This window comes from Pectinophora gossypiella, chromosome 22 (genome assembly GCF_024362695.1).
Source record: "Pectinophora gossypiella chromosome 22, ilPecGoss1.1, whole genome shotgun sequence".
NCBI lineage: Eukaryota > Metazoa > Arthropoda > Insecta > Lepidoptera > Gelechiidae > Pectinophora > Pectinophora gossypiella.
Genome location: NC_065425.1, coordinates 2,367,500 through 2,511,678, shown reverse-complemented (window position 1 = coordinate 2,511,678; position 144,179 = coordinate 2,367,500). Strand labels below are relative to the sequence as shown.

The following is a 144,179-nucleotide window of genomic DNA, read 5'->3' as shown; positions in this document are numbered from 1 at the left end:
GTAGATAGCATTCGTATCGTTAATTGGGCGAAGCGCTCTATATAATTCGTACCGAGCGGCGCGGTTGTCATGGAGACCTGGCTGAATCGCTACCTAAAACACCCGTGACAAAATTTTATCACGTTGCGCATATTAGCCCTACTCATCTATTCTCAGTGTGTTCTATGCCTCATACAAAGCACATGTATACATTAAAATGTCAACTTGCGCGTTATAGCGTAACGAACATTGCACGATTGTATGCTAAGTTGTCAAACACACTGCAATAGAACTGTTACCTTAACGTTTAGCTTTGTTTGTTATTCTAATGTTAAAGTAATGAGTGAACATTTGTTTTGTTTTGTATACTGCTGTACCTCCGTGGTCCAGTGGTTGAGCGTTGGGCTCACGATCCGGAGGTCCCGGGTTCGATTCCCGGTTGGGACATATCACAAAAATTACTTTGTGGTCCCTAGTTTGGTTAGGACGTTACTGGCTGATCATCTGATTGTCCGAAAGTAAGATGATCCGTGCTTCGGAAGGCACGTCAGGGTTATTAATGAGCCGCCAAAGGCCCCTGACATGGCTCATGTAACGACTACATACTAACATCAGTAAGTAGTAACCGGGACCAACGGCTTAACGTGCCTTCCGAAACACGGATCATCTTACTTTCGGATAGCTAATGATATAGACAACACAATTTTAGTAATATTAATAATAATCATCATCTCTCTATCGCATTATCCCGTTTTTCACACAGTGCGCTTACCTACCTAACCTAAAGATTTGACAGGTCCGGCTTTTTACAGAAGCTACTGCCTATCTGACCTCACAACCGGGTGAGAGCCTTCAGCGCTCCCCATTTGTCCGGCCAAGTAGTTAATGCCATCTGCGGCAAATCTACAATAAGTCACGTCAAAAAAAAAAAAAAAACCTGACAACCCTCTAAGGTTAGGTCACATACTTCCGAAAAATGCATGTCTCGGGAATGTGGGTTTCCTCCCGATGATTTCCTTCATCGCTGAGCACGTGATAATCATTTATGATCCAAACATGAATTCGAAAGCAAACTCGACAATTATTGGTTTAATGCCAGGCAAACTTTCTACTGATGGGGACATTGTCGAAATCACTTTATGAGACTGTCCTTTGTTTGGTAAGGACTTTTCAGGCTTGAATCACCTGATTGTCTGAAAAAGTAAGATGATTCCGTGCTTCGGAAGGCACGTTAAGCCGTTGGTCCCGGCTATTAGCCGTAAAAACACCTCCACCAACCCGCAGTGGAGCAGCGTGGTGGAGTATGCTCCATACACCCTCCGGTTGATTGAGGGGAGGCCTGTGCCCAGCAGTGGGACGTACATAGGCAGTTTATGTAAACGTTCTACTAACTGGGCTACCATAATATTGCAATTTTGACACCTGTTGCATCTTTCTTTTCAAAGTAAATATTATTTATAAGCTCACTTGACGTGTCAAATAGATGTACAGTACTGTTTTGTACAAACAGTGCCATTAAGCATGTGAACCCATCACAATGATGTTGTCTGAAACAAGTACGGACCATCTGCAGTGAGTGAAAGTAAGGGAAAGCCCTTAATAATGCGCTGGTATTATGAAGTTGTTGCTGGCTTATGGTATTTGATGTCTTCCTAGTAAGTAGGACAGCAGCTTTGGTTCTTGAGTTGTTGAGTATGCAGCTTTATCTCATCATCATCAGCCCATAAACGTCCCCACTGCTGGGGCACGGGCCTTCCCTATGGATGGATAGGGAGATCGGGCCTTAAACCATCACGCGGGCCATGCGGATTGATGGTTATTAACGACTGCTAATGTAGCCGGGACCAACGGCTTAACGTGCCTTCCGAAGCACGAAGGAGCTCGAGATGAAAACATTTTTTTTTGTGGTCACCCATCCTATGACCGGCTCTTGCGAAAGTTGCTTAACTTCAACAATCTCGAAGAGCTCCTCAGCAGCTTTATTTATTTATTTAAAAAAATCATGCGGCTTACAGACAATTATCCCAAAAAGCGAGCAAGTCATAATTACAATAACATAATGAAAAAATGTAATAATAATTTGCTCAAATAAAATTATTTAATAAAACAGGAACCAATGAAACACAATACACTCCTTAAAAATTTTATACAAAGGTACATAAACAGAGACTATGGAATTCCATTTGATTCGATCCTGACACACTTCTCTTGCTTCCTCGTCATTCATCGATCGTTTCATACGCGTACGCCGGTTCAGAGTAGATCGTACTAAACCTTTTCTAAGACAACAATTACATAATAACATAATCACTTGCCGTACACAATTACATATTTACAATAAATAAATTTATTAAGCTAATTAATATGTTAATAACAGCCTCCGTGGCCTAGACCACTACTGGTTAGAGCGTTGGGGGACATTTTCGAAATCACTTTGTGAGACTGTCCTTTGTTTGGTAAGGACATTGCGGGCTTGAATCACCTAGGGGTTAAAAAGGCCACATCGAAGCAATTTATCTAAAAAAGCAATATTGCAATTTGACATTTGCGCATATAAAATTAAGTGCGCAATGCAAACAAATTTAGATGAATTGCTTCGATGTGGCCGTTTTAAGCCCCAAAAAGTAAGATGATTTCGTGCTTCGGAAGGCCCGCTAAGCTGTTGGGCTGGTTGGTAAAAAGAAAGTCCATAACATTTACCTTTTTCGTTTTCAAAAATATCCCACGTTCCTAATTCAAAAGTTTTGTTCTGGTGTTTGGAGTTTTGTGTTCTTGACAGTTGAGAGTTGGAGGCGCAATAGGCGCTTGAAGTATCAAAATGACTTATCGTTGATAAATTGTCCTATTGTGGTGTAAGCTAAGTATTTGTAATAAAACTTTTTTGGCTGATGCGGACAGGGCGTCGTTTGAGAGACCACGTCATCAAAATTTTTGAGGACGGGTATAATAATAAAATGTTAATAATCAAGTTTATTTAAGTAAAACCTACGACACACATATACATTTACAACATTAAAATATACACACATTAATAATGGAAAACATAAAGGTATATGGATGCCGCAGCTCACCAAAAAAGGCCATGGTTCAGTGAAGTGGGATACCGAACTCATAGTCCACATATTATTCTGATAAAAGAGGAGACATATTATCAGTTAAAAAAGTAAGTACCATATAAAAGTAAGTGTAGTGTAGTGTAGTGTAGTGTAGTGTAGTGTAGTGTAGTGTAGTGTAGTGTAATAAGTGTAGGTAAGTAGAGTAGTGTAGTGGTTTAAAAAAAATTATTTTTTTCAGAACTGACTTGCTTTGCTTTTGACATCTCTTAAAATTTATTTTTAACATTTGCCTAAATTAATTTCAGGATAATAGGTAGCTTCCAATAAATTTTAGACAAGGGCTTTTTAATTTTCTTTGCAAAAATACACTCGTTTTCGCGGTAAATCGACTGAACGTTTATTAAAACCAAAAGAGTTTTTGGCTGGAATTCTTAGTTGGTTTCCTATCATTATTTACATTGTCTTCTCGGTGATTTGAGTCTCTTCCGATCCCTTAGGTATTACGGTGCATTATCGGAATAACATAACGTATTCACAGCGCATTATACGCTCATTATGACAATTTCTAATTAATTCTTAAGCTGTTTGCAATCGCATTTCTCTAATTAAATGTAACACAATAGTAAAACTGATGACTTTTACTTTTGTTTTGCTCATTAGTGATACTGATTAATGATTAATGTGAGATCATACTTTTTAATGACTTAAGTCATATCAATACAATGGTGCTAATTCTTGTAGTCACCATCTATTTTTAAGTTATGCCTGTCATTTTTTTATTCGCCGAAAAGGAAAGGGACGGGTAATTGACAGGTTTAAAATTTTTGGAACATACGTCAATTTAACTTACCATCAGGTGAGATTGTGGTCAAACGCGAGCATATTTTACTTAAAAAAGGCCCTCTAAAAATTACATTGGCCTATAACCCGACAGAATCAAGTTTACAGTACACGTCAAACGGTTTGAATATCAGCGAGATAACTATTTGAGTCGCTCGGGTTATTCATTGTTTTTAAAATTAACAAATGTCAATCATCCGACCGGTCCGTCCCTTTCTTTTTCGGCTGATACGAAAATGACAGGTGTAACTTAAAATAAAATTAAATGGTGAGCATTGGAATTAGCACCATTATATAAAGCATTGGTCCTATCTTCGTTATACGAGAGTGAAACAGTACATAGTTCACATAGCTTATCGCATAATCCGTTAGTTGGTTTTTACGACATGCCTGTGATGATTTAACATCGTAACGCCGAGATTTCAAAACAATGGGGTTAGGATTGTAAAAGAAGATTGCTGGCTGACATCTGACCACCCCAATAGTCTAGTTTCCAACTAGTCAAATGAGTTACTTTTTACAAAACGTCAAAACACGACATTACTATAGAATTTGTATGAAAAAGCACGTGTGTGTGTCGCAGTCATAGAAAAACGCGATAAAATGTCGGACTAATTATTACGTTTTTCTTGATTAAAATTCATAAATAAGTTAAATAGAAAAAAGAAAATGTTTCTCGTTAGTTTTAGATCTGCCTTTATTAGGTAATCAGAATTTCATAATTTATTTTGAACATATAACACGATCCAATTGAGAACTGTAAGCTTCCTTGTCACGTAAGTCAGCTGGAAGAAATCTCTTTCTTGTTTTCTTTGTATGTTTCTTCTTTTATTTTCTAAATGAATAAATAAATAAAATAAACTTGTACTTTTTTGAAATACATTTTTATAATTATGCTACTGACAGAAAAGGAAGAATCAAACTTAAAACTTAATTTTGTGTGAAAGTTTTAATTTAAGTAGATAAACTAAGTTATTTCGTATAAAATTTTTCGTATTAATTTATTTTTTAATAAATTCACATTTTTATGGATGTGCCTGCTATTTTTCCAATTAAATATCTTTACTTATTGTAATATTTTTTATTGTTGTATTTGTAGAGAAAATAAACATTTTTAAGTGGTTTATTACCTATTTAATGTGCGTTAAATAAATTAATTGCAACATTATATTCTTGATACACTTTAAACACCTTATAACAACATTTTTATATCCAAAACTACATAGCTCTTTCTTTTTTTCTCACTTCGCATTCATCATTAGAATAACAATTTTTTTTTTAGAAATACACTCGAAGACAAATGAAAGTTGCTGGGAATTAGAATAGTCTGTGTATTACACGGAATTACTGTGATTTGCTCTTAGCAGTAATTAAGTATATGCATATTTATATTAATTTCACTCACTTTCACTGCCTTCAAGTGTACTTTATGTGAACATTGAACGCGTCATAATGCTATTGTAGGTCGCAATTGTGGCTCTTATTCAGGTTTTTTTTTTATTTGAAAATGTTCTTCACTGCATGAACAACCTCCATGGTCTAGTCGTTAGAGTGTTAGGCTCACGATCTGAAGGTCCGGATTTTGTGAGACTGCCTTTTAATTGGTACGGACTTCGCAGGTTTAAATCACCTGATCGTCCGAAAAAGTACGATGAATCCGTGCTTCAGAGGGTACGTTAAGCCGTTGGTTCCAGTTACTACTTACTGATATAAGTAAGTAGTCGTTTAATGAGCTATGTACGGGGCCTTTGGTGGCTCAATAGTAACCATGGCACCAGGGTTGATGAGGTTGGTAATCTGCCTCTATAATTTTCTTACCGTTTGGGTAAAAAAAGAAGAAAAATATAGTTTTAATTTGTCTATTTGATGTTTTATTCTTTAGAAACGTCTTTTTAAAGTTTTGTCATGACATGTGAGGTCTTCACCCGTATCCCTGGGCAAGGGTTCTACGTTATACCCCGTAGGTCTGGGTCCCTATCGAAACTCAGCCACCATCTCACTCTGGCCTACTGAAATAAATAGGCGCCTACCCCCGCGGGCGCGCAAGGACACGCCGATCAGGAATTGCCCCAGTGAAGGGCAGAGAAGATGATCCTGTCCCCCCTGGAGCCGATACGGTACCATAAATTTATTCGATGAAGTCATTGAACTCCTGACCAAGTTGTAGTGCTAATGCAAACCTGTCGAGAAAATCTTACAAACACCTTGAGACCTGTGATTTCCTATTATTCTTCATCTAACCGTAAGATAACTAAGTGAAAGCTATGGAAACCAAGAACAAGACAAGTGTAAGGTCAAAGATTCCCACGGTGTTTTGTCCCATAGACTTATGGTACTAACATCTATTTATATTGACTTTAGGCGCAAGCGCGAGAATTATTAAAAAATAATAATTCATTAATTAATAATTCAATTTATTAAAATCTACAAACACAGAATAATATACAAATCCTTACAAATAGAAAAGCTCCTTCAAAGCATCACACCGAGGCAATTATATTTATAAATAATAATAAATAATAATTGCCTCGGTCCTTTTTCTTTTTTTTTGGAATTCATATCGATTATTAATTTATCTTAAGTGCAGTTCACTAACGCAGTTGGCTCGACCGTTATAGACGGCGATACGCCTCACCACTGATCACGCTGGTTTAACAGAAAGCTCGGTGAGGTGTGGGTACTTAGTTCATCTTGCGATGGTTTACCTATGACTACTCCAATTGCGATATAGTCGTCAGCTTAAACGCATTGGTGCAAGTACCTACCGGGTTTCGACCCGTGCTCCTCGTTTGAGAAGCAAGCCAGTGATACACAGGACATATTACAAGCTGAAATCACATTTCTATACATTATGCAATATTACTAGAACTGTATTAAGATAGTGATTAAATAGATACTTTGTTATAAAAGTTATAATAAGATTAGTGACTATTTAAAAGACAAAAATGCTTGAGAGTGTAGCAGAGTACAAACTCTGCACATACTGGCCTTTTGTTCGGACCATCATCATTTTAAATTACGAAATTCTCATTCCATTCCATTCGCATTTCCTTTCATTCTACTCACTTTTGACTCACTGCATCCCGGACCTTCATTAAAACAACAAGTATATTATACTGTTTAGGGCCGTGCCCTCTAAATCCTTAGTCTTGAATCTTTTGTGAAATGTGTATATTGTGAACTATTATTTTTGTGACTATGTTACTATGTTAATATTAGGCTATTCACTGTATAGCCTGTATACTATTATACAGGCTGTATAGTATACAGGTTGTGATAGTTTTGCCGAATAATCTATAATCGATTAAACTATTAAAGACCTCCCAATGATATAAATATCGATATGCCTATCGATACTATCGATAGGCATATCGATATTTAGAAAGTAATCGATTAGTAATCGATATTATCGGGTAACACTTCGTTGTGAGAAGCTGCAGTAGTTTTAAGCGAATGAGACGTTCGATAAAATATGTTTACGTACTTATGTAAATAGTGACGATTCAAAGTGTCAAATCAAATCAAATCAATTTATTTGCGAGAACACATAGAATACAATAAAGGTGGTAAAATAATTTAAATAACAATGTTGTGATGTGTTCGGCCTGCATGCAGGCGTACAAATATACATAAGAAAATAAAAAATAAAGAAATGGTACATTGAAAGAAAATTATTGAAAATATACTTATTATTAAAAAAATACAAAATGTATTTATTTTTATGTAACTATGTTAGCAACCGAATAAAATTATTTTTTGAGTTTGAGTTGGACTAGCTATACATGAGATTTCTAGAACCGCTCCCGCGGCTGCTTGATAGTGTGGTGGAGGCCTACATAACATAATACATGGCTGTTTTTCTTATCGACATATAAACACGGTAACCTAATCAGGAGACAATAGACCCGTTATTTAACCTTTGCTCTGCGATGACATAAAAAGTTTTGCCATAGTTCGATGTAGTCTGCGTGCTTAGATTAATTATCAGGTTTCATGATTTACTTTATCTATTGAAGCAAAAAGGAGGGATAGGTGTTTGACCGGTGTCGGCGCTGTGTATAATGTCGCAGTCGGATTGTATAATCCGCTGTATTACATTACGGCTAGCTGTTTTCAAAAATAGGGCCGTTTTGTAATGCGGCGAATTAGAACCATTTTTTTTATTTAAGGAAAACATACAGCTTAAAATAACACATGTATCAGTATAACACACTTAAGGTAGTACAGAAGCCAATCAAGTTTTCACCAAGAATTAATGCATGCACTTGGGTATACAAAAAGAAGTAAAAATAAAACACATGTAGGATGATTAAAAGAGAATACGAATTTAGACATAATAGTAATAATATTAGTGAGTACAGTATATCTTTGAGTACTTACTCTTCAGTAGTCAGTTTAACTTACTAATAACAAACAAAATAAAGAAAGAAACAAAACATAAACTATTTTTATTATTTTACTTTTATGTTGTTGAGAGAGAAAATAAGTATATTATTTATTGATTATTTATCCTTAGAACTACTCAGCAAATTCAAATTCAAATTCAAAAATATCTTTATTCAGTAGGTAACATAGTTACACTTTGAATCGTCAATTTTTACATAACGAACGTCTCATCCGCCTAAAACTACTGCAGCTTCTCACAACCTGTATAGCCGGGGAAAAGAAGCTGCAAGAAAAACCTCGGCACAGGGCCCTAGACGTTCTTTTTAAAAAAAAAAGCTTTCCAGTAAGGGTTCACTTCACACACATAAACTCTGATAATGAGCAAAGTTTCACGCCATCGGATATCCTCAGCTGTTACCTGGGAGACAAATTTTCTACGCACGCCAACCAGACCTCGTTACTTGTCCATTGTACACTTGTGAAGAAATATTGTGGTTAAACATACATACATACATAAACTCACGCCTATTTCCCACCGGGGTAAGCAGAGACTATAGAATTCCATTTGCTTCGATCCTGACACACTTCTCTTGCTTCCTCCACATTCATCAATCGCTTCATACCCGCACGCCGGTTCAGAGTAGATCGTATTGAACCTTTTCTAAGGACATCTCCAATTTGGTCATCGTAAGTCCTTCTCGGTCTTCCTCTGCCAGCCCTACCATCAACTTTCGCTTTCGCGTGGTAAAACTCAAGCTAAAACCAACCCACGGTCACGGCTGTATACGCATCTTAGTAGGTACGTACGGACGTTTTCTTGATGAATTCATCAAGAAAATAGCCGTACTTTTTGTTTTATTTACATAACATAAACACCCTCTGGTCTTTCCTCTGTCTTTGGTCTTGGTTCCATACAAGACCATTAAACCGGCCCCAGGGGGGACAGAGTCATCTTCTCTGCCCTTCACTAGGGCAATTCCGGTTTGGCGCGTCCTTGCCGTGGGGGTGGGCGCCTCTTACTTCAGTAGGCCGGAGTAAGATGGTGGCTGAGTTCGAATAGGGACCCAGACCTAGGGGGTATAACGTAGAACATTTGCCCAGGGATACGGGTGAAGACCTCAACGGTTGCAAAGGCGAAGATGAGAGCCATCGGTACGGCAATGCAGGACGGAAGGGGCAAGTCACAGGGACTGTAACCTGGAACCTGACAGAGGGCAGGAGTAACTGTCAGTACTATTCAGAGGCGGAGGACAGGAGTCGTAGTATGGCTGTGTAATAGACTACTCTGGGCGCCATCCCACTTGCGTCAGACAGAGTACTGCGGGGCGGAACGCAAGAGGTAAACCACAGCCCTATTTTTCCCTTAAAAAGTAGCATGGATAATGCTGCACCGACAAGAGCGTGGCTCTTAAATTGATGATGATGAAACAGCCTCTACACATCCCATTGTCTTAAATTTTGTACCGGGTGAGAGCCTGAGGGCTTTCAGCCATCGGCGGCAAATCAGCAATAAGTCACGTTAAAAAAAAAACCTCCGTCTACTCTAATAGGGATATACTCGTGAGTGTATGTTATATTTTTCGTCAAACACAATCTAGATTCAGACGTTATCAGTAAGTACGTCACGATCCCTTTGAGAAAGTCAAACCTTAAAACTGGTTGTTTCCCAACGTTTCCTTTCCATCGCTCCACTTTAAAAGATATTATCCGCGTGACTGTACTGGAGAATATTCTAGAAACTAGTCTAGTCCGCATGGTGCATAGACACATTGCTGGTTAAAAAGGCCACATTAAAGCAATTCACCTAAAAAAGCAATATTGCTATTTGACATTTGTTTGCACTGCGCACTTACATTACTCGTCAATTATGGTATCAGAATTATTATTGTGCCACCATAGGCCCATGACATGGCTCATGTTACCACTACATACTTACTCCAGTAAGTAGTAACCAACGGCTTTACGTGCGTCCCGAAGCAAGGCTCATCTTACTTTCGGACAACCGGGTGATCAGCCTGTAACGTTCTAACCAAACTAGGGTTCACAAAGTAAGTTTTGTGATTTGTCCTAGATTCGAACCCCGGTCCGAATCATGAACCCAACGCTTAACCACTGGATTTCAGAGGTCGCTTTATTCTATGACCCAAGCCTGCTAGAAACCAGTCTAACCAGCTCTTTATAAAGATTGCCTCCGTTTATATTAAAGTGACATTGAAACCAGAGGAAATTCCTTCGATTGCCGTAATGGTCGAAAGCAGATCGCTAGGCTTGTAAAGCGTTTAAGCGAATTATGTCAGATTAAAGATAATGCCTTACTCTGCAAACTGCTGTAGATCGATCAAATTCGTTTAGCTTTTGTTTCTTCGAAAAAAATAACGTAATAACTCATTGACTATAATTTGTTTATTATCTAAGGTATTCAATACACATAGTCATTAAAGGTATATGGGTCGTTCTTCTTTTTTATCGACAATGATCTGTCCTTCGTTCTGCTTCTGATAAGTTATGTTTTAGAATTTTATTTCATGTTTTGATTGTCCAAAAATATAGTTATCTTATTATACTCAAAATACAAGCAAAATACTAATCGGTTCCTCAATTAGTTATTAACGTAGCTTGATCGTTTTTCACAAAATTCTGTGACAGAGTGGTAAATTGAAATGCTGTCTCCGATGAAAAGGGCCACTCTGTCACAATATTTTTTGGAATGCGCCTGCAAAGAAAAGTATGTTACCAAGATAAAGAGAACCACTAAATAGTCCTCTACAGACACATCTTTATATGATGTTTTAAAATATTTATTGCCGTTATAATTTTAAAGATGTTAAATCCGATAAATCGAGAAAATGTCTTTTTATTGTCGATAAAAAAGAAGAACGACCCATATGCCTATTGCGACATATAAACAATAAACTTAGAAATCTGTGTACTACATAGGTAAATCATATACATATAGGGTGTAATACGAATTTTTTTACTAGACAAGTGTATGTTGCTACTAGGTATATTCGATATAATTACAAAAATACAAACTAAAAATATTTATAAAAACTAAAAATAAATAAAACATAATATCAATCTCTTTTTTATAAATTTAAACAATGTGTAAACCATTAAATTAAAATAACTAAAAAAATGTGTTGAGTGAGGCCCTTTTGTCTCAGGACGTCCACCACCACCTTATGATCATTACGACGAACATTCGTATTAGCTTTTTTTGTAATTGGTTTGTGAACATTTTAAATCAGAATCAGAATCATTCAGAATCAGAATCATTTATTCAACGTAATTATCATGGATAAACTTGTTGAAGGTCAATGTAACATTTTGAATTTACGTCATTTCGCAAGGTGTTATGGCTGAGGAGAAGAAATGACAAGAAACTGCAACTGCAACACATCTTTTAAATCAATGAGGGTACATTACAAGTTATTTAATAACTAGAGGAACACATTTAATACCAGACATGTTTATCATTTAGGTAATCATTAATCTTATACTAAGCTTTTTTACATAAAGTAAGCTTCACGTGAGCTTTAAATTTATTCTCTGACAAATGGTGATATTGTCTTGTTTTTGTGTGTGGCGTCCTTTTAAAATAAATTGTTTCTATTTTATTCTATTCCATTAATAATTATGGGTGGAGGATGTGTCATGCCTGGGTGTAGTGACAGGGGTAATCATTTGTACCCAGAAGCAGGGAAGCTCTTGTATCTCAGGACGTCCACCACTACCTTATGATCATTTCAACGAGTACCCGTTTTGCTTGTTTTGCTATTGTTTTGTGAATATTTTAAATGGTGATATTGTGTTGTTTTTGTGTGTGGCGTCCTTTTATAATAAACTATTTCTGTTCCATTCTATTCCATTCTATTCCATTCCATTCCATTTTATTCCATTCTATAACATAATAATGGGTGGAGGATGTATCGTGCCTGGGAGTAGTGACAGGGGTCATAATTTATATCCAGAAGCAGGGATAAAACTTGCTTATGTCTGTTATCCATGAAATTGAAAGGTTATACGAAGGGCCACGCCATCTTTTTTTTTTGGAACGTGTCTTGGAAAATCCCTATTTATCTTGATGTAGGTTTTAGTATTTTGTATTATTTTTAGAGCTCTGGCTGAAAATCGGGGTCGTATTTCCTCCTATGTGAGTCGATAGGTACCCTTTTTTAGATAAAAGTCTTTCATTTCAAATATGTTCAAATTTTAATATTAATAATTTGATACAACGTCTTAACCTAAATAAAGATTGTATCTATCTATCTAACATAACATCACTGTATCCCGGAAGGGGTAGGCAGAGTAAAAAAAGTATAGTTAATTTTGACAAAGTAAAACTCATGAGAAAAGCGAAATCTTACTATTAAGTAAGTCTATTGGGAAGGAAATTCTCAGCAGTTCAACTGGTAAGACTACTGGGAATTGAGGACTACACCCTGTTGAAGTATGTTGAAGTCCCATCTAATAGGGGGCAACCCTATTGCCTTCAACTAGACATGAATTTTTGAAACCACGTTATATAATTTATCTGTGATACAAGCCCATAAAGTCGAATGCAGTGGTTTAGATTTCGACCCCAATTCGGGCGTTCTCTGATGGATTAAAAATAAAAGAGAATAAGTTGCTATATATCAACGGACAGTCATGAGCAATATAATGTACCCACTTTAGGACTCTGTCGCACATATATATTTGACATTTAGTGAGACGTACAGTTCGATTTGTCAAAAAAATTAATGTGACATGGTTCCAAAGTGTACACATATTAATGCTCGTGACCGTACAACGAATACTCAGTAAAACTTCGCGACGTCTTCATAAACAGCATTAAAATGCCGCAGGTCTTGTCTAAGCTCTATAAACACACAATCACTTGCTCGACTCACCTTCTAACCCACTTGCAAGTATAATATCTTATTGGCTCCCACATTACACTGGTGGCATAGTGCTGGCAAGTGAAGAAGTTATAGTATCGATATTTCGTACAGATGTCGATAATTTATTCGATATTAGTATAAGGCAAATTGGAAATGTCCTTAGAAAATGTTCAGTACGATTTACTCTGACTGAACCAACGTGCGTGTATGACACAATTGATGAATGTGAAGGAAGCAAGAGAAGTATGTCAGGATCGAAGCTAATGGAATTCCATAGTCTCTCCTTACCCCGGTGGGAAATAGGCGTGAGTTTAAGTATGCAATTTGATATTTGCGGATATAAACTACACAAATCACATAACAATATTGCTTTCTTGGGTGAATTGCTTTGCTTGGATGAGTTGCCTTTTTAACCACTCTAGGTGTCGTGCATATAAAAGTAAGTGCACAACGCTAACAAATGTCAAAATGACAATATTGCTTTTTTAGATGAATAGCTCCAATTTCGCTTTTCAGAATAAGATAAAATATAATTAAACGTCCAGTCTTATAGAAAAGCAGATTTATTTATTAACGTTCACATTTATTTATCGTACCTAATGTGCCTAGGTAACGACCTACACATGTGTGAATATTACACGTATTATGTAACGACATAATACGTGTAATATTGTAACTTTATGTAAGTATATTAATCTCTTATATTGATTTGCCTCTGAGGTATACATTGGAAATGAATTGTATTTAATTCAATTTCTCATTCATTTTTTTTTTTAATGTTTGTTAAGGATCTCTCAATGCGTCTTATCGGGGCTTCGGGGGATGCTAGGGCTGGTAGTTATTTCTGTCAGAGAATTAGCCTGGCGATTCAGAGGGGTAATGCTGCCGGCCTGTTGGGGACCTTGCCTCGATGTGACGCATTGGAGGAGGTGTTTTATTTATAAGATATGTTTGTTTTGTTTTTAATTGTTTGAATAAATTGATTTCTCATCGTTCAAAAATAATCGACAATCGATAAAAAAATATCGACCATAGTACATCACTAGTAGTAACCTGTTTCACAAGCGCAGTGCAAGATGAATGTCAAAGTGCTCATCTATGCACTGAAAAATGCGTTTTTTTTTTCCATATCATCGCACAATGTGATGACAGAAAATGAGTCTGTATGTCATTGGGTTTGTGGACAAATGGGTTTGATGGCGATCAAGGTTCCGTGTTGCTTTCAGTAATGTTGTATGTGTTATTATTGTTAATGGCCCCGATTTCTGCAGACATCAAATTTTGAGTTATACCCGTCATTTTCTTATCTGCCTGCTGTTAATTTTAAAATGAATGAATAACGCTGGTATGCAATCCGTTTGACGTGTGTTGTCAACTTAATTTGTCGGATTATTGGCCAGTATAAAATTTTGGGAAGGTTTTTTGTATTTCTGCCAAAAATTGACTTGTTTTCTATAAATTGTATGCCTGTTGATTACCCGTCCCTTTCCCTTTTGGTGGATAAGAAAATGCAGGTATAACGTAAAATAAATTTAAATGGTATGTACTGGAATCAGCAACCAACATTGTTTCATTATCTTAAATTAATGTTTCAGTAATCTTACAGGATCGTTACTCAACGGTCGATCGAGAATAATTTAAGAGCCACGCTCTTTTCAGTGTAGCCTTCTCGATTTTTGTCCCATCATCAGCTGGAAATCGTCTACTGCTGGACATAGCTCGGAATTTTTCTGAGTGATCAGTTGAGGCAAGAGAAGATCCGCAGACGATTCATTCATTCATTCATTCATTGGGCGGGGACATTCTTGTCTATGAAACACCAATTATTTGACGTCTTCATAAGACACGACGATCGCGTTCTTTTTAATTTGTTCCATGTCATCTTGCAGGACAAAATCAAATCACAATATCTTCCTAGCATTACCCCGTTTTTCACAGGGTCCGCTTACCTAACCTGAAGATTTGACAGATCCGGTTTATTACAGGAGCGACTGCCTGTCTGGCCTTACAGCCCGCGAAGGGAAAACCAGCCCGATACAGATTAGGTCAAATACCTCCGAAAGCGCATTTCTCGGGTATATGGGTTTCCTAATTATGTTTTCATTCACCGCTGAGCACGTGATAATTATTTATTATCCAAACATGAATTCGAAAACAAATTCGACTATCATTGGTTTGGGCCTGTGATGGATTCGAACCTGCAACCTCCAAGTGAGAGGCAAGCGTTCTACCAACTGGGCTACCACGGCTATCAAATATCGACTAATGATGTAATGAGAACCTCTTTATCATGGGAAAGCTAAAAATCTTAGTATGATCGGCTAATTTATCAAAAAGATAATTATGTTTGTGTGCAGTATTTTACGTATATTAATGATAAATGGTAAAATATACAATGCCGGCGACTTCATAGCCACTTGTCTATGGAATTTGAGAAGCAGTAGAGCTATTGTAGTTATCTGTTTGCAAGAGTAGTAAAAGAGAGTGGAGTAGAACTGGCAACGGCAGTTCTTATACAAAACTCGTTTTAGGGCCTTTTCAACCTGTTTCTTCTATTACGTTTGTTAATTCAAATTCATATTCAAAAATATCTTTATTCAATAGGTAACATAGTTACACTTTGAATCGTAATTTTTTACATAATTAACGAACGTCTCATCCGCCTAAAACTACTGCAGCTTCTCACAACCTGTATAGCCGGGGAAAAGAAGCTGCAAGAAAAACCACGGCACAGGGCCCTAGAAATTAAAAAAAAAAATCGCCACGTCCCTTTTTCCTAGCATCATGGAAAATTCTGTAGGTTCACCCGCGTTGGTCTAATAGAAAGCTCGGTGAGTGGGTACTTAGTTCATTATAAGATAACTGTACCTCTGACTACCCCAATAGTGAACATAGTCGTAAGCTTAAATTATGTTATGTCACCCGCGGTACCCAAACATCAAGATGCTAAATGAATGACATATGCTTTCAAGTTGTCTTTGAGGTCATTCCATAAGTTGTACTCCGGTAATACCTAGATAAACGTGTCTAGGAGATGCTTGCAAAAAATGCCTTCCATTTTCTCTTTAATGTTAAATACAGCGCCATCTATGAATTTGTTTGGTACTAATAGGAGTGAACGAGAAGGTTGAAGAGAAAGTTGCTTTGAAATTACTTTCGCGAAGCAAGTAGCATTGTTGAGTAATAGTTCTTTATGTAAATGCTAGATGGCGCGCTTTTCGGTCAGCATTTTTTATTAAAAGAATGTCCCGTTGAGATAGTCTGGGAATTGTACTATAACACTTCTCGCAGACCCGAGTCTGTCATCAAGAAACTAACTAAATCGTGTTTTATTTTTATTATAAGTACATATGTACATACACTACACAACAGCCTCCGTGGTCTAGTGGTTAGAGCGTTAGGCTCACGATCTGGAGGTCCGGGTTCGATTCCCGATGGGGACATTGTCGAAATCACTTTGTGAAACTGTCCTTTGTTTGGTAAAGACTTTTCAGGCTTGAATCACCTGATTGTCCGAAAAAGTAAGATAATTCCGTGCTTCGGAGGGCACGTTAAGCCGTTGGTCCCGGCTTTTAGCCATAAAAACACCTCCACCAACCCGCAGTGGAGCAGCGTGGTGGAGTATGCTCCATACCCCCTCCGGTTGATTGAGGGGAGGCCTGTGCCAGTTTATATTATGTACATACACTACAGCCCATATAATGTCCCACTGGTGGGCACAGGCCCTCCCCATAATCAAGCTTTTTTTTCTGACGTGACTTATTTATTGTAGATTTGCCACAGATGGCATTAAGTACTTGGCCGGAAAAACCTTAATCAACCGGAGGGAGTATAGAGCATACTCCACCACGCTGCTCCACTGCGGGTTGGTGGAGGTGTTTTTACGGCTGATAGCCGGGACCAACGGCTTAACGTGCCGTCCGAAGCACGAAACCATCTTACTTTTCAGACAATCAGGTGATTCAAGCGTGGAAAGTCCTTACCAAACAAAAGACAGTCTAACAAAGTGATTTTGATGAGAAAATACCTAACATATAAATCTAATTCCACCCAGCACGATCACATTCTATACAGGGTGTTAAAGACATCATAACGAAAACTTTGAGGAGGTTATTCAGACCATGGTTCTGATCAACTCAGAATCATGGTCTGAATCATTCCCCTCAGAATTCGTTACGGTGTCACTAATACCCATATTTATGTACTAGTATGGCTTCTTGTACGGGGTGTAAGTGACATCCTAACGAATACTGAGAAGAATGATTCAGCTCTTTATTCTGAGTTATTATTAAATAGAATTTTCCATCGCTTAATTCCATAGGATTCAAAATAATTTAACAATAAAAAAAACATGAATTATGCGACGGCCAATTCTATTTGATATTAACTTAGAATCATGGTCTGAATCATCCCCCTCAGTATTCGTTACGATGACACTAACACCCTATATAAGCAAAGGGTAAGATTACATTACATTATCAAAGTTTGCACAACTTCTTGTGCAAACTTTGCAGTCGTGAAATCTTGTTTAAAATACAACTCTGATGTGAGTACTAAGTAATTTACAAAATTACTACTGGGAATATTTTGCTTTACATGTCTGATCACGTTCAAGCCAAATGTAACGAAGTTGTACTTTCAAATTGAATTGTCGACGTTTCGAGGAACATCCCTTTTGCCTTTTCGTTATTGTTTTGTGAAAATTTGAGGTGATTTTATTGTCTTGTTTTTGAGTGTTGCGTCCTTTTATTATAATAAATAATTAACATTGGCCCCGATTCCTGCAGACACCTCCTAATTTTACTTTAACTTATACTTGTCATTTTCTTATCCGCCGAAAAGGAAAGGGACGGATGATTGACAGCTCTTAATTTTAGGAAGAATGAGTAAATGAATTAATAACCCGGGCAAATCAAAAAGGTATCTCGCTGGTAAGCAAACCGTTTGACGTGTGCTGTCAACATAATTTTGTCGGATTATTGGCTAATGTAAATTTTTTAGACGGTTGTTTTAGATTTGTGCTTAAAATTGACGTGTGTTCCATAAATTTTATGCTTGTCGATTACCCGTCCCTTTCCTTTTCGGCGTATAAGAAAATGACAGATAAAACTTAAAATAAAATTAGATGGTGTTTACAGGAATTAGCACCATTCTGTTCTATTTTTTACTTTGTAAAGGCTTATTGAGTGACTAATGGAACAAAAGGTTGTCTGAATCAAATATTATCTCAAGTATGATTTTATTTGTGTAATTATTAACAGTGTCACTTTGTGAGATTGTCTAAGAACATTTACAGATAGGTCTAAAAAGTAAGTTGATTCCTTCGGAAGGAACTTTTAAGTCGTTCTTCTTCTAACGTGTGGGTTGTGAGGTGGAGTACCAACCTCACCAACCCTGGTGTGAGGGTTATTATCGAGCCGCCAAAGGCCCCTGAGGTGGGTCATCTAACGGCTACTTACTTACATCAGTGAGTAGTAACCGGGACCAACGGCTTAACGTGCCTTCCGAAGCACGGATCGTGTTACTTTCAGACAATCAGGTGATCAGCCTGTAATGTCCTATCCAAATTGGGGACCACACCCACGACCTCAGGATGGTGAGCCCAACGCAAAACCACTGGTCCACGGAAGTCGTTAAAGTCGTAGTATACGTTTGAGTCGTTACTCTCGGGCTTCTAGACCAAGCACCTCTACCAACTCTCAGTGTGGGTGGGATTGTGCTCCATAACCAATCCAGTTGATTGAAGGGAGACCAGGTACAATTTTTAGTCTCAGTTTTATAAAGCGTATCCGTTTTGAAGTTTTGTTGAAGAAAAAAAATCAAAATGTTTTTTTTTAAAAAAGAAGTGTCCGAAGTTTTCACTGTTCACTTCAGGACCCCGATATCGACCTCGCCGGCGTGGTCGACGACTTCCCTCAATCAGCGCTCGATTAATTCTTTCGAATATTTTTCAGACGACGCCCTGAGCCGAGGTTCGCGCCCAACTGGGCACCTCAGGCGTGTTGTCTTAAACGTTGTACCGAGTGAGAGCCTTCAGCGCTCCCCATTTGTCCGGCCAAGTAATTAATGCCGTCTGCAGCAAATCTACAACAAGTCACGTCAAAAAAAAACATTTTCATCTTAATTCAACAAAATATACCTTTGTAGCTAAAGCAAACTGTGCCTGAAGACTTTTTCCAATACCACCCCATAAATTATAAGTTTGCCATCAAATCCCATGCGGGTAGAAGCCGGAGAAACTTGAATTACTTTTTGTTTGACCGGCTAAAGGTGGTTTGGAAACTCAAATTCTGTTTCAACTTAGGTCCTTTTTTTACAATTGCCATAAAAGGTTTCTCAAAGGAATCTGGTTGCGTTAAACTACGGTTATTCTGCTATAAGTAGGTTAAAAGTTTTATTTTGCTTTCATAAGGTATATATGTACGAGTTATTACCTATGTCTTGCGCCTGTCAACTTATAAAAGCAATTTCCTTTAAAGTTGTGAGTCTGTGGTATTGCTATAAACATAATAATATTGTGGGACCAGCATAGTATACACGGAATAGAAAAAAGAGACGAAAAGAGATGGTGTTAAGTTGAGTGATAGAGAGAGAAACAGTGTTATAAGACAGAGCTTCCGTGGTCTAGTGATTAGAGCGTTAGGCTCACGATTTGGAGGTCCGGGTTCGATTCCCGATGGGGACATTGTCGAAATCACTTTGTGAGACTGTCTTTTGTTTGGTAAGGACTTTTCAGGCTTGAATCACCTGATTGTCCGAAAAAGTAAGATGATTCCGTGCTTCGGAGGGCACGTTAAGCCGTTGGTCCCGGCTATTAGCCGTAAAAACACCTCCACCAACCCGCATTGGAGCAGCGTGGTGGAGTATGCTCCATACCCCCTCCGGTTGATTGAGGGGAGGCCTGTGCCCAGCAGTGGGACGTATATAGGATGAAGACAGAGCTTAGATGTGGTGTAAAAGACGATATGGTGACTAAGATTGAGAAGGGAATGTTAGGTCGGTTTGGACAAGTAGAGCGGATGAAGGATAATAGAATTGCGAAAGCGGTATATAACGCGAAAGTTGACGGTATGGCTGGCAGAGGAAGACCTAGAAGGACTTACATTGACCAAATTGGAGATGTCCTTAGAAAAGGTTTAATATGATCTACTCTGAACCGGCGTGCGTGTACGAAGCGATTGATGAATGTGGAGGAAGCAAGACAAGTGTGTCAGGATCGAAGCAAATGGAATTCTATAGTCTCTGCTTACCGCGATGGGAAATAGGCGTGAGTTTATGTATGTAAGTATGTAGGAAAAGAGAATGGAAAACTAACGCGCATTTTGTATGAGAACCTCTATCGCCGCACGGTGGATTATGCTTGGAAAGTATCAATCAGATAAGACAGTTAATCCTACGACCGGACATATATGAAGAAGATACTAAAGTTTTTAGTGTTCCTGTGATAAGGAGGGATCTTCTTACAAACAATCGACAATCGCGGAGTTCCGCGCATCGTAAAGTTTGCGGACGAGTGGAGTGCAAAATTGAAGTATGAACTATTTGCTCATACTTCGCGCTCACTAGGCCCTTCCAACGTCTGTCTTCTATTCCCTGGGAATTTACAGGGTGTTAATGACATCGTAACGAAAACTTTGAGGGATTCAGGCCATGATTATGAGTTGATATCAAGTGGTATTTTCCGTCGCAAAAGTACGGAACGAAAATTATAAAAAAAAAAAACACAAAAAAATATGAATTTTCCGACAGGAAAATCCACTTAGTATCAACACAGAATCATGGTCTGAATCATCCCCCTCAGTATCCGTTACGGTGTCACTAACAGCCTGTATATACTAATTGCATAAAAACATAATATATATAATTATAATTATCAACTGCTACGCCTTACATCGATCTCCCTATCCATCCACAGGGAAGGCCCGTGCCCCAGCAGTGGGGACGTTAATGGGCTGATGATGATGATGACACCTTACATCGTAGTATTACGGGTTCGTATCCTGGCTCGGACTTTAAACCACTGAATTGGACTTGAATGTTTTTAACACGTGGTGAATATCATACGGTTTCCAGGATTTGCGCCCCGTTAATGGCAATAGGCCCGCCCCTATAGCTCGCTATGGTCCCATAGCTGGCTATGAGTGAGTGTATGTGTTATCATCATCAATTTAAGAGCCATGCTCTTGTCGGTGCAGCATTTTCCATGCCACTTTTTTAGGGAAAAATAGGGTAAGTTTCCCTCTTGCCTTCCGCCCCGCAGTACTCTGTCTGACGCAAGTGGGATGGCGCCCAGAGTAGTCTATTACAAAGCCATACTAGGGGTGATATTAATAAACTAATCTCAGCTTCGAGACTGCCCTCAAGATCATGTCAATGTGACAGTTCTCATATAAAAACAGAGACTTGAGCATGATCTTGAGGGCAGTCTCAGCTAAGATTCGTTTATTAATACCACCCTAGGACTCTTGTCCTCCGCCTCTGAATAGTAATGACAGTTACTGCTGCCCTCTGTCAGATTCCAGGTTACAGTCCCCTGTGGGTGTATATGTATACTATACCAATACTTTAGGGATACACGTAATATGCTATGTTACATTATGTTATTCTAGAAAGCTCTCTTGGGACCTCCCCTTTCATTTTTGTCTCCAATAATAAAATAGTTATTGCTTTGTTTTAAAAGACAAAGAAAGGCTGCTACCTTTCCTCTACTCCGTGTAAGTTGAAATGACATATGAAACATTACAGAAAATATGAGATTTCTATTATTTCCTCCCTATCTTTGTTGAAAGCGTCTTCCTTCTCGTTACGCTGTGCAGTTTAACAATTCGAAATGACAATAACAACTCAGAATCGTATTGCCTTTTGTTTCCGTTGTTATGTCATTTTATTTGTTCATAACATTCAGTTGTATGTGGTTTTCGACATGAAAATAATAGGTACGAATTTCAAAGATTTCGCTTACCTAATCTTAAGATTTGGCAGGTCTGGTTTTTACAGAAGCAACGGCCAGGCCTTGCAGCTCCATCCAACCCGAAGGGAACACCAGCCCATTATAAGTTAGGTCACATACTTCCAAAACGCATTTCTCGACTACGTGGCTTTCTTCACGATGTTTTCCTTCACCGCTGAGCAATAAATATGAAAATGAATTAAGAAAGATGATTCGAACCTGAGATCACATTGAGAGTCAAGCGTTTCCCAAACTGGGCTACCATGGCGCCTATTTGATTTGGATTTGTATTAATACAAACCTTTATTATCAATTTAATATTTTATGTATAAAATAAAATAATTTATTTAAAAAAAAATACAAAAAGACCAGGCATCCGCCACAGATTTCGTCTAAAGTATAATATATTAATATTATTAATTTAAATTATTTTCAGGGTGAAGTTTAAGATTGAGAGCATAATAAAACCGTTTAAAAAAGGGTGACATAAAAAACACACACTTATAAAAAATCGTTTAATAATTTAATAAATAACAATAAGTTAATTAAATATAACTTAAATAGTTCGTTCGTAATAAATTAAATTGACGTTTTACCGACTAACCACTATTTACAATTATGTAAATAACCAACGTAATAATAATTAAATTATTATTAATTTCGTAATAATTCGTGAACTTTCAATATTTAAGAACCCCTCAAATACTTATCAGGAGTTAATATGGATATTTTTTTTACCATTTGAAAGCGCGTTATAATTTGGTAAATTCATAAAATGAACCAAGACGCAATATTGTCCCTTTTTACCATTGCTTATGATAGAGACAGAAACTCTACATAGAAAAACTTTCAGAAAAATGCTTACGGTTTTTGGCTAAGAGAATTCTATAGATCAGAAAGTGAAAATACTATATAAGTAAATAGTTCCGCTTAGGCAAGCGATGTTCGCTCTAAAAACGCATAGAACACTCCAAAACTAGATGATAATGGTTTTTCATATAAGCTAATCGCATTTTCATAGCAAGCACAAAATGAAATCAAGATCCTTAAAGTAAGTAGCGTATTCTTGTAAAGGCTAGATGTAGGATTATAGAAGTTGAAAATGTAGGTAGGTAAAAACCAAGATCGACTCTTGTATTTATCCTCAGCATTTTTAAATCGAAATAAACAGTAAGATAAAGAAGAAAAGGAAATTAAAAATGTATCGAGAATGTTGCATATAGGCAAAAAACCAACCATGTCAGGCACTGCCTATTCAAATCAGTATTCAACGCGATTGGTCTACTTAAACTGGCTAATAATTTTACATGTTTTTCTGATATTCCTTCCATCCCTTGTACGGTAGAGGAGTGTCCAAGTCTCTTCTCCTTCTGTGGTGGCCGTGGCGACCAGCGTAGATGACTTGATGATCATCGTGGTCGTCATGTGACGCTAGTTTCTTGACTCCGACGATTGCTGACAGCATTAGAGCTAAGGCTGATAAAGCGAGGGCCTGGAAAAGAAAAAAAAAAGAAGAATTAGTCAGAAACTAGTAGGTATGTGTATAAAGTGCATGCCATCTGAGGCCAAACAAACATTGTTATTAGAATTATTTTACCACCTTTTTTGTATTCTATGTATTGTGTTCTCGCAAATAAATTGATTTGATTTGATTTGATTTGAACGATCTTCTCCTATCGTGGTGTAGAGAGTGCATACGTGTGAAATGATCGAGAAAGCAAAAAACATTATATGCTGATTTTAATATTGAACAAAAACTGACATTTAAAAAAAATAGAACATACTGAAGAAAATGACAAGTATATTACATAAATAGCCTATATACGTCCCACTGCTGGGCACAGGCCTCCCCTCAATCAACCGGAGGGGGTATGGAGCATACTCCACCACGCTGCTCCACTGCGGGTTGGTGGAGGTGTTTTTACGGCTAATAGCCGGGACCAACGGCTTAACGTGCCCTCCGAAGCACGGAATCAACTTACTTTTTCGGACAATCAGGTGACAAGTATATTATATAAAAAAAAACTTAGGACGACCAAGCAGGCCGTGGTGGGTTGTGAGGTGGATTACCAACCCCATCAACCCTGGTGTCATGGTTATTACTGAGCCACCATAGGTCACTGACATGACTCATGTAACGACTACGTACGGTCACGAGCATTAATATGTATACACTTTGGTACCATGTCACATTAACTTTTTTGACAAATTGAACTGTAAGTCTCACTAAATGTCAAAATGTTAGTGCGACAGAGTCCTAAAGTGGGTACATTATATTGCTCATGACTGTACTACGAACCAAACGAAACGAAGGATACTGTATCAGACCTAAATACAGAAATAAAAAAACTAAATTGTTTAAAGAGACTTTCTACAATACACTCTTTAAAATAAAGATAGACGGCACGACAGAGTTGCTTTCGTTTTACCTTCAAATTCTATGGATAAAAGACATAAGTAATGCATATTTTACCTTTTGTTTTGAGTAAAAGTGATGACCCTTTTTATTATGCCCAGGCACAACACATCTTCTAACCGTTATTATTCTGATCAAAATAATATAGAAACAATAAAGGTAGCAATATAATTCTATATGTCGGAGTTAATTACGAATTAAGAAGAGAAATTGATCAAATCGCTAGATCGATCAAATTGATCTAACGCCCACACTGAAGATGGAAAATCATACGATAATGAATAGAGTTAAGTTACTCCCTAACCCATTATCAGCCCATTAACGTCCCCACTGCTGGGGCACGGGCCTTCCCTATGGATCGATAGGGAGATCGGGCCTTAAACCATCACGCGGGCCCAGTGCGGATTGATGGTTATTAACGACTGTCAGTGCAGTCGGGACCAACGGCTTAACGTGCCTTCCGAAGGACGGAGGAGCGCTAGATAAAAACTTTTTTTTTGGTCACCCATCCTATGACCGGCCTTTGCGAAAATTGCTTAACTTCAACAATCGCAGACCAAGCGCGTTTACCGCTCCTCGACATATACATAATCTGATCCAAATATCAAGCAACAATCACGTTATCCGTACAATGGCATCTTTTGTTTTTCGGAAACGTAGCCTGGAAAATCTCTGATCGTAATTTTCTTTGTCATTATGGTGCAAAGCTTTGTTAATCTGCCTGGAATGAAATCGCAAATTGCCATGGTGGGTCGGATGTAACGAATTTCCCTCGTTTTAGTCACAAGATCTAATGTGCTGGAAAGTACCGATTGTTGGGCGAAGGAGACGGATGAAAGAAGAGTATCTGGCAGATATGAGAATGTTATCATGGATGTGTGGATCAGAATGGACAAGATTAGGAATAGGTACAGAGGGTGTTAGTGACATCGTAACGAATACCGAGGGGTTGTTTCAGACCACGATTCGGAGTTAATATCAAGTGGAATTGTCCGTCGCAAATTCACGATTTTGTTTAGTATTTTTTTTTAATTATTTTCAATTCTATGCTTTTGCGATGGCAAATTCCACTTGATATTAAAACAGAATAATCGTCTGAATCATCCCCCTCAGTATTCGTTACGATGTTACTAACACCACATACAAGTATACAGGTAGTCATGCAAGCAGGTATGGGTGTCAGTGACACCGTAACGAATACTGAGCGGAATGATTCAGACCATGATTTTGAGTTGATATCAAGTGGAATTTCCTGTCGGAAAATTCATATAAATTTTTGTGTTTTTCTAAATTATTTTCTATTCCATACTTTTATATACATATAAAACAAAGTCGCTTTTTCTGTCCCTATATCCCTATGTACGCTTAACTCTAAACACAACGGATTTTGATGCTATTTTTTTAATAGATAGAGTGATTCAAGAGCAAGGTTGATATGTATAATAACATCCATTAAATATTGGAGAAATACTGTTATTTTTGAGATTTTTAATGTAATAAATATAAATTATTTCATTTTTACTCTGAATTACACCCGAGCGAAGCCGGGGCGGATCGCTAGTAAATTATATATCAATGGATTCTCCATACATTCGAATAGTGGGAGAGACAGACAGATAAAATAACTGAAATATCTCATAGTTCAGGTTTTTTTTTGCCACAGATCCCTAAGCGCACATAAAATATGCATTATGCAAAACAAAACTGCGTATGTCAGACGGTCCTGGAATAAAAAGGTCAACTTAAAATGGCCCGTACGTGAGGTTTTCTGTGTACATGTTAGCTCATCCACTTTATTTATTCACAGTGCTTCATAGTATATGCTTCTGAACAATCCACGCTAGTGTTGCCAGATAATGAATTGTATATCGATTAATAATTATATTTGTCTACATTTTTTAATAGAATCATTAATAAAAAAATCATTAGTCCATACAGGCACATGTACATAATAACCAACAAACAAAAGTAATTTCAAACAACATTTGCGAAATAATTCATGTGTTTATTTTTTTTTACCCCCTGATAGACTGTATGTGTTATTAGTATTGTTTGTGTACATAATTGGTATTTATTTTAGGATGTAGAGAAAGTCTTATATTGTATAGGCAATACGTTTGCCGTGTTAGCCTATAAGAACGACATCGTATATATATAATATATTATATATTTTAAACTATTTTATGTATTTTTAAATTTATTCAAGGATAAAAATAAATTTAACTATCGATATTTTTCTAAAATCGAGCGATAGTTTTGAAAATTTATACCGTATATCGATTGAAACATATTTAATTTGAAAAAGAATAATTTACACACGATGCGTTTAGCCGTGCTAACCTAAATCATCTGATCGAACGACAGATCTGTTAACGTCATTGATAATAAACACTTGAGAATTCAATTTCAGTTTTATTTCATATTTAAATATAGGTAATTAAAAATATAAAAAAAATATTTCAATCAATAATAAGCGATAAGGCCGCCTTTGCCCACCTTAGAATAAGTTTATCCTGTATATGTCTTGTAAATTTGTGTGCAATAAAGTGTTTTATAATTATTAATAATAATAATTAATAAATAAAAACTGTTTAAACAAATAACACTAAAGATAGGTATGGCTGTTTATAAATAAGTACGTCTAATGTTTTAGAGAACAGCTATGACGAATTATCTCGACTTGGCGTGGACACCACCGTGCGCCCAGATTGCTTTATGCTCGGATGCTACTAATATGGCACCGTAAAAGTATCAACCCACTTGGTTTAGTGAGCTACTAGGGGATATGTTTGTATGGAAATTATTTTACTTTTAAGGCGGTCGACTAAAATAATAATTTTAGTGCGAAACCGGGACGGGGCGCTATTTAATTATTAAATAATTATCCGTAAAGTATTGTCATCTTTACAATACGTCTATTGCGAACTCTTCGCCGATTTTATAGTCTTTTTATAAATAATAATATTATGTTTTTGGTTTTGCTTACGTCTTGTTCTTGTTGGTGAAAATACATTAAAAATCTCTCTCGACCTAAGTATTTGTTATTCCTTCATACAGTAATATAGTCCACTTTATATTTATATCCGCTATCACCGTAGCTCACAACGTCACTGGAGTAACTGCTGTTTACTTTTTCTCCTTTGCTTTTTTTATTCGCATCTGATGATGAGGTCTGCCTTCTTTGTATTTCTCTTCGACTTCGCTCTATCGAACTTGCCGTCGATTGCACAACCACAGTACCTTCTTATTATTCATTGTAAAACCATTCATTGGGTTGTTGTTATTGATTCTATGTGGTTCGAATCCCGGTGGAGATATATCACAAAAATCACTTTGTGATCCCTATTTTAGTTAGGACATTACAGGCTGACCCTAGGCCCTATCCATCCATAGGGAAGGCCCGTGCCCCAGCAGTGGGGATGTTAATGGGCTGATGATTATGATGATGATTACAGGCTGATCACCTGATTGTCCGAAAATAAGATCCCGGTCCTGGTTACTACTTACTGATCTAAGTTAGCAGTCGTTACATGAGCCATATCAGTGGCCTTTGGCGGCTCAATAGTAACCCTGACCAGGGTTGATGGGGTTGGCAATGAACCTTACAACCCACACGATAGAAGATTGTAAAACGAAAAGAACCCTCTCGGATCTTCTTTGAAATAACCATCGAGACATTTTAGGGCCTTTAACAGAATGTCGGACATTTAGTTTACTGCCTCCTCCCTTGAGCCTGATCGTTCAAAAGGGCTGCGTTCAGCTATGTAACGTAAACAGACAGTTACGTTTTTATTACGTTTGAGCTACGTGACGATGTCACTTCGAATCCATTCGTATTTTGTAATCTCGAGTGGATTGGGGCGCTGACAAAATGTTAATCTGTAGTTTTATGAGGTTAGGATATCTTTTCGAACATCTAAAAACAAAAGAAAAAAAGAACTGATTGACTATAAAAAAAGATTGATGTTGAATCATTGAACTGAGTGGTTAAGGCCACCTCGCTTTGCTATTTGACATGCTCACCTACTTTTATATGCGCAAATGACAAATTGTAATATTGTTTTCTTAGATGAATCGCTTCGATGTGGCCATTTTAACCCCTCAGTTCATCTAAAAAAGCAATATTGCAATTTGACATTTGCGCATATAAAAGTAAGTGCGCAATGCAATCAAATGTCAAATAGCAATGCTTCGAAGTGGCCTTAACCCCCCAGTTCTATGATTCAACAATCTTTTTACAATCAATAAGTTATTTTTTCTTTTTTTTTAGATGTTTCCGATAGCAATATTTATTAATTGCTTCGATGTTACCTTTTTAGCCTACCTGTTATAAGTGATTGTGTAAATTGATATTCACTGTAACTTACATTATAATAAATATCAATTGGCGTGCATTAGTCTCTCAACGACCCGATAACAATATTTTTTATCACAAAGACACTTTAACTGCCTACCCCGAAAACGTTTCAGCGTGAAGTTACGTACAAAACCAATATGAGCATATCTGGATCGTGAATCACCGTTGCATTTCTCTGCGTCACGCAGCGAACATCGAGGTCTGCAGTCGTGATTATTCACTTTTACCAATTAAAAATCGGCCAAGTGTGTGTCGGCCTTAGGTAGTGGATTTTCTGTGTTGAGGAGTTACGCGCCTAGTTATGATGAAGATACGAGTACGAAGCTAGTTATGAAGAAGATACGAGTAAGAACGTAGTTATGATGAAGATACGAGTACGAACAGAGTTACGATGAAGATACGATTACGAACCTAGTTACGATGAAGATAAGAGTACGAACTTAGTTACAATGAAGATACGAGTACGAACCTAGTGACGATGAAGATACGAGTACGAACCTAGTTATGATTAAGATACGAGTATGAATCTAGTAATGTTTAAGAGGACATTTTGAAAGTTTAATTCTGATAAATCTATCTTTTAAGCTGGCCGTTTCACACGAAATCACACGAGACATGGGTTCGTATTTTCACTCCACTGTCAATGATGGGTATGTAAATCTGTTTGTTTGTGGCCTGCTGTAGCCTAAACGGCTTGATGGATTTTGATGTGTGAGGTATCGTTAGGTTCGTATTGATTACGGGAGTGTCATATAAAACTAGACCAAATCGTTTTTGTTAGGATCGTCAGTTCGTCCCCAACTGTCTCGTGAATCGTCTCGTTTTATATTGTATGTAAAATAGGTATAGAATTTAGCACGCGAATCGTAAACTAACGATTCAAAATTACAGCTACTGACCCCAACAAAAAGGTAGTTTACTGTAATACGGAACCCTAAAACTATTTGGAACGTCGCATCCGATCGGCGTCCGTAACCGGAGTAAAACGTTTAATATTTGATTGGAGATTAATTGAAGCAAAGAATTTATAATGAATTCTCTAAACGCACACATACACCCTCAAACACCCTCTCTTATAGGTACACACACACACACTCTCAGCCTGTCAGATACATACATATACTCATATATTGACTACAAGTACTTATCTATATGCAGTTATAAATAGCAACAACATAACATAACATCACACCTGACGGTTTTTACGACGTATTACACAAAAGATGCAGCTTAAATTATATGTTTTCTATTCGCTAGTACAGGAGCAAACGGTTGGTTATTTCAAGGGGTATGAGTACTTAGGCATTGAAAACCATTTAAAAAACTAAAAATAAATACAGTGCTTAATAAAAATAACTACAGGGCACGAGCCCAAAAGTAAGACAAATACCTAAAATATAGACCCTTTATATTTTTAAACATGCATACTTACAAAAGATCAACCCTATTTGATACTACCACGGAATTCAGTATGTAAGGAAAATACAAGTTACTCTAACTCTAAAACTTCTCAAGTTTCAGCTCTGAAATCAGTCAAAAATATTCAAATTAGTTTTTTAATAGCTTAATCTTTCAATTCAAACTATCAAAAATAATACTTCCAAAAATACCTTACATACCGAATTCCACTCTACTTTGTATGTTGTATTAATATAACAAATTGCCTCTCCATCCTTCTCCACCAGCTTACCTTCATGGTAAGAAGACCAAGTCCACCGATACCGGCCGCGCCGATGGTCTTCGCAAACATCAGCCCCAGGAGAGCCAAGGAGCCGCCACCACCCTTGCCTCGGCCGGTTTCTGCAATTGAAAAAATTCAAAATTCAAATTCAAAAATATCCTTATTGACTAGATAACATAGTTACACTTTGAATAGTCATTTTTTACATAACGAACATCTCATCCGCCTAAAACTACTGCAGCTTCTCACAACCTATATAGCCGGGGAAAAGAAGCTGCAAGAATACCCCGGGACAGGGCCCTAGACGTTCTTTAAAAAAATAAACATACTTAAAATATTTTTATAAAATTGAGTAATTTATAAACATAAGCACACGACTATAATTTATTTGCAGTGGTCAGAGTTATATCCATCGCAAGATGAACTAAGAACCCACACCTCGAAAAGTTTTCTATTAGACCAACGTGATAGGCTCACCTATCTCTCTCATCATCATCACTTTCAGAGCCACGCTCTTGTCGGTGTAGCATTCTCCATTCTTGTCTATCAAAGGCCAATTATTTGACTTCCTTATCAGACACGACGCCTTCTTTTTAATTTGTTCCACGTAAGCCTCTCTTTCGTTCTATCTTCTCTTCTATGATGTTTTTACAAAATCGTCGTGTCTTATTAAGTGTGCAATCATCTTGCCTGTTCTGTGGGACTTAAAAGGCCACATAGTCGCAATTCATCTAGGAATATTGCTATTTGACGTTTGCTTGCATTACGCACTTAAATTTATATGCGCAAATGTCAAATTGCAATATAGCTTTGTTAGATGAATTGCTTCGATGTGGATTTTTTAACCCCCCAGGACCCAAGAGAGTTTTCTAGCTTAACATAATGTAACGTAAAATAGCATCACGCCCGTATACTCTTAAGGGGTAGGCTGAGATGTATAGTGCACACTCACTCTGTTGAAGTCACACTGTGTTGAAGTCCCGTGTACCTAATAAGGGGCGAGCCTACTGCCATTAACCGGGCACAGTTCTTGGTAACCACACGATATCAATTATCTTTGATCCAAACATGAATTCAAACTCATAAAGTATTCAGTGGTTAGACTACGAGCCGGGATTCAAACCCGATACACTTCGATGCAAGTCACTTGTTTTCTGAACAGGGCTATCACGTTTAATAATTTAGCTACTTACATTTATATTACGTTTTTTTTCCACATTCAATACCGAAACGAAATTCGAAAATCTTTGTTTAAGGCCCGTGCTCGGATTTGAACCTGCAACTTCACAGTGAGAGTCAAGCGTTCTCACAACTGAGCTACCACGGCTCTAAAAGATCGCGAACAAATCCCGTGACTCGCTTTCCCGGCTCAGTGTGAAACAAGCTTAATGTATTCCAACAAAGATAATTAATATGGAAATTCCATTAAATCTGTTAAACTTCAACAGCGAAAGTTAATGAGTTCAATCAGAAGTCTGTATTTCATGTCATATCAGCTTATTTATTCGCTTTGAATTAATATAATTTAAATTGGCAGGAATAATTCAATATCGGAATAATTATAAATCATATTACATAATCGAGTTACATAACATGTAATGGTATTTATTTAATGTTAATTGTTGGCTTATTTTAATTCAAACTATCATGTTTGTCCTCGTGGTCTCGTAGTGTTGGCCGATAATCGACTGTGTATCGAGTAATTAATTTAAATATGAATATGCATATCGATACTATCGATATTGCAAACTACAATTATATCTATTATTATCGAATATAGTGATTTGAATATTATCGATTTAATCGAAAGCATTGCAGTTATTTTACAAATCGATATTATCGATTATATGTAACAATAGGCTAGTTTCCAACCAGTCAAATCAGTTACTTTTTACTAAACGTCAAAACACGAAATTACTATGGAATTTGTATGAAAAAGCACTCTGTGACGTCATAGAAAAACGTGACAAAATGTCGGACTTATTATTACGTTTTTCTTGATTAAAATTCATAAATAAGTTTAATAGAAAAAAGAAAATGTTTTTCGTTAGTTTTAGATGTGTCTTTATTTAGTAATCAGAATTTCATAATTTATCTTGAACCTAGTACACGACCCAATTACTTATAATATAAATATTATAATCTATATAAACAATCGATTATTCGGCAACGTTTCGTCTTAGGCTGTTGATAAAATCTTGTCTATGTAAAAATATAGTGTCGCCAACTGGGAGGCATTTTTTTTCTTATTGCATTAATTACTTGGCCGGACAAATGGAGAGTGCCAAGGGCTCTTATCTGGTACTCAATTTAAGACAACAGGTCTGAGGTTGCCCAGTTTGGCGCGAACCTCGGCTCAGGGTATAGTCTGGGGGGATTTTATTTGAACGGATTAATCGACCATAGTGGGCTGATAGCGATAAGCCCTTTAATCCACGTTCGTAACTGATCTTTGGTAACCAGATACGAACATGGATTTTTTTTCTTGCTTGATAACCAGTTATGATAATGGAATTTACTTGTCGTTTTTGTAACCATGTTTCATAACCAGCTACGAAAATGTATTTTTTGTCTCTGTTCATAACTGGTTATCAAGCAAGAAAAAAAATCCATGTTCGTATCTGGTTACCAAAGATCAGTTACGAACGTGGATTAAAGGCGATAAGCGCTGAATGAGGCAAATCGTCGACCACGCTGGCGGAGTCTAGATGGGGGTCCTAAAGTGTTTTTTGTTACGAGCTGATTAGCCGCCTCTATAATTAGAATAATCGGGTCCGTATAATCACGGCTATGGGCCGATACTTTTCGGTACCGTCCTTCATCATTAATTTAATAACCAAGCTCTTATAGGTGTAGGATTCTCCACTCTTGTGTATCAAAGACCAATTCCTTCACTTCCTTACAAGACACGACATTCACCTTCTCTTTATTCTGTTCCATGTAAGCTCTTCTTGGTTTTCAGCTTCCTCTCTTTCTTTGTCCCGTCCCTAAGGGGCATGTAATCATTACTCTGTATACACAGTTGATCAGTTCCACACATCTAGGAAGGAATCTGATTGCAATGTTTATCAATTGTTAGATTTATCGTGTATCAGAACTGGGTAGTTTCCTAGGTCAAAGATAAATTATGTTACTAAATAAAGACAAATCTAAAGGTGACACAAAACGTTTTCTTTTTTTATCTAACCTATTTATGAATTTTAATGAAGTAAAATGTAATAATAAATCCCTTTTGTCTGTGACGTCACAAGTTGTTTTTCATACAAATTCCATAGTTGGAAACTATCCTATTAAAAATAACGAAAACCATTTTCTTCTGTTTAACTTGTTTCTATTCAAATTCAAATTCAAAAATATCTTTATTCAGTAGGTAACATAGTTACACTTTGAATCGTCAATTTTACATAACGAACGTCTCATCCGCCTAAAACTACTGCATATCTATGTTTTTTTAATCAAGAAAAATTTAAGAATTCGTCCGACATTTAATTTTCATCATGTTTTCCTATGACGTCGCAGTGTGCTTTTTCATAGAATTCTATAGCAATTTCGTGTTTTGACGTTTAGTAAAAAGTAACTGTTTTTTTTTTTGTGTAACTGTGTAACTGTGTTTAGTAAAAAGTAAGTAAGTTGGAAACTGGCCTATTGATGAACATTGAAATAAGCATTCATTTAGCGCCTTAGGCTAGGTTCATATTCACTTACCATCAGGTGCCATTTTGGTTAAGTGCAAATCTAATTTCAGTAAAAAATAAGAACTTATCAGTTTTTTAAGGTCAGTGGTGTGACACGACACTTTCGTGATTCTGTCCTCACTTTTTATCGGAAAAAACACTCATATAGGTTAATAGGACATAACCTTTGGGGGGTAACGAGCCTATATAAAGTGGTTACAGACCATAAAAGGCGTTTGGGTAATAGAGTCAACAATTGAGGATATCAAGGATGGACTAACGGATACATCGACATAGGTCGAAATTAGTTCACCTCCGGGTGAAAGCCCTCAGCGCTCCCCATTTGTCCGGCCGAGTAGTTACTGCCAAAGTCACGTCAAAAAAAACTTAGTTTACCAAATGCAAATAAGTTTGTAAGTAATCTCAAAAAATAAATTTGCATTGTGATGGATTAAGAAATTCACAAGATTCAAGTTTTTTATTCACTTGTTCTGTAAAACCTTTCTTGCCTAATTTCTTGATTCTAGGTCTATGGAAAGTAACCCATCGGATTTGAATGTACGAAATGGTCATTAGAATGCATTGATTTGGAAGCTTGATTTTTTTTCAATCTTCAAGGACCCCTGATATAAGTAATGGGAAAAGCGAAGTCTTACTATTCAGTAAGTCTATTGGGAAGGAAATTCCCAGTATTTCAACTGGTAAGACTACTCAGTAATACTACTGGGAATAGGGGAAATCCGACTACGGAAAAATGACGCTCTGCAAGGTAAGAAACAAATAATAAGTAGGTATATTTCTCTCAAATACTTCCGAATAGGGATGATTAGAAATTAGCCGTGGTCGCATGCTTGGTAAACAAACTCTTAAAACTGATTGGCATACGACCACGTCTAACTTCAAATCATCACTACTGTATTGATAATTGAAAGTAGCCGCCAGTAGAACCTGCCATCCGAAAAGATGCATATAATAAAAAATATAATATGGTAGTAGCTTTGTATTACATATTTATTTAGTCCCATAAGATTACTGCAGTTATAAAATTAGCTGGAAAGTTTCCAAAAATATCATGAAATGAAAATAAACCAAAACTGCAATTATTTGAGTGGAAAAAAATATTGTATGTAGCGTAATTAAAATTGCGTTTTGAACTGTACAGTCAGAAGCAAATAGATTATGACAGTCACTGGCCCCGATTCCTGCAGACACCGCCTAATTTTATTTAAAGTTATATCCGTCATTTTCATATACGTCGAAAAGGAAAGGGACGGATGATTCACAGCTCTTAATTTTAGGAAGAATGAGTAAATGAATGTGTCGGGTTATTGACTGATGTAAAATTTTTAGACGGTTGGTTTAGATTTGTGCTTAAAATTGACGTGTGTTCCATAAATTTTATGCTTGTCGATTACCCGTCCCTTTCCTTTTCGGCGGATAAGAAAATGACAGATATAATTTAAATTAAATTAGATGGTATTTACAGGAATTAGCACCACTGTATACATATAGTTAGCAACATCCAGAATGTCCAATAATTAGGGACGTTCAAGGTGGCCGTGTTACTAACCCTCTCGTGACCAAACATATCGGCACAACCTGTGTGTTCAAAAAGCGTAAATATGACAGCACTCACTGCGCCAGCGATATCCAAGTAGCCAAGATGTTCAAAAATATGTGAACGATTAGGTTGTTCCCAACTTTTTGAACACGCAAGTTGTGCCAATGTTTTTGGTCACTTAGTATTACTACCTAAACGGCCGCCTTAAACGTCCCTAATTATTGGACAATCTAGATGTTCCTAACTATTGTATACCTTGACTGTCACTAAATAATGTCTTCTGACTATGCAAGCAAATGACAGACGCGACGTCAAGCCACTCGCGTAAAGAGACTCGCCGTTCGAGGATTCTGTCAACGCGATATTTCGGTAAAATACATAACCCTTCTTTTTACTTCGCCGCAGCCAGCTGGGGAAAAAGTGTCTAAAGTCTACACCGACATGCAGACAGAGGGGCAAAACAGTGATCCTATAAGGGTTCAGCTGCAGAACCCTATAAATAATAGTATTAACCAGGCAAATAGACATGTTTTTAGTACGGAAACAGCGTGTGTTCCTTTATAGAGTGGTACGTCTAACTTTGTATGTCGTGTGAATATGACGGAAATTGTGTCCACGGAAACTAAAACGGCTACGATATGCGGAAATTAGAGGCATGAAGCGAAAGGCGATCTATGTCAGGCTATGAAAATGTAAAGCATAGGTACATACATTTACTACTACCGTAGATTGAACATCAGCGCTCAAAAAGTCGGACGCATAGTTACTGTTAATATAGCGACGTTGACTGACAGTACTTTACCTTAGTGCGCGATTAGGCGCCGAACTGGCAACAGGGGAAGTGCGTGGTAAAAACTTGCAAAAATAGAATCTTGAAGCAGAAAAAGAAGTATGGAACATCATATTTTTAATAAGTAATGATATTGTGCATGTTACAATAGTATAAACATTTAAATTTTCGCAGTAAAACATATCAAAATTATTATTTTAGTTTAAAATACACTAAAACAAAGTACTCCCGGTCAATCCGAGTTGCAGTGTTGTACCCGGCCGCGTTACGATGCACTACGCCCTAATATACTTAATAAGACTATGCGTACTTTCTTAATTTGACACGATTTTATTGAATGTACTTATATACCGCTGTGTACGAATGTATAGCTAAACAAGCGCCAAGTTTTCGCCGCATTTTTTTATCAAGCGCTGTATCTACGGTAGTGGCAAATCAATGTATAGGTACCTACAGAATACCAGCGTCGTGGCTCGCGCCGCGGCTTATGCTGAGTGAGGCCCTTTTATAAAGGACACCACCACCATCGTTGACCAGTCCATACACTCAATTATTTGTTGTATGTTGTCTTTTTATTTTTTATTATGTGTTTGATTATAAGTTATGTGTTACTCCGTGTTTTAATTATATATTTGTTATTTATTTTATATTTGTTACTGTGGTGTCCCTTTATAATAAACGTTTCTTTGTTTATTTATTTATTTATTTAAAAAAAAAGTACAACCACATCACACATATTGAGCTTATTCCATAACTTAACTAGGTATTCTGACTGATATGTGTAACAATAACGGTGTACATAGCACTCACAATGCATAAACTAATTTACAAATTTAACAGTAGCAGAAAGGTAATTAAACTTAATGAAACTAAACTAAATTAAAACATACAAATAAACTTTGGTGGTAGACTTAAAATATTAACTCAATAAGTGTCGAATAATTTTAGACCTTCTTTCTTTCAAATACCCGTGATCCCGAAATGGGGTGAGCAGAGTTACGAGTCATTAAACACAACAGCCTCCGTGGTCTAGTGGTTAGAGCGTTAGGCTCACGATCTGGAGGTCCGGGTTCGATTCCCGATGGGGACATTGTCGAAATCACTTTGTGAGACTGTCCTTTGTTTGGTAAGGACTTTTCAGGCTTGAATCACCTGATTGTCCGAAAAAGTAAGATGATTCCGTGCTTCGGAGGGCACGTTAAGCCGTTGGTCCCGGCTGTTAGCCGTAAAAACACCTCCACCAACCCGCAGCGGAGCAGCGTGGTGGAGTATGCTCCATACCCCCTCCGGTTGATTGAGGGGAGGCCTGTGCCCAGCAGTGGGACGTATATAGGCAGTTTATGTATGTATAAACACAATACGCTGACACTCGTGGTATTTGTCCCAAGTCGGAGGAGAGGGACGTAGGTTTCCAACTTTAGAAATTAGTAGCATTATGTAGAGTGTTAGTGACACGGTAACGAGATCTTTGGGGGATGATTCAGACCTATCTTCGAACAAGCGGAACACATCCAAAATTGGGTTTGAGTTAACACGATTATTAATATTAAATAAGCGACTGCCAGTCTGACTTTTCAACCTGAAGGAAAAACCACTTCCTGACCTATAGTATGGTTGCGTATCTCCAAAACGCATTCCGGGAATTTGAGTTTCCTCACGATGTTTTCCTTCGCGGATGAGCACGTGATAATCATTTATGAAAATTAAAAAATATTTTTTAAATTCATTGGTCGGGTGATAAGTGGCCCGGTCGCATAGATGGAAAGCCTCCGCGGTTCAGTGGTTAAGCGACGGGCTCACGATCCGGAGGTCTCGGGTTCGAATCCCGGTAAGGGTATACCACAAAAATCACTTTGTGAGCCCTGGTTTCGTTAGGACATTTCAGACTGCTTCGGAAGGCGCGTTCAGCCGTTGGTCACAGTTACTAGTTACAGTATGTAGTCCATACGTAAGTCATGTCAATAGTAGTATTCATTCGCTCAGCTTATTAGAGATAATTGGTAATAGTTGTTAATTATTGTTAGTGTTTTAATTTGTATTCTTGCTAAATTGCGCATTCAATCTAATTTTTTTCTTATATTTTTTCTATATCTCCGCTCTCTTGTCTTGTTGTATAACTCTTTTTCATTTATATGTGGTAGCTTGTAATTGGTCTTTCATCATCATCATCATCAGCACATTCTGTGATTAAAGCTGTAGGCTCCCCAAACAAAATAAAAGTACCAGTTCACCTAATAACCCACTCTTTAGAAGAGATAAAGATGGAAAGCGCATTGCCAATATGGTGCTTCGTGGAATGAAAATATAATTATTCATGCGAAACGGAACGTCGAGATATATAAATCATACACATATCTACGTGTTCATATGATCAACAGTGCAAACTTTCCGTTACTTCCTCAATAACACTGTATTGAATATTGATTTGTTGTTTGCTTACTTTGTTTTCCGTTACACTTCTTGAGTGGAAAAACGTGTTGTACTTAAAGTCACGCACATTTATAAATGGGGAGCCGTAGTCTAGTTATAAGAATTGACTCTCATATTAAGTTCACAGGTACCGGCCCAAACTAGATTTAACCTCACATCTGCCGAGATACCAGACACAATATATACAGGGTGTTAGTGACATCGTAACGAATACTCGGGAGGATGATTCAGACCATGATTCTGAGTTAATATCAAGGAGATTTTTTCATCGTTACGTCGTTACGATTTCACTAACACTCTGTATATACCAGATATTAGATACCAGACTTTATATTGGGTCTGGTTGAGATTTGCGTTCCGGCGTTCGAAAAGTTAAGAATTTTTTGACTTCACGTTTGGAGAGAACTGTGTAAGGATCGAAGCGAGTCCATCCATTGTCTCTGCTTACCCCGGTGGGAAATAGGCGTGAGTTTATGTATGTATGTCTACGTTTGGATTATTATTATCAAAGTGCTCTGCGGCGAAGAAAAACATCATGAGAATATCCATACTCCATAGAGAAATGGGTTTCGGATGTGACCTAAACTGTCAAGGAGCTGGTTTTCTCTTCGGGTTGGAAGACCAGACATGCAATCGCTTCTTGAAAAAAAACGGACCTGTCAATCCTTCAGGTTAGGTAAGTGGACCCTGTGAAAAACGGGACATATCACAAAAAATACTTTGTGGTCCCTAGTTTGGTTAGGACATTACAGTCTGATCACCTTATTGTCCGAAAGTAAGATGATCCGTGCTTCGGAAGGCACGTTAAGCCGTTGGTCCCGGTTACTACTTACCGATGTAAGTAAGTGGTCGTTACATGAGCCATGTCAGGGTCCTTTGGTGATTCAATAGTAACCCTGGCACTAGGGTTGACGAGGTTGGTGCTCCACCTCACAACCCACACGATAGAAGAAGATGCCAATACCTACTAATTATCAAAATTAGTTATTATTTACCCAATAATTTGCAATAGTAATTGAAGAAAATGATCAAAATGCACATTCATTATAAGTTTTCAGTACGTTATCGCGAGTTATTTGAGTTTTTACTTGTTTTTTCGACTAGTTATCATGACACGAATTATTAATTTTCTACTAATTATTTAGTAGGAAACCAAGTCCGTAAGAAACTAGCAAGAAGCAATAAAATCGTGGGTAGGTACAACAAGTGATGGCTGTTTTCCCTAGTAGGGTGAGCTGAGCAGCGATTTATAAGGAAAAAACCTAAGGCTGCGTTTCCATTGACGCGGAGCTGTGCGGAGACGAGCGGCGATGTGCAGTTATCGACCAATCACCGTGAGGGAGAGAGTGACAGAGGGTCTTCGTTTTTCGCTCTCTCGAACGCTGTGATTGGTCAAATCCGCACAACTCCGCTCTTCTCCGCCCATCTCCGCGTCAGTGGAAACCCGGTCTAAGAATAATAATTGAACTACTTAGTTGAAAACTGAAATTGAAATTTATATTCTTTTTTTTTAGAAGGCCGCTACACTTGGCAATGATTGTACCTTTTTGTTGAAATAAATAACTTTTTTTTCGAAATTAAACTTAATTAATTACAGGTTTTGACTGTACCGGTTTAAGTTCCAGGATGTTTTAAAGAAAGGCCAGGTCAAGAGTACTACTACTCTAATAAAGTCTTCAATATTCTTCAAAAAAAAATAAGTTGTGTGTCAGGATCTTCGTAAGTGGAATTCCGTGGTATCTGCCTACCCCAATGGGAAATAGACGTGATGATAAGTAGCATGAAATCTTTTTCTTTATCTTTTCAGACTTGACCATACAAAAAAGGTATGAAATGAGAAAAAAAAATATGGAGTACAGTTAAAATATAAAAGTAGATAGTAAGACCGGCCAGCATTAACAGTTTGCGGTCAAAACTTTTGTGCAAATTTTTTATCGCATTAAGTATCTTGTTCTCTGCAACACTGACACATTTAAAAGGAACACATTTATTTTGAAAACGTTTGAAAATGTTCTATTTTTAAATTATTGCTTTATTCACGATTGCTTTTTGTTTTTTTACTCCTATGGATAAGGCAATATGGCTGCTCATTTGTACTGTTGTTAAATGTTTTATAAATGTTCGTATGTTTTGTTTGTGTGCAATAAAGTACATTTGATTTGATTCGAAAAGTTTGAGGATTAGTTAGAGCCACAAGCATTCCACAGCCAAGTTTACCCTTCTTCATTTTGTTCAAGAGGAGTATGCCTTTTTAAAACGATTTTTCCCCTTAATTTACGACTCCTTAGTGCATAACGTGTTGAGCTATGATTTCCACGTTCTGCACTGATGCTTCACACAGATTGATAAAAGAAGCAACAGTGATCAAGTGAATATCAGGGTTTTATCTTTTTTTCTTTAAAAAATATAAAATTGACAGAGTTGGCGAAGAAAGGAAGACAGACAGAAAAGAAAAAACATTTATATTTTGAATTCATATAACATTATCAAAAGTGGGTGATATAACTATAAAATCACTTCGGGAATACACCCGTGAACTGTTGTTGTTCAGGTAGCTTTTTATGACAAAAAGAGATGTCTTAAATAAATAATAAAAAAAAAATAAAAATAAAAAGGGTTTTATTTTGTCTTGACATTTAAAAGTGCAAATTATTTTTTTCCGTGTGAGAGTGGAGGTAGCGAACGTGGTGTGTCAGGTTCGTAGTCTGCCTACACTAACGGGAAATAGGCGTGATGATGTACAGTCATGAGCAATACCCACTTTAGTTCCCTGTCACACTATCATATTTGACATTTAATGAGGTTTATGGTTTAATTTGTCAGAACAGTTAATGTAACATGGTTGCAAAGTGGATACATATTAGTACTCGTGACTGTAGGTGTATGCTACATAATTAAGGACTTCATGCACGCTCGCCGGTTTAGAATACTCTAAAAATCTATAAAACTGAATAAATGGTACACCATTTTCCGCATTATCACTTTTATAAGGAATTATAATTAAGTATGTTGTCCTCTCTACCAGATGCAGTGCCCTTATAATATCAGGTCCATGTTTATATTACAATACTAAGTACTTGTCTGTTTTTTTATAACACCACATTATTTTGTACGAACCCATGGTCTCAATAAAACGTTTCTGTTTCTATTTCTAAAATATTGTTTTGTTAATATTATTATGAAAGATTGGGATACTATCCAATGACATTGCCTACATTGCCGCGGTGGATAATATTGTGTTATATTATACAGTAATAACTGTACTTACTCCATGGACTTTGCTGACGAGGCATGTTTTCTTGTTAAGTTATGTAAATAATTTCCTAGTTTTATTTCAGTAAGTACAGTCCATTTTAACAACATCTCGAAGGAGTTTTATTTACCGGAGCTAACATCGCCTCCAACATATTGATTGATGGATTACTCTATATTCATTTTAGGTTACTAAAAACACATTTACTTAAAGCCCTTCTAACATCCATTTTAATAAAGACTCAACATATCGCATGAAAAAAGTACATTTTACTTACCCGCATTATCCTTGTAAGTCTCGTCGACAGCCTTCAAAGACTCAGTGAAAACCTGATTGATCTTATCCTTCTCAATCAAGTTTGGCAGTTTGACGTGAAGTTCGTGACCTTGGAGAAACCTCGCCATACGGAACAGCGCAGAGTCCTTGCCAAACGACCGCCCCTCATCCTCCAAACTATTTGACACTGGTATACTAACTAACTTCACACCGTCCGCAAGTTCGAAGTCACCGTCCAAAAACGATCCCAGCGCCAGAGTCGAGAGACTTAGAAGAAGTGATAGTTCCCGATACATTTTGCTAAGAGATCGCTCGAGCAATAAGCAAGAAAGGGAGATCAAAACGGTTATATAGTGATGGCTTTCAAAAAAAGAAGAACCGCAAAAGTCGAGCAATTGCTCTGCAGGGGAATAGAGCAAAAAATAGTGACGGGTTATTCTGCAACGTGAATCTGTCGTGTAAAAGTAAAAGTGTATATTTACAAGTACTTAGATGACATTTTATTGAAGAATTGAATTACATAAGCGCCATTTTTTCTTTTATTCCTTTTTTTACCACTTACAGTCGGATAAAGGTAGAAGGATGATGATGTCTCTTTCTATAAATTTGTTTTTAAACATAAATAGGTCGTTTGGTTGAACAAAATGTTTTTATTCCATTTAAAATACCTTTGAAACTTAAAGTAAATATTTGCAAAAAAATATATATTTTTCCAATAGCCAAAGTATAATTTTACAATACCTAATTTAGGGAAAAGATTATGTTTTTTTGAAGAAAAAATAAATTAGTGATTATACTAATTTAATTCTTTATTTCCATAAATAAACTTGCCACTAGAAATATTACAGAAACATTGTCATGGTCACAGTCTAGTTATTAAGAAACAATAACGCTGAATTATAGTAATTTCTACAATTAAGTACTAAAATTACATGATGTTATCGTAACAATAAGATTATAGTATTAAAGAACATAATTGTATAAATATACGAGTTAAAAAGAAAATACTTTTGTCATTATTCTAGGAATGAAGAAAAACAGTGAAAAGCAGATTTGTTCCGCAATTGTTATGTAATAGAAATAGAAATATTCTTTATTTGCCTTTGAAAAGGGTACTTTAATAGATCAACAATCAACAATATCAACAATATCAACAATCAACAATATCAACAATCAACTATCAACAATATCATGCAAATATTGTTAATTTAGGTATACTTTTTTCTTAATAGTCACTGTTGTCGACGATTGCTTCTCAATTTAGGAGCGCCGTTTGGAACCTAGTACCAGACTTGCACCAATGAGTTATTATGTTATCTTAAGTGCAGTTTTCGCTAACACAGTTGGCTCGAACACTATATACGGCGATACGGCTCAAGCCAGCTCGGCGAGGTGTGGGTACCTAGTTCATCTTCCGATGGAGGTACCTTTGACTAACCCATTAAGATATAGTCGCGAACTTATGTTATGTTATGTGAAAGTAGATTAAGTGCCATATCTCTCAAGGACACTATGGTGGCGCCAACAACAAGTTATTTGCTGTTGTTGTTGTTGGCTGCACAACCAACAAGACACAAGGTGTCAGTTGCATACATTTCGTTGGTGGCGTCACCATTGGCAGACTTTAGCCAAGTTATATCTTTAATAAATACTGATAATCTTCTTATAATATATTCAAATAAAATATTTTTTCAGCACATATTTATTGGTAGCAATTTTCCACGGAATATATTCTTTCATAATAGTAAAATCCTCATAAATTCGTAATACATTCGTTCGTATTCTTATGAAATGAAATCAAAGAAAATTATGTATTGGTGTATTTACGTTACACAGATGTTTACCTAAAATTTGGTCTAAATTGTTGAAAATCAAGTTGCTCCGTTGCTAAGCAATAGATATAAATAATAAATACGTATAATAGACATAATATCATCATCATCAATTTAAGAGCTACGCTTTTGTCGGTGCAGCATTTTCCATGCTACTTTTTAGGGAACACACAACACACATAATATACACATAACATATAGTATACACAACACAATACACATAAACATAATATATTCTGAATCAAATCGAATTATAATAGACTCGTAAGAACGTAAACTCGAGTTATATTGAAACAATAAATTAAGAGTAAACTCAATCTTTTCCTGTCAATCATAATGTTTTTGTTGGTAAATATAATTTTGGTTGTATTTTATTCTGGCGTTGGTGGACCGGTGGGACTCGCCTTTTTTTAAGGTGTGGATAGGCCGCCATACCGCACAGAACCACTTCGTTTTTATTTATTGATTTTTAATTTTAAATTGTTTATTTTGTAATTTGAATTTGATTTTTACTATTTTAATTGTTTGTGGTATCTTTTTAATGTATGGATTTTTAAATCTGAAATAAACGATATATTATTATTATTATACTCCAATTGGTATTATATACATGTGTTTAAAAAAAAAGTTTTAACTTCTGGGTGACTTTTTTCAAAGGATTGGGACAACCAAAAATGGATAATGTGCGTTCCTATTAAAGAACCAAAAAATATTTTTAGTTTTTGAGTGCGTCAGGCTATAGTAAAAGTTCCTAATCTATATTCTAGTTGGTAAAGGACCTTTTAAAACTGATAGTAACCTTTACTTAACTCAGTACGCCAGTACCAACCTCCGTGGGCCAGTTGTTGAGCGTTGGGCTTATAATTCGGAGGTCCCAGATTCTAATCCCGGTGACGAAATATCTCAAAAATCACCTTATATGATCCCTAGTTTGGTGAAAACTTTGCAGGAATTCTTGTCATTTCTTCACCGCAGCCAAATGACGTAGATTCGAAAATGAAAACTATGTTTTACAGGTTAATTCATAATAATGACGTTGAATAAATGAATTTGTATCTGATTAAGAAACGTTATTTAGTAAGTAACCTGTAGTCAAAGGAAAACAAGAAGGCTATATTCCATGTATTTTTTCCTTTCTTCTAGACCGACAACAAGGCGAGCCCAAGGCAAAGGCAAATAAAATAAAGGAATGATCAAAGCGTTTGAGAATGACGCTCCTCAATAGTACAACACAAAGTAGACATGCAAAATAAAACTAAAACAAAGGTATACACTTGTCAATAGCAACCTATTGTTACTGGAAGAGACATAGTTGTTAACGTACGTGAAGAAATAGGTAAATAATATGGATAATAATTGGATATATTTGGTTTTATAAAATAAATTTAATATAAGGAGCGGGAAAATGAAACGGCGTCGTTCTTGTTACTATTTTTCTTTATATTGTTTTTCTTTTGTTTTTCTTTTGTTTTATGATAAAAAAGGTTACATCCCGTTTTCGCTAGATGGCGCTTGTCTCTGACAGTACGCTTACAAACCAACGACGATCGATCGACGAAATGAGGGCGACGACAAATTAAAAATTCAAAAATATCTTTATTCAGTAGGTAACATAGAAATACACTTTGAATCGTAATTTTTTAACATAACGAACGTTTCATCCACCTATAACTACTACAGCACACAACATGTACAGCCAGGCAAAAGAATCTGCAAGAAAAGCCTCGACACAGGGCCTCGAACACTTGTTATCGTGTGTCGTCTAACGCATAAGTGTGAACGAGACAGCTCGAACTTTACACCTTAACTTTTTTTAGAACTAAAGTGGGAGTGCCGTTGGCGCCCGACACAAATTGGTGCGAGGCATAGAGTTACCGTTCTATACGTATTACGTACGTGTCTTTATTCTATGACATAAACACAAATAACTACAAGTCGCAAGTAGCTGTGGGTCTCTTCCAGCATGTCTTTACCTCGGCGACCGTAGATAGCGAAACACTGGTCGGATTGGACGATTTTCGCCTCGAGCTATACCTTGCTGGTTTTATTGTACAATACTTTGAAGGTAGAATGTTAGGACAGAAAGTAACTAAGGGACAAGGGAAAAAGTCAATTTTGTGAGAAAGTTTGCTGATTGTAAACTAATTTGCGGTTTTTTGGGTACAGACCCGTGGCCGCGGGCGCTGGCTTCGCAGCCACACCCTGGACACTTCATACAAAACACTTCGTATTATACAGACAGTACATATTCACGTTTTCGCCCATATAACTGAAGAATAAAGTACCCCCCGGACACTTCATACAAAACACCTCGTTTTATACACACACTACACATTGACGTTATCGTACACGCGCATCCTGTGTGTGCGACGTCTGACGCCCAAACGGATGAAGACTACCTAATGTAAGGGCGAGGGGGGGGGGGGGATGAGATAAACCTAGCTCAGCCACTGGTTAGGAGTGGAGAGTTGCCGTTCTATACGTAGTATTAATCCTTATTCTATGATTAAAGTAAGACCGAGGGATTTAGGGACTTTGGTCAGACGCTGGTGAGGAGCTGAGATTTGCCGTTCTATGACTTGTCAATTCGTCAATTCATTGATATCCGCAGAACTTGCTTCGTGGCGTGTACGTGAATGACAGAGGGCAGCAGTAGCTATTAGTACTATTCAGAGGCGGAGGACAGGAGTCCTAGTATGGCTTTGAAATATATTACTCTGGGCGCCATCCCACTCGCGTCAGACAGAGTACTGCGGGGCGGAAGTCAAGAGGGAAACTACTGCCCTATTTTTCCCTAAAAAGTAGCATGTAGAATGCTACACCGACAAAAGCGTGTCTCTAAAATTAGTGATGATGACGCGAATGATACCCCGATTGTCTTGAGCTATCAAACTGGTGAACCTTACCAACAGTATTCTTATGAATGCAAATCGCGTCACATTATCTATTTTGGCGATTTGCCAGAGTATTAAATATTGAGATGATGTTTACGAATAGCATTTGTAAACAATACCTAACTCCAGTAAGTACTCTGTTCTTTATTACCAACTGGGCATCCTCAGGCCTGTTGTATTAGATTTTGTACCGGGTTCGATTCCCGATGGGGACATTGTCGAAATCACTTTGTGAGACTGTCCTTTGTTTGGTAAGGACTTTTCAGGCTTGAATCACCTGATTGTCCGAAAAAGTAAGATGATTCTGTGCTTCAGAGGGCACGTTAAGCCGTTGGTCCCGGCTATTAGCCGTAAAAACACCTCCACCAACCCGCAGTGGAGCAGCGTGGTGGAGTATGCTTCATACCGCTTCCGGTTGATTGAGGGGAGGCCTGTGCGCAGCAGTAGGACGTATATAGGCAGTTTATGTATGTATGAGAGCCTTCAGCGCTCCCCATTTATCCGATAAAGTAGTTAATGCCATCTGCGGCAAACCTACAATAAGTCATGTCAAAAAAGATGTTCTTTATTAGGCAATCCAGCCTAATCGGAAGAACGCTTGACTCTAATTTTGAAAGCGCAGGTTCAAATCCAGAACGAACCTAATCCAATGATTTTTGAATTTAGAAAAGTGAAGAAACCCATATTCCCGAGAAATTCGTGTTGGAAGGTATGTGACCTAACCTGTTATATTGTTGGCAGTCGCTTCTGTAAAAAAACTGGTACTTATCAAATCTTCAGAGTAGGTAAGCCAACCCCGTGATAACTGGATAACGTAGCGTGTGGATATGATGACGTATTGTGGAAAATATATATTGCTAAATCCACATCCATACAAATTATTAATATGGTGGTGATCACCATAAAACCCTTCCACACATGATTAATGTGACCATTTACGACCCCTTATATTATACGACCGAGGTTTACCACCCCAAGTCGTCAGGAACAAATTAATTTCACGTAATTATGAGGAAATGTCCCAAATGGCGCGATTTCATAAATTATTTGACTTGGTAAATGGTTGAGGATCCCTGCGCTGTTAAGTATGGGAGCTCTTCACTTAACAGCGCAGGCAGTGGTACTCAACCATTGTAAATAACATAAAGGAGGCCCTGATGTGAGGGTGCCTAGTCACCTTTTCAATGATATTTTATTTTTAATCATTTGTCTAGCGATAGGCACGAAACGGCACTAGTAGGGAAGCAATGATTGAGCACTATTTCGACTTTAAATATTCTGACGCTAATCAGCTATTTGCTTTGAGGGACTTTACAGGCTGATTGTGTAACTGGAGTAACCGTAGTGGTAGGGTGTACGTATAATGAGGTTGGTGTATCTATGGCTTTTTTTTCAGGAAATTTAATTTAATACTTTCTCAATCCAATTGTGTTATGAAGTTGTGACTTATTGTAGGTTTGCCGCAGATGGCATTAACTACTTTATCGGATAAATGGGGAGCGCTGAAGGCTCTCATACACACATAAACTGCCTATATACGTCCTACTGCTGCGCACAGGCCTCCCCTCAGGCTACGTTCCTGAAAAAAAAAAATAGACGGCGCTTCTAATTACATAATGCGTCTTTTATCTTTGGTTTCGGCTATAAATGATGACCCCTTGTTATTACACCCAGGCACAAAACATCTTCCACCAATTATTTATCATCAGCCCATTAACGTCCCCACTGCTGGGGCACGGGCCTTCCCTATGGATGGATAGGGAGATCGGGCCTTAAACCACCACGCGGGCCCAGTGCGGATTGGTGGTTATTAACGACTGCTAATGCAGCCGGGACCAACGGCTTAACGTGCCTTCCGAAGCACGGAGGAGCTCGAGATGAAACTTTTTTTTTTGTGGTCACCCATCCTATGACCGGCCTTTGCGAAAGTTGCTTAACTTCAACAATCGCAGACCGAGCGCGTTAACCGCTGCGTCATCGAGCTCCTCCTTACCACCCATTATTATTCTTATCAAAATAAAGAGAAGCAATATTGGTAGCAACACAATTCTATACAATATATCTGATCCAAATATCAAGCAAGATATATTATATTTTTAAACGTTTTTATGCATATGACATTACATTATATGTTTGGGTAATTATGTACCCGAGTAATGAGAAAATAGGTAATTATCACGCTAAATATGTAGTGCCTTTTTTTTTGGAACTTGGCAGTCAGTCATTAGTTCGAAACTTACTGAATCGATATTAATAATAATAATATTATACTTGAAAAAGTTCAAGTTAACAATAAAGTTCACCAATTGTTCTTAATCACAACAAAAAAGATTTGGATTGAGAAAGTATTAAATTAAACTTCCTGAAAAAAAAAAGCCATAGAAACACCAACCTCATTATACGTACACCCTACCACTACGGTTACTCCAGTTACTCAATCAAATGTATTTAAAATAACTTTATCTTCTTTTTAAATTCGGCACAACAACTGTTGCCGATCGAATTTACATCAGAGATGTAATAACTTTCGTTTTCAAATAAAAATAGAATGGACAGAATCGCCGATAGCCAATGCCATTGTTAACTTAAAAAAAGTAAAAAACAAAGATGGCGGCAATTTTGGCGGGCTTTCTAGTAGCTGTCTATTATAATAGTTACACTTTCACTATTTAGTAATAGAAGCAACGGGAGATATTTGTTTTGTTTTAGAATATATCTAAGACTAAGAATTATGTATTTCACAAAAACTTAATTAGGATCATATCGTGAAGATTTTAAACATTTGCGTTTAAGAGATAGTTTTAATAGTCTGGCGTGCAAAATACAATACTTAAGTAAAAACGTAATTTAAAAGCTCACACTATAAGTAGTAATGAGTGTGTGAGTGTGAGGCGTTAGTGTGTGCGTGTGTGAGTGGGTGTGGGTGAATGGGTGTGTAAAGGTGTGTGTCCCACGCACCAATCAAGCACGGAAACATCTTACTTTTTGACAATCAGGTGATTCAGCCTATAGGACATTGTTTGACTAAGGCCAGACATAGTTTAGTAACATAATGATTTCAATAATGTCTTGATTGAGAACCGAACCCGGATCTCCAGACGCTGAGCCCAACGCTCTAACCACTAAACCATGGAAGCTGTTTTGTAATGTCTGTAACAGGATGATGATATTACACATGCTACAAAGAACGATAAAATAAGATCACGCCTGTTTCCCGTTAGGGTAGGCAGAGACCACGGAATTCAACTTACTACGATCCTGACATACCATTTTCGTTTCCACTGTCATCAAAATTAAGTTTAGAGTACTCTTGACCTGGGGCCTGTTTAATAAAAGTTACAATTGTAAATTACAACGACAATTTGGTGTTCATTACGTAGCTAATATGAAACTGCAAAATATTTGTGATCACATACTACGCAATGTACATCAAATTGTCATTGTAATTTACAATTGTAAGTTTTATTAAACAGGCCCCTGGCCTTTCTTTAAAACATGCTGGATCTGATCGCGGTATGTACAATAAGGTGCAAAAGTCCAATCAGTTTCTTGCAAAGTAATAAATTAACTGGTTGCACTTAAGACCTCCTGCTGGGTCTGCATGACAACCGCGCCGCGCGCGGCGCTAATTATATTGAGCGTTTCGACCAATACACGATACGAATGCTATCTACCTAGAGGGACGTCAAAGGGCTATTGGTCGAAGACCTCGATATAATTCGCGCCTCGCGCGGCGCGGTTACCGTGCAGAGCCTACTGGTCCTGTCGTTTCTGTAATAGACCTTCACCACTGTTTATATAATTTCAATTTTTTATTTATACAAATAATTGGCTGGGCTCAATGACTGCACTTTTGTTCTTTGATTATAAGCATTCTTCTTCCAGACGTACCACTTATCGTACAGCGATCGAATATGCAAATAAAAATGTCATCGGAATTATAAAAACACCCACGTCAGCTGGTTTCCGTGAGGTTACGGAAACGACGCAATGTCAGGGGTACAATTACTAGAGGCGCGCCCGCACGACCGTCGTAACCCATCGACCGTAGTAACAAAGATTATGAATTTACGCAGACAGGACAGAGGTTTGTACCTCAATATGATCCACAAGTAAACAGAAGACAACATTTAGGGTGGTATTAATAAACTAATCTCAACTTCGAGACTGCCCTCAAGATTATGTCAATGTGAGAGTTCTCGTATAAAAACAGGGACTTGAGCATGATCTTGAGGGCAGTCTCAGCTAAGATTAGTTTATGAATACTAATCTTAGACTCTTTATACCCATCAAGTTTTAGGATAGATTATGGTAAAATAATGAATAATAGAATTCCTGGCTGGATAAGAAATCCTAACAAAAAAACAGCGTGGCTTCAAGATAACTCCTAATGATTTCTGACTATGCCTTAAGAAATTCTCTCTCACAGAGTAGTCTGTGAATCTAGATAATGGTGCTGATTTGGACAAGCACCAACTTAACTTGACAAGGCTAAAAAGCCTCTCTAGCAATAATTTAAGAACTCTCATACTAAAATTAAGTTATGTAAGTATGCGCACAAATAGGCCCAATGGCTTAAATTTGATGACTGTATAATCATTCCTGTGACAAAGCTGCTACGCTGCGGGTTGGTGTAGATGTGTTTACGGCTAATATTCGGGACCAACGGCTTATCGCGCCTTCCGAAGCACGGAATCATCTTATTTTTTCAGACAATCAGGTGATTCAAGCCTGTTAAGTCACAAAGTGAATCGACAATGTCCCCTTGGGAAATCGGACAGCCTTCGTGTTCTAGGGGTTAGAGCGTTAGGCTCATGATTTGAAGGTCCGGGTTCAAATTGACATTTACGCATATAAAAAATAAGTAATGGTATTTATTTATTTTATAAAACACTGTGATATTTCTGTGAAGAAATAAGAAAGTAAACTTGACGTATCATTCTGATACACCTTATATTATAGTAATAACTTAAATGAATATATTGATCAATAAATTATATTCTAGTCTAGTGCGAAATGTTGTTGAAATGGCATTAAAGTACACTGAGTATTGTAGTAGCGCCTCTTCATTTTTCTTCAATGTTTATTCTTTGATCTAGGAAATTGATTAATATGCAGGTTGGTTGCGTGCTTTAATTCTGTTCCTATTCTGTGATTGGTCACTTCCTAATTTGCAATTCGTGCATAAATCACGAACAATAATTAGACAAAGGTTTTGTAATTCATAATTGTTATTTTTTTATTGCGAGTGGCCAAATAAGCGTTTCTCTGACGCTAGCGGTGACACCGCTGCAGTAACAAAATAATATTTTATTTTATTTTTTTTTTATTAGGGATAAAAAACAGTTATACAATGGGTAATACTTAAGATAATATTAGCCTAAGTTATAACTAAATGTATAACCAACTGGGATATCCACATATCAATAATATTAAAAAATATTTCGAGTATTACCACACATATTAGAAAATTACCCATAGAGAGTTAGTAACAATATGGTGCTAATTCCTGTAGATCCCATCTAATTTTATTTAAAGGACAGGTAATCGACAGGCATAAAATGTATGAAACACACGTAAATTTTAGGCAGAAATGTAAGAAAAACCCTCCAAAAATTTTATATTGACCAATCACGCGACAGAATTAAGTTGACAGCACACGTCAAATTTCATTTTCATTCATTTTAACCTCCTAAGACCGAATGTTCTTTATAAATCCAAACCCCATTGTTTAACTATTGTGTCTGGAAATCTCGGTCTTAAGAGGTTAAAATGGATAATTGACAATCGTCCGTCCCTTTTCTTTTCGGTGGTTAAGAAAATGACAGGTGTAACTTAAATAAAGAGGGGTTTGAGGAGACACTAACTGCTGCCCTCTGTCAAGTTCCAACTGTGTTACCTATCGAATAAAAATGTTTTTGAATTGCAATGCAATTATTTTAAATATACAAGTTATATTTAGTAAACAAAAAGCAGAAGTTATAAAAGAAATTTCTGGAAAGAGAAATGCTCATCTTACTAGTAAAAGTATGTGGAGCATAATATGGTAAGACAAAAAAAATGATTGCACATGCGCGTAGAATAGCTGAATAGAAGTAACGGAATAGTATTGTCCCACTACTAGAGAGAAATAGGGGAGGGGGAGAAGTGAAGCAGTTATATATAAATATTTAAACAACCTACATATCATACATAAACAGCATATATACGTCCCACTGCTGGGCACAGGCCACCTCTCAATCAACCGGAGGGGGTATGGAGCATACTCCACCTTGCTGCTCCAATTCGGGTTGGTGGAGGTGTTTTTACGGCTAATAGCCGGGACCAACGGGGTGACGTGCCCTGCGAAGCACGGAATCATCTTACTTTTTTGGACAATCAGGTGACTCAAGCCTGAAAAGTCCTTACAAAACAAAAGACAGTCTCACAAAGTGATTTCGACAATGTCCCCATCGGGAATCGAACCCGGACCTCCAGATAGTGAGCCTAACGCTCTAACCACTAGACCTCGGAGGCTGTTAACAACCTATACGTGTATATGTCCTACCACTAGGCACAGGCCTTCTTCTAAAATCCACTGGAGGGGGTATGGAGAATAATAAGAGTATACCCCACCATTCTCTGTCTTGCTATTGACGAATATTTAAAACCTCAACCTAGTTAATTTATGATCTCATTATACATTATACTGCTGCTTGTCTTCCCGGGCATGTCGTAAAAAGCGACAGAGGGATTGTGTCCTCTAACATGATGGACTAATGTTATGGGCGATAGGCTGATCCCTTATCGCCATAAGGTTCACCATATATTATCCAGCTTACGACATCGTATCAACAGTGGCTGCAAGTTGTCTTTGATTACTTGTGTCTCTGCCCACCCCATTAGGGATTACGGGCGTGAGTTTATGTATGTATGTATGTCATTATACATTATACATGATATGAGCCGTGATACCCCAGTTGGTAGAACGCTTGCCTCAATCCAGCACAGGCCTAAACCAATAATTATCGAATTTGTTTCCGAATTCATGTTTGGATCACAAATGATTCTCACGTGCTCAGCTGTGAAGGAAAACATCGTGAGAAAACTCACATTCCATTTTAAGTGACTTAACCTGTATTGGGCTAGTTTTCCCGTTGCGGGTTGGAAGGTCAGACAGGCAGATGCTTCTGTTTAAAACCGGACCTGTTAAATCTTCAGGACAACAAGTTAAGAAGTATAGACGCAGTCTTCATGAGGCTTCAGTGGTCTAGTGGTTTTATTGGTCTCAGAGACAGACTTATTTAGACTGGAATAAGAAGCATTTGAACGTATGCGATCTTTTTTATATATATAATTAATTTTATCCATTCCAAAAGTGGATAAAAGCGTTTTACTTCCGATTAAATATCAAACCAAGTTAGCAGTAAAAAGAAAATCGTAAAAAATCAAATTACATCTGACACCTTATTTCATTCATCACACAAATACAACATTTTTTTTCCTCCTGCCATTATAATTCACATCAATTTATTTGACATAGTAAATTTGATTTGTCAAATAAAATGGATATGGTGTATTACAAAAATATAATGTATTGGCAGAGTCATATATATAATATTTTATATAAATAATAATTGGTTGATATTTGAATCAGATACGCACCTATATATAACATAACATATAACATAATTATGTTGCTACAATATTTCTTCTCTTTATTTTTCTCTTTTTTTATGGGTGAAAGTGTTGAGCCTTGGTAATAACCAGGGTCATCATTTATACCGAAAAACAACGATAAAAGATGCATATGTCTGTTATCCATGAAATTAGAAGATTAAGCGAAGACAAATCTGTCCATCTATTTTTTTTTCATAAATGTAGCCTAGAATGTCCTTCATTAAAAATGTAAAGTTTTTTTTCCGTAGCCTAATTACTGCTGGGCAAAGCCTGCCCCTTCTCTTTCCGACCCTCCCTGTCTTGGGCATCGTTCTGCCAGGTGTGCCGGAAGGCGTCCAGCTCGTCCCTCCATCGTCGTCGTGGTCTCGACGTCGACGACCCTGTCAGCCCAATCAGATGTAATTTTGGCCCACTTTTCCGGATGCATACGGCAGACATGTCCCGCCCATTCCCACTTAAAAGTATCAAAAACAAATAACCAAATGTAAAGTATCAAAAGCAAATAACCAAGCATAACAATTGTAAAGTTAGACTTAAAGAAAACAATTGTAAAAATGTGTTTTTCTTCTATTTTTCATGTAGCGTGTTACAAGAATAATGAACATAGTTTCATTTATTTACAATCTGTACGGATAGAACATAAAATGGAGTTACTGTTACTGTGTGACAACCATAATTAGATACATAAATTTACAAGCAAACAGAAGACAAGTCAAGATTGATATTTTCCGTCGATAGAAGTATTTATAGATAAATTTGAAAAGTCGTTTATGGTCCTTTATCTTAAACATTTGTAGCGATAACTATCTACTAACGGGTAACCACTATCGCTCGGTGACAAGATCAGTTCTCAGGACTGCACATAATGTGCAAATTCTTTGGCAGAAGTAAACATTAAGCCGTTGGTCCCGGTTACTACTTACTGATGTAAGTGAGTGGTCTTTACATGACACTAGGGTTGGTGGGGTTGGTAATTCACCTCACAACCCACACGATAGACGACATAGCGCAGCGATATCTAGTTTCCACAGGGACCGCTTACTTAACCTGAAGATTTGACAGTCAACTAAGACCGTAATATTTTTTCAACGGTACGTATGTTTTATACTCATGTGAAGCTTACTTTATTTAAGCTTATAATGAGATTAATGATTATCTAAATGATAAAAATGCATAGTATTAAAAGTGTTTCTCTAGTTATTAAATAACTTGTAATGTATATCTATATTGATTAAAAAAGATGTGTTGCTGTCGCAGTTTCTTGTAATTTCTTCTCGTCAGCCATAACACATTGCGAAATGACATAGATTCAAAAATGTTAAATTGACCTTCAACAAGTTTATCTACGATAATTAAGTTGAAGCAGTGGGATCATATAGGCTAATAATAATAATAAATGATTCTGATTCTGACCATCCCGTAATGAAGAAGGAAATTTTACTCTTAATTTCACTCGATGTTTATGCTAACACTACACTTGAAAGTAAAATATCATTTCACCAGACCTATTAACGAAACCGTAAAGTGCGTTACGCGAAGCAACATTTTTTTTTATTAAGCATAAATTTCTAGAATCGCCTGACGACATTGCACCTTAAACAATGTGTTGCACGGAAAATAGTCGAACGTATACATGCAAACTGAAAGAAAAGTGGTGCTACATATAATGGAACGTGCACACATGTGTTCGGTGCAAAAAATAATATGCACACACAGTCCATCGGAGCCAGTGCAGCGTGACGCTGGATAAAAATCATCAGCAGACCATTCGGGGACTCATTGACGAAACAGCCACCGCCGCAGGTGGTACGGCAATAGGGGGTGTGACCTACAAATGGATTGGTGACTACTTGTGCTCAAGTGCTTGTGAAAAAAGTGTTAAATATGACTCCTGCGGCCCTTCTAATCGCTGCGGCGTTGCTCGGACAAGCAAGAGCCGTGGTACATCTTAGTTGCAGTGACAACGCCACATGTATAGAAAATTTGACGAACGAATTCGTCAGGAGTGTTCGGCAGCAGAAAACAGTGCGGCTTTTTGACGCTTTGACTGTGGAGCCGTTAGGGACGTGGCAGAAGAGGTCCAGTGAAGGATTGTTGGAGAAGATTCTGAACAACAACGCCTTTAGTTTCGACTGGAACGATTACACCTTCAGAATATGGAAAGCCCAGGACAAGAACGACGCGTTGGACTTAGAAGTTTATGAGAGCAGAACTGCTAAAGGTAAGTGTAGATTAGAGACTTTTTAAAAAAAATTAAATAGGCGCTTGAGGGACCGCGGTAGTGACCCCCGCGCCAGGTCGTTCCTGGTTCAACAGGTTTCCTTAGCAATAGTGCGCGGTAACGCGGCCAGTATAATGGGCACCTTTGGACCAGGTACGAGAGGGGCCGGTAGTTTAGACTGACCTGCAGTGTTTGTACTTTACTATTATTAAGATAAATTGTTACTAACAAGGTATGATTGTGTACTGAAATAAATAAAGCATAAAATTTTAATAAATAGGTATACCAAAAGTACACATCTCTGTTTGGATATGTGTCCCAGTTACAGGTAAACACAACACTTATAATTAAAGTAACAAATCGTATAAAACGTACTAGCTGTTACCGACGACTTCGTTCGCGACGCGAAATACGAAAATTAAAACTATATCAGAAATCAGAATCATTTATTCAACGTAATTATCATGGATAAACTTGTTGAAGGTCAATATATAATTTTCATACAATCTTAGCCACCCCTATTTACCCCTTTTGGAATAGAATTTCGTAAAACCCCATCCTAATGAGCACCTACGATCAAAAATTACCCTTAATGCAATATTTGAGACTCTTAACATTTTGTACTTTCTGAGATTTTGTGATTATTCAGTGAGTGGTATTTCGCTTTATACGTATATATTATGTGTAATATAGGTTATATACAAGTTAATAATTTGAAAAAAACAAAGGTAAAACATTGAAATATATTAATAATTATTTATTTTACGATTATTTTGAATAAAACTTAAATCAGAAATCATAATCATTTTTTCAACGTAATTATCATAGATGAACTTATTGAAGGTGAATTTAACATTTTTGAATCTACGTCATTTCGCAAGGTGTTATGGCTGAGGAGAAGAAATGACAAGACACTTCAACAGTAAGATACTTTTTAAATCAATGTAGGTATACATAAGAAGATATTTAATGTTCTTTGATATAAATACTGACTTACGTAACTCACTATTCGCGGCGCGGCCGTCAACACTACTTCAACAAAAGTTGACCTTTTCAAATCCGTTCAAATAACGCACGTTATCAGGGCTCGCAACTATTTCCATCATACTTAAGTAAATTATTTCGTGAAAGCTATACAATCATGCTATTCTACAATTTTGAATGCCCAAACTTGAACATAGCTTTTCAATTAACATTAAATTAACTCAATAGTAATATTTGACTGACAAAGAACGGAAGTTCTGATAAAGTAAATGTAAAATTCATGAACTGGGCGCCTTTTGAATCCTACTCAACACGAATTTACCTTTACGATTTCCCAATGATGTATTCAGAATATAACTGAACTCCAAATAAGCAAATAGAATCTATTTAATAGACTCACAATTCACATTCGCTAAGAAGTATTTCTAAAAAAGTATCAATGCTGAGGAAAAAAACAATATTTACGACATCACATTAAAAACCTCAAAAATAACAGTATTTCTCCACTATTTAATGGATGTTAGTATACATATATAAACCTTCCAATTGAATCACTCTATCTATTTAAAAAAACCGCATCAAAATCCGTTGCGTAGTTTTAAATATTTTAGCGTACATAGGGATGTAGGGACAGAAAAAGCGACTTTGTTTTATACTATGTACATAGTGCAGTAAGTAAGTATTTATTTTTCTTAGGATACAAAAATATATAGATAGGTACAATTCCTCGGTTTGTCTGTGGGAGTGGAGTTCGCTTAAAATTATTACGTTTTAAAGTGCAGTCTTCTTCTATCTTCTATCGTGTGGGCTGTGCGATAAATTACCAACCTCATCAACCCTGGTGTCAGGGTTATTATTGAGCCGTCATAGGGCCCTGACATGACTCATGTAACGACTACGTACGTATATTATTAAGTAATAACCGGGACCATCGGCTTAACGTGCCTTTGGAAGCACGTATCATCTTACTTTTGGACCATCAGCTGGTAAACCTGTAATGTCCTAACCAAACTATAGGGATCACAAAGGGACTTTTTGTGATCTGTCCCCACCGGGATTCGAATCCGGGACCTCCGTATTGTGAGCACAACACTTAACCACTGGACCACGGAGGCCGATGACTGCAGAAAGTGCAGTTCATTTATAACTAAGAGATATTTTAGCATTAGATGTTTAAATAAAGATTTACAGAATTTATTTCTATTGCACTCCTGACGTACGACAGCCCTGGTGTCAGAATAATTATTGAACCGCCAAAGACCTCTGTATGAATCATACTTACATTAGTAAGTAGGAAAAGGGACGAAAGGCTTATCGTGCCTTTATCATACTTTCGGATAATCACGCGATCAGCCTGCAATGTCGTAACCAAACTAGGAATCATAAAGTGATTTCTGATATGTCCCTAGAGTCCCTCGCGTGATCGAACACAGGACCTCCGAATCGTAAGCCCAACGTTCAATCACTAAATCACAGAGGTCCTTATATATACGTATATCAGAATATTTAGTAAAAAGGGTGATTTACTCTGAACCGCCGTGCGTGTATGAAGCGATTGATGAATGTGGAGGAAGCAAGAAAAGTGTGTCAGGATCGAAGCTAATGGAATTCTATAGTCTTTGATTACCCCGGTGCGAAATAGGCGTGAGTTCATGTAAGGGTGTTAGTGACATCGTAACAAAATTTTAAGGGATGATTCAGACCACGATTCTGAGGGTTTAGTAGACAAAGGACTTATTCGCAAAACGCCTTACCCGTAAAAAAAGGACCTATTCGTACAATTACTTATTCTTAAAACGACCTATTTTCAAAATGGCTTATTCTTGTAAAGACCTATTCGCGAAATGACTTATTCTTAAAAGGACCCATTGATATCAAGTGGAATTTTCCGTCGTAAAAGTATGATACTGAAAATAATTTTGAAAATTACTCAGAATCACGGTCTGAATCATCCTTCATAGTTTTCGTTACGATATGTCACTAACATCTTGCATATACTAACTAGTAACAACTGATACAAATATCGATAGTGTAGTATTTTAAAGAGGTAATAAAATCCGTTAATAAAACCGTCAAGTTTTATGTACTAAAGAAATATAGACACCTGATTCTATACTCCCCGTTTTATTAGTTACGGTAGAACATTTATTATCTGTAACGCGGTAGTAATGGCTATCGTAAAATTATAATAACAACATAAGATAGCATTACGTATGTAGGCAGAAGTGTATCTATTTATTTATTATTTGGGAGATCAACAGCATTCACTTACTGACTAATCACTAAACTAGTCATCATTGGCCTTATACGTCTGTTTCAGACGATTTATGACGTCATTGCTTCGAAGAAATGCACTTTCTTTCAAGGCTGTGCAAGCCAATCCTAGAGCGGCAAACTCTACCGCACACTCTGCAGGAAAAGTCTCCGACTGGTGGATTGTTGTCGGTTTGATGGCGTTTCATTCTCCTGCTCGCCAGTGTGTCATGAGTGTCGCGTCGAGCACATGCTTCTTCGGCAAGATCCTCCCATGCCTCGTGGTAAATTCCAAATGAGCTCATGTCTCTTTTGACGCAATCTTTGACTAATTTGAAAATAAAGTTGCACAACATTGCTCATGAAACAAAAAGTTGCTGCACATGCAAGGCATCCCCTCGCCAGCGATACTTCATACAAAAATCCTCCTTTTACACAGACACTACACATTGAGGTTATCGTACACGCGCACATGTGTGTGCCATCTAGGTCTGCCAGATGTACGATTTAAATCGTACTCGTACGATTTTTTAGCATTTCTACTCTTATACGATCACAAGACTACGATCGTACGGAAAGTGTACGATTTTTCGGTACCTGGCAACATTTCGTAATGAAACAAATGTGTTCCTCCGGCAGCTTTGATTTTTTTCAACGCTGCAGGCATTTTTTAATCACAAGTGCAGAAGAAATTAAAAAAGATATTATTTAGATGACCCCATTCTATCCGAACTGGACTGTCTTGAACCTACCAATGCTGTTTCCAGTAATTACAGTAAAAAGTAATGACGTTACTGCCACTCATGATACTGGTTCCAAGAATAATAAAACCCGAGGACATGCAAGTGATGCAGGCGATAGATGACGAATAGCGCAGTTTTCCGAATAAAAAAAACGAAAATTGACCTCAAAAAATTAGTATAAGTCTAATAAATAGTTTTATTGCATTATTTTTCTGATCCTTAATGAATTATTCTCATATTTAATAAAAACTTTGAACTTTTAAGTTGTACTATCAAAATACTACAAATACTACTATAAATACTTTTCATTTCAAAATTTCCTTGGAATACAATTTTTTTGTAGTTGACGTACGATCATGTCTTTTTTTCATCTGGCAGCCCTGGTGCCGTCTGACGCACATACGATTGAGGAATAAAGTGTGACCGAGGGGGATGAGGTAAACCTAGCCCAGCCGTTGGTGGGGAGTGAGGAGTTGCCGTTCTATACGTAGTATTATTCCCTATTCTATGGCACTGAGGCAAATCTACAATACACATCACATCACCAGCCCGTTAACGTCTCCACTGCTGGGGCACGGGCCTTCCCTATGGATGGATAGGGAGATCGGGCCTTAAACCACCACGCGGGCCCAGTGCGGATTGGTGGTTATTAACGACTGCTAATCTACAATAAGTCGCATCTATTTAATTCTCTTCGGCAGTATATAGATAAATTTAGAAATATTTACGTCGTCCTAATGTCGGCATACTTAATTAGTTTTAGTTTATCTGTATAATTATATTCTAGACATTTACCTAAACGATTATGTTGTGTGCACTTATAATTGGCTTATGTAACTGGACAATTCCTTATGTAACTTCTTAATTTATTTTTTATTATATAAGCTGTTGGTATATATTATTTACGAGTAATCTGTCTCAGAGTCTCGCAACTATATTTTTCTTATCCTATTTTCCTCTGTCTTAGCTTCACTTAATCCAGTTTCGTATGTCTCAAGGCTGTTTCAGCTCGTGTAAACAATGCCTAACGACTGCCAATACTAAGCTGGCGTATCGACTATACGATCTAGTAGACGCCTTATGTTTGATTGTATCACAATTTAATGAGTTTCCCTGAAAGCCGGGATTTTTCGAGAGAGAATTAAGCTCTAGTAGTTTTCGCCGGATGACACGTTCGTTATGTAAAAAAATACAATTCAAATGTGTCCTTACCGTATACCTACTGAATAAAGATAGTCTTAATTTCAATTTGAATAAAAACGGGAAACTGGTATAAAGCAATTATTCTGTCTTAGATAATTGTTATCACGTGATCAAAGAATTATTTTGCCAATTAGCTAAAAAAGCTGGTGAAGGGATGGTAAAACGCGATATTGTGTTTTGATTGACAGAATCAAAATCCAAATCCTAAACATATCGAAATGTCGAGGAAGCCGTCGTGCCTCATACGTTTTCAGGCGTCATTTTGTATTGGTACTATTTTTTTTTGCTTAATGCAACTTCAGATATACTTTACCGTTATGTCGGGTAACAACGCTTAAATAAGACTGGTTCTGTCTCCTGAACTTCTATTTTGTCGTTTCCGAAACGACCAGTGATGTGAAACTCATAAAATATGTACCTCAAGAACTTGAACTCTATCATCATTCCCCTAGCATTATCCCGTTTTTCACAGGGTCCACTTACCTAACCTGAACATTTGACAGGTCCGGACCTGTTTTTAAGAAGACCATTTTTAAAGAAGCTGGCCTGTCTGACCATCCAACCCGCGAAGGGAAAACCACCCCAATACAGGGTAGGTCACATACTTTGTGTGGGTTTGGAATGTGGGTTTTAGGTTTTCCTTTACCGCTGAGCACATGATATTCATTTATGATCCAAACATGAATTCGAAAACTATTTCGACAATCATTTGTTTAGGCCTGTGCTGGATTCACAGCAACTTGTACTCCATCATAGTATGCAAATAATTGGTTTGTCTCAATGTTAGGTTTTGTGACATGTGTCAGATAATTATTAACAGAAATTGGATTATCCGAAATTAGGAGTCTAGAGGTAGTAACGTCGATGCATTGGCGTGTTGTTAATTAGCACAAGCCGACTATGAAATTAGTGTTCCGACTTTCTTAAAGAGTATTTCGTATCGTATGTAGGTATGTATTTTCTTTATGTGCGTTCTGAATAATGTTATGTACGAGAAGAATTCCGCTTTCGTGACTGAAATATGAAATGGTAGACGCGATGATTGTAATTATAATTAGTGATTGTTCGGAATTCAGAGACGAATTGTTAATCTTATTTTATTGTTATATATTTCAGTCCATTCCAACGTTTACGTCACGCTTTTTTTTCATTTAATATAGAAAGAAAGAAAGAAAAAATAATCGGCAAAACATAAATAACATAACTTACTCAGAGGTCCTAGAAGTCCGGTCAAAGGATGGGTGACCACAAAAAAAAGTTTTCATCTCGAGCTCCTCCATGCTTCGGAAGGCCGTTAGTCCCGGCTGCCGCACTGGGCCCGCGTGGTGGTTTAAGGCCCGATCTCCCTATCCATCCATAGGGAAGGCCCGTGCCCCAGCAGTGGGGACGTTAATGGGCTGGTGATGGTGATGAGATAGATAGATATTTCTTAATGGCTTGAGAGATCGGAACTTGATCTTTGTACATTTCAATTTGCCCACTCATTAAAGAAAACAAGCGTCTTAAAGGCTTTTACAAGGGCCCTCAAATTTACGTTAAACGATATCGTCTCCAAATATGTAAGTACCTTTACAAATAAATAAATAATAAATAAATAAATAAATATCATAGTAATTGCTAACTGGAAAACCGATTGCAAAGAGGAAAATACAAAAAATAAAATTGAAATAAGAATTTCCAATCAAACCCAATACCTACCAATTAAACTCTTTCCTGTTTTGTCAACTTTTGCGAATCCAAAAATTGGTGTACGCTAGCGCCGCTTCCAGACACTTCATACAAAAAAACCTAGTTTTACACAGACACTACACATTGACTTTATCGTACTCGCATATGTATGTGTGACATCTGATGTCGAATGACGTAATATACGATCCCGACGACCCGATTACTCTACCCATAGAGGCGGTCAATCAGCTCGCGACACCAAACACTTCAGAACCTCGATACCGACCCCGCCGGCGCGGCGTTGTCGACGATTTCCCTCATTCAGCGCTTATCGCTTTCGACCCACTAGGTTCAATTAATTATTTCAATATTCTTCCTGTCAGACGACGCCTTGAGCCGAGATTCGCGCCGAACTGGGCACCCTCAGGCATGTTGTCTTAAATTTTGTACCGGGTGAGATATACCCTCACCGCTCCCCATTTGTCCGGCCAAGTAGTAAATGCCATCCGCGGTAAATCTACAATAAGTCACGTCAAAAAAAATATTGATGCCCATACGATTGAACGCTGAAGTATGACCGAGGGGGTGATGTAAACCTAGCTCAGCCGCTGGTGGGGAGCGGTGGTTGTTCGTTCTAAGCGTAGCGTGTAGCGTTCTTTGATCCATGGCCGCGTGGCAACAGAGTAGTTTCCAACTGGACAGTTCAGTTACTTTTTACTAAACGTCAAAACACGAAATTACTATGGAATTTGTATGAAAACCCAACCTATGACGTCATAAAAAACGTGACAAAATGTCGAATTTATTATTACATTTTCCTTTATTGAAATTCATAAAGAAGTTAAATGGATAAAAGAAAACGTTTTTTGTCACCTTTAGATCTGTGTTAATTTAGTAAACAGAATTTGAAAACTTATCTTTGACCTAGGAAACTACCCAATTCACGGAAGTCGCAATCAGTATTCTAATCGTGACGTTTCAAAATGACGTCAACGTGGAATTTCACATTAAATGTGACGTGAAGATATAAATTTAACCCTATGGCGAATATCAGTCGGTATTCGCCAAGTCCAACGGAAGCATTTAGGTACTTGCATTGATTGTAACTGCCAAGAATTATTGTATTAATTTATTATGGTACATCAACTTACTTTCATCATCATCGTTACCCCATTTTGAACAATTCAATTCAATTCTTGATGAATGGCTTCTGTGTGGTCACCCATTTTGAACAAGGTCCGCTTATCTAACCTGAAGATTTGACAGGTCCGGTCTGTTACACAAGCCACAACTTGTCTGACAATCAAACCCGAGAGAAAACCCCACAAAAACAGGTTAAGTTACATACCTGTGAAACGCGTTTCTCCCATGTTTTCTTTTACACACATGATAATTATTTATAATTCGAAAACAAATTCGGAAGACATTACTTTTGGCCCATACTGCATTCGAATCTACGACCTCACAATGAGCGCGTTTTTCCAACTGAGCGATTACGGCTCCCACACATACAGGGTGTTTGTGACATCATAACGAATACTCAGGGGGATGATTCAGACCATGATTCTGAGTTAATATCAAGTGGAATTTTCCGTCGCAAAATTCATGTTCTTTTTTAGTTTTTTAAAATTGTTTTCAATTCAATACTTTTGCGATGGAAAATTTCACTTAATATTAACTCAGAATAATCAGCTAAATCATCCCTCTCAGTATTCGTTACGATGTCACTTACACCTCGTACAAGTACATACGGTAGCCATACAAGTAGGTATGGGTGTTAGTGACACTGTAACGAATACTGAAGACGATAATTCAGACCATGATTCTCAGTTGGTATCAAGTGGAATTTCCTGTCGGAAAAGTCATGAAAATTTTAGTCCTTTTTAAATTATTTTTCGTTCCATACTTTTGCGACGGAAAATTCCACTTGATATCAACTCAGAATCATGGTCTGAATCATCCTTCAAAGTTTTCGTTACGATGCTACTCGGTATATGTACGACACATTTTCGAATTTTAAATGATAACATTGCTTGAGTATTCTTCGGTTATCAACCAATAAAGGGTTATTGATTGATAAAGGAGCTTATTTACTTACACGTGTATCAATATATGTCTCAGTATACTTGTGTCAAGCATAACAGGATAGGAACATTATTCACGCAAATACGAAATACGTATTTGATTTGATTTCAATATCATACAAGTATAATGATAACTAATATTATAATGCTTAGGAGGAAGAATTGCAAATATCAAAATTGGCTGAACACACCAGGAGACTTAATTAATTAACGCGGGAAAACTAAAGTCACCGATATAGCTCGGAGAATTGCAAAGCTGAAGTGGCAGTGGGCAGGACACATAGCGAGGAGAACCGATTGCCGCTGGGGCGGAAAGGTTCTAGAATGGCGACCACGTGTCGGACGACGCTCAGTGGGTAGGCCCGCTACAAGGTGGACCGACGATCTGGTGAAGGTCGCGGGAAGCCGCTGGATGCGGGCAGCGCAGGACCGATCGTCGTGGAGATCCTTGGGGGAGGCCTATGCCCAGCAGTGGGCGTCGTACGGCTGATGATGATGACTAAGAAATAAATTATGTTTGTTACTAAGCCCGTTTGAAAACTCACTTATATTAAATGAGTGTATTCAAACACGTTGATCTAACAGAAAGCTCGGTGAGATGTGGGTACTTAGTTCATCTTTGTGTTATGTTATGTCTTCAAGAGTGATAGTCCAGTTGATAAAACGCTTGAGGTCACAGGTTCGAAACCCTGCATAGGCCTAAACCAATGATTTTCGAATATGTTTTCAAAATCATGGTTGGATTGAAATGTCTATCACGTGCTCAGCGGTAAAGGAAGACATAGTACGGAAACCTACATTCTCGAGTAATGATGTAATGCATTTCGGAGGTATGTGACCAATATAGGATACTATATTGGGCTGGTTTTCCCTTAGCGGGTTGCAAGATCAGACAGGCAGTCGCTTCTGTAAAACCGGACCTGTCAAATCTTCAGGTTAGGTAAGCGGACCCTGTGAATAACGGGATAGTGATAGGGAGATGATGTTGATGTCTTCAGACAGTTTGCTTTTATCTTTGAAGCAATCTTCATTCAAATTCAGTACAATGTCAATGCAGTCTTGGTATCTTACTGCCTCAACCATTACAATACAATACAAATACACCTTATTGCACCAAAATAAAAAGAAATAATTACAAAAACTATCTTAATTAAGTACATGGCAAATGGCGGCCTTATCGCTTAAAGCGATTTCTTCCAGACAACCATAAGGTGAGGAAAAACGTAAAAAAAATATTGAAATATTGCGGGTACAAACTATAAGTACAACTTATTACCAATAAAGTACATTTTTACCAATAAAATACATGCAAATAAATATATAACATACTTATAAATATAATATATACATAACCTAACCTAACCTAACATATATACCTACTATATATAAATAGTACACACAATTATGAGTAACCACACTGACGTTCATAATAATAACGAAGAAGATTTTGAAAAATATGCAAGGATTTGGCTTGTCTAATAGAGGGTGGCAGAGAATTCCACAGTCTCACAGCGTACACGGAAAAAGATTTGGTATAAACCACTCCACCAAAACCATTAAGGCTTTTCACCGCCTCAAGTTGCATTTAGTACGTTTTTTTAAAGAACCTCTAGGGCCCTATGCCGTGGTTTTTCTTACAACTTCTTTTCCCTGGCTATACAGGTTGTGAGAAGCTGCAGTAGTTTTAGGCGGATGAGAGGTTCTTTGTGTAAAAATTGACGATGCGAAGTGTAGCTATGTTACATTTCTGTTTGTAATTTTTTTTACATCGCGCACATATTTTTATAGAAATACAATACAATAAAAATATACTTTATTGCACCAAAATAAAAAGAAAAATAGCGGCGTTATCGCTTAAAGCGATTTCTTCCAGACAACCATTACGCGAGATGCGGGTACAAATTATAAGTATAACTTACCAATAAATACATGCAAATAAATACTTAACATACATACAAAAATAAAAAATATACCTATAACGTTATGCGCAAATGTCAAATATCATAATTTCTTTTTAGATTAATTCCTTTAATGGGTGATTCTTATTCTTACGTTTTTTTGTGTGAGTTGTAAGAATTGTATATGTTTTTTAGGAAAATCGGTGACCCCTGAATTATTTTACTTAGGTAATTACTTCTAGTATCGTGTCCGGATATAATTTTTGCCATAAAATTATTAGATATTATATTAAAAAAAATTAGAAGTCATAAATGTCACGGAACGTGTCGTGTGAGATTGCCAGAATTGCAGATAAAATGTTTTTTTCTGAAGATGTGGCATGTTATTTTTCGAAATATTACAACAACTATGCAAGACGAACCTTTGTTCTATAAGACTGTTTAACAAAATATATAAATAATGCACACTATTTATGATTTTGAACAACATACATTTTGTGAGCAGTTTTTGTGTCACGACCGTGTGCGACACTTTAAAATTGCAATACTCGGTAGAAATAAATCTATGACATTGACAACCATTTCTAAGTTTTTTTAGAACGGCAACAATATCATCTTGTCAGTATTGCAAATGGCTAAGAGCGTTGAGACCAGTATAAAATCAATCTGCTTTTACATTTTAAAAAAAGGACAACCTTAACTCGTCAACGCCGTGTAAGAGTTTTAAACTTAAGTATCAGTGTTACACTATTGTTTGAAAAGTAATATGCACGTCATACAGAGTAGTTTAAAATAATTACTTAAGATTTGCAGTATCGTGGATAGCTTTTGGGTTATATCGAACACGTTTCAAATTGTCACGACCATGTAATGATAAAAATGTCACAGCCGTGGACTTTTTAAACACATGGTTGTGACATATAATGCATGATCGTGACATTCTTTTTTATTTCAATAATTTAGTGGGTTTTGTTGCTTTTATTTACAAATTATATTATTGTTTGATATGCTTACATACGAGTACTTACTTTACTAGTCCATATAGATCCCAGTACTGGGCAAGGGCCTCTTCCAAGATATTTGGAAGGAATTTATTCATAGCCACACTAGGCAGGGGTTTTTTAGGCGGTTGTATGTTATTGTTACGGAAGTGGATTTCGGGATTAGAACGAAACTCACTGAGTTCAAGGAGAAATATTTGTTGGTCAAATTGTTAGTATAAATAACGACAACCCTGATACCCCTTGCTACGCAAAATTTACTAAGAAGAAGTATCACAGCGTGATATCAGGAGACACGGTCTTTACCTGGAATAGCAAAGATCTTGGCCCTGAAGTTCCCAGTACAAATAACCTCCTTAGAGGAGGCCTCGACAGCTATTAACTCCCTCACGGATCACGTGAGGTCGGTTTTGAACGAAACTTCAAAACAGGTTCCGGAGATGGAAGACCATATCGCTGGAAACTGCCTACCGATATCCGCGATCTGCCAACGGAGAAAAACGCAGCCACCCGCGCATATGATTCCAATCGCACCGAGGAATGTCGCCGTCATTTGCGTCTCTAGCAGCAAACTGTAAGAAAACGTATTAATGACATGCGACAGAATCGGTGGGATAATCTTTTGAGCGGCATTGAGCTCCACCACCAGGCCATCTGGCAGCTGTCTAGGTATCTTCAAAAGGATACGGTTTTACCTCTCAATAGGCCTAACCAACCCCCCGCTTTTGACGATGACAAAAAAGCCGAATGCCTTGCCGACAGTCTCGAAGCCCAATGTTCGCCCAGCACTCTCCCTATCGACCGTAGGCACCGCTCGACGGTGAACTCTGAGGTTCATCGTAGGGCTTCTGTACCTCCCACCGATCCTTCTCTTCCACAGGTCACTAAGGAAGAGGTACTAGATATCATTAAAAATCTTCATACCCGAAAAGCCTCTGGCTCAGACGGTATCATGAATCGTGTCCTTAAAAACTTCAGTGCTCCCCTCATCTGTTTACTAACGGCAATTATCAACGTCGCCATGATCAACTGCATCTTTCCACAGCAGTGGAAAGAAGCAATTGTAATTGGTATACCAAAGCCTGGGAAACCTAAAAATGAACCTTTGAGTTACCGCCCCATAAGTCTCCTCAATACCATGGGGAAGATTTATGAGCGGCTCATATTTGCTAGATTACGGGACTACGCCGAATCCAATAGTCTTATTCCACTAGAGCAGTTTGGTTTTAGAACCAAACACTCCTGCGTTCAACAAGTGCACCGTATTATTGAACATATCTTTAGTAGGTTAAACTTAAAAAACCTGTCGCTACGGGAGCGCTCTTCTTCGATGTGGCGAAAGCGTATGACAAAGTCTGGAACAACGGCTTGATCTACAAGCTTTATTCACTGGGAGTGCCAGACCGTTTGTGCACATCATACGAGACTTCCTCTCAAATTGAACCTTTCGCTACCGCGTGGAGGGGACGCTCTCGTCACCGCACCCGATACATGGCGGAGTCCCACAAGGCTCCGTCATCTCCCCTTTACTATTTTCATTGTATACTAGTGACATTCCCAAATCCCCTAACACCTAACTAGCTTTATTTGCGGATGATAGCCATATTCTTCGTGCCGTGATCAAGTTATGATGACCGGAATTCTCCAACGCGCGGCCAATGCCTTGGGCAAGTGGTTTCGCAAATGGAGAATCGAGGTAAACCCGGAGAAAAGTGCAGCGGTGTACTTTTCAAAAAGCTATTATAACACGCCACGGTCACGCCGTCAACTTAAAGTCATCAAGATGTTTGGCAAGCCGATCCATTGGGAGGAGCAAGTCAAATATCTCGGCGTAGTCTTAAATAGAAGTCTTACTTTTAAGGCCCATATCAAACGTGTGCGCGATCGCGCCGCGTTTGTAATGGGCAGTCTTCATTGTCTCCTTAACAAGCGTAGTAAATTGTCCCATAGGAATAAGGTGAAAATCTACACGACTTGCATCCGTCCGATCATGACCTCATGAAAAGTATCGGCGTCCGAAGGACGTAATATACGATCCCGACGACCCGATTACTCTAGCCATAGAGGCAGCCAATCAGCTCGCGACACCAAACACTTCAGGACCCCAATACTGACCCCGCCGGCGTGGTCGACGACTTCCCTCAATCAGCGCTTATCGCTATCGACCCTCTAGGATCGATTAACTCTTTCAAATATTTTTCTTCTCACACGACGCTCTGAGCCGAGATGGGCACCGCCAATACTGACCCCGCCCAACTGGGCACCCTCAGGCCTGTTGCCTTAAACGTTGTACCGGGTGAGAGCCTTCAGCGCTCCCCATTTGTCCGGCCAAGTAGATAATACCATCTGCGGCAAATGTACAATAAGTATAAAGGTTTTTGTTTCCAAATCCTAACTTTTTTATGACGCGATCTCAATTATTGTGATTTAGTTAAGTATCACATAATCAGAAAGAAGATTACCAAATAAATACTTTTGATTAAACCAATTCAGTGTTTGTTTACTGCCTAATTGCTCCAACCAATTGAGACAAAAAACTAAGATGACAAAAAAAATAACAGCAACAGTTACAATGAAAAATGCAAAACAGTCACATCCATGTCATATTGTGTCACAGCCATGTTTAGTGATGTCACGACCGAGGCACAAATGTCACAACCGTGTTTTTCTACCCTTGTTTTTTAATATTCCTGAGGGTATTAAGCTTGTCCATATGCATCCAAAATATGCTTTTGATATAAACTTTTGATTTGCATCATAAAAACTCATAAAAACATATTTTAATTTTTTTTGGGTTCTCTGCAAACTATTTAAGAATTACCCTAATATAGTCTTTTTAACCCACCAATCTACTCCCTAATATCATGATTTTCATTTTGCTGAACTGATTTGAATAAAAATTGTTACTTATTGATTGTGTGTATTCACTGGCATTCTATAAGCAAATCAACTCACATTCGCTCCATTCATTCCATTCATTTTAAGGCCTTTGGTGACTCAACAGTAACCTTGACACCAGTTAATGAGATGTGTTATCCACTTCACAACCCACACGATAAGAAGAAGAGTTTTTCTAAAAAAGCGCCCTAACCGTGTTGTAAATACGTATACATTAAGTTATGTAGATAGTATAAGCATAAAATAAAGAATAATACTGTATAAGTTCGTCGCACAAGATACAAATATAGTGCAATATCGATTGTACGGCATCGTTACACGCCGCCGTCAAATTCAAATTCTAATTCTAATTCCAATTCGTTTATTCGTTCGTTTGTTCGTTCGTTTAATTCGCTTTTCGTTCGTTTTATTCGTTTAGTTCGTTTTAGTTCGTTTATTCGTCGCTTGTCACAAGATGCGCCGTGGCCACTTTTTTACAGAGATTGGTTGTCTATTTAGACAACAAACTCATGTTTAGCCAACTTACCAATATAATCTCCACACTCAGCGTTAAATCCGGATATAGCTGTTGCAGCTTCTAATCATTTCCGTTACAATGTCTAATTTTTCTGTACTAGTTACAGTACGTGCGTGAGCGCAGACTACCATGCAATATGTATAATACATACTGGCCTCTTTAGTGGATTTATTGAAGGTAAAAAAATTAACGTAGATAGACATTAGTAGCACAGTGGTACTTGTTGATCCATCTATTTGGGTCAGGTCATGGCTTGTTACAACGGCTTCCGTGGTCCAGTGGTTGAGCGTCGGGTCCCGGGTTCGAATCCCGGTGGGGACATATCACAGAAGTTTGTGCGTCCTGTGCCCTGTTTATAAACACTTACAAGCCCTGTATTACAAGTAATTTTCTTGTAAAAATTTTAATTATTACAAGAATGTATTTATCACAACCATACATGTAAATTAAATGTTACAAGTGTAATTTTTTTATTTTTTTGATAAACGTAATTTATACGTACTTGTAAGTAACTTGTAGCTTGTGAACGTGTGGTCTTGTAAGTTTTAATAAACACGACACTGGTTTGATTAGGACATTACAGGCTGATCACTCGAGTGGCCTAAATTAAGATGACCCGTGCTTCGGAAAGCAAGGTAAGCTGTTGGTCCCGCTTACTACTTATTGATGTTAGTACGTAGTCGTCACGTGAGTCATGCTAAGGCTGGTAATCCACCTAACAACCCACACGATAGAAGAGAAAGATTGCAAGTTTAGTCTTACTTTTTCGGAGTGTATGACTACACCGTAATAATATTCAATTTAATTTAATTTTGTAATATCTGTGACGTGTAATTATTATTATCAATAAATTACTATGACTATGAGGTATCATAAATAATTTAAGAGCCACACTCTTGTCAGTGTAGCTCAATTCTTGTCATTAAATAAGTGAGTATATAATAATATTATCGGAATATTCCAGAAATTGATCATATCAATAATATTACTTCTCCCATAATTCATTTCCCTTGACAGGTTTAATTTATCTACCGTGATATAATTACCCTCGACAAGTAACCTATTTTCCTGTACTTTAGTATGTTATGATCTGCACATGGTATAAGAAGACCAGGTATGCTCAAAACTGACAGCTAACATTTCAAGGTTAGCCCAGCTGACGTCATTCCGTCCTGCGTTGCCATTTCGTAAAAAATAAATTACCCACGACAATTGTTTTTATATTTATTTTGCAAGGAACACATAGAATTTGAACATTTAGAAAAAGAGTTACTTACAGATTAATTATCTTTATATATGTGACAAGTAATAATAATATTAGTGAGTAATTCACATTATTTTCAAATACATCAGTCAGTAATTCAGTTAATTTTCAATAATAAAATTTACGTCCTTGATAAGTAACACGTGTTATGTTCTCAAGGGGACAATTGGGTAGTTTCCTAGGTAAAAGATAAATTATAAAACTCTGATTACTAAATAAAGACAGATCTAAATGTGTCATTTTTTCTAATTAACTTATTTATTAATTTTAATCAGGATAAATGAAATAATAAGTGCGACATTTTGTCACGTGTTTCTATGAAGCCACAGTATGGTTTTTCATACAATTTGTATAGTAATTTCGTGTTTTGACGTTTAGTAAAAGTAACTGATTTGACTAGTTGGAAATTACCATAATCTCGTCTGTTGATTCGTTTATGAGATATGTAGACACAGCCGCAATGAAATGTAATGTATCTCGCAAAATGCGAGAATAGCTGTTCACAATGCAAAACCTTGTCCTTACGCTGAAGTACGGTAGTGAATGTTGGGTATGGCAGAAGAAGCATGAAAGTAGGATAAATGCCGCAGAAGCATCTGCGGTGTAACAAGAGAGAGAGAGAGAGATTGAGAAGGTAATCAAGAAAAGGTAATAAAGAAAAAGTAAAAGTAAGGAAGGTAAGTGAAATCGTCAGGTTAGTTAAGCGGACCCTGTGAAAAACGGGATAATGCTTTAGGGTTGAGGACTCGATTTAAGACAGCGATGTAAGCTACGTCGTATAGGGCTATGACGTATTCTGCCCTCATGATTTCATTTAACAGCCACGGTACCTGAAACAAACCATATTGTCTGCTTCCAATTACTCTCTATACTACATCACGTGTACCTGGAATATTGTATTAATTATGAACCACAATCAATGATATTATAATCCATAATAGAGGAACTAAATTATCAAATTATGGCCATTTAATTATTCTGTAATACATTAATTAATGATGGTTGATAGTATTGCGTGATGTAATGTAATAACATCCTTATAAGTAATAAGTTCTTATAGAAAACTACTAATGATGAAGAGCTAGTAAAATAAGGGAAAGGAAGAGTTATTGAGAACAGATATATACGTAAATATTAATCATCATCATCATCAGCTCATTAACGTCCCCACTGCTGGGGCGCGGGCCTTCCCTATGGATGGATAGGGAGATCGGGCCTTAAACCATCACGCGGGCCCGGTGCGGATTGATGGTTATTAACGACTGCTAATGCAGCCGGGACCAGCAGCTTAACGTGTCTTCCGAAGCACGGAGGTGCTCGAGATGAGAACTTTTTTTGTGGTCGCCCATCGTATGATCGGCCTTTGCAAAAGTTGTTTAACTTCAACAATCGCAGACCGAGCGTGTGAATCGCTGCGCCACCGAGCTCCTCAAATATTAATAAAGATAAATAAAATATAAATAGCTTTTTGATCTTTCCCTTCTACCTTCAGAAATCAGAATCATTCAAATAAAAAAACAAACAAAATCAAATCAAAACCAAAAACAAAAACCAATCAAAAAAAAATCTAAATACAAACCATTAATTAAAATCATAAACATCAAATCAAAAAACAACAAAAAAAATCTGTCAAAAAGAATTATTCATTTTTATTCAACGTAATTATTATCATTTATTTTATTTTATTTTATTTATTTATTAGGCACATCAACAGTACAAACACACAACAATTAATAAAACTTTCTTAGGGCTAGTACTAGTGTTTGCACCAATTACAGACGTGCACAACTTATGTCATATCATGGATAAACTTGTTGAAGGTCAATGTAACATTTTTGAATTTACGTCATTTCGCAAGGTGTTATGGCTAAGGAGATGAAATGACAAGAAACTGCAACAGCAACAGATCTTTTAAATCAATGAGAGGTTTACATTACAAGTTATTTCATAACTAGAGGAACACATTCAATACCAGACATGTATATCATTTAGGTATTCATTAATCTTATTATAAGCTTTTTTACTGAAGGTAAGCTTCACATGAGCTTTTATTTATTTTTCTGACAAACTAAAAATATCTTTCTGTCTATCTCCCCTTCTATGATGTTTTCAAGGAATTCGTCGTGTCTTATTAAGTGTCCAATTATCTTGCCTCTTTTATCCTTAATAACTCTCAATAAGAAAAACAAAATAAGGAATAATATTGCGGTCACAATATTAACTTGGAATGGAATTAATTGAAACAATTCAAAATATAGGTATTCAATATTATAATAGATCTGAAATCCGGCATGAAATTAATGTCATACCTATAAAATGAAAATATCATTCATTACACTGAGAAATCCCTCATTTGCGGTTTTCACCATTTGGGTGTCATAAACTACAGTATTGTCACAAGTATTTTAGGGTTGTCAAAGCTACAGAATGTTTAAAACAATTTTAGGGTTATCATCTAATTTAATCTAGCCTACAAGATCCCACTGCTGGGCAAAGGCTTCCTCTTTCCATTTTTCGCTGTCCTGTTCGTACTCCGTAAGTCATACCATCATCAGGGTTGTCATCCACTGCTAAAATTTTAAACCCTTTTTATAGTTGTTCCCGATGGGGAGATTGTCGAAATCACTTTATGACACTGTCCTTTTTTTGATAAGGCATTTACAGGCTTGAATTACCTGATTGTCTGAAAAAATAAGATGACTCCGTCCTTCGGAGCGCACATCACGCCTTCGGTCCCGACTATTAGCCGTTAAAACATCTCCACCAACCCGAAGTGGAGCAGCGTGGCGAATATGCTCCATACCCCCTCAGGTTGATTGAAGGAAGGCCTGTGCCCAGCAGTACGACGTTTATAGGCTGTTTATGTTATGTTATATAGTTGTATAAAGGATCACATCTGATTGCGGAACTTTATTGCCGGTTACTGAATCCCGAATAATTTAGCGCAAACACCTGAGGTCTTATTGAAATAGAAATATCAAGATACTTGGACATCCTCGTGTGCAACGACCACATTTAGCACCAACACCAACCATTACCATCACCACCACGTTTGTGATCATAAATTATCCATGATTCGTCGTAATTACTCTAACGAGCTTCATTTTGTGGTAAATACAATATGCATTATGAAGAGAATTCAACGATATGTAAATTGCACACCACAATTCTGAATGATATTTCAAACTAATAATACTTTTCGGTGCAGGAATGCCTATGCATCCATATGGCTTTCCCACAATATATATTTTAATATATTATTATATGCGAGGTTTTTCTTGCAGCTTCTTTTCCCCGGCTATACAGGTTGTGAGAAGCTGCAGTAGTTTTAGGCGGATGAGACGTTCGTTATGTAAAAATTGACGATTCAAAGTGTAACTATGTTCCTACTGAATAAAGATATTTTTGAATTTCAATTTATGTTTTCAATAGACAGACTCCATTTTAATTAAAGGTATTATTGCGAGGCAAATGGCCCACACGCCCAATTATTATACCGCATGTCTCGCAATATGCGTATCGACATGCATGTGGCGAGATATATGCTACGCATGTATGTAGCATGGCCGAATTGTGTATACCTTCATATTCATGGCGACGCACGTGCTACGCACACGTAGCAGGCCGTACCCACTGCAAACAGCGTGCGGGGCACATGCTCGTTGTGTAGATTTTATATGCCGCATAGGTATAATTATACATGAATTATATTATTATACATGAAGTGTTTAATCAATTGGATTGCAGGCGTGAGTTAATAATAATATTGTACATTATTTATGGTGTTGAAAGGGCTTAACAGATTAATTTGCAATTAATTTGAATTTTAAATAGAAATTAATTTGAATAAAATGTATAATTATTTCAGTTAATTTATTTAATGAAAACAATACAAACAAATAACTTATAAAATAAACCACATCCACCAATACGTCACATCGACGCAAGGTGCCCAACAAGCTGTCAGCATTGCCTCTCTGAATAGCCAGACTTACTATTTGACAAAAATAACTACCAGCCTATGATATACTCGTAATATAAAAATATGTATTTATATTTTGAATGTATAATTTTGAAAATTTGTAATATACTATTTTTAATAAACATGAATATAATTTTAAATATATTTTTTCCAGATGTTTCGGAGGAACTTCCGAAGAAATCAAAGAGCAAGGTTGAAGAGGAGGATGAAGAGAGTGACAAGAAAACACCAGTAGTTGTAAAAGGTGACCCCAAGAGAAGAGGAGGACTTATGAGTAAGTACTTAATGGCTTTATTTTTAACCAACTTCGAAATAAAATATAAGATTATTATTAAAATATATTTTTTTTTAAGTTTTTTAAGTTTAAAAACTAAACCGACTACGGAAAAATCGCTCTCTAAAAAGTATGGAACAAGAAAATGGGCATATTTCTCTGAATTCTTCTGAATAGAGATGTTTAGAAGATAGCCGTGTGGATACTTAGTTAATCTTGCGATGGATGTACCTCTAACTACCTCAGTTGGGATAGTCTTGTGCTTGACATGTAATGTTTTAGGAGCCAATAGCTGTATTTTATTGTGTCCATAAAGTGTAAGTACAGGGGGGTTAAAATGGCCACATCGACGCAATTCATCTAAGAAAGCAATATTGCAATTTGACATTTGCGCATGTAAAAGTAAGTGCGCAATGCAAACAAATGTCAAAAAGCAATATTGCTTTCTTAGATGAATTGCTTCGATGTGGCCATTTTAACCCCCCAGTACTATACATGGTGTTAGTGAAACTTTGTAAAACTTTGAGGGATAATTCAGACCATGATTCTGAGTTGATATCAACTGGAGTTTTCCGTCGCAAAAGTATGGGACTGAAAATACTTTCAAAAACACAAAAATTTTCATGAATTTTCCCATTAGAAAATCCACTTGATATCAACTCAGAATCATTTCTGAGTTGATATCAAGTGGTCATGAAGTCTGGATCGTCTCCATCAGTATTTGTTACGTAGTCACTAACACCCATATGTACTTGTATTTACTTATACGAGGCGTAAGTGACATCGTAACGAATACTGAGGGGGATGATTCAGCTTATTTGCTCAGTTAATATCTACTTGAATTTTCCATGGCAAAAGTGTAAAATTGAAAATAATTAAAAAAAAAATAATGAATTTTGCAACGGCAAATTCCGCTTGATATCAACTCAGAATCATGGTCTGAACCCCCCTCAGTATTCGTTACGATGTCACTAACACCTTGTATTATATCAAAATGGTCATCATAGCGCACTACTAATCAAGATTACGCGATAATCGAAGTTTCGAAACATTGGTTACAGTTTCATTAAAAAAAAAACAATGCTGTAAACATGCATGTTTAGATACTTTCTCGAACCTTACAAAGAGCAGAGTCCCAATATTTACGTGACCGGAATTTTAAACAGAAATAAGAACAATTTAATTTGCATAAACCGACTTGACTGAGTAACTTTCCTTGTCGCCTGTCACTTCAGGTGCTACATAAATAGCAATTTACCTGCGATTCCTCACGTCGTAGAGAAAAATGCTGGAATGTTACAGAATTAGGTCAAAATTGCTCTTCGGCTATTGGTTGGCACTAGACTCTCGATCCGCAGGTCCCGAATTCTAATCCGCAGTACAACATTTCATAAAAATCACTTTGAGGGATCACAAAGTGATTTCATTTAAACATTTTATGAACGGCTTCCGTGGTCCAGTGGTTTGAGCGTTCGGCTCATGAACCGGAGGTCCCGGGTTCAAATCCCGGTGGGGACATATCACGAAAATCATGTTGTGATCCCTAGTTCAGTTAGGATATCGCAGGTTACGTAGAACCGCTATCCCCGGTTACTACTTATTGATGTAAGTATGTAATCGTGATAAATGGAATAAGGTAATTTCCTAGGTCAAAGATAAATTATGAAATTCTAATTACTAAATAAAGACAAATCTACAGGTGACAAAAAAAAGTTTGCTTTTTTTCTGTGATTCGAATCTCGGATCGGGTTCATAACCACTGAATTCGACTTTACGAGTTTGAATTGACGTTTGGATAATATAAAATTGATGATTTTTGTTTTTAGAACACTTACCCGTGCTCAGGTAAACTCGCAATAAGAAAATTTAAATTGAAAAAAAAATCTGACTCATACGGAACTTTCCGCAGCTTTTGTCAAGCCAGTCATTTAATATATGTGTCATCTTTACGATAAGTTTAACATGTAACTGTAGACTTGTCGGTCTAAACTTATATTAGTACTAATTATTCTAGATATATGGCGCCGGCGGCGTCGGCGTTTCCTCAATCGGCGCTTATCGCTATCGACCCACTTGGATCGATTAATTCTTTCAAATATTTTTCCTCTCAGACGGCGCCCTGAGCCAAGGTTCGCGCCCAACTGGCCACCCTCAGGCCTCAGGTTGTCTTAACACGATGTACCGAGTGAGAGCCTTCAGCGCTCCCCATTTGTCCGGCCAAGTAGTTAATGCCACTTGCGGCGAATCTACAATAAGTCACGTCAAAAAAAAAAAAGAATAGCCGGCGTTGGCTTAATGACGATACATAGATCGAAAAAATTTCGCATGAAATTAGCGATGTTAGTAGTCGATCGATTTTACTGCATCTAACAATTATATAGCATACTATACGTATGTTTGGTATTTATCTTTAGTGCAATTTTCACTAATACAATTGGCTCGGACATTATAGACGCTCACCGCCTATCACGCTGGTCTAATAGAAAGCTCGGTGAGGTGTGGGTATTATACATTGTTTTAAGTTTACGCGGTTATCCAATCCAATCCACTCCACTCCACTCAAGTCTCATCAGTCATCCCGTGATCATGGCACTTGCAACAGTGTCGAAATATCGGGAGTCTCATATCCCCATTTAAACGCGGTAAGAACCCGTTATTATGTGCTTTAATTGTGTGGGTACTTAGTTTATCTTGCAATGGATTCACCTCTGTCTATTCCAGTTAGGATAAAGGTAGTCTTATGTTATGTTACGAGTATGTTTTGTATGAAGTGATAAATTGCCAATTTCTCTATACTCCCACAACATCTGCTATGCAGCTGTGAGGCTCTCATACATAGTAGAAGCCGTACACTTGGGGGCCACATAAGGGCCAGGAAGTCATGGAGCTTTCTCCCAAAAAGACGTTGGATCTCTTCGAACGGATCGGTCTAGAGGAGGATATTTAAATGTAAGGATTGGTCACAATAGATCTGTCAAGGTCGCAGTGATCTCGCGGGCTGTATTCAGTCCGGCCCTCACAACTCTCAAATAATAAAAACTTCTCTATAACGACCCGATTACTCTAGCCATAGAGGCGGCCAATCAGCTCGCGACACCAAACACTTTAGAACCCCGATACCGACCCCGCAGACGTGGACGACGATTTCCCTCATTCAGCGCTTATCGCTATCGACCCACTAGAGTCGATTAATTCCTTTAAATATTCTTTCTCTCAGACGACGCCCTGACCCAACTGGGCACCCTAAGGCCTGTTGTCTTAAATTTTGTACCGGGTGAGAACCTCAGCGCTCCCCATTTGTCCGGCCAAGTAGTTAATGCCATCTGGGCAAATCAACAATAAGTCACGTCAAAAAAACTTCTCTGTGTTATTTGTTCTTTGTTTATTTAAATATCGTGACGTCAGATTCAAAATAAATTCGTCTTGTACCTGAAATGTTTTTTTTTTATATTTCAGAATGAAATCAATTCTAAGAGATTACATTTACGTTCCACAGCAATGTTTGCTTTCCCTTTCTTTTATTAGAAAACAATTTGAACGTCTGTCAATATTTTTTTCTGTTAATATTTCATTTCCTGTAATACGTAATATCCTACGTACTTTAAGAGCGGAATTTCCGTTTGAATTTTTCTTTCTACGTGTGTTTGTTTCATAAAATATTATAAGGTAGTAGCATAAGTGCTCGTGGAGGAGCTCGGTGGCGCAGCGGTAAACGCGCTCGGTCTGCGATTATTGAAGTTAAGCAACTTTCTCAAAGGCCGGTCATGGGATGGGTGACCACAAAAAAAAAGTTTTCATCTCGAGCTCCTCCGTGCTTCGGAAGGCACGTTAAGCCGTTGGTCCCGGCTGCATTAGCAGTCGTTAATAACCACCAATCCGCACTGGGCCCGCGTGGTGGTTTAAGGCCCGATCTCCCTATCCATCCATAGGGAAGGCCCGTGCCCAAGCAGTGGGGACGTTAACGGGCTGGTGATGACGAAGCATAAGTGCAAGCACGGACACACAAACACACACATACACGCATAATTAACATACAAAATGCATGTCTATTTGTTTTTATTTTACCACAGTTTATTGTCTAATAAATTCAGTTTAATAGTTTAGTTCTGGTTTGCCTCAACTTACGATATAAAAGAGATACACAAGTCTCTTAATTCAGAAATCAGGGTTATACTTCTGTAGCATTTATGTGTCGTAGTTATAGTATTCAATGTTGTGTCAATCTTTTTTCTATGACAATAAATATTTTTTCATTTTCATTACATATAACTTATGCGTTGAGCAAGACAACAATAAATCAGTTTTTCATTATTTTATGTCTGTGGAACGTTCGGAATAGAAGAAACAGGAAGCGCTATGAGCGCCAATCCCGCGCCATACAAGTATGAGCAAATAGTTCGTAAGTACTTCAACTCTGCAGTCCACTCGTCCACTTTCCCTCAATCAGCGCTTATCGCTATCGACCCGCTAGAGTCGATTTATTTTTTATTTATTTATTTATTTATGGTCACCAACAGAGTTAACAACAATAAATACATTACAAGTTACTTATACATAAACAAGAGTAATTGTTACCCTAATTATAGGTGACAACGGCATGCAAAATTAACTGCAGCAAAGATATCTTAAATGAGAAAAAAAAAGAAGGCTAAAAGCGCATCACGCTTGCACAGCTTAGGCCATTTACACTTAAAAACAGACACATTTGTTGTTATTTATAAATAATTGAGTACAAGTTACTTCTGTATGCATTGGGCTTACTCGAAATATTAGTCGATTAATTCTTTCAAATATTTTACCCCTTCTCTTTTTTTCCTTTTTCTCTTTTTTTTTATTTTTTTTTTATTTTTTCTTTTATTTTTTTTTCCTCTCAGACGACGCCCTGAACCGAAGTTCGTGGGCAACTGAGCACCCTCAGGCCTGTTGTCTTAAACGTCGTACGGTCACGAGCATTAATATGTATACACCTTGGTACGGTCATGAGTACTAAATGTATACACTTTGAAACCATGTCACATTAACTTTTTTGACAAATTGAACTGTAAGTGTCAAATATGTTAGTGCGACAGAGTCCTAAAGTGGGTACATTATATTGCTCATGACTGTACGTTGATATATAGCAACTTATTCTCTTTTATTTTTAATCCGTCAGAGAACGCTCGAATTGGGGTCGAAATCTAAACCAATGCATTCGACGTTATGGGCTTGTATTACAGATAAATTATATCACGTGGTTTCAAAAATTCATGTCTTGTTGAAGGCAATAGGGTTGCCCCCTATTAGATGGGACTTCAACATACTTCAACAGGGTGTAGTCCTCAATTCCCAGTAGTCTTACCAGTTGAACTGCTGAGAATTACCGGGTGAGAGCCTTCAGCGGCAAACTTACTTAATGGTGCTAATTCCTGTAAATACTATCTTATTTTATTTTAAGTTATATCTGTCATTTTCTTATCCGCCGAAAAGGAAAGGGACGGGTAATCGACAAGCATAAAATTTATGGAACACACGTCAATTTTAAGCACAAATCTAAACCAACCGTCTAAAAATTTTACATCTGTCAATAACCCGACACAGTTAAGTAGACAGCACGTCAAACGGATTGCATACCAGCGACGTACCTTTTGATTCGCCCGGGTTATTCATTCATTTATCATTCTTCCTAAAATTAAGAGCTGTGAATCATCCGTCCCTTTCCTTTTCGACGGATATGAAAATGACGGATATAACTTAAAATAAAATTAGGCGGTGTCTGCAGGAATCGGGGCCAATGCCATCTGCGGCAAATCTACAATAAGTCACGTCAAAAAAAAATAAAAACTCGTCCACTAACTTCACGACACACGGAGCTCCGCGATAGTATATTCAAAGCTCGTCTTGTGCAATATAACCTGCAAAAAATCAAATATCGTCTATCAGGAAGGAGATCCCTCCTTATCTTTTTTAGTTTTGTGCAATAATTTATATTTGATTTGATTGGATTTGATTTGATTTGACAGCGAAAAACCTCAGTATGATTGGCTATTTAACATAAAAAGAAATACTTTTGTATGCAGTATCTTATGAAAAATATATATTGTGGCTCATTCTTTGACTCCACTATAGTGTATATTGTGTGAGTTTGCGGTTTATGAAGTTATCGACTTTTTTGCAGCCTATAATAATATCTAGTGAAAAGTCACTTCTTTTCGCTTCCATTTGAAACAACACGAAACAAGTAGCAGAAAGTGAAAAAAATAATTGAAAACATTGTATTGCCATTCCAACACTTTCCAAACTTTTTCTCTCAGTTTCTTGAAGTGGTACAAAAACTAGAAGAAAAACCGTCTCGTAGAAAACGAAACGTGTCAACTCGACCAATTAAATTCAAATCGATATACGATTTTCTTTTTTCTCGGAAGAATGCAAAAAAGCAGCAAAGAGATTGCATTCATTCGGATAGTTTTACTGTTTATTTTCTAAAATAGCGTGCTAGTGGAGCATCGTCAACTGTTTTTTCTTTTTTTTCCTGAGACGCTAATGATTTAATGAATATTCTAGCAGGCAATAATAAACGTCAATTTGCATGCAAAAAAATGTCGTCCGTTTTATTTTTCGCGTTCAATGTGTTAGGAACTGGCCTACATAATTCATTGATAAAATACATACAATATTTATTCAAAGCCGTCATGGTCTAGTAGTTGAAACGTGTGTCTTCTACTGCGAAGGTTTCCGTTTGAATTCTTGATTAACAACTTCATATCATACTTATACGTGTATGACAATTCGATATCATTTGTAAATGGTGAATCGTAACATCATTAGGAAAAGATTATAATCGGAAAAAAACGGACTCTGCGGTCTAGTGGTGAGCGCTGGTCTGTCGATCTGGAGGTCCCGAGTTCGATTCCCAGTGGGGATGTTTAACAAAAATCACTTTGTTAATCTAGTTCGCAGCGCAGCCGGTCCCTGCTACTATTTAAAAAGAACTACTTAAGGAAGTATGTAGTCGTTACATAAGCCTTTTCAGGCTTTGGCGGCTCAAAAGCAGTTCTGTAATCAGGGTTCATGAAGTCGGTCATTGACCTTACATCCTCATCATCACTAATTTAAGAGCCACGCTCTTGTCGGTGTAGCATTCTCCGTGCTACGTTTTAGGGAAAAATTGGACAGTGGTTTCCGTCGTGCCTTCCGCCCCGCAGTACTCACTGTCTGACGCGAGTGGGATGGCGCCCAGAGTAGTCTATTTCAAAGCCGTACTAGGAGTCCTATCCTCCGCCTCTGTGTAGTACTGACAGTTACTGCTGGCCTCTGTCAGGTTACAGGCTACAGTCCCTGTGACTTGCCCCTTCCATCCTGCATGTTGAAGGATATTATCGGGGTGCCGAACAAAGCGTTGTACCCCGTTAGCCACAAGTTGGTACCATGACTAGGGACTATAATTCTAAGTTGATATAAAGTGGAATTTGAATGGAAATGCAAATAATTCAAAAAACACTTACCATTAATTTTGCGACAGGAAATTCCTTTTAATATAAACTCAGGTTTATGGTCTGAATCATCCCCCTCAGTATTCGTTACGAGGTCACTAACACCCTGTATACATTGTAATAATATTATGTTTATTCGGATAGATTTACTTACTTGTCGGGAACATTTTCCATTTACAAACTAAATCACAGTTGGTGTAAATCATGAATTTTATTTGTCAAACATAAATCCTTTGTTGTCGTAAATTGTCATAAAAAATGATTTACAAACAGTATTTGCCCTTTATAGATGACTAATAAATTATTCATCTCGCGGACTCTACCTATAGGAATTTTATCGTTTTATGATTGATAAATTGGATCGTATACTAGGTTTAAGATAAATTATGACATTCTGATTACTGAATAAAAACAGAAAAAAGAACGTCTACGGCCCTGTGCCGAGGTTTTTCTTGCAGCTTCTTTTCCCCGGCTATACAGGTTGTAAGAAGCTGCAGTAGTTTTAGGCGGATGAGACGTTCGTTATGTAAAAATTGACGATTCAAAGTGTAACTATGTCACCTACTGAATAAAGATATTATTGAATTTTGAATTTTGATGTAACTAACGAAAAACTTTTCATTTATTTGTATTTAACTTATTTACGAATTGAAAGAGAAACGTAATAATAAGTGCGATATATATTATCAAGTTTTTCTATGATGTCACAGTGTGCTTTTTCATCCATAGAAATACGTTTTTTGACGCTTAATAAAAAGTAACTGATTTGATTAATTGGAAACTATCCTATTTCGTGGGTTCTGGAAATCTCTGGAAACCAATTTATCTATCTACTAGTACCAGGAATTCATAAAAATGTACCGTGATTTTTATTTATACAGGTTAAGCAAAAAGTATTTTTATAAAGAGTAGATCGTGAAGGCTGCTCATTAAGGCAGTGGGAGCAGCATGGTGGATGCTACATTTTTTTTTAATTTTTTGCCTCATCAACGCGATAATGCTATTTGCATTGCGGTAGTTAGTTTATAGCTTTTTCTATTATTTTTTTGGAAGGGGACGCCTTTGCCCAGCCGTGGGATCTTGTAAGGTAGATTAGATAGATTGCTGCGATGTTGCCTTTTTGACACCCCAGCAGTGTGACGTATATTATTATCGAAAAAATAAAGATTTACGATCTTCCACTGGCGAAATTATAATATCAAAATCATTGTTATTGGGAATGTTGCCATTAGTTAATATAAGTTTTGAAAATATAATAAATCTTTTTTAATCTTAGGAAAACATACTAAGGGGTATCATCAGGTACAGAAAATAATTTATGGTCTATAAAAATGTATTCTTAGTAAGAGGTTCGACCAGTATAATATTGGGCTATTATCTGTCACGCAGGTAACTAGATCTGAGGCGTAAAAACGGCCACATTGAAACAATCCATCTAAAAATTAAATTAAAAATTTAAAAAACCAAAAAAAGTACTCAATTATTATGACAAAAGGTTATAAATGCTAAACTCTATAAAAAGCAAAAAATAACTTATCCCACATATGCTTGCAAGCAAACTGAGCGTGTAACATTCCTATCACACCTAACAAATGACCTGATGACCTTGAAGACCTGAACCGATTTCCACCAAACATAGTTAAGAACACTCTTGACTGATATACCATTCAAACGAAAAAAACCGCATTAAAATCGGATCATCCGTTTGCGAGCTACGATGCCACAAACAGACACATACACATTTACACAGACACGTCAAACTTATAACACCCCGTCGTTTTTGCGTCGGGGGTTAAAAAAGTAACGGACATACGCAAATGTCAAATTGCTGTGTTGCTTTTTTAGATAAGTTACTCCAATGTGGCCTTTTTAACCTCTTAGATGTGAAAACGTGGCGGATAGCGTTATATTGGTCCATCCTGTTAGAAAGAAAACAATCCCTCTGTCGGTTTTTACGACATTCCCAGGAAGATAACCAGCTGAACGTATTTAATGTTTATCCTCGCTCCTAGTGCAGGAAAGAATCATTTCGAATAAACTTTTTTTACGTTTGAAGACAGTTTTTGAGCGCACTCTTAATAGCAAGATTATTTCGTAAGGAATAATTTTATAACAACACTAGCTTATGCCCGCGGCTTCTCGCGTAAATTCGGGGTAACACGGTTTCCCTTTCCTAATGTACCAATTTTAAAACTAAGGGGCAGAGTTCCAAAAATCATGCATTTTTTTTTATTTATCACATAAAAGTCCGCATACCATTTTCAATCAATCAATCAATCAATAATACTTTATTGCACAACGACATATACAAAGAACATAAATATACGAATAAAAACATAAGTACAATTGGCGGCCTTATTGCTAAATAGCAATTTCTGCCAGGCAACCTTAGGGTGAAAGAAGTTAATGCATTGGAGCACGGGCATACTTTCTACCTTGAATATTGCTGAATGTTCCATACAAACTTCCGCCCCACGCCCCATTTGTGGAAAATGGGGGGTTAGAAAGAGACAAAAAGTAGGCTATGTGACTCTTCATCTCTTTAACTATCTCTACCCAAAAATCACGTCAATTCTTCGCTCCGTTTTGCTGTGAAAGACGGACAAACAAACAAGCAGACACACACATACTAGTTTATTTACTAGTTTTACCTACATTAATAACTTTCTTTTTTATTCTAACCTTAAGTATTTACGTATACATCTTTGCGGAAATATTTGTTTATGTACTTACACTCTAATTCTAATAATATATGTACATCATTAACACATGTTTATGGAACACGATGTTTCGTGCGTCACCCAACAGGGTCCACATAATATCAGCGTCGTGGTTCACGCCGCGACTTGTGCTGAGTGAGGCCCTTTTATCTCAGGACGTCCACCACCACCTTATGATCATTTCGACGAACATCTGTCTTGCTTTTTTGTAATTGTTTTAGTGGAAATTTGATATGATGTTGTTGTCTTTTTTTGTGTGTGGCGTCCTTCTGTAATAAACCATTTCTATTCTATTCTATTCTACATAATTATTTCCCATTTATAATATTAGTACTTATAGATAACACACAAAACCTAAGTTCACGACTATATCTCAATAGGGGTTCGAGGTGCATCCAGCACAAGATGAACTGAAGTACTCAGGCTTCACCGAGCTTTCTGTTCACCCAATGCGATAGGTGGTGAGCCGTATCGCCGTCTATAATGGACTAACCAACTGTGTTAGTGAAAATGCCCTTAAGAACTCTGTTTTATAACAGAGTATTACAACCAAACTGGATAGAAGAAATGACTTTACAGTCACTTGTTATTTTCGCCATTTATACAGCTAACAATACCAGTAAACAACCGTATGTTTTTTTTTTCCTCTGACATTTTAGGGTTCCGCACCTAAAAACGAAAAATTGATTATTGTCACAATTTTTTATTATTTTTTTTACAGTCACTTGTAACATTACAGTTACCCACATGGTAACAAACCGTTACAAGATGTACATAGCAAAACATAACAATAATGTTAACAGGTATTGAAAACAAAAATAAAACAATAGAATCTTTGCTACAGTCACTCCCAAGCATCCTTTTTTTTGCGTAATTGGCCGGACAAATGGAATGCGTTGAGGTCTCTCACCCGGTACAAAATTTAAGACAACAGGCCTGAGGGTGCCCAATTGGGCGCGAACCTAAGCATCCCTCTATTAATTTCTTACACTCAATCTTCAATAATCCAATCCGACATACAAATAATGTAATGTGTACAATGGCGCGTATTCTGACGACATTCGTAATTGTTTTTTTTTTACTTTGTGTCGATCCTGACACACTTCTCTTGCTTCCTCCACATTCATCAATCGCTTCATACACGCACGCCGGTTCAAAGTAGATCATACTAAACCTTTTCTAAGGACATCTCCAATTTGGTCAATGTAAGTCCTTCTAGGTCTTCCTCTGCCAGCCCTTCCATCAACTTTCGCTTTATATACCGCTTTCGCAATTCTATTATCCTTCATCCGCTCTACGTGTCCAAACCAACCTAACATTACCTTCTCAATCTAATAATCTATTCTAGTGTGTAATTATTATCATAAAAAATGCATAGGTACCATTGAAATAAATATGCATTATATAAAAATAAAAAATATACCGTGAAGAACCTTAATAGAGTGGCCCAAGACGCTCTTGACTTTTTTCTTTTTCCTACTTTTTTTACTCGCATAGTATCGACACCCGACTTTCTTCGTACCGGACGCGATTCGACATTCATGGCCATTCAAGCATTTCAAATAATTTCAACTCGATAACCAGTTCCTGTAGTCTCTATTACCAGTTTTTTAAAGTTCAATTTCTCATGTTTATTTTGATTGGTCTTGCTTTTTTCTGCGTAATAGATGAGTGGATTGTCGAATTGTGGTTTTTGTTGTTACTTTATTAGAAAGTAATAAGGTTTAGAATCTACTGATTTTTCATGTTTTCTAGTGTGTGAAAAAGGAGGCAGGGGCGTACTATCATTAAATATTTTTTATATCAATTGTCATGTATTGTAAGTTCTATGAATGTCCGAATTTGATATGCTACATAATGAATGTAATGGCGATATCGAGCTCACAGAAAATTATGTCATTCTAAACAAAAAACAGTATTTCAAAGAACCTACTTTTCTTGAACTGTAAGTAAAGAAAACCATCGCCCACATCCATCGTATTTCAACGGCCTCTTTGGTCTAGTGGTTGACCTAGCTCACGACTCACGGTCTCGGGTTCGATTCCCAGTGATATTGTCGAAATCACTTTATGCCACTGTCCTTTGTTTGACTAAGGCATAGCAGGCTGAATCCCTTGATTGTTCGATATTGATGATTCCGTGATGAAGGCACATTCAGCCCGGATCAACCCGTACTAAAGCAGCTTGGTAGGGTATGCTCCATGCCCCCTGGTTGAGAGGACGCTTGTGTCCAGCAGTGGGATACTCTCCTATTGTAACCGTCTTCTCTAACCACTAGACCACAGATGCTGTGTGTGATGAGAAATATATAATTTATTCATCAATTGTTTATCTATAACATATTAAATTACGTTTATATATTATTTAATGGCCCCATTTTTCTGGCAGCTTCTTTTCCTCGGCTATACAGGTTGTGAAAACCTGCAGCAGTTTTAAGCGGATGAGAAGTTCGTTATGTAAAAATTCTTCTTCTTCTATCGTGTGGGTTGTGAGGCGAATTACCAACCTCATCAACCCTGGTGTCAGGGTTACTATTGCGCCGCCAAAGGCCCCTGACATGACTCATTTATAACGACTACGTACTTACACAGTAAGTAGTAACCGGGACCAACGGATTAACGTGCCTTCCGAAGCACGGATCGTCTTACTTTCGGACAATCAGGTGATCAGCCTGTAATGTCCTAACCAAACTAGGGACCACAAAGTAATTTTTGTGATATGTCCCCGCTGGGAATCGAACCCAGGACCTCCAGATCGTGAGCACAACGCTCAACCACTGGACCACGGAGGCCGTTATGTAAAAATTGAATTGAATAGAAACATTTTTGAATTTTAATTTGAACACATAGGTACTAAAACAAATTCTTTCTCAAATTCCAGAGCGGAGAGCGAAAAAGAAGATAATGCAGGCAGTAATCCCCATGCTGTTTGGTATGAAGTCCGCGGCAGCTGTCATCTTTGCCATGGCGGTGGTGACCGTTCTCACCCTGAAAGCTTTTATCGCCAGCAAGATGGCACTGATGGTCACCGTTGGAATGGCGGTCAAGAGATTGTATGAGTCATACAGCCTCGGGTGAGATTCTGTTTTTTTTTTTTGTGTGGTGAGTTTGTAGTGAGGCCTCGATGAGTGAATCTTTAGGTGGTTTTGTGTGTTCGAATTTTGTTTTTTGGTTTTCATTTGTTTAACAACTTCCTAATAAGAATTAAGTTTAAAGTAAATTGGCCAGTATCCTCAAAGAGAAATTCTGATTACCAATAAAAACAGACAAAACATCTAAAACTGACGAAAATCATTTACTTTTTTCTATTTAACTTATTTATGAACTTTATTATTACTTTATTTACTTATTTATCAAGAAAAACGTAAGTCTTTAAAAATAATTAAATCAAAAATGAGTTATTATCCGAAGAATTGTAAAAATCAAGGTACGTAAGTGAGGTTAATGTATCCTTATAAAAACAAATGAACAGAGGTTACCAAACCAAGCGGAGCCTCTAGGCAAAAGAAAACAAAATGCTGGGGTAAATTAAAAAAGTCGATAGATTCTCTCAAATGTAATCCTCTGAAACAACCGAGTGCGAGTTTCTGGCATCAGCAAAGTAGTTATTTAAGTCAAGTAAAAAAGGAAAATTAAAATGATTCAATGAAGAAGTTTCGACAGACAACATTCGCCAAAAGATTCACTCAATCCAAACTGTTTCGAAGGAGTCTATTTTACCCTGCTTTATCACTTTATAGAGTCCTCTCAGGAATTGATTATACGAGCTCTCCCCACTCCGTTGGTCTGTCGGGTTTCTTGAGAAATCTACGAGGTACTTTTGGAATGTGAGTATAAGAGTATTTCTAGTGAAAAAAATGTTTCTTTTGATAAGGGGGGTTAAAAAGGCCACATCGAAGCAATTCATCTAAAAAAGCAATATTGCAACTTGACATTTTGCACGTATAAAAGTAAGTGCGCAATGCAGGCAAATGTCAAATAGCAATATTGCTTTTTTAGATGAATTGCTTTTTAACTCCCAAGTAATTTATTTTGAAAGTAGAAAAAGTAATGAAATGCGTAGTGATATTAATATAGGTGACTAGCGGTAGTGTGTATGGTTCGTATAATACATTCCTTAGTTTAAGAGACTGAAGTATCCAGATATGATTTTGTAAAAAAGTAGTTTTTTAGAGTTATTTTGAGATAGACATTTTTAATTTTCGTACAAAAAAGCCAATTCATTTAATAATATATAAAAACACCAGAAATACTAGGCAGGCTTCGTACAAATTAAAATATTATAGAACAAATTGCGTTCTTTTCAGCACATAATTTCTTTAAGTAATTATTGTATTCGTAATAATTTTCCTTTTGAAATTTACGGCTGCCAAAAATTGTTTTTTAGAAATCTTTTAGAAGTAATAATTTGTGCGTTGGTTTATTTAATTATTTATACAATAAATCGTTATTAATCTACATTTTATCCGCTTTCGCATTTTTCCATTTGTCAGAAATATAATGGATTTGAATAAATTATTTTTCAATTTTTTTCCTAATTAAAAGTTAAGGACAAAAGTTGCTTGTCAAAAGAAACACATAACAAAAAGTGAGATTTCTTTTGTTTTATTAATCTCAGTTCTAAATGGAATTACATTTGAATTTATTTTAGCATCTACCTCAAAATAATTAAATTGTGATTATGAAAATGAAATTGTGATTAATTTACTACCACTGTAGAAATCATAATTTTTTGTTTCTAATACTATTTACAAAAACAATATACTTAATTATCTGGATACAACTAAATTCTGATGAAAAGATATGCTACAGATTTTTTTCCTTCTTTCTGTGAAGTAAATCTCAATTGAAGCTTGTAATAGTGCTGGGCGGAAAGTGTCCCTTATGTACGTATTTTTTTTTCTTTGACCCGAGTCAATTTAAAAAAGTTCGAGTTCAAAATTGACCCGTACGAATCGAACTCGGCAATCAATTTAATTCGATTTTAGTAGTTTGTCTGCAGCTATCTTTTTATTATTTTCACTTTTACAGTCACAGTGCAGTCTGTCGCGTAATTCTGTTGATTTTTTGGTATGAAAAATCTTACAGTTGATGAAATAATAATGATCTTATTTTATTTTTTCTTTATTTCTACAACATATCAAAAGTCAATCGAACAGGGCAGACTGTACTATTGTTATCTCATATAACTTGTCTTTTATAAATAACATTTTGTTATTTTCATATTCTTTTTCTAGGTTACACGAGGCAGAATTTTTTTCTTGTATTTCACAATCACTTTGAAATGAATGGAAAATGTCTAGGAATGTAACTTATTGTTTAACTTTTCTCGTGAATACTAACATAATAACAGTATTTTTCTTTAAACTTACTGGAACTCAAGTTTTTCTTTCCATGTGCTTTTGTTGAAGAAAAAACATTTTGTTTTGAAATTATTCAATAATGAATAATAATAACTTATGCAAAAGAAAATTCTGTTAACAAGTTTAATTTAAGGCGGTTTTTTTATTATTTTTTTTAATAACTAAATTTTACATTCCCTAGACATTTTGTTTGTGTGTAAAAATGTTTATATTAATGTACAGTCGACATCAAAAGTTGATGAATATATTTCACACAATGTCTGTAAATTAACCTATTCTATTCACCAATCACAAAACTTAGCACTAAGGTTGAAATAACTGGTTTATTTTTAATATTTATAACAATTGATAATGGTGTTTTTGGCATTTGTTTCATCGACTTTTGTTGCTGACGGTACAAATGTAATAACTGAAACGGGACTGACATTTTGACTGACGACTAAATAATGTACAAAGGTGTTCATTCATTGTACAGGTAGTGCAGTACTGGGGGTTAAAATGGTCACAATGAAGCAATTCATCTAATAAAGCAATATTGCAATTTGACATTTGCGCATATAAAAGTAAGTGCGCAATGCAAACAAATGTCAAATAGCAATATTGCTTTCTTAGATTAATTGCTTCGATGTGGCCATTTTAATCACCCCGGACTGGTAAAATGTGAAATAAAACACTTTAGGTACCTACGGATTTACAAGCCTTTTTAATGTAAGTACTTCGTCAAAATCAATAAAATAAGATCTATATATAAATAAATATTGTTCGAGAAAAATAAACAAAGTAAATATTTTAGTTAAATTGAAATCAGTGATCGGGAATTCGGAATAGATTGTACCATTTGAGGTAAAGAAACCTGAATGTTGTGGTTAATATGGATAACCACTAGATTTTTTAAATTGCGAGTTTACGTTACATTATAATATTGTTTTCTTAATAATAATAATAAAACACTTTATTGCACACAAATCCCTCAAGTAAACTGATTGAGATATCATCTTGTAAAAGTTTGTTTATCAGACAAACAGTCAAAAAATACATAAATAAATATAACAATAAACAAAAAATAATTCAAATAAATAACATATAAATCACTAAAATAATTCACAAAATAAAAATAATTGTTTTATAAAAATCATCTCGCAAGTATATTGTGTTTCGAGATTCAAGATTTGGGATGCATATACAACTTAAAAACACAACATGTTAAGACAAATTATGCAAATAGCACTACGTATCCCGATCACTGGTGATAATTAGATGTTTGACATACTCCAAGATACGTAAAAATACGTACTTTTCAATTATAAAAAAAATATCTAAGCAAGTACACACTTATTTCAATATTGAAAACCTAATTAGCATTAAAATTCAAAGACTAACTTAAACAACTATTTACTATTTTTGATAAGCTTCTCAAAGCGAACCAAGACGGCGACGCTGTGCCGTTCAACATGTAAATCAGAGCGATATACCACAATAATGCGTCGTCGCGGCATTCGGCAACAAATATTACAACGACACACAACGACGCAACAAAGCCCGTGTCGCCTCTCTCTAATCTCCAATCTACTGTCGTGACTGCTAAGCACATATACGCGCCAAACGGAAAAAAAAACAAACTACATTAGATAGCAATAATTATATCTCGTGTGATGGTTTAAAATTCCTCTGGTCATCTACCGTAACCATCGAGATCCGAGGAGATAATTGAAATGAAAGTGTTAATATAGGAGGAACATGATGAAAGTAGTGATGCGGAGATTACGCTACTTATTTTGTTGAAGAAGTGAGAAAATGATGTTGATGTATATTTTTTAAAGCTATTAGGTTTTATTATTTTCTCGTTCAAGTTGAATTAGTGTTTCGGGTAATTATTCGCGAGAAGAAAGAGATATTTGAAAATGTATCAGTAGCATTATTAATTCAAACAAATAGAGTTAATTTGAAAATAATTAAATCTTAAAATAGTATCTCCTTTACTTCACACCTTTGCCCAGTTCTCAAAAACTAAGATAAAAAGGATATAGATAAAACGCTTCAAAATGATTATACAAACGAACAATGATAAACAATCATTTTTAAAAATTACTTTACTTAGTAAATTATAGACATTAAAATTACACACTTCATCATTGTTATGGCTTTCTTAAGCGGCTATAAAACTTTATCGTCGCGATTCATATTGTGGATAAAGACATTACTCAGCTCAGCTTTGCAGACTATTTCGCGACCATCACAGACTTTAATCGATAACCACGACTCAAATGGGACTTTCTCGTTGACAGTTTCAACTGACGTTGACAAATAATCGGATGATAACTGACTCACAATTACTAGCCCGACATTAAAAGCGGTTTTATTTGCATTCCAGTGTTGGTTTACAAAATCACCCATACCTTTACTCCCAATATCCGATCGATTTTCCAAGCGCCTCGTCGCACGCATATTCCGTTAGCGGAATGAGCCCGCAATTCCCGGAGATGTACAATCCTACTGCCCTGGGATCGCATCAACAGTCAGAGTTGCTTCACAACGACGCTTCGGCTCAGCAGTCGCAACAGGCGCCCGTACAACAACTACTCAACTCGACTCGGGCTACAGAACGATGGGATGGTAAGTCTAAGCTACAGAAACTTCTAGAACCGATAGTCGACGGGATAAAGAGCTACATCGATCCCATCGCCAGCGTCTTCTACTCCATGCCTGCCACGTTCCGAGGCCTAAGTTCTGACGTCACTACGATGAAGACTGTAGAACCAGAAGAAGAAACCAAGAAGCCGAGAGAAATACTAGTGCCGCAGCCTCGAAATATTGCACAGAGGAAAATGAACTACAGGAAAGCGGCTTTTAGAACTAGGCCAAAAAAGTACACAGAGCTAAAGGTGGACTTAGATAAACTAAAGAAGAATAAAGATCTGTACGATTACATAAAAACGAAAAAGTATAAATATAACTATCAGCACACGTATTATTATCCGAGAGTGAAATATTTTGTCAATCCGAATATGTTTATTGTTAAACCGAAAAATAATCGACTTGTTCCATATAGAAAAGATATTTACAATGCCTCAACGACGAGTACTCTTAACGTAACTACTGTTCCTTTAGGCGTATGGAAACCAATAGTTTTAGTTCCAGTTTCGACTCAAAATGTATCGAATACTTTTAATGTCACGAGAAGTATATCTAGGAAATTTGAACCATTAGAAGTAAAACAACTTTCAAGATCCAAGAGAAGTCTTAACGTAGAATTGAAAAACTCGAGTTCTGATACAGAAACCAAAAATGAAATTTGGCTGACGGCTGTAGAAAGAAGCTTAAACAATTTTTTATTCAACATGACTGGTAGAGGGTTCGTTCATTTTATGCAAACATTATTCGACCATGATCCGATAACAGCTATGGTGAAGCAGGCTGGTAAATATACAAAATCAGCTCTTAAACATTCATTAAAATCGTCCTCTGCACCGTATTACTATTCTGCTACATACGAAATGCTTATGATGACCCTCGACGTAATTGACGGGTTGGTTCAGGTACATCAAGCATTAGTCGACTACTTCATAGATGACTTACCGAAGAAGAAGAAAACTCATACACACATACACAACCATTCACACAACAAGAACAAGAAGAAGAAGAAACCTTCACACCATCAGAATCAGAATTTACAAAACTACAGTCAAAACCAAACTCTTTTCTTAAATAAACGAGTTTAAAGATATCACAGATTTCACAAAAGAAAACGCACTGATGCACGATTTCTTACAACAAATACATAAAGACGTAGAAATTGTATATTCAGTGAAGATTGCTGCTATCATTCATGGAATAAATGATAAACATGTTAATGAATATGTAGTTTTATCATTTATATAAAATGTGCATTTAAATAAGCATTTATTTCATGTAAGTTAATGTGGTGTTGGTTTTCTTTTCAGTTCTCGAGTAAAGAGTAGAGTAGATGTTTTAGTTTTGTAAAATTACGGGTCTTTGAATTTGTAAATATCAATTGTAATATGTTTCTTTTATGGATTTGGCTCGGTAATGTACCAAAGTCTCATGACTTTTAAAGGGCGTTGCATTTCAAAGTGTATTTAAGTTATTTGAATTACTTACTTCTTTTGTAATTTCTTTGCTACAATGTTTAAGACACTGATCACGAATACGTGTTACTTAACTAATTACAACCTAAATTATATGAAATATACATAGTATCATCTTACTTTGTGATTTCTCCCAACGAAAGTTTTGTGAATCTTAATTTAGGACGAACTTTTTCTTTTCTAATCAAGCGACTGATTTTATAAACTCATTTCAAATGAAATTTTCCCTAGGACTTTTCTGAGTGCATAATTGAGTAGTTACCGAGCCAATTCTCACAATGTGTTGGCGAAAAATATTAATTAATATTCATCCTTAATAAATTGGGTGGATGGTATGCTGTATAAACGAGTATACGATCAGAGTGTTGAAACGTAATGAAAATATACACACATAAACTTGACCGTAATCCGTTTAGGGTTGAGCGGAAAAGTACTCCGAATACAACTTGTAGACAATTTTGATTGAAGAGATGTCTGTTCTCAGCATTGGGACGTCTACGATTTTAATATTCTATAGTTTTGCTCATTTAAAACTTTATCAAGACTATAGCATTTCGTGGTTTTGTTCTCGTTTATACACAATTTTAAATAATATCCACCTTATATATCCCACCATTATAAAAATGTACTTACTTAGGTGTTTTATTTTTTAATGCAACGTATTTTTTTCGCCGATACCTACATTGATTTAGTAAGAATAAAATGTGAAAAGGTCGAGCGGTGCCAAAATCGAATGCAATGTTCATAACTTATTATTTAATTCATTATAATTTTATTAATAACAGAGAACGCCATGCTATGAAGATTCAACGAAATAAATTATACTGATTATTAATTTAATTAGGTACATTAAATCTATATTTGTACTATATTTGTCTAATGAAGTACTTTTCTGAAGATTAGTTTTGAATAAGTATAACAAAACAAAACATTGTTATTTTAACTACTTATTTTTGTAGACAAAAGTAAAAATGTTTTTGAATCCTCGATTGTTTTATAAAGTTTTTGTTGAATCTATTTAACAATGGTGCACATATTTTCTGAATATAAAGTTTTTGTTTTGGCTCCGCTTGTCCTTTTAAGCCGCAAATTGGAAGATAGCGGGTAGCAATCTTTTAATTGCCATCACTTTCGCTACCCGCTTTCATCCATTCCACGGCCTTACTAACCATATTCAAATTGATATTTTCATGCGTATATTTTAATATGTTATGCAGGATACCGGAGGCAATATGGAACCTCGCGCGCTACTTCAGAATCCTATTTGGCCTACCGCCCATATCGCCATTGAGTTCCCCGACGATGACAATGCCAATGTACGTCATGCCTCAGATGTACGGCCAAATGGGCCAGATGGGCCCCGTCGGCCAGGCCAGCCAAGTAGCTCAGCCCATGACCCTGCCAGTGCCGCAAATGCAGTAACTGAATCGGACATTCGACCGGTAGATCAAGTGGCGTCATTTAGTGTAAAAAAAGCTAAATGTCAGACCACCACGTTACTTGATCTGTGTTCCATATTTAAATAACGTGGTGGCTGACATTTAGCTTCAAAACAAACGCAGTGTTCTAAATTGCCTGGACTTCCAAATTTAAATTTCAAAATCAAAAGTTTCTGCCAAAATTTTTGAAAGTTTTCGAACTCGTTCGGAAAATTTAGAACACTGCCCAATTCTGCCCGAATTGCAAAGTTATATTATTAAATTAAGACTGATTCTCTCTCTAAGTCTGATTCCTAGCGCGAGTCCCGTCGACTTTATTTATATTAAATTATATTAATTTATTTTAATTAAGTGTAATTGTAATAAGGCTTATTTATTCAGAAGTTTGTAAAATAAAATACGAACAAGCGTACATTTTGTTTTATTTTTGAACTGTGACAAAACTCAAAGGTCAAGAAGGCTTACAACAATCACTTACTAAATAAATATTCACTGTACATTAAGTTCTAAGGTTTATAATATGCTAAGTTCTTCGAAGCATATTTCTCTGACCACAAAGAAGGTACATTTGCGATAAAGGTCAGAACTAAGAAAAAAAATATAAATAATAAATTGACAATTATAACTTATGAAAAAATAAAAAAGTTGAAGCTTTCTTGAAATATATTAAATTGAAGGAAAATGTAGTAGTGTAGAGTGATAAAATAGCTAAAAATAACCTCGAGTGGGTTGTGATCTCAATGAACGACGTCAATAACCCCGGTGTTAGGATTGCTATTAAGACGCCTAATGTCTCTGTGGTCGTGGTTGAGCGTTGGGCTCACAACCCGAAGGTCCCAAGTTCGAATCCCGGTGGGGACAAATCACAAAATTCACTTAGTGATCCTTTGTTTAGTTAGGACATTATAGCCTGATCACTCGATTGTCCGAATAATTATAGAATAGATAGTGCCGGCAGTTGGTAAAGTAATGAATTTTAGGGCGGCTCAATAATAAGTCATATACCAGGGTTCTTTTTCTTTGCGAGTCGATGGCGATCGATACAAAATTTTTGCTGACCAATAATTGGCCACACTTACGGCATTATCAGTGGCTTCGTAAAGGTTTTTAATAGTGCAGGTGTTAGGGCACTTAGGACAGCACAAAAGGTGAGCCATAGTTTGAGGTGATACTCCACACTCGCAGTCATCGCAACCATCAACCAGGTATCCCCACCACCACATATACGAGGGTTGTTAAAGTTAGTTATCCACCTTACAACCCACACAATAGACGACGAATTAACTTTTTTTATTGCCTAATGTAGATAGTCAATTAAATAGTGTCAGGAAATCATTTTCTAAAAATATTTCGACATGATCGGTCTATGAAAATTACCTAATCGCAAGTATTATATTTTTTCTTTTTTTACTCAAGTAAAAAGTTTTTTTTTTATTTTATCTTGACACCATTCGATTTCAAATAAAACTAACATAACATAAACATCAAGATATATCCCAATAGGGTAGTCAGAGGTACATCCATCGCAAGATTACCTAAGTAGCTAACCTCACCGAGCTTTCTGTTAGACCAACGTGATAGGTGGTGAGCCGTATCGCCATCTGTAATGGTCGAGCCAACTGTGTTAGTGAAAATTGAACTTAAGACAAATTAATAACTCATTGGAGCAAGTCCGGTAACTCATTAGGGTTCGAAGCGGCGCCCCTTGACTGAGAATACACACAATAGTCATATCGCCGTCTATAATAGATTTCAAATAAAACTCAGTATGAATTAAATAAAATACGTTTTATTTTTAATTTGTGATGTTGTTGTCTTGGAAGCTTCTCCAGTGGTGCCAGTTGGAGTGCGGGTGCCAGTCCGTGAAGATCTCATACGTCACGTTCTTTTTCTGTAGAGGAATAATTTATTTTATTTCATCATCGTCAGCCCATTAACGTCCCCACTGCTGGGGCACGGGCCTTCCCAATGGATGGATAGGGAGATCGGGCCTTAAACCACCACGCGGGCCCAGTGCGGATTGATGGTTATGTACTTAAATGTAACCTGGAAACTGACAGAGGGCAGCAGTAACTGTCAGTACTATTCAGGGGCGGAGGAAAGGAGTCCTAGTATGGCTTTGAAATAAACTACTCTAGGCGCCATCCCATTCGCGTCAGACAGTGTACTGCGGGGCGGAAGGCAAGAGGGAAACCACTACTCATATTTTTCCCTAAAAAGTAGCATGGAGGATGCTACACCGACAAAAGCGTGGCTCTTAAATTAGTGATCTTCTTTTCTATCTTCTAGTGATGATGATGATGTTCTGAAATATTATTTTTTCGAATTCAGTGGTTTAGTGTTCGAGCCGGGATTCAAACCCGGGATACTACGAGGTTAAGTCATGCATTCTCCGAACACATTTTAATTGATCATAGAGTTTTTATTAATCTTAAAACTAAACTATTGCTACGAGTATATTTTGTTTTCATTTTAAAGGACACTATGCCGAGGTTTTCTTGTAGCTTCTTTTCACCAGCTATAAAGGTTGTGAGAAGCTGCAGTAGTTTTAGGCGGATAAGACGTTCGTTGTATGAAAAATGACGAATAATAATTATGATATTTTAAATTTGAATATACTATTGGTATTACTCCTATTGACATTGTTTTCTTTTTTTTTTGTATATGACTTGTAAAGAAATGTTATAAATACATTTCTGTATCTGTTTTCTACACCGGCCTGTGTAATTAAATTAAAATTAAAAAACCTAAATTAAATTATTAATTAATTTAAATTAAATTGTTAACTATTAAAAATTTAAATTAATTAAAAATTAAGTTAAGTTGTACTTTTAAAATTATATAATTTTTATAGTTTACAAGATATACTTTCGAAATAAAAACAATTCGACGACTCGTAATGTTTTGTTTAATAGTAACAAAGAAAGCTGTTAATATTTTCCATAAAACTTTATTTATTTAAATCGCCACCTATCTTCAATAGTTTAAATAAAAAAATAAAAGCGCAGTACTTAGTTTTGCAAACCAGTCTAGAAGATAGACAGAAAGGTATTTATAACATTCCGTTATAAGTCAAATCACTAAAGAATTATGACACAACGATTACTATAAATACAACGATTACTATACAACGATACAACGATTTCTATAAATATTTATGATACAACGGAGAACAACTTATAACACTGGAATTCATGGGGATTTTTTTATTTTATTGATATCATTCATTGTAACATTTTCTCTACAGTATAACATAACATTAAAAGCTTTTATGACGTATAAGAATAAAAATTCTCTTTGTATCACCGCACATTACACGGGAAATGTGGTCATAAATCTTTTGCATTCTTGCACATAAACACGCCCATAATTTCTGGTGTGGTAGGCAGAGCTATGCATTACCAGGACAGATACTAAAAGGTGGTTAATGGTATCTTTAGCCGAGTAATAATAATAGATAATTAGGCCATCGTTTGTATTACTTTAACATTGATTTTTATAAGTATCATCATCATCATCAGCCCATTAACGTCCCCACTGCTGGGGCACGGGCCTTCCCTATGGATGGATAGGGAGATCGGGCCTTAAACCATCACGCGGGCCCAGTGCGGATTGATGGTTATTGACGACTGCTAGTGCAGCCGGGACCAACGGCATAACGTGCCTTCCGAAGCACGGAGGAGCTCGAGATGAAAACTTTTTTTTTGTGGTCACCCATCCTATGACCGGCCTTTGCGAAAGTTGCTTAACTTCAACAATCGCAGACCGAGCGCGTTTACCGCTGCGCCACCGTGCTCCTCCTTTTATAAGTAGACCAGGTATATTAAACGTATTATAACATATAGCGGTGAAAGAAAACATCGCGAGGAAACCCACGTTCCCGAGAAATGCATTTTCGAAGGTATGTGACCTATCCTGTATTGGGCTGGTTTTCCCTTCGGGAGTTGGATGATCAGACAGGCAGTCGCTTCTGTAAAAAACCAGTCCTGTCAAATCTTCAGTTTAGGTAAGCGGACCCCGTGAAAAACAGGATGACGCTAGGAAGAGGATGATTAGTAAGAACTAAAATTACTTTCAGCAAATTATCATGTGACGGGATAATGCTAGGGATATGATGATTATATATACATAACATAAGCTCATAACTATATCGGGGTAGTCAGAGGTACATCTATCGCAAGATGTCTGGTCTATACTTTCGACAGAAATATAACCCATTTTGTTGTTGTCGAAGACGTTACGTTACGAAATCCATGTTTTTCTTCTCATGTTTATTTACCTTTTATCGGATATAAATAGTATTGAAAATAAAAGATAAATATTGTATAAAAATAATGATAAAAGGTATGTTTTATCCTAAAACGATTATGAACGCCTACCCGTTTTTAGTCAGCAATAAACATTTTTCGCATGAGTAGGTAATTTTGCGAACAGTGTTCGCGTAGGCGTAAATCTCTCAGTATAAGCGTTTAGTTATTAAATTATGCATATTATAGTCTCCTCATAAGGTTAATTTTAGTTGTTTGTGTTAATGCTGCTATATTTTAGCTTTACGTAACACAAATTTCGTTCACACTTTCAATAATTATTATTTTATAAGGAGTCATACTCAACGCCTACTAAAATAACTAACGCAATAGTCGTAAATATATTAAAATGTTTCATACTGCTTGTTGGCACGATCAGGAGGATCGGTTTTTATTTCGTCTTACTTTGTGAGTCTATCCTTGGTTTGGTAAGGAATTTGCAAGCTTGAATAAAAAGATAAAATAAAATAAAAAAAGATAAAAAGATAAAATAAAATGATCATGTGCTTCGGAGGGCACGTTAAATCGTTGATCCTGGCTATCAACAGTTAAAAATACCTCAACCAACTCGCAGCGGAACAGCGTGGTGGAGTATGCTCCATACCCCTTCCGTTTACTTGAAAGGAGGCCTGTGTGTTTTCTTCATACTACTAGTGATAATATCCGATTTAGTATCTACTAATTCATCATCATCATCAGCCCATTAACGTCCCCACTGCTGGGGCACGGGCCTTCCCTATGGATGGATAGGGAGATCAGGCCTTAAACCATCACGCGGGCCCAGTGCGGATTGATGGTTATTAACGGCTGCTAATGCAGCCGGGACCAACGGCTTAACGTGCCTTCCGAAGCACGGAGGAGCTCGAGATGAAAACTTTTTTTTGTGGTCACCCATCCTATGACCGGCCTTTGCGAAAGTTGCTTTACTTCAACTATCGCAGACCGAGCGCGTTTACCGCTGCGCCACTATCTACTTATCTACTAATTATTAATTTATTATCAAAACCGACTTAGGTTTATTATAATAACTTGTTTCTCTGCCCGAAGAGGGATTACGAGTTTTATGAAGATCGTACCTAAGTTACGTTAAAGAAAAAAATCCAGCACAAAAGAACTCAGTGATGGATTAGCCTGATTCAATCTTGAGTATTTTTCAAATGATTGAATCGTAGGAGTTCAATCGGATAAGAATTGTCAGCCTGATTTAATTCGAATCTCTACTGAAAGTGGCTGGTAATATTTCAGAGAGTAGGTAATTTATTTTTTCTAGTCGAAAGGAAATTAATCGGTCTGAGGCGTGACAAAGATTTAGTATTTGGTATTGAATCTTTTCATGATTTCAGACGAAAATAAAAATCAAAAATAGGGTAGAACCCACAAGACACAAGTATAATGGACACTCGTGGACAATCTTAGTCTGAAATAAAATATTTTAATTTTTATTTTATTTAAATTTTTTTTATATAATATTTGGATAACTGTCACTTCATCCTACAAATTCTAAGTGGTGAATATGATCAATGGTTTGGTGAATCACCGTTATCATCTAAATCCGGCCAAGTGCTAGCTGGACTCACGCGTGAACTGTCCGTGTCATTGACAAGGTAATAATTATATACGAGTAGTATATAAAATACAAATAAAAAATGGCGTTTTATGTATAGGAGCCCCTTCAAATATTTATTTTATTTTGTTTTTAGTATTTATAGTTTTACCAGCGAAAAAAATACATAATTTGTGAAAATCCCAACTGTCTAGCTTTTGCGGTTTCGCGGCGATAGCGCAGTCTTAGTATTAGGGTTCCATTTTTGCTCTTTGCCTACGGAACCCTTATAATAATAAACCCTAAAGAAGTCTAAATAATATGCCGCATCACGGCGATTCATCTAAAAAGCGTAGGGGTGTTAGAGTCTAAACTAACATTGCTATTTTAGGTGAATTGCTTCAATGTGACCTTCTTTTTTTTTACTGGTCCTTTATTTAAGAAAGGACACCCTCTGTAGGTTTTTGTTAGGTACGTTTAGTGCGCTTCCAAATTTATTTTAATTTATTTTTAGATCATCTTTATTTTTAATTTGCTTTACAGTCGCAACATTGTATGATGGCAAGTATTATAATGGGGCGTACGGTCACGAGCATTAATATGTATACACTGTGGTATCATGTCACATTAACTTTTTTGACAAATTGAACTGTAAGTCTCACTAAATGTCAAATATGTTAGAGCGACGAAGTCCTAAAGTGTAAAGTGCTCACGACTGTACCTAATTGCATGCATGTGGAAAACTATTTCCATTGTACAAAAAATAATAACATAAAATAAATTTTATAATGGACCAATTATTTTTTGTATATTTTTATTAGTATTATTTTTAGATTAAGAAATGTTATGTACGTCTTGTTAAGTTACATAATAAAGTACACCGCCGCAAAAATCTGGAACAACATCCCTCCTCCTCTACGTAACCTATCTTCTGTTAATACTTTCCGGTCAAAGGTAAAAGAACACTTTCTACAATGCCAGTTAAGCGGTGATACAACCTATTAAAAATATTCATGCTTCATGTAAGCCATATATAACTCACATACATAATACACACACATACAGTATAATACATAATATACAGAATTATTAATTTATTTATTTTTCTTATTATTTTCTTTTTCCTCAAATACTTTATATTACGGTTTAGGTACGTAATTATGTGCTTAGACTTTAGAGCCCAGTTCTTTTTGTTTTACTGTATTTTGATTCCCCAACCGGCTGCAGCTGAAAATCAGCGTCATAGTCTTGCTACAGCTAGGCCGTGACATTTGCTGTGCTGAAGCCGTTTCGGCACTATGTATAATTATTTTTTTTTTTGTTAATTAGTGTTAAGTATGCCGAATAAATATTTTCTTTCTTTCTTTTATTCTGTTGCAGATTCTGGCGGGCGAAACTTAATTTAATTCAATAGAGTAGTTTCCAAATCAGTTACTTTTTACTAAAACACGAAAATACTATGAACTGGAAAATTGTATGAAAAAGCAACCTGTAACTTCATAGAAAAACGTGATAAAATTTCGCACTTCTTATGATAGTTTTCTTTATTAAAATTAATAAATAAGTTTAATAGAAATATGAAAACTTTGTTTACCTTTAGATCTGTCTTTACTTAGTAATCAGAATTTCATTATTTTTTTTTGACTTAGGAAACTACCCAATTTAAATGAATTTACTAATTTGATTTATTTTGTTTGATCATATTGGAGTCAAACTTATATAGAGCTTAGTTTAAAATTGTCAAATTAAATTTAAATTAAGTTTCCGTCTGCCAGGATTGCTAGCAATACATAATAATAAATATTATTAAGGGTTAGTCGGGTTAATAAAATAAGCACATGTTAGCGATCAATCCATTTATTAAACAATAAATAATCGTTAGCATAATTAATAAATTAATAATAAATAAATAATTTATTTTCCTTTAAGGCAAATGCTCAGTTAATTTGTTTAAATGCGGAATAGCATTTTATTGTACAAGTTAGTACATCAGTGTAACAACTAAGGTTAAAAACAATAAATAAATAATGTGTTATTTACATTTATTGCGTTGTGACCTTAAATAAACTCTTTGGGGTACTAATTTTAAGTTGACAGAAAATCGTTTAAAACCCCGTTTTACCATTAAATATTTTTTACTCATTTTCCTGTCAACCCTACAAATCCTTAAGCTGTAGCCACACTCACGACGAAAGTGCATTTAATATTTTTTTATGACATTGATATTTATCAACATTCCATTTTCAGTCGGCTGTGTTTTGTTTTCTTTTACATAATATTGTACAAAACTCCGATTGTGTTCATTTATATTTATAAATATATATTTTTTTTATATTGTTCCCTGTTCGCTGCTGAGTGTAGTCACAAATGGGTCGTCTGTTTGTCCGTATCAAGTCCGTATCGCCTGCAACATCGCGTCTCTTACACGGCTACGATCTACTCCTTTTTGATGATAGCCTGGAAAGTATTCGAACATTTAACCTTTTTTTATACAACACATTTTGTAGACGTCTTATGTACATTTCTACATAAGTAATCAATCAGAATCAAACGATACACGTCGATGATTTTGTGAAACATTTTCGTGAAATGTTTATTTTTTTCTAGTAATTTATTTGACAGTCACTAGTAATATTTTTGAAACATTTTCAGGCAATTTAAAAATAGAATATTTTTGTGAGGTGCGTGAACAAAATGCTGTACAGTTTCGATTTTCATGATGTTACTCGATAGAGATAGCCAAGCAACTTTAAATCAAATTATTCGACAATTGGATTCAGTTTTGCTTAGCCACCATCTTTTTTACGTTAAATATTACAAATTTGCCTCGGATAGCATTAACTACTTTACCATTTTGTGATAAGAGTGATTATTCTAAACGTGATAAAGGTGAAATGTTTTAAGTATGTGTGGGATATTTAGGTATTCTAAACGTGACAATAGTGAAGTGTTATTAATAGTAATAAAAATACATATTTTTAGGGCAAAAATAAAATTAATTTAAGTGTCGGTGAACTGTATACTTTTATAAATGCAATTAGAATAATAGTTTGAATAAAAACAATGTGTTTTGTGAACATACTTGAAGCTACTACATACTAAGTGGTGACTTCATAATCGTGCCAAAATCAAAATACTGATTTATTGACTAATATTAGGTACTGAAAATATACGAATTTTTAAATCTTTATCAAAATTACATTATTATTATTATTATTAGCCTATATGATCCCACTGCTGAGCAAAGGCCATCAAAATTACATATTCAATAAAAAATCTCGATGACTTGCCTAAACGAAACTAGTTCTGTAAGTAAAACTTTTAGAAACTGTGAAAGTGTAGCTACCGTAATTATTTTTGTTTTAGGTATTTTTTTAGTAAGCTGCACTGCATAGGCAGTAAACGGTGCAAATTTAAACAGTGATTGAATTTCGAACCATCGTAAGACTAAAAACTATCTAAAAAGCAAAATAAATTCATATTTGTTTCTTAAGTGTACTATTTTGTATAAGAATAGTGTAGTTTTGTGAATTTATCCTAACAACACTAATGAAATTATAGTGCAAATGATTTGTAGTGATTTCAATATTTTGCAATTTTTTTCGTGTCGAATACTTTTAATACTACAATATTTTGTGTAGTTCTACATAATCGTGCGAATATTGCAATTTTCACAGTGAAAATATATTATTTAATTTCTAATAAATACGTATTATTGTTATGTGTTTGCTACTATAGCAAAATTCATCACTACATATACACTAAAATTGCTTTTTTAAATATTATTTAATTTTTTGTTGCAATTAAGCATTTTTACACTTTGCACTAAACTTTTGATTAACTTACGTGTGAAACCTCCTTAAGTGCGTGTTAGGGCAACGTATTATGACCTTTAGATGATCTACCAGTTTCTTCCGACACCTCCCTCCTAATTACATAATAAATACGATTATTTTTTTTAAGTACCTCTTTTTACTTTTAATTAACAGTAGAGATACAATTTAGTTTATTGCATCCACGTCAGAATTTATTATTTGTCGGGTAAATTTGACATAAATTAAAGTTTAAATATAATTTTTAAGTACTATATAAAATATTTATACTAATATTCTTTTATACTATTTTTTAATCTTATTATTCTTCATTTAATAAATATAAATTAACATTTAAAAAATCTATGAAAGTCACTGACTCGGAGATTAGAACGCCATATTTCTTATTCGAATATGAATATTAAAATTAGAAAGTCATATAGGTAAGTAGGTATGTTGTTTTATGTTTATATAGAATAATTGATGCATAATATATTATGTTACTATAGTAACACTGCGTTCTTTGTAATCCCTAGTTTGATTAAGACATTACAGGCTAATCACCTGAACATCGAAAAGTAAGATGATCCGTGCTTCGGAAGGCATGATAATCCGTTCGTCCGGGTTACTATTTATTGATGTAAGTATGTAGTTACATGAGCCATGTCAGTGGTTCTTGGCGGCTCAATAATAACCCTGATACCAGGATTGATGAAGTTGGTAATACTTCTCACGACCCACACGATAGAAGAAGAATACAGATTCAATTATATTCCCAAAACAGTAAAGATACTATTAGATAAATAGATACCTCATAATCATCATCATCTCCCTAGCATTATACTGTTTTTCACAGGGTCCGCTTACCTAACCTGAAGATTTGACAGGTCCGGTTTTACAGCAGCGACTGCCTGTCTGGCCTTCCAACCCACGAAGAGAAAACCAGCCCAATACAGGTTAGGTCACATACATCCGATCATGCATTTCTGGAGAATGTGGGTGGGTATGGGTGGACGTGATAATCATTTATAATCCAAACATGACTTCGAAAAGAAATTCGACAGTCATTGGTTTCGGCCTGAGCTGGATTCGAACCCGCGACCTCAAAGTGAGAGGCAAGCGAACAAGTATTAAATATGCACATATTCATCTCGAAACCATTGCGAAACCTGTAAAACTCCAATTTAAAGGCTCACAATTACTTACAGCCAGTCTGAGGATTCTACACGGAATTAATATCCGAATTGAAATATCAGAGCCAAATACGTTAAATAAAGGGAAAACTTAACGGATCCTCAGGAATGATCAGGCAATATTATCTGGCTTTTACGACAAGGAGTATACGTATTATACAATACAATACAATACACGGAGTTACAGGAATACGATAATTAAATTCAATACAAGGTTAATAACTATTTAGAAGACAATGCTTGAGAATAATCGTCTTGGAAACAATAACTATTAGGCAACCAAATTAGTGAAATTGTATTACAACATTTTTCAAAGAGCGTCTAACAACTTGTGCCGAGGTTTTTCTTACAGTTAATTTTCCTCGGCTATACAAGTTGAGAAGCGGCCTTGTCAAATCATCAGGATAGGTAAGCTTTTTGTTGATGTGACTTATTGTAGATTTTCCGCAGATAGTATTAACTATTTGGCCAGACAAACGGGGAGCGGTGAGGGCTCTCACCCGGTACAAAATTTAAGACGACAGGCCTGAGGGTACCCTGTTGGGCGCGAACCTCGGCTCAGGGCGTCGTCTGAGAGGGTTAGGTAAGCCAAACCTGTGAAGAACGGGATAATGCTAGGGGAATTATGATACAAGATGAGAAGCTGCAGTAGTTTAGGCAAAAGAGATGAGAAAAATGGTATATTGTTGCTTTAAATCTCACTTAAGAAATAACTTGGTTCTAAGGGTGTTATTAATAAACTAATCTCAGCTCAGACTGCCCTAAAGATCATGCACAAGTCCCTGTTTTTATACAAGAACTATCAAATTGACACCATCTCGAGAGCAGTCTCAAAGCTGAGATTAGTTTATTAATACCACCCAAAATTCAATTTTTAATAATTAAAACACATAATAACGGGTTCTTACCGCGTTTAAAGTAGGGATATGAGACTCCCAAACGCAGTAAGAACCCGTTATTATGTGTTTTAATTATGATAATAACCGCGTAAATTCAAAACAATCAATTTTCAATATACAATTAATCTCATCCAACATTATCTACAATAATAATGTTTTAAAGGATGAACCTGTTCTATAAACACCCTGTTATATTAAGATGTAGGTTGATTAATATGGCATGAAATGGAATAGGGTCTATATTGTTGTTTGCTTAATAATGTAAGAGGGGTCTACGTTGGAAACGTACGATGTACAGTCGTGCGTGAGCAATATAATGTACCCACTTTAGGACTCTGTCGCACTAACATATTTGACATTTAGTGAGACTTACAGTACATTTTGTCAAAAACGTTAATGTGACATGGTACCAAAATGTATACATATCAATGCTCGTGACCGTACGCTACAAATAATGTCTAATATTAAATTGATTTCATTACGCGTTATTTAATCAGACTTCCCCCTACCAACTTCACCTCACATGACTTCGATTTTTTAAATTCCTTCAGAGTGGAATATACTTACTTTATAATATTATAGATAGGTAACAAATATTAGCAACTGATAATTAACGATATCACCTAAGAAACATTGCATATAATAATAATAATAATAATATCTTAATATTATATTTTGCCGACTTCATAACGGCGCTTGTTTTCCAGTGGTTCAGCGTTGGTCTCACGATTCGGAGGCCCCGGGTTCGAATCCCGATGGGGACATATCATAAAAATCACTTTGTGATCCCTAGTTTGGTTAGGACATTACAGGCTGATCACCTGATTGTCCGACAGTAAGATGATCTGTGCTTCGGAAGGAAGTTCAGCTGTTGTTGGTTACTACTTACTGATGTAAGTATGTAGTCGTTACATGAGCCATGTTAGGGGCCTTTGGCGGCTCAATAATAACCCTGATAATTACCAGGGTTGATGAGGTTGGTAACCCACTTCATAACCCACACAATAAGAAGAAGCCAACTTGATAGTATTTTTTATGAAAGCCCCATAAAAACACAAGGTTATTGGCAAATTAATCCTTAGAAGCTATTATGGCATTAACAAGCATAACCCTTTAGGAATAATAAGATAAAATTAGCAATATAAACCCTGATACCAGAGTTAAGCATGCCTGTCATTGACCTCACAACCCACACGAGAGAAGAAAAGACTATTATCCAATCCAGTTAAATCTAATAGAAATGAAATAAAAAATATTAAAGAGAAAAATTCACAAGCAAAGACTGAAAGATGTGATAATTAAATTCATAAAACTATAAAGGTAGTGGTTTCGAGACGAAGTATTTGAGGATGAATATCACAATTCATCAAACCACGATATCAAATTCGCCTGCCAGTGAATTTATTCCTCTAGGGTCATCATTATCATGACAATGGAGCAGATAAATCAATTTTGGAAGTTTCGAATAGTGCAGTAAATAAAACGTATATACTGAGAGTTATTGAAGCCAGAAGAGGCAAGATGATTGGATACTTTAATAAGACACGACTAATTTATCAAAAACATTATAGAAGGGAAGAGAGGATGTGAAATACCAAGAAGAGGATAAGGAAGTTAAAGAATTGGAGGGATTGTGTCCTCTAACATGATGGACTAATGTTATGGGCGATAGGCTGATCCCTTATCACCATAAGATTTATCATTTCCAGCTTACGACATCGTATCAACAGTGGCTGCAAGTTGTCTTTGATTACTTGTGGCTCTGTCCATCCTATTAGGGACTACGGGCGTGAGTTTATGTATGTATGTAAGTTAAGTTAGGCTATACAGATTGTGAGAAGCTGCAGTAGTTTTAGGCGGGTGAGATGTTCGTTATGTAAAATCGACGATTCAAAGTGTAACTATGTTACCAACTGAATAAAGATATATTTGAATTTGAATTTAAAGAATTGGCGTTTGATAGACAAGAATGGAATATGCTACAATGACAAGAGCGAGGCTCTTAAATGAGTGATGATTAGTAATTAAAAATAATATATAGGTATAGATATAATACAAAATCGTATTATAGATTATTAAATTCTTTTTAAACAAAATAAAATAAAATCTAGGTCCAACTTTGTTTGGTAAAAAAAATCGGTATGTTTTTTCCTTTATCAATTGAACAGAACCTCCAATCAAAATAACTTGATTGTTATCCAAATATGAATAATTCAGACTCTGCAATACATCGAAATTTCTGAATACAAAATTTTGTTGCTAGTTTGCGACATGTCTGAATTTCTGAAGCATATTTTATACGTAAATTCAATTGTTTGAAATGCAATGTAACTTTAAGGCCCCTATCTCACTAGGATTTTTTTTTACGTGACTTATTTACGTTGAATTACTTAACCGGACAAATGCACTGAAGGCTCTAACTCGGTACAAAACAACAAATAAAAGTTGAGCGAGAACCTTAACTTAGGGCATCGTCTGAGAGGTATTTGAAATAATTAATCGACTCTAGGTTTATTCGACTTACAAATAACAATTTCCCCAAATCATTTCACGAATGGCTACTGCAAAAACTGTTTGATTCTCTGGACGATTTTTAAGCTTGCTTTACAAGTCAGTCGATTACATAAGATTACTAAATCTTTTAAGGGGCAATGTATACGTTTTTACAATAAGATTCCCATTGACATTCAGAATTTGCCTTTCAACTGTTTCAAGACAGTAGTAAAACAAAAACTTTACAAAAAAGGTTATTATAAAGTTAGTGATTATTTAGAAGATATGAATGCATGAGATTCTGTTTGAGAACTGATATTAGGTAGCTAAATTACTCAATTGTATACCAATATTTTATGTTTATTTTTATTTTTTTTAAAGAACGTCTAGGGCCCTGTGCCGAGGTTTTTCTTGCAGCTTCTTTTCCCCGGCTATACAGGTTGTTGTTGTTGTTGTTGTTGCAGTAGTTTTAGGCGGATGAGACGTTCGTTATGTAAAAATTGACGATTCAAAGTAAAGTGTAAGTAACTATGTTACCAACTGAATAAAGATATTTTTGAATTTGAATTTGAATAAGGAAACAGCAATTCCTAATTCGCTAGGGTTGTTCACTCAATGAATACCTTAACCGAATGACGAACAGAAACAAACTAGAACATTCATGTCATTGTTTTTTCTTTTTTATTTCTCTTTTTTGTGAATTGATTGTGTTTTTTTGTGATGTGTAATTTGAATAATGACATTTAAATTATAAATTTTATTTTATTTTACTATTTGCATGTTATAATTTAAATAAATAAAAATATAAACCAAATGTTAAATGCTGACCAACTGCAGAATGTAATACCATTTTTATAGCGAATAAATGATTATGAATTAGAGAGTCTGTGGAGTAGGGGCGCTGAATGAGCGAAATCAAGACCAAATACGCTACCAAACAATGTACGCCGTTGTATAAAGGAAACCTTACCTAGTTGCGCAACCAATATGTTGTCGGCAACCGAATCCCAATCAATTTTCCGCTTGTGCCACAACGGTATCCTAGTGAAATACGTCTCTTTATTGCTTATTTAATAAGACACGACGAATTTATTAAAAACCTCATAGAAGGAAAGCTACAAGGAAAAAGAGGAAGGGGAAGACCAAGAAGAGCTTACACGAAACAGATTAAAGAAAAGGTTAACGTCGTGTCTAATCGGGAAGTCAAGGAATTGGCCTTTGATAGACTTGAATGGAAAATGCTACACCGACGAGAGCGTGGCTCTTATATTGATGATAATTGCTTATGTCAAGCGTTATTCCCTAGCGATATTCGCATTGATTGTTATAAAAGGATAAAAATCACAATGATAAGCATCTGAAACACCCTCCGTAGTGTAGTGGTTAGAGCATTGGGCTCATGATCTGGAGGTCCTGGTTCGATTCCCGATGAGGACATTGTCGAAATCACTTTGTCCTATGTTCGGTAAGGACATTGCAGGCTTGAATCATCTGATTGTCCGAAAAAGTAAGATGATTCCGTGCTTCGGAAGGCCCGCAGTGAAGCAGCGTGGTGAAGTATGCTCCATACCCCCCTCCGGTTGCTTAAGGGAAGGCCTGTGCCCAGCAGCGGGACGTATATAGGCTGTTTCTGTAAGCATCTTAGAATGATCTAGAGGGGTTGATCTTTGACCTTTCTTGACATTGCGCACTTATCTTATATGCGCAAGCGTTAAATTCTAATACTGCTTTTTAGATTAATTGCTTCCATGTGGCCGTTTTAGACTCGATCATGATTAGGAAGAAGAATGAAGAGAGCTTAAAATTAGGATAGAAAAAATGAAACTTTAATTCATTATCATCAGGTAAGATGAGGAAAGGCTGAATGTAACTAAAAGAGAGTTTCTCCTAGTGAAGAAACTATTAAGTAAATAGATTTTTGAGTATTACTTGGACCAAGTTACAGTATGTTAAACCTTCCCCAAGACAAAAAGATCAAAATACCCTACAAGACCGGGATACCCCCCCAAAAGATCAAAGTACCCTATAAAACCGGAATACCCCAAAATATCTTAAATCCCCAAACACATGCACATGCATCAGCGATCTTTCACCTGGTGGGAGAATAGCTTCTTCAATCCGATGATCGTGGCCAGTAAGAGAGCGATCTTGGAAATCAGCAGGGCCTTCCCCACCATCAAAGTGAGGCCCTTGAATGTTAGGGCCCCCAGAAGCCCAAACTTCATGGCCGCAGCCGCAAGGATTGGGCCCACATTCTTCTGGCGCCCTCGGCCGCTTTCGACCGCTCTGGGCGCTTTAAGAGACACACCTGAAATTTTAAAAAAAGGGGGAAATAAAATACATGGTACTGTCAAACGCGAAAATTTAGTGACGTGAAATATCACATCATACCCACTTAGTGATGTAGAATATCACATCATAACTAATCTTAGCCATGCTTATTAGCATGGCGAAATTTAAAAAACCCTTCCAACGTTTTAAATTGGCCATAACCCGACAGAATTAAGTTGACAGCGCGTGTCAAGCGGGTTGCATATGAGCGACATGCCTATCTTATTTGTCCGGGTTATTCATTCATTTACTCATTCTTCCTAAAATTAACAATTCAATCAGATGGATTACCTACCCCATCAACCCTGGTATTACTATTGAGCCGCCAAAGGCCCCTGACATGACACATATAACGACTACGTACTTACATCAGTAAGTAGTAACCGGGACCAACGCCTTAACGTGCTTTCCGAAGCACGGATCATCTTACATTCGGACAATCAGGTGATCAGCCTGCAATGTCCTAACCAAACTAGGGATCACAAAGTAATTTTTGTAATATTTCCCCACCGGAATTCGATCCCGGGACTTCGGGATCGTGAGCATAACGTTAAATCACTGGACTACGGAGGCCGAAGAATTTACATATACGCATGGATCACATAGGATACACACACACACACACATACCCACACACACACACACACACACACACACACACACCCATAAACAATTATCATCATCCTACGTCCCACAGTAGGAATTTAATAGGCAATTTCCGTGTATTTGATTCTGTATTTGACACATATCTGGACCTAGTTCTAACAGATATTAGACTTTAGTAGCTATGCAATAAGAAGAGAATATTGCCTGCTATATTGTACTGTGGAATATTTAATTTTGTTGATTGAAAAATGGAACTAATTAGGCAGAGGCTGTTTGATGTAATTCCGTTGTCTAGAAGGATTTCGAAACAAAATTTTGTATTTTGAACGTTCATATTAGCTTGCACAGTGAGTAGCGTGGACGTGTATTTGATAAAGCATTCAACACGAAAAGTCTGCATGTTGCCCAAAACTCTTTTTTTACAAAAGGGCTACAAAGATTTCGTTTATATCGTTACGGTAATGTTAGGGAAAATGACAAACTTGTAGATTTCGACAAAATTTATCGACTTGATCGAAAATTTTATCGCGTTGCGCATTTTACCCCTATAGATGTAGTTTCTGCCTTCGCGGCACGGCAACCGCGTGCGGCGCGAATTCTATCCTGGCTTATGACCAATAGCCGTACGAGGTTTATCTACGTAAACACCATTCACTGTATTTATTGGTAAAAGCTCTCGACATAATTCGCGCCGCGCGCGTCAAGCCGTTGGTCCCGGTTATTACGTACTGATGTAAGTTAGTAGTTGTTACATGAGCCATGTCAGGGGCCTTTGGCGGCTCAATAGTAACACCAGTGATAATGGGGTAGGTAATCGGTGGATTTCGTCTTCTTCTTCTGTCTTCTTTCTGTCTTCTTGTTCTGAAGAAAAAGACGACTAACAATAATGTCAAAGGTGGTTTTTACCGCCAATCAACATGGGAGGGCAAATCAATATTTTTTTGGGGAACCTGGCCTGGAACGCCCCTCATTAACTACAAGAGTAACTTACCAACGCCAAGACTGCCGTCTTTTTCCTGCTTGCCAGAGATGACCAGATCAGCGTTTTCCAGGAGCCTGTATCTCAACGATCTGGTGGTGGCGAAATTCCACAGCTTCTCTTGGATCACCTGCTGGGCCTGGTCTTCGAGTGATGTACCAGATCTGGCGAGACTCTCTGGCTTCACGGGTATCTCGGCAGCTGCACCGTTGCTAGAATTCAGAGAAGAGCTTTCTTATTTTTTGGACATTACATAATTGGATAGTTTCCTAGGTCAAAGATAAATTATGAAAATCTGATTACTAAATAAACACAGATCTCTCTCTCTATTTAAGAGCTGCGCTCTTGTTGGTGGAGTAATCGCCATTCCTCTCTTCTTCCCGCCAAAGCCTTCACCTCCCGATACGACACAAACACACACGGTGACGAAATAAGGTTTTCTTTATCTATTTAACTTATTTATGAATTTTAATAAAGAAAAGTGTAATAATAAGTGGTTTTTCCTCTCAGACGACGCCCTGAGCCGAGATTCGCGCCTAACTGGGCACCCTCAGGCCTGTTGTCTTAAACGTTGTACCGGGTGAGAGCCTTCAGCGCTCCCCATTTGTCCGGCCAAGTAGTTAAAGCCATCTGCGGCAAATCTACAATAAGTAAAAAAAAAGAAAATAATAATAAGTGCGACATTTTGTTACGTTTTTCTATGACGTCACAGGTTGCTTTTTTTATACAAATTCCATAGTAATTGCGCGTTTTGACGTCTAGTAAAGAGTAACTGATTTGACTAGTTGGAAACCACCCTATTGTCTGTGGTTTAGAGCATTGGGCTCTTTGGAGGTTCGGGTTCGATTCCCGCTGGGGTTGTTGAATATGGCTTCCGAGTATGCCTTTGGTTGCGGGCTTTGCCGAAACGCCTCCATCAACCCGCACTGGAGCAGCGTGGTGTATTATGCACTCCATACCTCGGGACATATATAGGCCTATATGCTTGTACATAGGCCCGAGATATTGAAACGACATAATAATAATAATAATCGAAAAGTAAACTCTGTTTATAAAGGAGAATGAATATAATTGAGCCCTCTTCTGAAAATGATAGATAGTACACATAACATCCAGTTCTTAGCGCGGTATATAAGGACCAACCTAAAATATAATGTGTAAGGTTCTCTATTCCATTTATTTTCCTTCAACTGTCAGTATTATTTTTACCGTACCAACTGAATCAAAAACAACCCTTGCGTATCCGTAAATTATTAAATTCGTAGAAAAATAACATCCATCGAATCCCCGAATCATATTCAACATCAAATACTCGATAAAAATTTCATGTATAAAAATAACTTATTTTTTTACAATCCAAACTTGTGCACGTGTAACATGAGTAGAGAAGATTTACTAAAATTTCAAATGTACAATAATCAATCAATGTCCTATAATTTATGAACTTTTTCAATGTAAATTGAGAATTACAATAAGAATGCTACATACACGCGGTACGGTTTTCGGGTGGTTGGCAGAGAAATCTAGACGAATAAAAAAAAAACAATATATAAGTGGCCGTAAAAGTAAAAATAAAATATTTTATGTTCTTTTTTTTAAAAAAAACTAGGTATTTTTATTATACTTACATACATACAATACATACACAAACTCACGCCCGTATTCCCCTAAGGGGTGGGTAGAACTACAAATAATCAAAAAACTATTTGCAGCCACTTTTGATACATAGTCCTAAGGTGGACAATGATAAACTGTATGATGATAGGTGATCAGTCTATCGCTCATATTTTTTTATTTTTTTTTATTATACATTTCAGTAATTTGGCTGCCAAATATCAGTTCTCTAGACAGTTAATCTCATGCATTGATGAATGCATGCATGCATTGTAAATAATCACTAAGCTTCTAATAACCGTTTTTTCAAAGTTTCTGTTTAATTATTACCCTGTCTTAAAACTGTTCATAGGTAAATAATAATTCTGTATGTCAATGAAGTAGGTGTGTACGATACTTTACGGTACGTATATAAAATACGAATGAATTGACTTTGAAACTTTGTCTTTTAAATTCTTATTTTACAAAACATGGATTCGGTTTTACGGATCATTCCAATTTTTTTGCTTTTTAAGTATTGTTTCTTCTTCATTCGGAAACTTTAGGAGTATTTTTTTTGTTTGTGTGTATTTTGTTTCATCATTATCAACCCATAAACGTCCCCACTGCTGGGGCACGGGCCTTCCCTATGGATGGATAGGGAGATCGGGCCTTAAACCATCACGCGGGCCCAGTGCGGATTGATGGTTATTAACGACTGCTAATGCAGCCGGGACCAACAGCTTAACGTGCCTTCCGAAGCACAGAGGAGCTCGAGATGAAAACTTTTTTTTTGTGGTCACCCAACCTATGACCGGCCTTTGCGAAAGTTGCTTAACTTCAACAATCGCAGACCGAGCGCGTTTACCGCTGCGCCACCGAGCTACCTCAGTAGCTCGAGCTACTATTTTATTTAATTGTAACAAAAGATTCCAATCTCCTGGAAAAGCCTCTAGCGACTGGTAGGCCCATGGTGGTAAAAAAGATGAGAGCACAAAACGTGAAATAAAATGGCGCCAGCGTATGAGCTGGCCCGTCTCCAAATAATCATTCTCCTGCCCTTTTCCCACTCTAAGTGGTGTCAGCACAACATGTATAACTCTTCCATTAATTTCTATCGTCGACTCGGCACTCACACCTTTTACACACATATCCTTTTTATACATATATTATATTAAACTCTCAGCCATATAATGGTGCTAATTCCTGTAAATACCATCTAATTTTATTTTAAGTTATATCTGTCATTTTCTTATTCGCCGAAAAGGAAAGGGACGGGTAATCGACAAGCATAAAATTTATGGAGCACAAGTCAATTTTAAGCACAAATCTAAAACAACCGTCTAAAAATTTTATATTGGCCAATAACCCGACAGAATTAAGTTGACAGCAAACGTCAAACGGTTTGCCTACCAGCGAGATACGAGTACCTTTATGATTCGCCCGGGTTATTCATTCATTTACTCATTCTTCCTAAAATTAATAGCAGTCAATCATCCGTCCCTTTCCTTTTCGGTGGATAAGAAAATGACAGGTACAACTTAAAGTAAAATTAGGAGATGTCTGCAGGAAACGGGGCCAATGTTAAAAACATCAATTTTAAACTAAAACAGTTTCTTTAAACATGGATTTAGATGAATTTATGAATGTATACTCTCAGCTTTTAAAATAATTTGTTTGCTATGCTATTACTAGATTTAGCATTATTTACTAACTACATAATCTTAAATTAAATAAACCTACCTTGTAATGTGATATTTTAATTATTGTTACGTACGGCTAAATTCTTGTTAACGGATAAAACATGATCATATATTCGTCTTAAAATCTCCTAACAACCTAATCGTTAGCAGGTTTTAGGCTTCTTCTTCTATCGTGTGAGTTGCGAGGTGGAGTACTAACTCATCAACCCTGGTGTCAAGGACTATTGAGCCGCCAAAGGTCCCTTACACAGGTTTTATGCTAAGGCGTATACACATACCGCGGGCACGGTGTGTATGGCGGTGAAGCGCACGGCAAGAAAGTTACTTGCATGTAGGGAATTCAATCCCGACTCGAGATCGCAAATTCGAGATCACGCGGGATTGGAAATATCAATCCCTGGGAAATTTTCGGGATCTCGTCTAGTTCATAAAAAATGTAAAGTTAGGATGGCTGAAAACAATGAAAACTGCTTGTTCGTGATATAATTAAAACAAAATATATTTCGAAAGAAAACGAAAACTTTTATTCTTCAATATTACTAACTAAATAATTAAGTTTTCTTTGGAAATCAGCATAATCAAAACAAATAGTATAACTCAAGGATATTATCGAAAGTTTCAAGGCGCATTGGCGCTTCTGCACTGTAAAGTCGTGAAATGTGAATAAATAAGTTATGCTTCGGGTCGGGATGGATCCCGAAAAATTAGAAAGTTTCACGGCACAATTCTTTCAAATATTTTTCCCATCAGACGACGCCCTGAGCTGAGGTTCGCGCCCAACTAGGCACCCTTAGGCCTGTTGTCTTAAACGTTGTACCGGATAAGAGCCTTCAGCGCTCCCCATTTGTCTGGCCAATTAGTTGATGCGGCAAATCTACAATAAGTCACGTCAAAGAAAAAAGTGTCTTTCTACTGTCGGGAACGTCACTTTGAAGGATGTGAGTTTGTATCTGTAGTTCCATGTTTAAAATGACTGATAGAGTGAGAAACAGTGTGATGAGAGAGAGAAGTATCCCCCGATGGGAATATTTTCGAAATCAAGCACAAGACCATATAGGCTGTTATTATGTGGGTTCATCTCACATTTATTCTATTTGTTACCTTAAGATTTCTAAACCATGCAGTCAGCTGCTCAAACTCGCCTTTTATGCCAAGATAAAACGTATAAGATAAAATTTCATGGATTTCCAATACTCAGGGGCGTGTTTTAACTTGTGAAACGTTATTCCTCGTTTTAGATTTTGGTTAAAAATACCTCTCAAAGTAAAAAAAATAAATAAAAAAAAATCTAAAAAATTACGGGCGTGAGTTTATGTATGAATGTACCACAGACCTCATTGCTTACCGATAATAATGAATATAATAATGAATATAATAATGAATGCATTTTACTGGGTCAAAGATAAATTATAAAATGCTAATCTAGAAATAGAAGCCAGTCTAAGATGGCCGAAAATGAATTTAATTTTACTTTTCTCGAATTTTATGTAAGAAATAAAAAAAAAACGGTTCATCATATCCAGCTTACGACATCGTATCAACAGTGGCTGCAAGTTGTCTTTGATTACTTGTGGCTCTGCCCACCCCATTAGGGATTACGGGCTTGAGTTTATCTATGTATGTATGTATGTAAATAAAAAAAAACAATGAGTAAGACGTTAGACCGCTTTTATTCATGGCGTCCTAGGACAATATTTTCATACAAATTCCAAACAAAATTTTCGTTTTGACGTTTCGTAAAATTTATCTCATTTTTCTATTGCCATTGATATAGACGTGGATTTATGTTATGTTGTTACTTATTTGAGGCAAATAACCCAAATTAAGGCATCATTATTTAAATTGCACAAAACAACATGTGTTTATTTGCTCTGTTCCCAATTCTAATGGAATGGTCAAATTACCGTTCTGAGGCCGGAATAATGGCATTCAATTTGTCAAAATTACATTATTTTGCTTTGATTTCCAAGAATTATATTTTCAATATTGTATGGTTGGAGAGATGCTTTCCTGACATATTTGTATAGACGTGTCATTAACTACTTGGTACAAATATATAAAAGCCAAATATTATAATCCTTTTATTTTTATGCGTAAATTCAATGTCTGTTTCCTATAAAAAGCATTTTTAATTTCGAACTGTTCGTTTGACAAAAGAAAGTAATACAATAGAATCATATCTGTGGAATGGAATGTACGCATGAATCATTAATAACATGAAATCTCTCAATCATTGCGCGTGACGAGCGATTTAACAGAATTTTTACTTTTTTATTCACTTATTCTTTATTTATTTTATTCTTTCTTATTTTTTTTTTTTTATTTACGATCTGGAGGTCAGGGTTCTATTCCCGAAGGGGACATTGTCGAAATCACTTTGTGAGACTGTCCTTTGGGTAAGGACTTTTTAGACTTGAATCACATGATTCCGAGCTTCGGAGGGCACGCTAAGCCGTTGGTCCCGGCTATTAGCCGTAAAAAAACACCACTACCAACCCGCATTGGAGCAGCGTGGTGGAGTATGCTCCATACCCCCCGGTTGATTGAGGTGAGGCCTGTGCCCAGCAGTGGGACGTATATAGGCTGTTTATGTATGTATTCACTTATTGTTGGTCTTCTCTTCTTCCACCGTGTGGGTTGTGAGGTGGATTACCAACCCTATCAACCCTGGTGTCAGGGTTAGTATTGTACCGCCAAAGGCCTCTGACATGGTTCATGTCTACATGCTTACAACAGGAAGTAATAACCGGGACCAACAGCTTATCGTGCCTTCCGAAGCACGGATCACCTAATTGCTAAAATGAAAATATATTTAACGTCCCTATCCTCACTAGGACGCCAAGGCGGCACAACCAAATTTTGTAGTTTTATAAACACTATCTTCCCAATAGGGTTTCTATGGCAAATTGTATCGAGGGCTTCCAGCAATAAATGCTGCAAATGCTATCTACGTAGATATTGGTCCTTGATATCATTTGCCCGCCGCGACACGGTTGCTGTACCGCGAGGGCTGGGTTCTAGTTTGCTGCGCATCCAACAATATATGACATTTATCGTTTACAAATAGACAAACATAATTCACGCTCACAATGAATATGAAGGTGGACATAAAGTTAACCTATGGACGTTCCTAGGTTTCATACTATGAAAGATCTTGGTTAATTACAATAGAATAAGGAATCTCTCCGCTCCCCACCAGTGGCTGAGCTAGGTTTACTTTACCCCTTCCGGTCTTATTTTTGTCTTAAATCGTGAAGGCAGCGCGCGGACCATTGCTTTTAATTTTGTAAGTCTGGCAGAGAACCAAAGCTACCGATATAGCTCTGAAAATTAGCAAACTGAAGTGGCAGTTGGGCTGGCCATATTTGTCGCAGATCCGACAACCGCTGGTGCAAGCGTGTTCTGGAGTGGAGACCGCGTTTCGGGAAACGCAGTGTGAGTCGACCCCTGGCAAGATGGTGGGACGACTTGCAGAAGATGGCTGGAAGCGCCTGGGTACGTAAGGCTGAGGATAGGGTTTTGAAGACGCACATATCCAGCAGTGGACTGCAACGGGCTGATTGATTGATTTTGAAAATGTGACAGCAATCACCGTAGTATTGACATAATATCGCATCACATAAAGTATCCGCCAGAAAACGCGGAACTCAATTACAAAGGCATGTAGAGTTCAAAACGAAGAAGAAAATTTGAATAAAATGGAAAACAAAAGAAGACCGACCTCTCGTCGACGATCATGACGTCATCGCTGAGCTGCACGGATGCGGTCCTCAGCATGCGGTCTACGTAGCCGACCAGCTCGATGGCAATACATGAGGACGTCTCCCGGGATGCGCATTTGTTGCTTAAACCCCGCTTCAGCGATTCTTCTGAGTATGTGCTCTGGAAACAAAGGAATGATACAAGATTTGTATATTATAAATATTATATTAATCATATATTAATATTTTCAATAAAAAACAATTTTTAAAATATTAAATAAATATTATAATATATTCAAATATTGAGTTAGGCTGTCCAATATAAATTAAAGACAGTTTTGAAAGAAACACTGGGTTGAATGATTTTTGTTTTTACAGCACTTAGGTACTCGTGCTTAGGGAAACTCACAACGAGAAAATTTAAGTCGAAAATCGCACACGCTCGTTCTGGCTCGAAAAGAGCTATAGGTTCAAGTCTCGTCCGAGTCAGATGTTTTTTCGATTTTTTTTTTTTTTTTTGAAACAATGGGTTTATTTTACTATTATAAATAATTCGTTACAGCCTGATAGCTCTCTGTTGCTATATCTTAATGTCTATGTTCCAGTCTTTTTAGCGTCCGTAGTCATTTCTGTGGTGTATTGGTGGTGGGTTTTTATAATAAATCAGTTTGTGCCGGACACTCCGTGGTTTCACTCGTCTTTGTCCCATACAAACCAACTCACTCACTCACTCACTCACTCGTCTTTGTCTTTGTTGCTTCTATGCTGTTCTGGGAGCAAATAAAAAACATAGAACACGTTCAGCTGCTTGTCTTCCCGGGCATGTCGTAAAAACCGACAGAGGGATTGCGTTCTCTAACATGATGGACTAATGTTATGGGCGATAGGCTGATCCCTTATCACCATAAGGTTCATCATATCCATCTTAGGACTTCGTATCAACAGTGGCTGCAAGTTGTCTTTGATTACTTGTGGCTCTGCCCACCCCATTTGGGATTACGGGCGTGAGTTTATGTATGTATGTTGTCCTATACATTACATTGGCGCGAGTACGGTACCTACATCTTGGTAAAGATGGCGGACAATTTCCACTCGCATTATAAGTTAAGATTTTTTGGAGCGCTAAAGGTTAACCTTTTTAAAAGATTGTTACTCAATGACAACTGTCAAATCCCATAATTTTATTCATTTTATCATTAATTTATATAACTATTTTTTTTTTTTTTAATTTTTATATATACTGTCAAATCGGAAAGGGCTAGATTCCCCGAAAATGATAGATGGCGTTGTACAGTTTTAATAGGAAAATTACCTATTTTCTTACTGCTCGGGTTCATAATTATTCAAAAATACAATGTATGTCGCAGAAGTATATATGAAAATAGTTGTTGCTTGACATTTGGATCAGATTATGTATAGAACTATGTTGCTACCTATAATGCTCAATTATCCGTCCCTTTCCTTTACGGAGAATGAGAAAATGACAGGTATAACTTAAAATAAAATTGGATGGTTTCTACAGAAATTACTATGGTCACTCTACATATAAGTTTTAACATTAGCTTTTATTAATATTACCCCCTAGTGCATTTGAGTTTGACCTAATTACATTTTCTCTTCAACGTTTTGGCATATTGCCATTTCAAAATAATACTTTTTGCCGTTTGCTCTGGATAGAATAGTGATATGATTTTACGTCCCTGGATTACTTGGCTAGCGAAGTCCAGGAATATTTAAATTGTGACTTCTATAGTAATATGCGCAAAAATAACGCGAAAATAGTTTTTAACATTATCTACTCTGAACCGGCGTGCGTGTATGCAAGCGAAGTGTGTCAGGCTGGATCCGATGCAAATGGAATTCTATAGTCTCTGCTTACCCCGGTGGGAAATAGACGTGAGTTAATGTGTGTAATATACAGGGTGAAAAGTTTGAGGGTTGATTCAGACAATGATTCTGAATTGATATCGCGTGGAATTATCCGTCGCAAAAAAACCCCTAAAAGTATCATGAATTTTCCGACAGGAAATTTTACATGATATCAACTCAGAATTATGTTCTGAATCAACTTCATCAGTTTTTTTTTTTGACGTGACTTATTGTAGATTTGCCGCAGATGGCATTAACTACTTGGCCGGACAAATGGGGAGCGCTGAAGGCTCTCACCCGGTACAACGTTTAAGACAACAGGTCTGAGGGTGCCCAGTTGGGCGCGAACCTCGGCTCAGGGCGTCGTCTGAGAGGAAAAATATTTGAAAGAATTAATCGACCCTGGTGGGTCGATAGCGATAAGCGCTGAATGAGGGAAATCGTCGACCACGCCGGCGGGGTCGGTATCGGGGTCTCCATCAGTATTCGTTACGATGTCACTAACACTCTGTATATTTGTCTAAGTTATCGCCTTGAGCATGTGCCTGTATGGAAACTGATATTTTTAATTGGAAGAAAAATAAATACGTGAACGGCGAGTATGTATGAAACGATTGATGAATGTGGAGGAAGCTAGAAAAGTGTGTGAGGATCGAAGCAAAAGGAATTCTATAGTCTCTGCTTACCCCGGTGGGAAATAGGCGTCATGGCTTTGCTATTTGATATTTACTGACATTGCGCACTTCGTATATTATGTGCAAATGTGACCTTTTTATCCCCGAATTTTAAGGCAGAGGTCCAGTGGTTTGAGCGTTGGGCTCACGATCCCGAAGTCCCGGGTTCAAATCCCGGTGGGGACACATCACGAAAATCACTTTGTGATCCCTAATTTGGTCATAGGACATTACAGGCTGATCACCTGATTGCCCGAAAGAAAGATGATCCGTGCTACGGAAGGTATGTTAACCCGTTCGTCCTGGTTACTACTTACTTAAAGCCGTCGTTAAGTAGTCGTTACACGAGCCATGTCAGGGGCCTTTGGTGGCTCAATAGTAACCCTGATACCAGGGTTGATGGGGTAGGTAATCCACCTCACAACCCACACGATAAACGAAGAAGAGGCAGAGGTGTATAATACATCCACACGTCGCCAGCAATGTATAAATCCCATGTATTAGAATGAAACCACGTGATATCAATTTTTCTACGAATTATCTGTAATCCAAATGTGAATTCAACCTCTTTTTTCAGATACTATTTTTTTTTGACGTGACTTATTGTAGATTTCCCGCAGATGGCAATTACTACTTGGCCGGACAAATGGGGAGCGCTGAAGGCTCTCAACCGGTACAAAATTTAAGACAACAGGCCTGAGGGTGCCCCGTTGGGCGAGCCGGGATTCAAACCCATGACATTAGATGTAAGTCACGCTTTCTCCGAACTGGGCTATCACGGATGTAGAAATTGTTATGTCTTCAATAAAACGCCGGAATTAATTAATCCGTTTTGTTTGCAACAACCATTGAGCCAAACCATTCTTAATTAAAAAAGAAAAATATTATTTATATGGTAACATTCGTTCCAACCATTCATTCTCTCTTCATTTTAAAATTATATCGAATCAACACGTTCTCTGTAATATCTCTTTTGAAAAAAATAATAAACCGTGAAATTGCCGTCACAAACTCTTTTATTTATGTCTTTCCTAGACACGTTTATTATCAGGAAAACACAGTCTAGAGCCTTTTTAGCGGCATTACGAGAGAGCGAGACAGACAACCTGAGTACTTTTAAGTTTTAATAGATGTATAAATAAGATTGTAAGGGCAGAAGGAGAAAGCAATTCGGATACACAACAGAAATTAAAAATGTGTTCTTTCTCCACATATCTAACATGTATACAAAAATACTCACTACACAATGAAGTACAAAAAAATAAACACGCAACACTCAATGTCATTAGTTCAACAAACCGCGAGTAAAATCTAGTAAGAATGTTTCAATCAACACCATTCCTGGCATTGCTAAGTTAACACGTCTTCAAAAGGTGCACTCGAATGTCAGCGGGAAACTCAACCTCAAAAATATCTTTAGCGTAATCTAACCCAAAATATCTTTATCGTAAATAATCGTAAGTATTACCTAAAACATATTTTTTATCGAACGTCTCATTCGCCTAAAACCACTGCAGCTTCTCACAACCAGTATATCGCTTAATCCCTAGACGTTCTTAAATAAAAACGAAAAATATATCGAATAGATTTTCAGTAATTTAGCTGCCTAACATTGATTCCCAGGCGGTTTTTTAGGGTTCCGTTTTTGCCATTTGGCTACAAAACCCTTATGGATTCGTCATGTCTGTCTGTCTGTCCGTCCGTATGTCACAGCCACTTTTTTCCGAAACTATAAGAGCTATAAGTACTGTTGAAACTTGGTAAGTAGATGGATGTAAGTAGTTGTTACATGAGTCATTTTAGGGGCTTTTGGCGGCTCGTTAGTAACCCTGACACCAGGGTTGATGACGTTGGTAGATACTCCACTTCACAACCCACACTAGAAGAAGAAGTAGATGTATCTACATATACCTATATAGAATTACACGTATCTGATCCAAATAAACTGGTTTTCGCAGTTATCAAGGTAGGATGCTAAAATTGGTACATAAGTAAAGGGGAACCGTGTTATCCCAAATTTTAAGCGCAGGAAAAAGCTAGTGATGCTATAAAACGCTTATCGCTTATTCATTTATCGCTTTTCTTCTTTGCGAGTCGATGTCGATCGATACTAAATTTTTGCTGACCAATAATTGGCCACGCTTACGGCATTGTCAGAGGTGGATTAGATTCCGAACCTACCCAAGCCCGCTTAAATCTTTAAAGCAGAAATGATCTCCCATCCCTTTTATCGCTCCATCGGAATGCCTCCCGCCGACATGGAAGTCCTTAAATAGACTCCGGACACAACTTGACCGCTGCAAGGATAATCTCTCCAGATGGGGATACCTGGTTGATGATTGCGTTTTGAGTTTTTTTTTGATGTGACTTATTGTAGATTTGCCGCAGATGGCATTAACTACTTGGCAAATGGGGAGCGCTGAAGGCTCTCACCCGGTACGACGTTTAAGACAACAGGCCTGAGGGTGCCCAGTTGGGCGCGAACCTCGGCTCAGGGCGTCGTGTGAGAGGAAAAATATTTGAAAGAATTAATCGACCCTAGTGGGTCGATAGCGATAAGCGCTGAATGAGCGGTACCGGGGTCTAGTTGCGATGAGTGCGAGTGTGGAGTATCACCACAAATTATGGCTCACCTTTTGTGCTGTCTTACCATTTATCGCTATTCAGCTTTGAGTCGTACAAGCGACTTAAGACTGCAGTCAATCAAGTTCTTATAGCACTTCCGGATTCATTGTTTGTTAATACAAGCTTACTATAAAACCCATATTTTTTCCAGAAACATCTGCCCGTGAGAACTGTGTTAATCGAAGATTAATATCGCAAGTACTTATCGACATTGTGTCTATTTGTAGTATTTTCTCCGAAGTGAGATTACGGTTCGATAAAGTAGGTTAGGTTAGTTTATTATAAGTGTTGTCGTTGTTACATTAATGTATGATTACATTAATTTATGCCCCTAATAAATAAAGCCTCACACCATAGACACATAGTATAAACGGCCTCTGTGGTCCAGTGGTTGAGCGTTCGGCTCACGATCCGAAAGTGTGTGCAATTGCGTTCCCGTATCCCCGCCACATGGCGGCAAGGAGGAACACCGTTGGGTTTTAGTGGGTATACCGGGTGGCAACACCCGGGGAGTCCCACAAAACCACGTCGTTCCCCCGGGCGGCGTGGTGTGCGTAACGCATTTCCCAACGTTAAAAAATAATAAAAAAAAGGTCGCGGATGCAATGCATCAGAGCAGAATAAAATTAATTGAAGAACAGAAGAGGATTTCGAAATTTAAAATGATTTCCCTTAAAAAGGAGAGGCCAGTATGTGCAGAGTTTGCACTCTGCTACAATACTATGCACCTCTGCCTATTTCGGAGATACTTATAGTCGTGATAATAATGTCATGTTATGTTGTTAAAATCCATCATCATGACTGTATTGTAATGTACAAAAATGTATAAAATTGTATACATAGTCTAGAAATATGTATTAAAAGTGATAATAAACAAATAACTTCAAAACCTGTCAAATAAAAAGCAAAAAATATTTTTTTTATTTTACTAATGACAACGGAAAGAACATGCAATTCGATCGTTCTTTCTATTTGTGAAAAGAAAACAAAATATTTCCCACAAGAAAAAACACCATTCGTCGTTTTTAGTACAATCAAGTACAAGCGCTACGGTATCACCCCGGACACTTCATACAAACAACCTCGTTTTACACAGACACCACACATTGACGTTACCGTACACGCGCATCTGTGTGTGTGACGTCTGATGCCATACGACTGAAGACTAAACTATGTTCGAGGGGAGGTGAGGGGAGGCTCAGACACGGGTGAGGAGCGAAGAGTTGCTGTTCTATACGTCATATTATTCTTTATACTGATAAGCTTTTGTTTTGAGAGATAATCACGTGTCAGCATTGAATATTACACTCCAACCAACCGCATAATGAAGGAAGGGAGTCGTTAAGCGCAAATAAATGGTCTAATGTCGACAATATCACGAAGACTTGCGTGTAACATTATCCTCGAAAGTAAATGCGGGAATATCTAGGCCACGTTTCCTTAAAAAAATATAGATGGAACTGTTTACCTTTAACGTGATAATAACCGTTTTTCTCGTTGATCAGGTACATAATTATTCAAAAAAATAATGTAATAATTTTTTTTTTTTCAAAAGAAAAGAGACGGTCAATCGACAGGCATTTTTATGGAACACATGACAATTTTAGGTAAAAAAAATACAACTCCCAAAATGTTATATTGGCCAATAATCCGACAGAATTGAGTTGACAGCACGTGTCAAACAAGTTGAAAATCAGCGGGGTGCCTATTTCATTCACACGGATAACCTAAAATTTCATTTTAAAATTAACAGTTATCCATTGTTTTAAGTTTACCCGGTTATTATCATAATTAAAGCACATAATAACGGGTTCTTACCGCGTTTAAATGGGGATATGAGACTCCCGATATTTCGACACTGTTGCAAGTGCCATGATCACGGGATGACTGATCATGGCACTTGCAACAGTGTCGAAATATCGGGATTCTCATATCCCCATTTAAACGCGGTAAGAACCCGTTATTATGTGCTTTAATTAACAGTTATCAATAATCCGTCCCTTTTTTTCGGCGGATAAGAAAATGACGAGTATAACTTAAAATAAATTTAAGAGGTGTCTGCAGGAATCGGGGCCTATGTTAGGTTCATCTTTACTATTAAAACACTACAATGTTCACCACTTTTAGTAATTACACATTCACACATCACCACGGTAAAAGTCAATTATGAAAAGTAAAAGCCAGTGTTATAATAAGACAGTGTATACCTAGCAATTAGGGGGGGGCGTTTAACTTCGATTCACATTACAGAATATCTCTGGGAATAGTAGAGCTGCGCCAGTTTTCCACTTTCCATGTATAATTGACACCTGCTTGAAGTGTTGAATGTCGTCGGTTATGGCACAAGCGGTAGCGATAAGCGGAATTGACAGTTGACAGAAATAAATGTCAACACCTCATAATTTTACGCTTCAATTATAAGCAGATGTTTTAAAAATCAAATGGAATAGAATTCATGTTAGGATCGCAAAGGATAACGTGCTCAGCGGTGAAGGAAAGCATCGTGAGGAAACCCACATTCCCGATAAATGAATTTTTCGGAGGTATATGACCTAACATGTATTGGGCTGGTTTTCCCTTCGCGGGATGGAAGGTCAGACGGGTAGTAGCTTCTGTAAGGAACCGGGTAGGTAGGCGGGCCCTGTGAAAAATGGGATAATGCTAGGGAGATGAGTTGATAAAAAAAAAACTTTTATCGTGTAGGTTATGAGATAGATTACCCACCTCATTAACCCTGATGTCAGGGTTACTATTGAGCCGCCATAGGCCCCTGACAGGGATATGTAATGATTACATACTTAAGTAACTAGCAGCCAGGACCGACTGATTAATCTTACTTTTGGATAATCTGCTGATCAGCTTGAAATATCCTAAGTAAACTAGAGATCACAAGTGTTTTTTGTGATATGTTGTCACCGGGATTCGAACCCGGGACCTCCAGATCGTGAACCCAACGCTTATCCACTGGACCACAGAAGCCGTTAGTTGTGTTGACCAGCAAGTATCTGCACGACAACCACGTCGCGCGCGGCGCGAATTATGTCGAGAGCTTCGACCATTAAATGCAGCGAATGGTGTTTACGTAGATAAATCTCGTAGGGCTATTGGTCGTAACACTAGATAGAATTGTTATTACTTTTGATTGATTGCTTTTGATAATAATTAAGTTTAAATTCTGTGTTTTTTTTTTAATTTAAATCGCTGATATACCTAACTTGCTCCAAAATAAAATACGCGCACCGCTTTACACTCAAACCCCAACTAAATACATTTTAAAAGTAATAGGTTTAATAATAGGTCGACTGAGGTTTCACAAGTTTGAACTGCAAAGTTCAATGAAAATTTATATTTTCAGTACCCTCCAGAGTGTCAAGTATTCATGTTTTGAATTAATTGACATTTTATAGGAGAGGCATTTGTGTTCTAGTGGTTAAAACGTTTGGCTCTTAATCAGCAGGTTCTGGGTCCAAAAAGACAGATTTGCAAAAAACTGATGAATATCATTTTCTTTCTTCTATCAAACTTATTTATGAATAGGAATCCTTATATTATGTTAATACTTTTTATTACTAATTCTGATTATTACTAAAGAAGAACAGATTTATAACTGATGAAAAACATTTTCTTTTTTCTATTTAAATTATTAATGTATTTTAATTAAAAAAAAGTAATAATAAGTCCGACATTTTATCACGTTTTTCTGTGACGTCACAGTGTGCTTTTTCAAATAAAATCCATAGTAATTTCGTGTTTGGACGTTTAGTTAAAAATAACTGATTTGACTAGTTGAAAACTAGCCTATTCTCACTTTTGATCTCAGCCAATCAATCCAAGAGTGAATCATCAGAAAATACCGATATAATTATCCTTATCTTTTGATTCTAAAACGGTTCATGAGTGTAAAAAATAGCCATAGGTTGGCTATTACATTTTAACAATGACGAAACTGAGAATTTATTACACCCTGTTAGATAAAAAGATTTGTTTAAATCTGTACTTCACACATACACACGCACACACACACACACACACACACATACACACATACGTGCACACAAATACTCTCACACGCACATATACACCTTCACACACTCACATACTTACACACAAGTAGCTTGAACAATTTAAATAGAAAATAAAAATTATGGAAATTATTATATTATTATAATAGTTTCCAAATTTTTATTTTCTTTTTTTCACCTCATTGTTCAATTTTATAAAAAAAATATATAGATAATAATTGTATTAGAACTCCGCACAACTCAAGAATATAATTATAATACTGTACAAATGGAAGATAGCTGGTACTTATAGCACAAGTTGTACCTATTGTAAGTGCCAGCAGTGCTTTGAAATTGTTAATCTTCTAGCATTATCATATAATTGTACCTATTAGTTTTTAAGTTGTTTGGAACGATAAATACATTTTACTGAGTGAAAGGGATCTCGATGATATTCTTATTCCCACACGTTAAGGAAATAACATATGTACATACATACTCTCACACACACACACACTCATACACACACACACACACACACACACACACACACATACACACACATAGACACACACTATAAGAATTAAGAATTAACCTATGTATCATTTCTGTCTGCTTGTCTTCATCGACTATGATGAATTTAATAATGAATTTAAGCTTCTCATTTGTTTTTAAATTTAATGTCTACAACTGTATAAATGCAAAGTACAACAACGCTGTGGCGATGACCTATAATACAGGTTTCCTCCTAGTATAGGCATCGGCCCTCCACAAAGAGATGCTGTACTCTTAACTATAAGTCAATTGTTACTGTATTTGTCTTTTTGTGGATTCTAGTAATAAACTTTACTTTATTATTATTGTACGTCGTTTCCATATCATTATTATTATTATTATTCTCCTTTAAAGATGCCAAGTTATCTAGCGGTGCACCCTGGATTCACTTGAGCAACCAAAGATGCACTTTATCAACCATGCATAACTGGTTGCAGCTCATCCCAATCTTTTTTTATTCTTCGTATTAGTATGGAAAGACCGATCGTTACGGAATGATGGTGTTTCAATTCACATTAGGAGAACAGTTACTGCAAATAATTATAGAGGAGTTGAAGTTACTTGTCGGAGAAATGAATGTTCTATCCAATGTTTTTAGGGTTCCGTAGCCTAATGGCAAAAAACGGAACCCTTAAATAGATTCGTCATGTCTGTCTGTCCGTCTGTCTGTCCGTCCGTCCGTATGTCACAGCCACTTTTCTCCGAAACTATAATAGCTATACTGTTGAAACTTGATAAATATGTGTATTATGTGAACCTCATTAAGATTTTTACGCAATGATATAAAAAAACAATAAATTTTGGGGGTCCCCATACATAGAACTGAAACTCAAAAAAAATTTTTTCATCGAACCCATACGTGTGGGGTATCTACGGATAGGTCTTCCAAAATGGTATTGAGGTTTCTAATATAACTTTTTTTCTAAACTGAATAGTTTGCGCGAGAGACACTTCCAAAGTGGTAAAATGTGTTCCCCGCCCCCCTGTAACTTCTATAATAAGAGGAGGATAAAACTAAAAAAATATATGATGTAGATTAGCATGCAATAAAAATTGGTTTGAACCAGATCTAGTAAGAAGTTCTTTTTTTTATACATCATAAATCGTAAACCGTAATTTACTTTTATATTATATTACTTGCTGTTACGGAACCCTTCATGGACCAGTCCGACTCGCACTTGACCGCTTTTTTTCTTCTACATAGTGCGTACAAAAACGCATGTCCACCTTCTCTGACCTCCACTGGGCAATTCCTGTTCGGCGCGTCCTTGCCGCGGGGCGCCTCTTGCTTCAGTATGCCGAAGTGAGATGGTGGCTGAGTTCGGATAGGGACCCAGACATACGGGTATAAAGTAGAAGAATAGGCCCGCCCTCCATTACTGACTGACTCCATTTACTGGCTGAAACATAGCTGACGAGGAGTGGTTACTATTCACCTCTGCCTACCCCTCAGGGAAACAGGCGTGATGCTATGTTAAATCCTTACAGCACATTATCATAACTTGAATGTTGAAAGGTTGATGAGGTTGGTATTCTACCTCACAAAGATTGTCGTAACTTTGGACGCAAATGTTTATGATGTGGTAATGTTTTTTCTTCACTTCCATTAAGTAACACAATATATTTTATCACCAATTTATACACTTCTTATTATCACTTTCATTATTTTGATTAAGTCATAATGTAGCCATATGATGAGTGATTCGGCAATTATGGTTGTAATAAAGTTATACTACTGCTCAGATATTACTTTACCTACTCGACTGATGAGAAACTAATTTAATTAATTTTGTCACATATTCTTCAGTACCTATTCTATCTTGTAACGCTTTTGACGTGACTTATTCTAGATTTGCCCCAATGGTATTAACTACTTGGCTGGACAAGCGTGGAGCGGTGAGGGCTCTCACCCGATACAAAATTTAAGACAACAGATCTTAGGGTGCCCAGTTGGACGCGAATGTCGGCTCGGGGCATCATTTGAGAGGATTATATTTGAAAGATTTAATCGACCCTAGTGAGTCGATAGCGATAAGTGCTGAATGAGGAAAATCGTCGACTATGCCAGCGGGGACGGTATCCGGCTCCTGAAGTGTTTGTTATCGCGAGCTCCATGGCTAGAGTTACGGGTCGTTGGGATTATGTAATACGTAAGTATAGTTTGTTTATTAACAACATCACAGAAGGGAAGATAGATGGAAAGAGAGGAAGCCGAAGACCAAGAAGAGGTAACATGGAACAAATCAAAGAGAAGGCGAATGTCATGTCTTATATAAAAATGTCTGGTATTGAAAGTGTTCATCTAGTTACTAAATGACTTGTAATGTACCCTCATTTAAATTCAAAAATGTTACATTGACCTTTAACAAGTTTATCCATGATAATAACGTTGAATAAATGATTCTGATTCTGTAGAAATAAAATAATTGGCCTTTGATAAACAAGAGAGTGGAATGCTACACCGACAAGAACGTGGCTCTTAAATTAGCGATGATAATAGTTAGTTTTGAAACCATGACGTTATACGGAGAACACGCTACTGACATCTTAGTGTCGTGGGTTCGAAGGCTCAGGCTTTAAATCACTGAATTCGACTTTATGAGTTTGAATTCATGTTAGGTTCATACATATTTGATATCACGTGGTTTCCAGAATTTGTGACCGATTAATAGCAATAGGCTGGCCCCTTCTTACATGGGACTTAAACATAGCGAAGAGTAGGCATCCCCGAAGGGATAGGCAGATATGTATTGGGTATACATGTGTAATGTTATGATCCTCATTAATTTATTTAACACTAGCGATCCGCTCCAGCTTTGCTCGGGAGTAATGCTGAGGAAAAAATGAAATTATTTACGACTTCACATTAAAAACCTCAATAATAACAGTATTTCTCCACTATTTAATGGATGTTGTTATATATATAAACCTTTGTATTGAATCACTCTATCTATTACAAAAAACTGCATTAAAATCCGTTGCGTAGTTTTAAAGATTTAAGCGTACATAGGGATATAGGGACAGAAAAAGCGACTTTGTTTTTTACTTTGTAGTGATTTCTCCATTCTTCTCTATCAAAGTCCAAAGCTTTGACTTCGTTATAGACACGACGTATGGCTTCTCTTTAATTTAAGGTTCACACTCTTCATTTATTTAGCGTTCTCCGTTCTTGTCTATCAAAGTCCATTTTTTTACTTCCTTATAAGCCATGACGCCATGTAAGCTCTTCTTGGTCTTCCCTTTTCTTATCTTTGAGTTTTTAAGGGTTGGTTTCATCACGTTGTGTTTCTTCACCGTTGGGCAGGTGATGTCTATTGTGTACAATACAATAATTTATCTCTGAGCTTCAGAGGCTTCTGTTAATTAACTAACACAATAAGTCTTTGAACTCGATTTCAAATCTAGGTAACAGATTTCCAATATCAATTTGTTTGAGTAACGAAGTCCTTGTCATTGAAAGCCGTAGCCCAAATGGAATATCGCTTGACTCACTCAGGGTTCGAATCTAGCAAGGCTTAAAGCAGTGATATTCGAAACTGTTTGTAACAGAACGCACCACAATAATCGTCGCGGACGGATCTATCTAGTTTATTTCAAATAAACCTTAACGTACATCAATAATCGTGCTACTTCCTGTAAACACCATCTAATTTAATTTATTTTATTTTTTAAGTTATATCTGTCATTTTCTTATCAACCGAAAAGGAAAGGGTCGGGTAATCGACAAGCACACGTCAATTTTAAGCATAAATCTAAAAAACCGTCTAAAAATTTTATATTGGCCAATAACCCGACAGAATTATGTTGACAGCACACGTCAAACCAGACAGAGGGCAGCAATAACTGTCAGTACTATTCAGAGGCGGACAGGAGTCCTAGTATGGCTTTGAAACAGACTACTCTGGGCGCCATCCCTACTCGCTTCAGACAGAGTACTGCGGGGCAAAAGGAAAGAGGGAAACCACTGCCCTATTTATTCCGAAAAAAGTAGCATGGAGATAATGCTGCACCGACAAAAGCGTGGTTCTTAAATTAGTGATGGTACATTAACCTGCTGACCTAATAAGGTAAGTAAGTAATTGATAGCTGCTAATTGAAATTCGATCGCGAAACGCAGCAAACAAGAAAGTGCATCGATATCACTTTCTAGTTGCAGTTGCTCCATATTAAGACTGTCTTGCCCCAAGGGACACTTTCCGTTATGCTACATACAAGGCCGTGAAAACATAGCAAAACAATGGACTCAGAGTTTTTTTGACATGACTGTGAAGCACGGATCATTTTACTTTCAGACAATCAATTGATCGGCCTGCAATGTCCTAGCGAAACTAGGGATCACGAAGTATTTTTTTTTGGTATTTTCCAACCGGGAATCGAACCCGGGACCTCCGGATTGTGAGCCTAACGCTCACCCATTAGACCACGGAGGTCGTTAAGTATAGAATTGAAATACAAATACAAATACACTTTATTGCACCAAAATAAAAAAAAGAAATAATTACAAAAAGTATCTTAACTAAGTACATGGCAAATGGCGGCCTTATCGCTTAAAGCGATTTGATTGAACATAATAAAAAAGACTCAATAATAGACATGAACTTTGCTACGGAAAATTCTACTTGATATTAACTCAGAATTATAAACTGAATCATCCCCCTTAGTATTAGCTATGGTGTCACTTATAAACAGTGTGTATAAAATATCATAAATTTGAGTATAACCAATCAATAATACTTTATTGCACAACGACATAATATATACAAAGCACATAAACATACGAATAAAAACGTAAGCACAATAGGTGGCCTTACTGCTGAACAGAAATTTCTGCCAGGCAACCTTAGGCTGAAAGAAGTGTATTGGAGCACGGGCTGGTGGTGCAATAAACATAAAATGATACCAACATAACTAAAAAAAACTCGAATCATGAGTAGATTTGTTACTAATTGTACACTAAAGACGCTGCACTGTGACTTCGCGAGTAAAACTCATCATTACCGGAATTAATTGTTGGAAAACTAGAAGCAATAATCTACATACTTTCTGCACGAGAAAATCCGAACGTAATTCTGAAACCGTTAATGTTCCGAGTATGAATCTTATACCGTTGTGACACCATTCTTGAAGAGTGTGAAGGTGGAACGAACTATCGGAAGTGACTAATAAATACAAAGAGTGACGTGAAGCATCCAAATAGATAGTATCTTCCATCTCAATTCGTCTTCAATGTTAATTTCTTATCCGCCGAAAAGGAAAGAAATGGATTAACAGATATAAAATTTATGGAGGATATATCAATTTTACGCAGAAATATAAACAACCCTCTCAAAATTTTACATTGGCCAATAACTCGACTGACTTAACCCATCTCGCCTATTTGATTTGCCCGGGTTATCTTGCTCATTCATTCGCTCATTCATTTTAAAATTTACAGCTGTCATCCGTCCCTTTCCTTTTGACAGGTCCGGTTTCTTTTGACAGGTATAACTTAAAATAAAATAAAGTATGACCGCGAGAATCAGGACCATTATCATAATAAAACAAATAAATACGGGTTCTTGCCGCGTTCAAATAGGGATATGATTTAAGTCGGTATAAACCCGGAATTGTGGATCTCAATTACTACTTGGTTAGTTAAACGGGGAGGATTGAGGGCTCATATCATCCATTGCAGTATTAGTATTAAATCAACAAGCGTCTTAGTGACCAAGGTCTAAGGTTGAGGTCAGGGTGTCATCTGGGAGGACTGGGAAAAGATTGGCCGCTTCTATGCTTAGGGTCATTTTCTATCGTGTGGGTTGTGAGGGGGATTACCAACCTCATCAACCCTGGTGTCAGGGTTACTATTGAACGGCCAATGGCCCCTGACATAACTCATTTATGTAACGACTACGTACTTACATCAGTAAGTAGTAATCGGGACCAACGGCTAAACGTGCCTTTCAAAGCACGGATCGTCATACTTTCGGGCTATCAGGTGATCAGCCTGTAATGTCCTAACCAAACCAGGGATCACAAAGTCATTTTTGTGATATGTCCCCACCGGGATTTAAACCCAGGACCTCCGGATCGTGAGCCCAACGCTCAACCACTGGACCACGGAAGCCGGCCGCGAATTCATATGTTCCTACTTTAAGATTTGTATATTTCTAGTAAACTATTGTATTAGTCCTGTAAAGATAGATTTCTAGAAAATTGATAAATAAATAAATAATTTAACTATTCAGTGTTAGTGGCGTCTGCGATCAGATGCGGCACCTCATATCTGTCATGTGTTTTTGATAAATGAGTGTGATTACGGAAATTGGACGCATTATATTGTGTTGCGGTGTTTGCGCTTTTAACTGCTTTATTATTCTTTCGTGTTTGGATCATAAATGTTACTAACACCCTGTATATCACTGAAGACATTATTTATCGGACTTTACATGAAGATATAAAACTAATATCTGAAGCAATATTACCGAAAAATGAAGTGAAGATGTAATTTTGCCGTGGTAGAACGCTTGCCTCTCACTTTGAGGTCGCAGGTCTAATCCAGCACAGGCCGAAACCTATGATTGTCGAATTTGTTTCCGAATTCATGTTTGGATCATAAATGATTATCACGTGCGGTGAAGGAAAACATCGTGAGCAAACCCACATTCCCGAGAAACGCTTTTTCGGAAGTATGTGACCTAACTTGTATTGGGCTGGTTTTGCCTTCGCGGGTTGGAAGGTCAAGTAGGCAGTCACTTCTGTAAAACCGGACCTGTCCAATTTAATTTAAAATAAAATAAAATAAGAAAACAAATATTTCTAAATGCGATTTGGGTATTTAGGTCGTTTATATAAAGTCTTCATTTTGAGTACTTTTCACCAGGCTCTCCTATGAAATATCCTGGATTTGATCACGATATGTACGCCTAAGTCTTCTTCCAACTCTACCACTTCCACCCGCATAACAAATCTGTTTTGTAAATCAACTTTCATTAATTCATTCGATCGTTATAACCTTTGTAATAATTGTAATTATGGGTAGGTAATAAGCAGCGATATAGCTACAGTCCGCTAATATGATATTTCTTTTTCAAGGATCTCTAAAACTGACCCTTTAAAAATGCACAAAAATAAGCTGTATTGTGCCGAAATGAAGTTGCTGTGATGGGCGGTGACGTAACAAGATCAGACATCAAAAATAGGTACCCGCTCATCACAGCAACTTCATGTCAGGCAAGGCGACAAAAAAAAACCATATTGTCGCCTTGCCTGATATGAGCTTCGTAAGTGCTTCGTAAGTGCTTTGCGCTTTTGCGTTTTGAAAAATCACATTTAGATGTGATTTTTGTTAATAGACACGCTAGTTTCGACCTATGTAAAAACTAGACTAAATTTTTCAAAAGGTGCTTTTGAAGTTTTCTCTACAAGACGACGTTATATGCGTCGTATTCCCTCTCAATACAATGACTCATTTTATTTTATAGACATGTTCAATTAATCTAGTTCTAAATTTAAAAAATCTATTACTCAAGCCTTGCTGATATTTTTTTTGTTTAATTTATAACATAACTTTTTTCAACTCACGACATTGTAAATTAATACGTGGATAATGTGGTTGATTCTACATGTACTTATGTGAAAATATCCTTCACGTATTGTTAACATATCATGTATAATTGTTTACTATCCCATAAAAATAAATAAATAGATATACAACGCAGTGTTAAGGTTGTATATATCTCAAGTAAGCTGGTAGAAAACCGAATGAGGTGGCATGGTCTAGCAATTTCCGAACTCCAAAATTCCAATTCCTGCAACAGCGTGTATTTTTTTGTACATCCAAATTCCAAACGCAAACACTAACGTAGTTAACTTTGTGACATTGGAAAAACAGGACGGGGTTGTTTTATTCGATAAATGAGAATTTTTGGGTCCTGAATATTTCGATAGCTTAGCTGCGGTCCCAAAATCGGAAGCCTCGCTTCTTTTATATTACATTTATGCCTGACCTTTGCCTATTGGCTATTTTGTTTTCATATGTGTTTTTCGCGTGGTGGTTTAAGGCCCGTTCTCCCTATCCATCCATAGGGAAGGCCCGTGCCCCAGAAGTGGAGACGTTAATGGGCTGGTGATGATGATGTGTTTTTCAGATAGGTACAATACATAGTCAACCATAGTTTTTAATACGTCACGAAAAATGATTTTTTTTTATTTTTTTCTTAGGTAATAATTATTATGAAACATCAATACGAGAGAAACTAAATTCTTTTTAAGTTTTTTACGAAACGTTTTCTTGGTACACTTTTGATAGTCAATAAAATCAGCACCTAAATCCACTGCACTATACACTAACTACAGCTCTATAAAAAAAAAATCAAAATTGAAAATGGAACTCACGTCGTTGTCAACTTCACCGGTTGCGATTCCAAAAAGGAGAACTACTAACAGGATCGCGTTCTTCATTTTTGAATTTGTTTTTTTTTGTTCTATACGGTCCCACACAACACTGGCACTTTGGCACTTTCGTTTTGGTGCACGAGTTGACAACCACTGCACTTAGGTTGTAAAGAGCAAATGTATGTGCGCTCGTCGTGTTACAGTTTTATAAGGTAACGCATCAATGATTATGCAGTGGGGTGGTATAAAGTCTCTAAGCTGTTTTGTTATACTAGTGGTATGGTAGCTTCGTCTCAACTCTCAGCTAGGTGCTGGATTTCCTTAAATCAACTTCAGCACAATCCTCGTGGCTCAAGATATTTTTTTTTTACTTTTTTTTAATTTAACGAGATCTGGCCATTATCACTGACGTGACATACAAAACTGATTATGAACAGTTTGTTAAGGTACGTAGCAACGCAAACTACACTGTGGCACACACTAAGAACTAACTTCGAAATAAAGTAAACATTGGTGCTATTATTTCCGCACAATATCCCAGGATGAGGAAATGACTGAAGACCAGCGCTGGATGGTGCCACAGCATGGGTACATCACAGCACAAGCTGAGCCATTTCCTTTTGCCCGTATTAGTAATATTCATAACTACCTAGTTCTTATACAAAAATGTAAACTGTTACTAGCAATAAATTTATTATATTCTTATTCTTAATAATTCCTGAAAACACCATCTTAAAACTGACGTGTTTTTTTATCCGACGAAAAGGAAAGGGACGAGTAATCGACAGGCATAAAATTTATGGACCTCGTCAATTTTACGCAGACATCTCACCAACACAGCCCTCTCACCCATCGCATGTAAAAAAGAAGTATGTAAACCATTATCGACCATCGGATGTCCTTTTTCTGACGTGACTTATTGTATATTTGGCGCAGATGGCATTAACTACTTGCCCGGGTTGGATATCCGTAACATTACATGTGGAAAACTGTAAATAATTAGCTTTTTTTTCGACGTAACTAGATTTGCCGCAAACGACGATACCTAACTGACAAATGGAAAGCGCTTAGGAGTCTCATTCGGTACAAAATTTAAGAAAATATGCTTGGCGGTACCCAGTTGAGCGTGAACCTCGGCTCAGGGCGTTCGTCTGATATGATTATATTTGAAAGAATTAGTCGACCCGTGTGAGCCGATAGCGATAAGCGCTGAACGAGGGAAATCATCGACCGTGTAAATGGAAATTTGCAAACGACAATAAACAGGCAAGCGAGGCATGTGCCCGTACGCCCGGCTATGTGTTTGTTATAATACGTGCTAAGCACATGCCTCGCCATGAACGTGAACATAAACATGAACATGGCGTTGCGAGGCGTGAGGCGCGTGACGTGCGGGGCATCCGAATTTTGAGAACCACAGCCTCCGCCTTGGATTTAAGTACAAACATAGAATAAGGAATAATACTTTATTCTTTATATCTAGGTTATTATAAAGTTAGTAAGTATTTAGAAGATATGAATGCATGGGATGAACTGTCTGAGAACTGATATTAGGCAGCTAAATTACTCAATTGTATACCAATATTTTATGTTTATTTTTTTAAAAGAACGTCTAGGGCCCTGTGCCGAGGTTTTTCTTGCAGCTTCTTTTCCCCGGCTATACATGTTGTGAGAAGCTGCATTATTTTTAGGCGGATGAGACGTTCGTTATGTAAAAATTGACGATTCAAAGTGTAACTATGTTACCCATTGAATAAAGATATTTTTGAATTTGAATTTGAACTACGTATAGAATGGCAACTCTCCGCTCCCCACCAACGGATGACCTAGGTTTATCTCACTCCCCCTCAAACATAGTGTAATCGTAAGGCGTCAGACGTCACACACGCAGATGCGCGTGTACGTTAGCGTCAATG

At 36.8% G+C, this 144,179-nt stretch overlaps 3 protein-coding genes across 4 annotated transcripts; 1 reads left to right on the top strand and 2 right to left on the bottom strand.

The window, feature by feature from the left end:
* Positions 1-23,166: 23,166 nt before the first annotated feature.
* LOC126377222 (uncharacterized) lies at positions 23,167-42,862 on the bottom strand. The gene is made up of 3 exons (XM_050024923.1): positions 42,534-42,862; positions 30,558-30,667; positions 23,167-23,586 (listed from the first exon to the last, which is right to left on the bottom strand). Exons 1-3 carry the CDS (start codon positions 42,826-42,828, stop codon positions 23,398-23,400), a joined length of 594 nt encoding a protein of 197 aa, XP_049880880.1. The 5' UTR covers positions 42,829-42,862; the 3' UTR covers positions 23,167-23,397.
* Positions 42,863-56,503: 13,641 nt separating this feature from the next.
* On the top strand, positions 56,504-99,365 carry LOC126377043 (uncharacterized). Of its 2 annotated transcripts, XM_050024663.1 has the most exons (5): positions 56,504-57,138; positions 77,788-77,907; positions 90,977-91,169; positions 95,830-96,071; positions 98,782-99,365. In XM_050024663.1, the coding sequence occupies exons 1-5, from the start codon at positions 56,802-56,804 to the stop codon at positions 98,853-98,855; spliced, it is 966 nt and encodes a 321-aa protein (XP_049880620.1). In that variant the 5' UTR covers positions 56,504-56,801; the 3' UTR covers positions 98,856-99,365. The 2 variants fall into 2 exon arrangements, with proteins under 2 accessions (XP_049880620.1, XP_049880619.1); XM_050024662.1 differs by lacking the exon at positions 98,782-99,365 and having other exon boundaries at positions 95,830-98,370.
* Positions 99,366-115,328: 15,963 nt separating this feature from the next.
* LOC126376937 (uncharacterized) lies at positions 115,329-142,420 on the bottom strand. Its single transcript, XM_050024485.1, has 4 exons — positions 142,264-142,420; positions 124,184-124,344; positions 117,179-117,378; positions 115,329-115,558 (listed from the first exon to the last, which is right to left on the bottom strand). Exons 1-4 carry the CDS (start codon positions 142,327-142,329, stop codon positions 115,329-115,331), a joined length of 657 nt encoding a protein of 218 aa, XP_049880442.1. The 5' UTR covers positions 142,330-142,420.
* Positions 142,421-144,179: the final 1,759 nt, after the last annotated feature.

Bases quoted from the DNA above. Each gene is read 5' to 3' on its own strand.
- LOC126377222 (XM_050024923.1), bottom strand. From the start codon at position 42,828: ATGTATCGGGAACTATCACTTCTTCTAAGTCTCTCGACTCTGGCGCTG. The intron at 30,668-42,533 runs GTAAGTAAAATG...TTTCAATTGCAG, and splicing joins GACTTACAAGGATAATGCGG to AAACCGGCCGAGGCAAGGGT. The intron at 23,587-30,557 runs GTAAGCTGGTGG...TTTCTTTTCCAG, and splicing joins TTGGTCTTCTTACCATGAAG to GCCCTCGCTTTATCAGCCTT.
- LOC126377043 (XM_050024662.1), top strand. From the start codon at position 56,802: ATGACTCCTGCGGCCCTTCTAATCGCTGCGGCGTTGCTCGGACAAGCA. The intron at 77,908-90,976 runs GTAAGTACTTAA...CTCAAATTCCAG, and splicing joins GAGAAGAGGAGGACTTATGA to AGCGGAGAGCGAAAAAGAAG. The intron at 91,170-95,829 runs GTGAGATTCTGT...TTTGCATTCCAG, and splicing joins TATGAGTCATACAGCCTCGG to TGTTGGTTTACAAAATCACC.
- LOC126376937 (XM_050024485.1), bottom strand. From the start codon at position 142,329: ATGAAGAACGCGATCCTGTTAGTAGTTCTCCTTTTTGGAATCGCAACC. The intron at 124,345-142,263 runs GTGAGTTCCATT...CTTTGTTTCCAG, and splicing joins CCGGTGAAGTTGACAACGAC to AGCACATACTCAGAAGAATC. The intron at 117,379-124,183 runs GTCGGTCTTCTT...TCTGAATTCTAG, and splicing joins GTCATGATCGTCGACGAGAG to CAACGGTGCAGCTGCCGAGA.